General features: G+C 45.7%; 5 protein-coding genes and 2 long non-coding RNA genes across 18 annotated transcripts; 3 read left to right on the top strand and 4 right to left on the bottom strand.

The window, feature by feature from the left end:
• Window positions 1-2,317: 2,317 nt before the first annotated feature.
• Window positions 2,318-24,507, bottom strand: gtf3c2 (general transcription factor IIIC, polypeptide 2, beta). Of its 2 annotated transcripts, none has more exons than XM_064340191.1 (19): window positions 24,352-24,507; window positions 22,786-23,127; window positions 21,701-22,568; window positions 21,024-21,345; window positions 20,716-20,807; window positions 20,416-20,493; window positions 19,900-19,998; window positions 19,258-19,485; window positions 18,903-19,014; window positions 18,104-18,221; window positions 12,545-12,576; window positions 11,627-11,756; window positions 11,325-11,469; window positions 8,881-9,042; window positions 8,674-8,761; window positions 7,784-7,912; window positions 7,367-7,492; window positions 5,798-5,905; window positions 2,318-3,035 (listed from the first exon to the last, which is right to left on the bottom strand). In XM_064340191.1, the coding sequence occupies exons 2-19, from the start codon at window positions 23,096-23,098 to the stop codon at window positions 2,802-2,804; spliced, it is 3,384 nt and encodes a 1,127-aa protein (XP_064196261.1). In that variant the 5' UTR covers window positions 23,099-23,127; window positions 24,352-24,507; the 3' UTR covers window positions 2,318-2,801. The 2 variants fall into 2 exon arrangements, with proteins under 2 accessions (XP_064196261.1, XP_064196263.1); XM_064340193.1 differs by lacking the exon at window positions 24,352-24,507 and adding an exon at window positions 23,713-24,280.
• A 2,622-nt stretch (window positions 24,508-27,129) lies between these two features.
• Window positions 27,130-35,606, bottom strand: znf512 (zinc finger protein 512). 3 transcript variants are annotated; one of them, XM_064340203.1, is made up of 15 exons: window positions 35,277-35,606; window positions 34,359-34,467; window positions 34,162-34,217; window positions 32,698-33,585; window positions 31,911-31,985; window positions 31,710-31,811; window positions 31,158-31,282; window positions 30,598-30,684; window positions 30,414-30,512; window positions 30,129-30,296; window positions 29,447-29,641; window positions 28,710-28,811; window positions 28,401-28,463; window positions 28,122-28,220; window positions 27,130-27,671 (listed from the first exon to the last, which is right to left on the bottom strand). In XM_064340203.1, exons 4-15 carry the CDS (start codon window positions 32,993-32,995, stop codon window positions 27,270-27,272), a joined length of 1,815 nt encoding a protein of 604 aa, XP_064196273.1. In that variant the 5' UTR covers window positions 32,996-33,585; window positions 34,162-34,217; window positions 34,359-34,467; window positions 35,277-35,606; the 3' UTR covers window positions 27,130-27,269. The 3 variants fall into 3 exon arrangements, with proteins under 3 accessions (XP_064196273.1, XP_064196271.1, XP_064196272.1); XM_064340201.1 differs by having other exon boundaries at window positions 31,134-31,282; window positions 35,277-35,599; XM_064340202.1 differs by having other exon boundaries at window positions 31,134-31,282; window positions 34,359-34,461; window positions 35,277-35,599.
• A 772-nt stretch (window positions 35,607-36,378) lies between these two features.
• On the top strand, window positions 36,379-47,188 carry si:ch211-245h14.1 (uncharacterized protein LOC563420 homolog). 4 transcript variants are annotated; one of them, XM_064340205.1, is made up of 15 exons: window positions 36,379-36,538; window positions 37,055-37,249; window positions 37,806-38,005; window positions 38,154-38,186; window positions 39,445-39,498; window positions 39,885-39,938; window positions 41,351-41,411; window positions 41,613-41,737; window positions 42,630-42,690; window positions 42,898-43,016; window positions 43,408-43,468; window positions 43,676-43,794; window positions 44,449-44,962; window positions 46,238-46,406; window positions 46,747-47,188. In XM_064340205.1, the coding sequence occupies exons 1-15, from the start codon at window positions 36,529-36,531 to the stop codon at window positions 46,748-46,750; spliced, it is 1,779 nt and encodes a 592-aa protein (XP_064196275.1). In that variant the 5' UTR covers window positions 36,379-36,528; the 3' UTR covers window positions 46,751-47,188. The 4 variants fall into 4 exon arrangements, with proteins under 4 accessions (XP_064196275.1, XP_064196278.1, XP_064196277.1 ...); XM_064340204.1 differs by having other exon boundaries at window positions 36,380-36,538; window positions 42,892-43,016; XM_064340208.1 differs by lacking the exons at window positions 41,613-41,737; window positions 42,630-42,690.
• A 1,082-nt stretch (window positions 47,189-48,270) lies between these two features.
• Window positions 48,271-79,063, bottom strand: coq8aa (coenzyme Q8A, genome duplicate a). 4 transcript variants are annotated; one of them, XM_064340197.1, is made up of 15 exons: window positions 78,904-79,063; window positions 71,282-71,775; window positions 70,184-70,522; window positions 69,564-69,630; window positions 64,597-64,671; window positions 61,957-62,082; window positions 58,755-58,840; window positions 58,506-58,646; window positions 57,076-57,157; window positions 54,949-55,042; window positions 52,847-52,988; window positions 51,605-51,712; window positions 50,990-51,055; window positions 50,384-50,470; window positions 48,271-49,930 (listed from the first exon to the last, which is right to left on the bottom strand). In XM_064340197.1, exons 2-15 carry the CDS (start codon window positions 71,447-71,449, stop codon window positions 49,637-49,639), a joined length of 1,875 nt encoding a protein of 624 aa, XP_064196267.1. In that variant the 5' UTR covers window positions 71,450-71,775; window positions 78,904-79,063; the 3' UTR covers window positions 48,271-49,636. The 4 variants fall into 4 exon arrangements, with proteins under 4 accessions (XP_064196267.1, XP_064196269.1, XP_064196270.1 ...); XM_064340199.1 differs by having other exon boundaries at window positions 71,282-71,744; window positions 78,904-79,054; XM_064340200.1 differs by having other exon boundaries at window positions 71,282-71,713; window positions 78,904-79,039.
• A 186-nt stretch (window positions 79,064-79,249) lies between these two features.
• On the top strand, window positions 79,250-81,013 carry LOC135257461 (uncharacterized). Its single transcript, XR_010330654.1, has 4 exons — window positions 79,250-79,476; window positions 79,608-79,731; window positions 79,941-80,002; window positions 80,292-81,013. It is a non-coding gene; the product is annotated as an uncharacterized LOC135257461 (long non-coding RNA).
• On the bottom strand, window positions 79,899-83,599 carry LOC135257462 (uncharacterized). Its single transcript, XR_010330655.1, has 4 exons — window positions 83,354-83,599; window positions 80,957-81,020; window positions 80,678-80,762; window positions 79,899-80,377 (listed from the first exon to the last, which is right to left on the bottom strand). It is a non-coding gene; the product is annotated as an uncharacterized LOC135257462 (long non-coding RNA).
• A 470-nt stretch (window positions 83,600-84,069) lies between these two features.
• Window positions 84,070-120,605, top strand: itpkb (inositol-trisphosphate 3-kinase B). 3 transcript variants are annotated; one of them, XM_064340195.1, is made up of 9 exons: window positions 84,070-84,356; window positions 84,929-84,972; window positions 88,064-89,407; window positions 108,616-108,715; window positions 109,102-109,315; window positions 110,592-110,796; window positions 113,056-113,157; window positions 114,560-114,631; window positions 116,500-120,605. In XM_064340195.1, exons 3-9 carry the CDS (start codon window positions 88,307-88,309, stop codon window positions 116,710-116,712), a joined length of 2,007 nt encoding a protein of 668 aa, XP_064196265.1. In that variant the 5' UTR covers window positions 84,070-84,356; window positions 84,929-84,972; window positions 88,064-88,306; the 3' UTR covers window positions 116,713-120,605. The 3 variants fall into 3 exon arrangements, with proteins under 3 accessions (XP_064196265.1, XP_064196266.1, XP_064196264.1); XM_064340196.1 differs by lacking the exon at window positions 84,929-84,972 and having other exon boundaries at window positions 84,070-84,327; XM_064340194.1 differs by lacking the exon at window positions 84,929-84,972.
• Window positions 120,606-121,083: the final 478 nt, after the last annotated feature.

The raw sequence follows: 121,083 nt of genomic DNA, 5'->3' as shown, positions 1-121,083 counted from the left end.
AGCCACAAAAACAAAAATTAATCAGGGTAAGAGGGAAGAGGTTCTCACGGTCTGGTTTTTGAATCCGGACCGTTCCAGTGCCAACTGTGGCCAGCAGCCAGCCTCGCAGTGCAAAGCACAATTGGCTCCAGCGTCGCCCAGGGATGGGAGGGTTTCAGTCAGTTGGGTTGACTCTCACTGCTGACCCCTGCTGGTCAATCAGGGCACACAAACAGTTTGCCTCCTACTCTGTACGAGCCTGACTGCTGCTCATTAAAAACATCACGCGCTTTGGACGACAGCGCATGCTTGTATAAATAATTGAAACAATCCCTGAAATATACAATCCAATGTCGCTTTCATGAACACCACACTGTCAAGGAAACTGAGTGCTAAAGCTAAAGAACGGACCTGCGTTTCGTCAATATTACTGCCAAACCAGAACGAGAATTTTCATGAAATCTGTTAGCCTTCCCGTATTCTAAATTAAATACATTTTAAAATATATATCTTGGCTATAATATAAAAAGGAAGCGTAGCGTGAATGTGGCTAGACATGCCACTATTTAAAGAATTTTCAAATATTTCCCCTTTTATCGATTTACATCAATTTACTACAGAGAATGAGGCAACCACAGAATTGGCAATGAATTAAAACAGACACTGGCACTTTTCATTTTTACCCGTAATAATAAGCAAAATTGTTATGTACAGTGCATCAGGCTGGTGTTACAACACAAGGTTCGTATTTGTCCAATGATGTAGTGTTCCGTGTGAGAGCTCCATGTTGTACTGTGGTTGTTGTAAATACACAAGCTGCTGTGTGTGATTACTTTGTGAAAATGTGTAAATACATTTTTGTTCACTGTATAAAATCTGTCAGTGAGTTCCAAATGTATAGATGTTTTATGGTGACTATTATTGCATACGATATGAAGCCACAAGCCATTACAAAGCTGTCTGAAATTTTAAGTGTCTATCTGTAAGGTGAAGTTTTGGTAAAGTGTAATAAAAATATGCAAATGCAGTCAACTTTTTATTATTTTTTTGTTGCAAGTTTAGCGCGCAGATCCACTGCATGAATGAAAGGCGTATAGAAAGAATCTTTGCAATTAAGCTTTTAAGGTGTAAGATTACGGATACGTGATTAGAACGTTCTTAACTGAACATTCTAATGCTGATGTAACAATCACTACTGGGTAACTGAAAGCAATGGAGTTCTAGAATTCAGACTTAGGATTTGGAAAAATCATTCCAAAAATCCTACTCCTACAAAGGGTTAATAACCCTTGCAAACAATTCCCCTGAATCATTCTCCTTAGGTTCTGGGCAGGTCTAAATTACTCATCCAATTACATCCTCAGAGCACTAATTGAGGAAGACACATAGAACAGGTGTGGAAGTATCTACAGTTGACAATTAATCAATGAAATCACATACTACAGAGACTCAGAGAAAAGCCTTGGCTCAATAAAAAGGCATGCGGTTAGAATCACATGTCTCTACAAGAGACCAAAATTCTAATTCAATAAAGAAAGTTTGTTCGCTTATTGCAATATTAACATTTCAGTAACAGTAGCAAACAAGCACACACAGAGCACAATAAAGGTGATCTTCAGCCCTGATAAAATCCCAAGGCTTTCTGGGCCTGTACACTCACCAACAGTCTGCAAACATAGAGAGTGATAACAGATTCATACACGGCAATAAAAGGGATGGAAGAAGATGAGAAAGTGCAATTACCAAATCAGCACTCTGTGCTGCTAAAGATTTTGCTTAAAATCCATGCTATATCAGCAGAAGCCAATCTCCGGGTAAAATCAAAACCTGAAAAGAAACTGAACCGCTGTTGTGGGAACTGGACCTCGCCAGTATTGGACCTGTATTTTACCAAACCTGCCCATTCCAACCCCCCCACCCCCTAACCCCCCCAGTAACACAGTTCAGCTAAATGCTTATGTGCGATAAGGCGCTCGATGCTCCGCAGGCCAATCGCCACCATTGCAGCGGCTGGTATCCGCCGTTTCGGATGGCGGGAATCTAGTGGAGTAGCGGCGTTTAATCTACGCAAGCAGAAGGTGCCGCTCCACCGATAGGCTCGAACTGCTCATTATCTCGCTACTCTGTCACACTCAGACCACGCGCATCCACGGCCATTAAACGTCCAGAATCCCTCACCTCAAATGGGACCTCGAGTCAAACAAGGGGTTAATCATTAAAACAACAGCTTATAATCCTTCACACACGCTCATTAGACATGCATTATAGTAACTCCCATTAAGGCCCCCATTGGCCGAGGTCACAGTCACTGTTTCGGTGAGGAACAAAAAGAGGTCAGTTGCATGTGGGAATGAAACGACATTTTAATAGTACACAGCACATGAAATAAGCTCGTCGAGAAGGAAATTTAAAATCTTAATTTCGTCAAATAAAAATGACAACTGAAGGGGAAAGCATGTAGGAAAATCAAGGGAAAAGAAGGGTTTTGGTACAGTACAGAATGACCAGTCTACAGCACCGTTGGTCTAACGTTACAAATGGAAAACTACTTGATCCCTCAAGGAAATGTCCGTCCAATATTCAACCCCTAAAATACATATAAAAATAAGAAACAAACATTTTTAAGGTCGTATCAAAATAGTATTTTTTTAAACTTAGAATAAGTTAATATAAAAACAGAAGCTTAATAACGTGTCACTTATAAAACCAGTCCCGGTCGTCTTGACGACCAGGACCTGAGAGCCCTGCACTGCTGAGTTTCTGTGGTTCTGTATGCGGAAGCCTCCCCTGGGGGAGGGAGGGGGGGGTCCCCTGCCGTGATGTCACAGGACCCGCACCGTGCTCTCGGTGCTGTGCCGTACGGCCGTGGCGGCAGCGCCCGGGTCGGGTGTGGCTCCCTGAGGCGAGAACATGGCGGCGAACTGCGCCTCGCTCTCCCGCACCATCTTGGCGACGATGGCGCAGTTCATGGCGCGGACGCAGTGGGCGCGCACCAGGCCCGACTGCCCCCCCGACAGCACCCAGCTCTGGCTGCTCAGGTTGGGGTTCAGACGCACCTAGGCCCAAAAAAACAACGGAGAGAGAGAGAGGGAGTGTCACAGCTGGAGTTCTGGAAAGGGAAGTCAGCTCTGCACTCTAAAAGATGATGTGTCAATATCCAGCACACTTTTAGTGTTATTAGTTTTGTATTACCTTTTTGCATTACTTGCATTACACATTTTGTACACATTTGTGTTACAAATTTGCAATTCATGTGGTGCAAAGTGAGACTTTTTAGCACATGCTTTGTTGAAAGTAACAAAAAACGTGTTGCCCTTATCTAGACATGGAGGTGTGTGTTGTTTTTAACACATCGGTTTTGAGAGTGCAGCCAGTATTATGTTATAGGTCAAAGGTTAGTAGGCTGACTCCAAGTGCAGCCCCCGCTACACAAGGTCACAATTCCTTGGAAGAATTCTTTGTCTCCAGACGTTGGACAGGTTCATCTAACTCTCGAGTGGCAGCCTTGTCAGGCTCATCGCTTCAAACAGGAGTAACCACGGTGACGCAGATCAGTTACAAGTAAAAGAGACGCCCGTCTTCGTTAGACACTTTTACGAGGATGATGTCACAGTGCCAAACACAGGCGGAGAACTGAGCTTATCCTGGGGGCCCATGAGAGAAAAGGTTCACTCCGCGGTTAAGAAATAGTTTCTCACCGTTGATTCGAGCCAAGAAAGAAAAAATAAATAAATTCAGCAAAACACTTAACAAACTGATCGATTCCCAGTCATTAACAGACTGCTTAACCTTCATTCCCTCCCCTTGCCTTCGCTGGATCATTGGTCTAATGCTGGCAATAAAGCATTTCATTACACCCAAGCTTTAATTACACTGGAGTGCTCAGCACGGGAATTATCGGAGTTTGCCTGATGTTAGTTTGATGTTATTCCACAGGGGCCACAGTGTGTGTGTGTGTAATCGGGTGAGTGTTTATTTACTGGCAGGGGTCTTCATCAACCGTGGGGTGCTTTTGAACAGTGCGACGGTCCTCACAATGTTGGGGCTTCACTTGAAAGATTGATTAACCCGTTGAAGGTATGCTATTATTTGAAAGGTGTCATGCTCACCAAGGGTCATTAGCAGCATACTTAGCTGGAGTTTCAACCTCCGGTTTAATCCTCCAGACCACAAAACTCCATTACAACTTGAACAGCTATCCAAGTCTGTGAAAGATTAGCTGTTCCAGCTGTAATGCAGTTCTGTGGTCTAGGGGGTTTACATCTGAGGGTTAAATTCCAGCTGAGGACACTGCAACTGACCCCACCAGCTTTTTTTCACAGCATTAACTAACACCTTGATCTGCACAGTATTATCCTGTCAGCTCTATCCTCTACCTATCTTATGCAGGGTGACAATGGAATTAACCCTTTAAGGTGTAAGATCACAAATATGTGATCAGATTGTTCTTAACCGATGTAACAATCACTAATGGCAATTGAAAGCAATGGAGTTCTATAACACTGACTTGGAACATGGATCAAATTGTGAAAGTACATTCCAAAAAACCTACTCTTCAAAGGGTTACATCATGATTATCAACAACTGTCCTGCAATGTGATAATGAGGATCTATTGGATCACTACGTATAACATAGGTTACATTTACAGGGATATATTTACTGGAACAATTACAAGCCTGGCTCCTTGACCTCTATGCCAAATCAAATGTCCACTGTTTTATTGTGTTATTGTGAAGTACTGGGGAAAAAAAAACACCACAAATAAAGTTGCTATTATCATGTCAGAGCTCATGTTGGTTATCAGGTTTTTCCAGCACACCGCTGGTCAGTGTAATCTATTTGGGGTGGACGTTATCAGGATCCCCTGAGAGAGTCAGGGACCAGCCCCCTGTCCCGTCATCGCTGAAGAGCAGCTCCACCTCTCCCCATCCACCCCACCTGAGCTCCTGGCCCCGAGCCCACTGTCCCGCCCCCCCCCATTATCACTGCCAGGCCCCAAAGTGACATTTTCCTCATTTTACAGGCCATTGCTTCCTGTCTGTCTTTATCACCAGTCATCGACGAGCTGAGGCACCACCACCCCCCCCGCCCCAGCTTCGCAGGACTAAAATTCAAACGGCTGCACCAGATATCCCACGGATCTCTGCGCTGCCATCATTTTCTTTTATATGTATTTTTATTTTTTTTTCCTGAGAAATTAATAACCCATTTCCAAGGGGAAATGGCCGCCCACTTCCTTCTGTTTCGAAAAAAAAAAAACAGAGAGCATCGCAGTGAACTCGGGGACAGACCGAAGAGAGGACAGCAGTGAGGAGGAAATGAAATCTCCACCTGTGACGTCGACTCACGAGCACAGCCCGGAACATTCCAGACGCAAAAGGAAAAAACATCACATTAAAGGCATTTAGCAGACGCTCTTACCCAGAGCGACTTACACAACGTTTACACAGCATCCATTTATATAGCTGGATACATACTGAAACAATGCATGTTAAGTACCTTGCTCAAGGGTATTGAACCTGTGACCTTTTGGTTACAAGACCAATTCCCTACCCATTATATTACACTGCCAACCCTATGTTATTAGTACTGTATAGGTCCAGGATTCCTATGATCTCTGAGATGGGTTTGAGATAAGCTCAGCTGAGTGTTGCATTTGGGATTGCAGGGATGGGTTGCATTGAGAAATGAAAGAGAAATGAATGAGCTACACTGAGAGACACAGATGAGCAGTGAGCCATTAATGAGGCCTGCGGATGGACGGCCCATAGCGGAGACTGGCAGAGGCAGCCTGGTGACGGGGCAGCAGAGGCTCACCTTGTACAGGGAGTTCAGGGGCATCTTGTCCAGGGAAATGAGGCCCTTGGCTTCGGTGGCCTGCATGTGCTTGATGGGGGCTCTTTGGGGCGTGTTCCGGAACGATCTCTGCGGGAGGAGAGCGAACAGAACAGAACAGAACGTCGGTCCCGCCCCTCCTCCTCGTCCTCGTCCTCGAAATCCACCCTGCTTTACAGCAAAGAGCTCGGCCCCCGCTCAGGGATCGATGGGAGGAGAAAAGAGGAGAGGAGAGGAGAAGAGAGGAGGGGAGGAGAGAGGAGAGGAGAGGAGGGGAGGAGAGAGGAGAGGAGAGGAGGGGAGGAGAGAGGAGAAGAGAGGACGGGAGGAGAAAGGAGGGGAGAGAAGAAGACAAGACACCGTACCGTCTTCACACCCTCAGCATGCCATTAAATCCACTGGACAGCGGGAGTGATGGATCAGGAAGGGGGGTGGGGGGGTGGGGGGGGGTTCAATAAGGTGATGTATGTATGTGTAGGACTGCCAGATTTGGAATTTATCAAAACTAGGCAACATGCAGAGCTGGAAGCATAATCGGGGACGGGGGGGGGGGGGGCAGGGGGGGGAGAGAACTATCGGAATGGACCGTGGACCAAGGGGGTGGCTGAGACACAAATTCATTATGACCTACCAGTAAATTTTTTCAAGTAATGACTCAGACCGGACATTATATTGTCCGGACTGGATCCACAAACCGGACCTGTACAAATTATTTCAAAACCGGACACTGCGATCAAAAAAAAACGGGCATCTGGAGACCCTCATGTGTCAGCTGTGAGGCGGGGGGGGCTGCAGTTTGGGGGGGGGGGGGGGTCTGTGGCCAGGGTGTTGTGGGTAACGGCCGTGCCCGGTGGGCCGTGACTGCTCGGGCGGGCCCAGCGGAGCGGAAGGCGAGGGGGACAGATGGCTGACCCCGGGGCAGCAGGGAAGATTCACTTTTAAATTAATGAAGGGTGCAGCGCTCATGGCCCCGGAGACGGAGCCGTCGCTAAGGGCCCCTCTGCTGAGGCGGCAGCGTCTCCGTGGCAACGTCCCCCCCCCTCCCCCACATCCCCGGTGCGCTCGGTTCAGACGCACACAGAGAGGGCTCACTCAGGTGTGCCCGGCAAATAACTAACCAAATAAATTCAGCTGCTCTCGCCCTCTCTCTCTCTCTCTCTCGCTCTCGCTCTTCAGCTTCAAGTAATGGTGTGTGACATCAGCTTCTGGAGAGCTGCAGTCATCCTGACACACGCATAAAGGTGCGCGCACAAACACACACACACACACACACTGACACACATACACTCACATCCCACCCCCTGGCACATGCTCAGATGCACTCTAGTGCAGACTCACATGTGCACATGCCAAATACATACATACATTACGTTACATTATTAGCACACAGAGACAAAACCATACCACACCCATATTTACACACACACACACACACACACACACACACACACACACACACATCCTGTGAAGTGTGAGAACACAGTACAGGCATAACCCTATGAACACATGCTGAACTGAAGATTTCTAAGTCTCCTGTGAGCTTCCCCTTACCATGTCCATGTCGTGGAAATGGAGGTAGTACTTCTTTATGGCTTCACTGTAGGTCTGTGGCTCCGGGCCGTTAGACTCCTCTCTCTCTGAACCAGGAAACTGGACCATCTCCGTTCTGACCACGGGCTGACGGGACCAAGGCAACAGAGTTAACCATTTTAAGGTGTGAGATCATAAACACGTGATTAGAATGTTCTTTACTGAACCTTCTAATGCTGATGTAACAATCACTAACAGTGACTTACAGTCATATAGGGTTGGGAACGAAAAAAGCAAAAAAGAAACCTACTCTCCAAAGGGTTAAGAGAGAGACACCGGGGGGAGAGGCCGTGTGGCACAGTCAACCAACATGCGAAAAGAAAGACAGAACGGAGGGCAAGGGCGAGGGCGGGGGCGGGGGCGGGGTCAAGCACGTACGAATCGGCGCTCCACGGTGCGCTTGATAGTGTTGGGATTGGTGGACAGGTCGGGCATCAGGACCATGATCAGCTCTCCGATGCTGTCGGCCGTCACGCAGCTGTTCAGCCAATCGGAGAAGGAGGCGCTCTGCAAAAAAGGCGGCAGCCATTTTACACAGCCGTCCACACATCCTTTACGCTACATTACGTCCATTTAGCAACTTGCAGAACAAAGCACATAATTGAATTCAAATAGCTTAATGGGAACAGCAGCACTGCATCAAAAGGTAATCTACTCTCTACAGCCATTAACGGTATAACAGGAAGTGCTACTCCTGACCTGAATCCACTGTACCGTTGGACACAGTCCAACCATCCTGAAGAGCATATTCAACTAATGTTACTTTTCTCATTTACACGGCCTCAAAGATAGAGAACGGTCTTTCGTGATTTAAGGTCGAAAGTAAGCAAAAAAAAAAGTTTTTGCAGGTTTTGCAACGACAGCATTCCCCCTACCCCCCAAAAAAAACACACACTATCAGACCATTGCTGTGGCACGGCCTGTGTGCCAAATGCCTCCCTGACGGAAACAAGGACGCTCGTCTCAGGGACCTGAAAAGTTCTTCAGAGCCAGTCTTTCAGGGCTGGAGTAAGCAGTTTTCTGCACCACATCAATTCAGAGATCTTTGCTGGGTCCTTTTCCTCCATTTGGATAATCCTGGGCTGCCGCGATAAGGGTGCTTATCATGGCACTCCCTGTGAAGAGCGGCACCTAGCCTGGGCCGCCATGCCGCCATTTAATATCATCGCTTACATTTGATAAATGACCCTAATTCCCTGAATTATTCCATTTAATCTCCACTTTTGGACCGAGAGTGTCTGTAACCTCAATGTCTGAGGCAAACCTACCCATATAGTTCCGTTTCTGGGGGCCATAAAGAACGGTTTATAGCCCAAGTATCCGGCATCCAGGTAATGGATTCCATGCTGGCCGTACCTATAAGTGAGACAAACGCCTTTAGTCTCAAGTTCCAATGGCCATTAAAGCAAAAGGAGAACTGCTTCACCACAGATTTGAATGTGCGTTAGCAGCAGAGAGACTGGGCTGCAACTCACGTGGCGTAGCAACACTGCTGGCCCACGCAGATCCCCGACCAGATCAGCGGCCAGCTTATCTCCGTGGACAAGTACCGCTTGTGAACGCTGACCGGCTCGAACGTCTTCCTCAAGTCCCAGAACTTCAACTTCCTGTCATCGCCGGCCGTCGCCAGAAAATCGCTGAGAAAAAGACAAGATCACGTCAAGTCGGCCTTAATTTGGAGGACCTTCATTTTAAGTCATTAGCTGCGCAGCCGAGATGAATGTTGGGTGTCCCCGCCCACCCCCCACCCCCCCGTAGGTCTGTCTCTCGGCCCATAAATGTCTCATACATAAAATTGATTGAAATTACAATACGTCGCGGGCTATCAATATCACATTCCCAAGCGCTTTTCTTGTCAAAGACGGATGTGGCCACGAGCCTTTAAGACAAATCTGCGGATAAACACGTGAGACGCAGTCAGCCGTCCTGCTCGCGAATCCTTCTAAGGATGATCACCGCGCAATCTAAGGCTTTTTAATGATATTTTGCCGCTCTGCTGCACAGGTGACGCTGGTAGCCAGCTCGTATTTCAGCCTTTGCGACGGACGCACGAGCCGAAGGTTTCATTAACCACGCCAGATGTGGCCGCGTTTGCGCATCAATATAAAAAGGTTTTATGTGGAATTAGCCGCTGAGAAACAGAGCTTTTTATTCGTGTAGTCTTCCTCCAAACAATGACACTAGTCGAATGTACGAATGCCAGGAAGTAACGCACATATTATAATGGACTGGGACTGATAGTAAGGTGTGAATTATGATAGGTTCGATTGAATGAATGGATGAATGGGTATGCCTCCAGAATCCCTTTCCACTATTCTGCACTTTTTTCCTTCCATAACACAAAATACGTAATTGCATATATATATATATATATACACATATATATATATATATACAGCATTACATTTCTTTCGTTTTCATTTCAAATTTCATATACTGAAACTCTCTCATATTCGTTAATGCAATTAAATGTAACGTTCCCATACATTCATTACCATTACAAATGTTCATTCATTTTACCTTTTGAAATCTAATCTTAAATGTAAAACCATCTAAATAAACAGGTAGTAAGTATTAATCGATAAATCAACAAATGAATTAAATATGCATTCGCGTCTTCCTTTGTTTACTAATGTATTTGTGTGTGATCCCGGACTGAGGTCTGGTCTCTCCTCTCCTCACGGTTGCTTCAGTGTGTCAGTGTGGGTGTGGGTGGAGCAAGCGAGCATCCATCCGACTCTGAAAGAATGCTTACATGACATGACACACACTGACTGCTGGCATGCGGAAGAAACTTCATTCACATCTTCTGCTCGCTGATCAGCCATCTGTTAATCCTTACCCCCCACCCCCCCAAAAAAAAAATCCCTCTCCCTTTCTCTGACACATGTTTTTTATCCCGGTAATTGGATGTGAGCGTTATAATTCCAGGCGCAGTGTTTCGTGGGAAGGGACTCGGGTGCGAAGGCGGGACACGCGCGACTTCCCCGCCCCCGCCGGTTCCCCGGGACGGCGTGTCATTTCCCGAAATGAGCTTTTTCCCCGTCCGCGGCGCTCGGCGGTCCCTCTCCGGCGCACGCGAGGTGAACGGGCTTCACGCTCCACAGCCGTACGGGATTGGGGGGAAAGGAGAGGGGGGCGGCGTGCGCGGAATAGCAATGCGCTCGGCTGCCGCCGGCACGCGTCAGAGGTGCACGCGGAGTCCCAACCGAAACGCGCTTTCTTCTTCTTCTTTTTCTCGTTCACAGAAAAAAAAAAAAAGACGGGATTCAGGGAAAGGGGCGGTTTGAGCTCTGTGGGAAAGCCTCTGCCCTTGGCAAACCCGCGATTCTTTATCACTCCGAGTGGCTAATTTAGGCAAGGGTTCCCGCAGTTTTTTTTTTGCCGCAGCAAATCGCTCGTTCATTCCATGACCTGCCGCGTTCATTCATATCGTGTAAGGAGTGAAAAAGCATGACAAGAGGTCATTCCAAATTTGGACACAAAGGGAGCAAAAACAGGGTTAAAAACTGACTAAAAATAAAAACTTAACACCTCATTCAAAAGGACAGAAGAGTACAGCAGCAGGCCTGAATAATGGCTCTAGTCTTCAGAGAGGTACCCATGATTCTCTGTAAAGGGTGGCACTGCAGAGAGAGCACTTTTTCATTTTTATCCCATTTTACGAAAACAAGAGTCCAAGGTTATAGTTTTTTTATGTCAGGTATTCACCATAAGAATATTGATTCTTAACCCTGATTTTCCCACAATTCTCAGCAAGGGCCAGTACCTCAGAGGGTCTAACCTCCAGAGGAAAAATCACAGGAAATTACAGCAGGGTAGTAAATTATTATTATTATTATTTTTTATAACATAAAGGCTTTGCCTTTAATGTCCGGGCCAGCTGGAGGACTGGCAGGCCAGTGGCGGGAGGTGGTACCTGGACGCTCGGCACCAGGCGATGGTTCGGACGATGTGGTCGTGGGCGATGAAGGAGTGGTAGGGGTACAGGGTCACGGAACCGTCCGGCGCCCGCACGCGCTGAAGCAGGGACTTGGTGTTCAGGTTCCACAGGGCCACCGAACCTGGAGACGAAGCAGAAGAGAACGGTTCCTCAATCTTAAATCTTAAAAGGTTTTGTGGACACAGATAAAGCTTTCCCGTAGACCGATTTCAAATTGAAACATTCTTCCTGGTTCTGTTGGTGGCGTGCTTCGAGCTGACTCCGTTCTGTGCACGTACCGTCGTAGAAGCCGGCCGCCACGACGTTGTGGGGCTTGACGGGCAGCCAGTCCAGGCAGAAGCACTGGCCGGTGTGGAGAGCGTCGCCAGCCTGGATGGAGCCCACCTTCAGCACAACTACAGTCTGGACCTGTGCACAGAGCAGAGGGGGTTACAGCGCTGCTTTAGACCAGGGACAGAGACCTCATTTCTACTTCGGGGGGGGGGGGATTTTCTACAGGCATTTTTTTTTGGGGGGGGGGGGGGGGGTGACACTAACCTCCCTGAGATTCTCGTCCACATCTTGGATTTGTATTTAGTGCGGGATCTTTACACTTATAATTGTCGATAACAGCAGGAGTTAGAATTCCACTGTGCTGGTACTTGTTGTTACACGTAGCGCATAAAATCTGAAAACTCGAAACTTGAACTACCTTTACGATGTTACTGCAGATAAAGCGAACCCCTTTTCTCAGACATTTCTCACCGGTGCGATCGGTGCAATCTCCTCACCCTGGTCCGGATACGTGTACAAACGGCTCACGGCTCGCTCACTCACTGTGATGAACAGTGACTTGCTCTAGCAATGTTCTCATTAAAAGAACTGATAAAAGAACAGAACGTAATGTGCCACGGGCGTTGCTTTCAGTCAGATTAAAACCCTAAATCGCCTGAGGCTCTGGGAGAACGTAGCGAGCAGCTTTTTAAAAAATCTACAGTATGTATACTGAGGATATTTACCGTATGAAGGTTTTATGTTAAATGCTATTTAGGTTTTCTATACACAGACTGTCGGACTGAAACAAAACTGTACACAGAAATTAAAAGGGTTTTAAATACACACAAACTACACAACAGGACAGAAGTACTATACTTTCAGGATTATTTTGTGCGTGAAATGCTGGCTGGATGTATTTTTGAGTAAAATTATTGACCTACCTGGCATATCAATGGAGACTGGCTGACTCCTCCTATTAGAAAACAGATAAGTGTTTTTTTTTTTTTCAACCATTATATATAAACTTACAATGCTTGATCATACATTTATTGCAGAGAGTAATGAATTAGTGTCACGTGCACACTCACACGCACACCCCAGCCACTGCTGGCCCTTGCACACTCACAGACTACCACACACTCGCGCACACACGCACACACTCACGCACAGACAAAAAACGGAAGGGCATACATCAAGCGTCCGAAAAAAAAGATTCAATTCGCTACAGACAGGAGGTAAAGACTCGTTTACGGATGCCAAGCTAGTTTGTCTTTAGACTGGCAAGCTGGACTGAAGAGCCGTCAGTATTTCTGGAAGTGTCCGCTCCGCGTTACGGATGAGGCGAGAGCGAGGAGCGTTTAATCACCACGCGGACAGCGCGCAATTCATCCTCCGAAATACGGCTCTTTAATATTAGCGGCTGAGTTTTGCGGGGCCCGCTTCCGGGACCTCCGCCTTATCGCCTGCCGGAGAGCTAGCCCCGTAGAGCCACGAAAAAAACACATCAATCCGAATTCCATCGACGATTTCATTTCGACGGGGACGCGTTCAGCCGTAGCGTCGAAGACAGCGACCTTCCGCCAATCCATCCTGTCAGTCTTCGGCCTCCTCCGACTCTTTTACGACTTCACAGGAACATTCTAGAATGTTCATACAGGCTACACCTCAAGCTGGAAAAAAATACGTCCAAGTAACAACTCTGACATACACAGCCTTGCCCACTGTAAAGCACTGGGTAGAGGAAAACACATTGGACTGTACACCTGGGGGATCAAACAATAAAAGTACAGGGGGTACAAATCCTGTACTGGTATATTCCTTCAGAGACAAGTGAATAGGTCACCAAATAGGTGAATGACTGGATCACTGAACTAGCAAAGCAGCCTATACTGAAACACAGTGTCTGCTCAGGATAATTATGTAGTAAAATTAACACATTTCTCAGCATATTTATTTAGCCTATTTTTAATTTATCCAAGAGAGAGGCACCTTCGGATTGGCATCTGTTTTTCAAAGGGGACCTGACCAAGAAAAAGCTACCGAACTAGCAACACTAGTCCAGAGCAACAGCAAGCTAGCATGCTTACGAATGCTGTGGACACTAGCCCAAAGCAACAGCAAGCTACCATGAGTGAATGCCCTGCTTATGACCTCTCAATGCATCAGTAGAACCTGGCTGCAGTGTCTCATAGCCCATTAGCCAACCTCAGATGTCCATTCATGTGCATTAATTCCTGACGGGAAGATGTTTGGGAGGCGTGTGAGTGTGTAACAGCCAGCACCGTGCTAATCACCACTGTGGTGAATGTTACGCACCAGCAGGCGAGATTCTCTTAACGTAGTCGCACGTAGTCGGCGGTGACGGCACAGGAAGCCGCAGACCGACGCGTCTCTCCCCCCTCTCCCGCGTGCTTTCCATTCACCCCCTCCCTCGGCGTGCGCCCCACTCATCAGCACGGACAGAGCCGAAATATAAGCCCCTCCGATTGGCTGACTAAGTCCTTCTTGATTGACAGCCGGAGGGTAAAGGGGTGTCAGATACTAGGCTGAAATTCATGGCTTCAAACACTAACAACCGCGTAGCGATGCATCTTTTTTGTCATTTCAATTATAGATCCTTGTCTGATGGAAACAAGCTAGTAAATTATCTCCAGTGAGGAAGGAGAAGTGCTTCGCACCCCCCCACCCATCCCCCCCGCCCGAACACCCCCTCCATTCTCTTTCTCTCTTACGGGCACACACTCATACAGTACACACAAGCATAAAAGCTATTTATAATTATCTGAGCCAAACGTACAGACGTTAGTGGCCCGATGCACTTAACCCCGGCCCTGTTGGGTGCCAAGGCGAAGCGCTGTGTATTTTACAGTGTGTGTGTGAGGGGGGGCGGGTGGGGGGAGAGAGAAATCACTCATTTGAAACAAAGAAAGCTGGGCATTGTTTCAGAACACCTCTGGCTAATTTCCACACAATTTCTCTCTCAGGTCTAATGAATCGGGAGGGTATTAGAGGCAGACAATGCACCAGACCGCAGTAAAACCGAAGCTCTTTTTGCAGTGGGGGAAGGAACAGTGGTACTGTGAGGCTGCCTACTTGCCAGACATTTTTTCCTGGGGGAGGAGGGGTCTGGGTCTAGCTCTATGTCTGGCCAGACTCACAGGTCCCTAACCCCCCCAGGCCAGCAGTGACTGGGGACTCAACCATAACCGCTATGCCGTCAATGGACAATGAACAAAGTGCGAGTCGGGCAGAGGACATGGACGAGGCCACTGGTCAAAAAAATGGTTAAATCATCGTTTTAAAAAAGTAACAGGAGGCCATAGTCTGATCTAGTGTCGTAAAGAAACATTCCCTGGGTTTAAAAGTTCTGTAGGCCTGAATGCTGCAGTGAATCTGTACCGTGCTTCCGACATTCAGCCTGACACGCGAATGAAGACGAGACGCAGCCGGGAGAGGCCGTCGCCCCTTCGGAGCCCCGCTACGAACGAAGCCGCCGCGTTCGGAACCAGGAAGTGACCCGTCGAGGGGCGACCGAGAAGAGGACTGCAATTAGCCCGGCTTTAAAACCGTTAAATTCGGGTTAACACACACACACACACACACACACACACACACACACAAAGAGTGGGACAACAAAAGCCCACAGAGGGAGGCGGCAGGCGACTGTAAAATAAAGATCGGTCCCGTTAATTAACCTCGGCGGAGCTGCTCTTATCTCCCCCCAGCAAGCCCCCGCCGCCCCATGCCGGCACGCCAGCACCCGACAGTGACTTACGGGCTGGCCGGGGCGCCCCGCGCATTGTAAAGGGAGGGGTGGGGGGGGTAAAGCCAATTTAATGTCACTCTCCAACAATGCCGGCCTGCTCCGGCTCTCCCGGACTGAGAGGGGAATAATGGGAATCGGCCGGGCCTCCTCCCCGGCAGCTAGGGCGAGACGCGGCGCTCGCTATTGTGCGCGCTTCTTCGCGGTCGATCGTTTGAATAATGAAAGCGAGCGGGGCTTAATTTCGTGCCAGGTACTCCTCCGGAAGCTTCCGGAACGGGAGAGGTAGGCGGGTGATTAATCTGGCCTATTGTTGCTCCCTGGCACTTACGAGCTGAGAAATCCGGGCTTTGAAAAAACGGACAAATGTTGAAGCAAATCAACAAAACTAAAAGCTAAATATCTATATTTTCCTGATTATTCCAATTAACTGCTCAGCATTCGTTATTTGTGTATCCATAACAAACTCAACAAAGCTGCCTGTGGTTGTGTACTACAGACCACACACCATTTCACCTCCTTGCTGTAACTACAGGCTCCAATCCGTGTGTTAAAACTGTGAAATGAATGGGGTGATATGGAAAGTGTCACTGACTGTGGTTTTTCCGTAATATGAAGTAATCTGATTGAATGGAGAAGAGATCCTGAGGTTCCTCACTGGAAAACAACAGTAGGTCCATAATTATCTCTCCACTACGCATCGGTAACTCAGGCTGGCTGAAGTAATTATACTGAACAGCATCCGTATTCAGGAGTTATGATAGCCACAGTTCCACTGCACATTCCAATATTTCAGGACCCATGCGTAATATCGTCGTTACATGCAAGGCCCGCAGTGAGGGAATGCGCGTGCAGTTATGTGGGTGCATGCAAGCATGTGTACATGAAAGACAAAGTGAGTGCATATCTGTGTGTGTGTCTTTGTGATGGTTGCAGTGTGTGTGTGTGTATGAATGTGCTGTGTGTGTTTGTGTACGTTTGTATGTGCTAAGTGTGTATGTGTTGTGCCTTTGTTCTGTATGTAGGTGTGTGTAGGTGAGTGTTTGTGTGTGTGAGAATGTGTATGCGTATATGTGCTGTGCGTGTGTGTGCGCAAGCGTGTATGAGGTGGGTCAGTGTGACGGCAGGGTGGGGATTCTCCCTCTCTGCTGAACACCAGGCCCTGGAGGACAGCACACAGGAGGAATGAAGTGTTTGGTATCAGAGAATGCAGCAAGCCCAGGGCACAAAGTCCATACATCACTGAGACACTGCAGGGACAACCCAGCAATGAGACAACCCGCTACTAAACTGCCCACAACACACAGCAGGAGAGGGGAGGGGCCAGTGGGAGGGACTACATGAGACACTCGCTCTGATAGGACGAGATAAATATGCCAGAGCATCAATCACTGAGACAGCCTGAGGCAGAACAGGCAGCAGAATGTGTTTGTGTACCTCTTCCTACCAAACATAAAACTACCAGCTGGAACCTGTATAATGGCCCTTCAGTTCCACCTGCATGCTCATATTACTCAAATACACTTAAACTCCAATGTTACCTGATTTAATTAGCGAGACTCAGGCTGAGTTGATGTAAATGATGTCACTGCGCAGCTGCCGTCAGTGTTCCACGCCAGTGACGCAGCCAGCCGCTGCATTAGTGCCCACGGCAGCGTTTTCCGCATTCCGGTCACACAAGGCTGCGGCTCATCGATGGTGGGTTAATCCAGACCGTAATAGCCGAGCCCAGATCAGGCAGCCAGGCGGGCAGAGTCACAAGGCGCGGTTATGATTGTTATGGTTATGAGCGTGGAGAGACGGCCACCGTACTGATGCCGCTGTCACAGACAGAACGACAGGCGCCATGGCGACGCACAACCGTAAAAGCAGCCGCATATTTTCCTATCCATTTCGCTTCCGGAGACTACAAAATACTGACGGCAGTGTTACAGTAAAAATTTGAATAAATATGGTACCATCCACACTGGTCTGTAAAATACCCTTTTGGTTTAAAAAGTATAAGTAATAATTTGCGTTCTGTTCCAGAAACAGTATTAACTGGAGTTTTGCAGTGGGTTCAATTTGAGGATATTTGTCTCCCCCTACTGACATGATTTCAAAATAGCAGCCATCAATTGACACAGAATGTGAAGTAAAATGATAGGGTGGTGCAAAGTGGTGCAGTGGGTAGCACTGTCGCCTCACAGCACGAAGGTCCTAGGTTCAAATCTAGTGTGGAGTTTCTGCGGTGTTCTCCCTGTGTCTGTGTGTCTTCCTCCCACAGTCCGAAGAGACTAATTCACCATAGGTGTGAAAGGTTTGTGTGTGTGTGTGGCCTGTCCAGGGTGTATTCCTGCCTCTTGCCCAATGCATGCTGGGATAGGCTCCAGAAGCCTGCCCAAGATAAGCAGGTTTAGATAATGATACAAGATGCATAAATTCTTCCTACAGCAGGGGTGTCAAACTGAATCCCAAGGGGGCCGCAGTGTCTGCAGGGTTTTTGTGGTTTCCTTTCAATCAGCTGCCAATTAAGGCTTTGAGTACAAGGCGTGTGGATTCCTCAGCCAATCAATGACTTAAATGAAGCACCGGTGCCAAAAACACCTTGTAAACCAGCGGACACCGCGGCCCACCGGGACTGGACTTTGACACCTGTGTTCTACAGGGAAACACCGCACACGCTCTCACAACAACAACACAAATAAGGAGTCTGGCTGGCGACGCGGGTAACGGCACGCTCCCCGCCCAGCCCTACCTTTAGCCCGGCTCTTCCTGGCGGCCGCCAGGGCGTCGCGGTGGGGGAGGCTGAACACCGCTATCTTCCCGCTGGAGAAGGCCGCGGCCAGGAGCCCCAGCCTGGCCATCTGGGGGGCCTGCGGGGCAGAACGGTCACAGCTCACGAAAATAAAAGACACCCGACAGCGCACACCAGGCCAGCGCTGTGCTCCTGCGTCCAAGAAGGAAAACTCCAGGTCCAGAAAGTAAAAGTCCTCCCCAGTATTTTGTTCCAGTCACCTGGATTTGCTAATTAGCACAATTCATCAGCCAGGAGGTAGAACTGATGAGTGAAATCGGCTGGCTGAGTTCATGGGCGGAAGAAAGGCTTTACTTTACACGCTCTGTGCTGTGTAGCGCTATTGAGAGAATGGTTCAAATTGGGAATGTCCTCATGTTAATTCCCAATGCTGCATCTGACTGGGGCAGAAGCGTAGTATAATGGTGAGGGAGCTGGGCTTGTAATACAGAGGTTGCAAGTTCAATTCCCAGGTGGGGCCCTGCCATTGTATCCAGTTAAATACATAACCCACATAGCAAGCTTGATCTGGTCTAGCGCATACAGAAATGAATGATGGTCCATTGGTCGCATCTTTTTAAAGCCTACAAAATAAACCGGATCTGGCAACCGAAACTGGGCCACCCATGGACCCTCATTCACTTCCGTATGTCGGCCGAGGGAAAGTGACAGCGACTGGGTCGGACCAGACCTGCTATGTGGACAGCTGTGCAGGTGGCTCTGTATAAGAGTATGTACCGCATGTAAATGTCTGTGCTACCTTTCTGCAGGTCGTAGGCAGCTCCCAAGCACTGCTCGGGCACCACTTCATGTCCCATATGCACCCGTCGTCAAGGGCGATGGCGTACGCCAGCTGCGGCGGAGACGAGGGGCTGGAAGCAGAGCGGGTGTTAAATGGTTAAACTGAAATAAACACAATGAAGACGAAAACGTCTCGCAAAAATAAGAAAAAAGCAAAAAAAAGCATTGCAACTCAGTAGCCAAACGATAGCACAATCCTGCCCCCCCCTCCCGCCAACTTCAGAGAAATAGCGTATGACAAATGACAAGTTTTGCAGCGTTTGCAGCGCTTTACGGCAGGTGTCGTCGTGCGCGGGCGTTCCCGCGGCGCTCACCACGTGTCGTACTGCAGCTCGCCCATGTCCCAGACCTGCAGCAGGGCGGGTGCCGAGTAGGTGCCCGCCATCTTGTGCCGGTCGTCCATGCCCCTGTTGCAGTAGATGGCGGCGTACTGGCCACTGGTGCTGCCGTCCGGGACCGGACACCACTCCATGGACCAGACCGGGCCTCCCGTGAAGAAGCACACGTCCCAGCACTTGGCGTGGAAGGGCAGGGACTCGAACCTTGGGAAAAGACTCTGAGGCATGAATCATCCATCTAAAATCAAAACTGTTTTTTTTTTTTTTTTAAAGGAGAGGAGAGGCAGTCTGGCCAGGTTTTGCATTACTTTCAACTGCACTGATCCAGGGTCAGGGCTGAAAGCAGAAAGCTGTACAGATTTTACACAGAGGGAGACTGGTATATGGGTTTCAAGTGTGAGTGACCCTAAAACTGCACCAGTTTTTATCAACAACAAAAAATACGATAAAAAGGACAACAAAGATGATGAAAATGAATACTGTAAGAATGGAAAATCAAACTATATGGATAATCGGAAAAAGAGTGTAAGGTAAATCAAATTCAATTCTAAATAAGGCAACACGTCTGATTAATCCGGATAGACGGCAAAAAGAACGCAGAGTTGTTGATGAGCCCACCTTTTAATTCTGCATGGCTTGCAGTCTTCTTTCAGCCCCTCCCGTGATACCTTGAATGCTGGCGACTGCTTCTCTTTGGGTAGGTACACCTCCGCCTCGCTGAAGAGAACAGACCAGCTTTTTAGGTAGCATTCATGCGCTAAATGCTATGTCCCTGGGGTATGAACACGGGAAATCCCACTCAACTACATCAGTTGCTCAGCATTTGTGCACATTTGCCATGATTTACTGCGCATCCACCGCATACCTTCAGAAACCGATTCATTTGGGTTTGAATGGGAAAAAGAACCGAGCCACAACGCAAAAGCCATGTCCCTTCTCGGATACAAACCCGCAACCTTCGGGTGTAACATCTTTTGCTCAGACCCCTACACCACAAGTTAGTATACAAATGATGACTGATTCACACAACAGATGGCCATTCCTTTTTCAGCGGCAGGTGAAAATACACGTAGAATCTAAAATGTCCGCCACATGAAGGTTTTCGCTAGGAGGATCAGGAGGATCATGCCGCACCTCTCAGTCAGGAAGCGCCAGTCCTTGGCTGACGGGATCCACTCGGGGAAGACCCAGGAGGCGCAGTGCTCCTCATGGCTACAGACAGACAGACAGACCGTCACATGGTTTCGTTAAGCAGAAATTCTCACACACAACGACTAAATTGGGGAGAAAATGGCAAAAAAAAAAAAATCTCCAGCGGCCAATTTATATTTGGTAATAAAATATTTATATGAATAAACTTCCCAGGTGCTGGGAAAGTCATGAACAATGTGTTACTGGCAAATGAAACAGCTCCCAGAGAGGACCGTGACTTACAACTTTTTGGTGACCGCGGCACAGGCCCAGATAGTGCCCATGGCGTGGTTCAGAAAGCCATTGGCTGCCTTTCCCGCACATTTCGATTTAGTCTGCGGAGAGGGGGACACACAGAAAAAAGAAACAGCGGTCATGCGAACGGTGAGCTTTCAAACCGATTCCTCCGTCTCTACTTCCTCCGCCTTCAATAAGATAAGACCGACTTTATTAATCCCCAGGTGGGGAAATTTGGGTGTTACAGCAGCAGACAGAAACGACATATCACAATTTGACCAACTTTGAGGGGAAAGCGGGAAAAGCAGACTGACCCAGTGCTGCAGGGTTTTGGCCCGGGGAGTCTCTTGACGCGACCTCTTCAGGTCCGTCTCGAAGCTGGAGACGGAGTCGTCATCCCTGGTGTCCTCTTCCTCGGTCTCGCCCTCAGAGCCTGGAACGAAGTCTTCGTCGCCGCTGGCGTCGCTGCTGTCCCTGACCGGAGTCTTCCTCTTCCGGCCCTTCTTCGCATTCGCCTGGGCCTGGCCCCTGGGCTGAACCGAACCGCTGACCGGACCGGGCCTGCCCTCCTTTTTCTCTGAACCCTGAAGCGGACCATCCAGTTCTTCAACCAAGGAGTGGAGATACTGCATTGCACTGAAATGGACCACAGCCACTTAACAATCAGACCAGTCAGCCATTGCATCTTGGCATGACTGAGCTAAAACATATGAGACTGTGCCATTTACTTAAAATACAAAAAAGGAAACGTACCTGAGAAAAAATGCTTTTGGGCCTTAAAACGATAAGTGTGCTCTCAGTAATGCTTGTTAATGTTATACCTACACTGTAGGTGCTATAATCCCAAGGGATGAAGGCACTATGGAATACATTACAGTACTTACTGAAACTCTGCCAAGTTTATCAGGGATTTGAACCAGCAACCTCCCAGTGCAGAGTGTAAACCACTATGGCACATAAAGCTGCAGGAAAAGGAGACAAAGCTGCTTACGCCGTGGCGGCTCTCCTCTTTGGCCGGCCACTAGGAGTCACCTCCTGCTCGTCAGGGACCTGCCGCTGATTTTTTGGAGTCGGGGCAGGGGTGCTGGTCAGCTGATCCTCAGTAGGAGACAAGGTCGATCCCTTAGGCTTCCTTCCACATTTCTTCTTCTGTGGTGTCGGTGTCATCTCCTGCTCCACTGGGGCGTCGTGTTGATTTTGGGATTTCGGGGCAGGGGTGCTGGTCAGCTGATCCTCAGTAGGAGACAAGGTCAATCCCTTAGGCTTCCTTCCACATTTCTTCTTCTGTGGTGTCGGTGTCATCTCCTGCTCCACTGGGGCGTCATGCTGATTTTGGGATTTCGGGGCAGGGGTGCCGGTCAGCTGATCCTCAGTAGGAGACAAGGTCGATCCTTTGGGCTTCCTTCCGCGTTTCTTCTTCTGTGGTGTTGTGGTCATCTCCTGATCCTCTGGGGCATAGTGCTGATTTTGGGATGTTGGGGCAGGGGTACTGGTCAGCTGATCCTCAGTAGGAGACAAGGTCGATCCTTTGGGCTTCCTTCCGCGTTTCTTCTTCTGTGGTGTTGTGGTCATCTCCTGATCCTCTGGGGCATAGTGCTGATTTTGGGATGTAGGGGCAGGGGTGCTGGTCAGCTGATCCTCATTAGGAGGCAATGCTGATCCCTTAGGTTTCCTTCCGCGTTTCTTCTGTTGGGTGGGAGCACAGCTGGGGGTGGCGGATTTGGGGGGAGTGGGTACTTTCTTGGGTGTGGGGTTCTTTCGTGGCCCACCGGTCTTCTTCTGAGGCTGACCTGATGGAGAGCCTTGGTCCACATCAGATAGGTCAGCAGAAATCTGCCGGGCATCGTCATCCAGCTGAGCTGTGGATAGTTAACGAGTGTTTCATGACTAATCGTTCAAAAGACACATAATAGCCTACACATGCTTTTTGGTGTAAAACCATAGAAGCCCAAAAAAACTGATGGTTTTTCATTTCATTGTATAGCATTTTTACCGTTTTTCTTGTCTTTAAATATCAATCACCATTACAATAACCTTTGCAGAACACGAAACAGAAACATAATGTCAGATACTCACAAGTCGACTCGTCAAGGTTTTGCTGATTTGCATTAGTGTCCTGGGAAGAGTTCACTGGCCCATTCTCCAAGCCTGCGCCATTCTCCACACCGGGCCCGCTATCCGTGCCCTCACATATCCGAACACTGTCAGCGGGACTATTCTCTGCTGGTGGCCGGTCGCCCCAACTAATATTCGTAAAATTTTCGTGGGCGTTCAGAGGCTTCTCTTTTTCCGCGCGTGAGGTTTCGGCTTGCTGCCCCACGCCTTCTCCCTGAGGTACACCCATAATTTCACACCCCTGTTCACCGCTGTCCTGGGCAGTGGCTGCCATCAACGTCACGGGCACCTAGCACGGAGTTTCTGATGGAGGAATGTCTTACATCAGTCAGAATACCAGGGACCAACCTGTCAGACCGCGCTCACACGTTTAAAAGGGACCGCGTTGCTAGCATACAGAAATTGTTTTATTTTTTTATTTTAGGAAAAATACGTCAAATTATAGCTAATACAATTTTTCCTGTAGTTGCAAAACTGCCCTAAAGGACAACTATTGTACAATGTAAGTTAAAGTTTTTGTTACTGGAGCTTTAACAACATGTAGTTCGCCAGCTCAGAATGAAAACCCATCAGGAAAGCAACAAGCCAAATACAATTTGATAATGATGAAGTATTACACTTGACTATTGAGCCATGCGGCGATACGTTTCTTCAAAAGAAGGTGACGTGGAGCACAGCGTGCTAGACAGCTAGCTAGCTACCTGTCAACACAGACCGGTGTGGTGGCGTGGATGTAGTTTGTTATGGACAACTTGGGACACGTTAGCTAACTAATCAAACCAGTTCCCGCAAGTTTCCACGATTTTTGTAGGAAAAATGTGTTCAGTATAAATTAGACATTTTTTCGAGCGATTCAATAATTTCATCTTCACATTCAAAACAACTTACAGTCGTGGTTGTAGTGGTACAATCATATAACAGAAAAATGTCTCACGATGCAGCCAGGTGGCTAGTACATAACGTTGAGCCCATGACACGAGTTAATTTTACGTTACCTAGCTAAACTTGCTAGCGATTTAGACGAGCTCTGCCTTAGCTACGTTACGTTATATCACATAGCAAACTAGCGAAGTAACATTGGATTGGCGAACCCTTTTTTATTTTTATTAAATTAGACTAAGTTGCTATCCGTCCGCTGGAGTCATTATTTTTACTTGCAAGCTAAGGTAGCTAATTTTCTAAAGTAGAGAGCTTGCTAAAATGGAGAATGAAATGCCAACACTAAATAAAATTCGCTATGATCAGTTGGTCACTGTAATATGTAGCTAGCAAGCAAGCCTGACTGCCTACATCACAACACAAAAGACTTCGCAAAATACAGCTATGAGGATGATATTGAACGAGTAGCTCAACCGTCTAAACCGGCTGCTGGTTCTATAACCGGCCTGCTAGCCCGCTTGGTGACCCCTGAAGACTCGTTTCGAAACCCACATCCTTGTTTACAGAATTAAAAACTTTCTTCACAGGATAATCAAATATGTCTTGAACAGAATGTCATGCCACTTGCCGGTTTTACAATGCACTTACCCACGGCTTGCAGCTCTTCACAAATAGTATAATCAAAATTAGGAAAAAACACTGTGGTTGCTGAACTCCTAGCGTACATAAATGTCTGTTTCGATGGCGTCCATTTTTATTCTCATGTAAGGCTCAAAGCTGTGGTTTATTCGTCTCTTAGCTGCCCCCGTGTGGCCCGAACAGGATAATGACATAGCACTTATTTGCAATTCACTTAATCACCACAGGTAGGGCGTATAGAGGTCCACGGGACACCAAAACACTCCTGAGAATTGCGAAGAACGCCGTTCTTTACGTTTTTTGTTCACACATAATTCACTTCATCTCATGACTCAATAACAAAAGCTACCTGTAAACATAAAATGTTTACAGCAACAAAACAGAGAACCACGTGATATCTTGGGAACAGATAAACTATTCTTCTACAGAATCCATACTGTCATGACGATCACTTAGAAATCACTTAAATGTAGAACATGAATTAATTTGAAGTCGACAAACCAGCAAGTCTCTTGAGATTAATTATTTTCACAAGAGAGATCTGGTTTGGCCATGGTCTTTTGTTAATGAACCTGTAAAAGTACAGTTCACACTTCTCTTCCCTCCAAAAAGGAACATACTACATGAGAAATTAATGAAATCTCTGGGAGACTTGCAAAAAGAAAAAAAAACCTGAACCAAACATTGGCTTGGGTTTTTGTTGTGTTTTTGTTAGCTGCTTGAGAACTTTGTTGTTGAATTTGGATTTGATGACCAATCTGTTCTTTAGGATTCAATACTAAACCTTACCATCCATTACGTAACAATAAAAACATCAACAAAGACAGTGATTTTGTGTGTACATAAATGTTTTAATCCAGTGATTAGTCTTCCATTTCACTAGCTAGAAAATTGTACATACTTCTAAATAAGAAAAATACAAATAAGAAATATACAAGTAATGCAAGTATACAAGTAGTGCTCTATCCTAATCAATAACAGACTTCTCATTATAAATAAAGCTAGCCACAAAAAGAACATATATTACATACATATATCAGGTGCTCAGAAATAATCCCTTACGTTTCTTACAAATAAAAAACAAAAACAAAATGAAACAAAACCGAAAAACAATGGACACATTATTATTGTGAAACATTTAAACATCAAAGCACAAACCTTCATATGCAGCCTTAATCTGTCTCTGTGGAGTTTCAAACAGAGAAATTGTACACACTGGAGCACTCCCAAGAAACAGCTCTTTGTCAGTCACAGAAATCAGCTCTCACAACGGCTGAATACAGGACACAGGTTCATTTCAGTGGGTTAAAAGTGCATGCATCCTGCTTGCTTTGGTTACATTGATCATATACAGCACACTCCTTTATATATTAAAAGGACCTGCTAACTCTAACATATGTTTAAACAGTGTTTCACTTTTAAACAAGATGCATTGTGTCTGCAAATAAATACAAATGTAAAATGAGTTAAATGTAAAACATGAAATTGAAGTTAAAAAGTAGTGTTGCGGAAGTTGAAATTGCAGAGAATAATTAATTAAATTTAGTTGAGTCAGTCTTAAACCTGTTTAGGAGAACTCTTTAAAGATCATTAAAACCTTGACTGGACTGGCTACTTGGATATCCCTAACCATTGTTTCGTCAATGGATTTGTGAGCTGTCTTTCTAATAAGGAAGTATTCCGTTGAACGGTGTTAACTAGTTTAAAAAAAAAAAAAAAAAAAAAAGCATTTTAAGCATAGAAAATTTTAGCACCATTGGGTGTTTTGCATTTTAACCAAGAGCTCTCAAACTTGCTAATATTTCAGCAGTGCGCAGGCGCAGTCATTCCAGCATTAGAGAAATACTCACGATCAGCCATTTTGAACGGAACGTATCACCAGAGGATGCACAAAGCACTGCATGAAAATGGGGAAATATGAACAGAACAGAAAAAAGCATCTGATGACGTCTGCGGAAAAAAAGACAAAGCGGACAAAATACATAAACTAGGTTCAAGTCGTATGCATTAACCTGTTCATTAACTGGGATGACAAAGATTTTAAGAGTCCACTTTCCCTTTAATGTTTTGTTTATGGATTGTAGTTCCCTTCCCAAAATACAAAGAGAACATTCATGATACTCAGTTTAGAATCTGAACAGTGACATGCAACTCAATGTGCAATCAAGGCTGAACGGCAGGTATATTTGCCACCTGTACCTTAACTCCATTCTTTAAAAAATAAATATACACAGAAGAGAGCAATCATACCACGAGCCAGAAAGCATTCTGTGTGAATTCCATATTGGAGTTTCTCTGGTTCTTGTGCGTTGTCTTTGAAATACAGTATGTAGACACAAGCCCGCCACCTGCTGGTTCTCCAGATTATTCTGTAATACTATCTGATGTGGCGTACATTTCTAGAGTACATATATACTGTGATGTAGCCCCTCTCTCTGGCACTCAGCCCCATTGGCGGAGGGCTTTCAAGTAACACACACATCAAGGTTGTACTATAACCTTTGGTCTCGAAACCAAAATTCTCCTTCCTTCAACATTATGGGAAATACTGTATAGGGATAATTTGCAATGTGTACGCATAAACCAATATAGCTGCACGATGACGTAAAGTGACGTATGGTTACTGCTGCTACTGGTGACAGCCATTCTGAAGCCAAAGAGAATGGTGAGCAAAAATAATTTAAAAAAATAAATAATTCCATAACAAATATGGAGGTAAAACAGCTGGCTCTGCCGCCTCGGTTCTCGCCCAACAAAAGCGCTAGAGCTGCGATCGAGGCGAACCGACCGTACTTCCCTTTTTCTTGAAACAAACACTGAAGTAAATAAAAAACAAAAAAAAACAAAGCTTGCCTCATCACAAAAAAAGTGCAGAAGCCGGGAGGCGGGTTGGTGGGAGGCGGGTTGGTGGGACGTAGTGGGCGGAGTTAGGCGGTGTTTTTGGCCCTCTTGGCCATGTCCACCCTGGCCAGGGGCCTCTTGAGGGCCCACTTGTCGTGTCGCGGGGCCTCGGGCCCCTCGGCCTCGGAGTCGCTGCTGGAGCTGCCGCCGCTGCCGCTGCTGCTGCTGCTGTTGCTGTCGCTGCTGCTGAAGTCGTAGCAGTCCTTCTCCCGCCTCTCCTGCTTCCGCTTGCCGTCCTCCTGCCCCGCCTTCGTCCTCAGGACGGAGATCAGGCCGCTCCGCTTCTTGTCCCGCCAGCCCTTGAACCCCGGGGTGAAGCGGAGGGACGGGCTCTGGGCGGGGCAGCTCTGAGCGCTGCTCCCCTTGGTCTTGCCCTTCAGGAGCTTCTCAAAGCTCTTGGACGCTTTTGAACTCACGATGAACCAGTCCTGATTGAAAAAAAGTATATATACAAAAATAGCATATTAGTTTGAGGGGCGGCACGGTGGTGCAGGTGATGGGTCTGAATCCCAGTCTAGGCCTTCCTGGGTGGAGTTTGCATGTTCTCACCGTGTCCGTGTGAGTTTCCTCCAGGTACTCCGGTTTCCTCCCACAGTCCAAATATATGCAGGTAGGCTAATTGGGGACCCTAAATTGCCCATAGGTATGAGTGTGTGAGTGAATGGTGATTGAATGGTGTGTGTGCTCTGTGATAGATTGGCAAGCTGTCCAGGGTGTATTCCTGCCTCTCGCCCAATGCATTCTGGGATAGGCTCCAGCCCCAGCCCCCACCCGCGACACTGCCCAGGATCAGCGTGTATAGATAACAGATGAATGGATGGACAAACACAATGCCACACATGCCAGTCTAAAACACAAGCAACAACAGGCTCCCTTACCTGTGCGTGGATCGAGTTGATGTGATACTTCACCCCACTCTCGGAGCTGAACTCTTTATCACATATCAGGCATTTGTACTTTCCTGCTTCGAAGTCACCCTGGCGAGAGAAGAGGAATCGCACTTCAACAGGAAATTCAAAAGGAAACTAACCCAACTGCTCAGACAATATCAGAATGAAAGCACTTACATGAAGTGCTGTGTCATGCGCGTTTGTTCTCAAGTTAGCTGTGAATGTATTCAAACGTACAGTGCAACAGAGGGGGATGACAATACATACCCTTGAACAGAGTCCAAGGTGAGCTTTCAGACCAGACACACTGGTGTAGACTGAATCGCAACCCTGCGGAAAATACATAAAACTGAATGAAGAATAATGGCTTGACAAAATGACCAGCACACACATTATAAGAAAAAAAAAACAAGCAAAATAAAATGGTGGAAGAAAAATTACTATGTGAATGACAATAAAACTACATACATGACAACAAAAAATTTATTGACAATAAAACTATATGCAACTGCATATGGTCTTCACATCTATATTCAGATCAAGTATTGAATGAAGGAAGTCCCGAATTGGCTTCACCTGGTTTGGACATTGTACTTTTCTCTGCAGCTTAACTTCATTTTTCCATTTCCGCAGGACCTCTTGGCTGAATGCAGGGAGCCCTGGTCGGGCGTACTTCAACTTGGGGGGGGGGGGGGGGCATTGGGGATGAGGGGGGAGGAAACCCACAGTCAATAACTGGGAATACTGATGAGCAACTCTTGAGATGCCCCAGGCCCAAAGTAACACAAACAGACTCTATGGGACTGGCAACCAACCTTGTTCCTGGAAATCTACCATCCTGTATGGTTTTCATTTCCACCCTAATTTTAACACCTGCCTCTACTAATTAAGCAGCTGAGCAAGATCTCCAGATCTCTAGAATGAGGTGCGCTTCATTGGGGCTGACACAAAAACCTACAGGATGGCAGATCTCCAGGAACAGAGTTGGTTACCACTGCTCTGTGGAGAGTCATCGTCCATTTTGGCCAAGGGTGTTCATCTTGTGAGGTTCAAAAGCAGTGCTAACCCATTCATTTGCCTTTTGACATTTCCACACTTCGAGCTGTTTGTTATGATAACGTGATCCTTGCCATCATAATGAAAAATGAAAGATAGCATACAATAAGATTTTAATGTGGAACACCAATAAGTCCAAGCACAGCTATGTATAACAGATACATACATTTCCTGTTTCTCAATGCTGGTTTCCACGGCAACCTTAAGCTTAAGTCAGACACCCTATGTGTTTTTTTGGGGCAGTGGGCGGCGCTCACTTTCTTGTCGTCCGGGACCAGGTCCTGCTGCACCTTCCTCTTGGGCCACTCCTTGAGGAGCTCCTCGCTGGCGATCTCCTGCAGGTGGAAGACCGCCACCTGGGCGGACGTCCTCTTCAGCCGGCCGCTGGGGGTCCGCTCCGGGTCAGGCTCCGCGGGGGGCTTGGGCTCCTCGTCGTCGCTCTTCGGGGGCGTCTGAGGAGAAACGCCGCTATGACCCAGGACTCCGGTGCCGCTGAGGACCTAAACTGGTTTTTTTTTTTTTTTCAAACTGTCACGCTAAGGCTTGTGTAACGTGTCAATGGAAACTGTAGGACACTTCTGAGTATGAAATGAGTTCTTTATAGCAGGCGCGTACAGTATTTTTCTGATTGACGAAGGGTACGGGATATAGAATTATGAGACTGGCTCAGCCCAAAGGAAACCAAAGCTGAACATATGATTAAAATCTAATATTTAAAGAAATTCAGATGAAATCCAACCAGGAACCCATACTGGATAGAACACTGCAAGATCCACCAAAGCTGTGTCCAAATCAGCACACTCGCCTACTGTTGAGTATACAAGTCATATTAAAGTTACATACAACTTGTATACTCAGTAATAGGCAAGTGCACCGATGCGGACACAACCCAAATCAAATGTTACAACCAATCCAGAGACTCCACCATTGATGACTCACTGGGCCGTGCTCAGATTTGAGGTGGTACTCCAGCCCCGCCCTGGACTTGTAGGCCTTCCCACAATGCCTGCAGTTGAGCAGGAGCTTCTTCAGCTCCGCCTCCTCCTTCCCACACTTCCTGGTGTGGTACAGGTAGCCCATGACGCTGGTGAAGCTGCCACTACAGCCCTGAGAACACACGGTCACACGGCACAACGTAGGTTTCTCCCACCGTTCAAACGACTCCCATTAAAAGTGAAGGAATCCCCCCCGTGAAGTGCTGAGGGGGGAAAGACGTACCCGTACCTCTTTTGAGCATTTTAATTTGCCCATTCTTTTCAGCACCTTCCTGAGTTTCTCCTTCACCAGCTGACCGTCCGCTTCATTCCCGTCCTCTGGTGTGGGCTAGTCGGAAGCAAAGAAGAAGCTCTAACATCAACACAGACGACTGGCAGAGTGCAACCTGAAGGCAGTTTCCAGTGGTTTTTACCAGGTTATTGTGATCGGCCATGAGGTGATACTTCATGCCAGTTGAAGACTTCAGTTGTTTCCCACAGTGGTTACATGTGAAGGGATTCTAGAATGCACAGAGAAAACATACATCAACAAATTGATTAGATTTTAGTACACAATACACTGTAAACACACAAAGTCTATAGCAGGACTGCCAAACACTGTTCCTGGAGATCTATCGTCCAGTAGGTTTTCACTCCAACCCCAACAAAGTGCACCTCATTCAACAGCTAGAGATATAATTGAGCGGCTATTTAGTAGAATCAGGTGTGCCAAATTCAGGTTTAAATAAAACCCTACAGGAGGGGAACAGGGTTGGGTAGCCCAGGTCTAGAGTCTGATAATCACCGTGATCATTGCTAGATCCATGACATTTTTTGTTTTGAAGGAAAGACTCTTTAAATATTCACTCCACACTCCCATATCTCATTCAAACATTTTACGAGGATGCACTAGACAAACAAAACATTTAAATTAAGCTATAAGATATGATCAGATAAGTAAATAGGCTACCGTGTTGCATGTCATTGCACACACCACTTTGCAGTTCGTCATGTGTTTCTTCAACCCCTCAACGGTTTTCCGACTGACGGTTTTGCAGTTGGGGCACGTGACTCGTCCTTTATCCGCGATCTGCAGGTTCCACGTCTCCTCCTGACTCCCTGCCCGAAGAACGTGATATTATTTTCACCTGTACCCACGCCTGAGCCCCAACCACCACACCACCGGCACCTCAACACATCTCACTGTCCGCTGTCATAGGAGAATTTCTTCCTTTTGTCTGTCCCATCCTAAACAGTGAATGTGTTCCTTCCCTGGGGAAACCAGACCCCAAAGCTGGTGTGGTGACAGGGCAGAAGAGCCTCTTGGAGTCTGATGTTCAACAGGATCAATGGGCAAAGAAAGCCACTTCTAAGCTTCTACTGCTCTGCTTTTTTTCAGTTCTCCTGCTATTTGCTCTTTGGGAGCAACGCCATCCATTTTGGCAAGTTTGCAAGACGAGTCACCGTCACTATCGATAGAGATGGCTCTCCAGCGCCCTCTATCTGCAGTGTAGGAAAAAAGCGAATCAGGTTTTACGTTTCCCACCTGAAATGTGGCTCGAGGGGCCCTTCTTTATCGCTGATCCTTTCCTTTTCTGCTCGCCCACTTCCACGGCTCGTTCACTGCTCTGACTCTGCTCCACAGCAACTTGAACAATGTCAGACAAAAAGGTATGCTGTTAGTTATGCGAAGGGAGGGAGGGAGGGAGAGGAAAGAGAGAGGAAAGAAAGAGAGAGCCATAGGTACCTGACTGCTTTATGCCCTTTGCTTCCTTGGAGGGCTTCTTGTCTTCCATTCTCTGTTTCTTCTTGGCCACAGCATCTGGGTGAAAACAATATCATTGGTGAGAATTGCGTTGTGGGAACTGCAGTTTTATTTTGAAGGGATGAGTACTGTATTATATGGGACCTCAATGACTAAATGAGAATGGAAAGCTGCAGGGTTAAGACTAAATTTTGACTGTGGCCAGCAGCTCCATAGCTCCAATTGAGCCACCCAAAGCATGGTAGGATTCAGCTTGATAGGGGTCTTTGTTTCATCCCAATCTAGCGACCCCCTGCTGGTTGACCGGTGCCAATGCCAAAGCCACATATGAGAAGTCTTCCTCCCACTCCACTCTATACAAGCCTGGTTTTGGGCTGTGGTGTGAAAAGAAGGAGCTGGCAACAGCTGGCTGTTTCAGAGGGGCAACTGTCAACACTCTCTCGAATCGCAGGAATCTCGAATTCTATCCCATGTCTATGCCGCAGTATAGTATAATACGAAAGGCACTGGGCTTGTAACTGAAAAGTTGCAGGTTTGATTCCCAGGTAGGATGCTGCCACTGTATGTACTCATGAGCAAGGCACTTAACCTGATTTCCTTCAATATCCAGCAGTATAAATGGATTCTGTTGTTTAAATTTTTTTTTTTTTTTTTAAGTCAAGTCATTTGCTCTGGATAAGAGTGTTGGCTAAATGTAATGTAATAACCCTACGCCTCCCTTTACTGCAGTCTACAGAATTTGTACATTTTAAATATATAAGCTTTTTACCTTTCCCCTTCCGTCTGTTTGAGCTGGGTCCTTCACCCATGACCTCCGGGCAGGAGGCTGGCTTCCTAGACGGGCAGGTCAGCTCCTCGCTGCCATTGGCCAGCCCGGAGGAGGCTGCCGAGGAGCAGGACGAATCGCTGGCCGAATCGTCCGCGTGACCCCGCGGGGCCCTCAGGACGCCCTGAATGCTGGAGACACGCGGGAGACCCAGGTGAGGCGACGAGCCTGCCCCTCGTACCTTAACAAATCGTCCATGGAAAGCACACACACGCACGCACACACACGCGCACACACGCATACACACACACGTGCGCACACGCACACACACACAGCAAACGAGAAGGGCTGGCTGCACACACAGCCCAGGGTGTGCTGCTATTGCACCCTTGAGAAGGGGGCCGTATGAATGGACTGCATGTATAAATTTAATCTGTGTGAGTCACTCTGGATAAGATTTTTTCTGATTTTTAAAAACGATAAGTTGACATTTTACTTTCCCAAAAGGCCTAAGTCACTCAGAGTTGGTTAAGAATATTGTATTGTGGGATCGGTAAGGATTAAAGCATTATGAACTCTCAATAGAAAACAAAACAAAGAGAGCTACCACCCACACATGCTGAATAATCGAGGTTTGGTCTACACAATGGATTTTAGAGATTCCAGTAATTTCATAACAGAAACACTGTATGTCGAAGGATGACAACCTCAGAATCCTTTACTGCAGCAACACCATGAAAATGACCTCATACCGCATCAGCAGATGACTGGAAGCCGGAAAGGTGGTATCAGTCGGCGAAATGCGAAACCGCAGAAAGTATTTTTCACTTGCCTGTTTCTTCCGTATGTCCTCTTTATCTTCAGAGGCTTCCGGTGCTGCTCCTCCACACGCTGAAATGTGAGAGCAGGAAGGAATAAAGCAACGTCATACGGTAGCGCCATCTCCCACCCACCACTACAGCACCTCCAGGTGTTTTCAAACACTGGCGCCTTACAAAGACTCAGAGGCCCGACTGACCACAGGAGTCTCTCTCGCAGGGTAAGACAGGGACAACCCTGCAGCAAGAAGCTCTTCCTCCCTGAATGTCACTAGAGTCAACTATGTGCCACCACCCTGAAGCATTTTAACCTCCCATTGTTAATTAATATAGAGGCTAGAATGCAAAAATCTTTCAACCAGATCGCCTAAATTAAATGAAACTGTAAGCAACGGCAGACAGAACGGGTGGAAAATGAAATTAACAGAATATTTTTCCACTCTCAAAAAAGACAAAACACTAAGAAATGACATTAACCTCTCATCTTAACACACTGGCCAGGCAACAGAGCTCGCAAAGCAATTGCGCCCGCAATTAACGTGACTTTCGTTGCCCCCTGACACCGTTTATCATACATACCAATAACACACAATGTACTGCCCGTCACCAGTGTTGTACTTTGTCGGAGGTGTTTTTAATCTGTCCTTACCCTGGAATTTTTGTCTCCACTTGATTTACCGCCTGCCACCAACACCTCAGAAGCTCCTGAAGCAGGTAAGGACAGTATCACCACATCATTACATCCAAAGCGCATTATATATGGTAACCAAAGCAACATGGCTGTTTTTTTTCTTCTGAAAACAAAACAGGATGGTTGTGTCAGATTAAGAAAACTGTGTTTTTCACCTTGTGCCTTGCCTTTCTGTTTTGGCCTTGATGCCTTCCTCTTCCTGGTCACATTAGGGGCTGACACGGTCTTCATTTTCTGATCCATGTTACACCTGGAAAGCTAATGCTTGGACAACATAACACACAATATTACAGGGTTATCATTTGGATTCTTGAATCTTCACAATGCTTGATAATTTATTCCACAGGGGATGTGCAGAATGACATTTATAGGACGTAGTATTTATTCTCAGACTCTCAAACTCTCCCTCTCATCTGGCTTTCAACGAGGGTTCCACATATCCCAAAAACGCAGGTGCTATTTTATTATTATTCTGTTAAGATCTCATCTGTGTAGTGCTCTTATACTTACAGTGCTGCTGTTGAGAGCATTCTACAGAAAATTACGGGACGCAATTTCTTAAACGACAATTGCTGGGACAACAGGTGGCAAAATCAATCAGATCGATGCATACTTCAGACAAAATAAATGTATGCGGAACACTTTACGCAATAAAAGAAATTCGCCTTTTTACATCATATTGACCCCACATTCAATACGCAACGGTGAAACACGTTAAAAGGACCTTGCGTTCATCAACCCCTAGAGCTCAATCGGACACAACTAGTTCTATGCACACATTAACCCAAATGTAATATGATCTCCTGGGTGATGACTGATTGTCAGTGCAGCAGCGCAGCAGCGTTGTAGTAGCGTGTCAGCTACAGAGCCACCATCATTGTCTGCAAATAGGCTCGAAATAAAGACACGCTTTAATACCACGGTTGAAACGAACAGAATTTGCGGTCTACTCAAACAGCGGAGTGCATTTTCATCGCGCACGCAATAGATTTTTCCATGCACGAAAACCTGCGATTGTTGGTTACACGTTACATTCGTTAGATTTGTGGTCTGTCTGGCCACCAATACTGTACCTTTCACTGCTTTTAGAAGGACTACGCTTCCTCTCCTCTTGATGTTTAGCCTTTTTCGTCAGCTTACATTAGCTCAGTGGGACTCTTGGAACACATAATTTTGCTCGGTAAAAGGGACCGCAATATGCGATCACTATAAATCTGCATCAAATGCACTTGTACGCCGCACTGTTGAGACAAACACTTGAATACACCATATTACCATCCCCACCGCGAGATGACTTCATTCTCGAAACGCCCTCTATTCCGCAACAGCAAATGAGATAAACTTCTCATTCACCACCACTGCAGGAGGCGGTTCCATGAGACTGACCAGTGAGAATTGGGTATTCTAACAGCGCAGAAAATACAGATGACGGGATATGGAAACAGATGCCCCTGTCTTAACCCTATCTACGTCCCCATTCTGATCCGGGGGTCTGCTCTTTGTCCTCGAGCGCACACGGTTAGCGGACCAATAGTTGCAAAGATGCCTAATTATACCAAGCAGTGATTATGCATTTTGCAAGTTTCCCCTCAAGCCGCAGTCAGTATCAGAGCTCCTGGGGGTACATTCTTGCCCATTATATCGACACTAATAAACATTACATTTTCTGTGAGGTTTCGTGCAGCGATCATTCAGGCCAGATATCGATCTGCGTATGCGGCTGAATAATTATGTATGCAGTATGGTGTTAACTTGCTCAAAGGTACGAGGAAAATGATGTACTCTACCAGAGGACTAATGCCGAAAACCTGGTTTCATGCACAGTTCTTATGTTGCCCCTCGGTCAACAATAACGCTTGTTTCTCACGCCTTGCCTTTAGTGGGCATATGAACAAAGAAATTCAAGTGTCATCCTAAAATCAACGACGCTCGTGTTATTGCAGAACACAGTCTGGTCACCACCGACTCCATCCAAATTATATATATATTTTTTCAGATCTATCAGAAATAGTTGGTCGGTACTGTACATCGGTGTACCGTAGCCTAAATCGGTTGTCCTTTATATTTTAATTGAGGTTGCAAGTGTTTTCATTAAATCAAATAAACCATGGCAGCAGCCACCTCTCTCTCTCTCTCTCTCTCTCTCTCTCTCTCTCTCTCTCTCTCTCTCTCTCTCTCTCTCTCAGTTTCACTTTCCGTCAGTTTCACTTTTTCTTAGTAGGCTACATCAGCAGAAGACGTCGGGGTTAGAACACAGCAAAGGAACAGAGACACATCACCCTGGATCTATTGTTCATTCCGACGTGAACATCATATCGTCAAATTATGTTTAAACGTGAGTATCGGTAGGCTATACGATTGTATTATTCTCTTATAACTCATAACTCATTAGGTGTTTAACGCACTGGTCTAGGTGAATAGTCGAGGTGAATAGTCTAACTACGATTAGAACCGTTCTCTTTTTTGGAGCATAATGTGCTCCAAAAATATCTTTGTGTAATATCTTTTGGAACTGTGGGTGACGTGTACGTTTCGAAAGTAAAAATACAGTTTAAAAACATACCAAAGTGAAGAGTATAGGCCTATTCACAACGAGCCTTACTGAAAGTGAAAGCAAGGATAAACCCCGTGATATGGGTGGCACTGTCACGGAGCCATAAGCAATAAAAAAGAGCCAATTCTCAAAACATTTTATGGTAATGGTAATTTGTCCTGGAAGTTGTCCTCATGCAGGGGTCCTCCAATGCGGATGTCGGATTTGTCATATTGTTATCTTTTGTGAACATTATATTTATTTGTATTGTATTTTTTTCTTAATATTTTTATTTCAAAAATATACAATTGTCTTCAGAGCCAAAGATCAAAATATTTACCACTGTGACTGGAGACACCTCGAACGCTCACAGGACCTTTGTGGACAACGTTGCTGCGAAGGTTCCGCTGACCGAAGTGCAGCGATGGGAGGAGTGTGATGTCATAATGAAATTCTGCCCCGTTTCGTCTCGGCCTGGACCTGACATCGATGCAGCACTAAAGGACATTCCGGGTACTTTACCATAATACAAAGTTTTACAGCTACCGTCCAATTGGTTGTCGAGGACAACTCGCAAATTCTCCTGTTACATTCTTAAATATGTGCATTTAAGAATTAAAAATCTCCACTTTTACTGGCATTTTACGGTAAAGGTAAACCATTCTCATGATGACTAATAAACCATAGTTTATGCCGTAAAAACGGTTTATTATCTTTAAAATATGTGCTGTTATTAGGAAAAGAGGTGTCTATCACTATCAGTGGGGCTTGTCCATGTCTCACTGAGCACCAGCTCTTGTTAATTAGACAGTGCACTGTGCTGATACCGTGCAGAACGCAGAGAATTGGCAGCTGGCTCTGGTAGCACACATTTCAGGGAAAACCTCGACTGAATTAACAGAGGATGTCGTGCCAACAAATGCCAACAGTTAGTCATAATGTTTATATAGCCTACATGTATATGTACTGTACAGTGTGTGTGTGTGTGTGTGTGTGTTATTACTTACATTGCTTATTTAATTTCCTCTACATGGTCCATTATTCATGATTTTCTCCTGTCCCTTTACAGCCAATAAGCCTGCCGTTCTGGTGGTGATGCACCACACCTACGACCCAAATCGCAGCGTATATGACAGCAGCAATTACGTGAAACAGAGTGACGTGCTGAGCGTGGACTGTCTGTTCTACGAATCCAAAGGGTTGTTTAGGTGCCCAGCCAATGAGGAAGCTGTGGGGAAAACAATTACGCACATAAGGAAATATTCAAAGGTATTGCACAGTTATCTACTGCTGTGTCTTTGCATGTTCTTATGTATTGTTTTATGTAGTCACGCCATGATGAAGGTCAGTGAGAGTGAAACGCAACCACCCTCAACGCTTTCATGTACATCACAGTTGTAAATCTTGTGATTCACAGGAACGTCTTCCTGCCCCAGTATTGACTGAACAGGTAAGAGCCTGCAGCAGTGTGTTTTCATGAACTCTATCTGTGTCTGTGGTTTACTGTAAGGAAATGTATCTTTAAATGTACTAATTTAGCAGATTTAAAGGGCATCAGTGTCTGGATGGGCCCAATGGCCTGGGATTAAATCTTGACTCTGGCCAATTGCCCAGTAGGTCTCTGTGAGTAGAGACTATTTCTGGGTGTGATGGCTTGCAATCCCAGAGGGCTTTGTTGCAGTGTATGTGGATCCTGGTTGAGGGCATCCTTTGCAGCTCTCTGATGAAAAAATCACATGGGAAATTTGCCTTTTTCCACATGAAAATCACAATTTCACGTGTATTTAAAAAATTAAAATAGTCACGTGGACTAGACATTTCACATGTGACTGCCTTTTTTCACACGTGAACGACAATTTTCACATGTGAAAACAAAACACGTGACAGAGAAATTGCACGGGTTACCTTGTCATGCTCCCGTTTCATACATGTGATTATTTCTATAGTTCACATGTGCACTCTTCACATGCCGGGTGTTCACATGCGGTTTTTGGGCAGCGTATTTTTTCGTCAGGCCTTCCAGTTGTACGGACTTCACTCTGTGTAGGTCCTTGAATTGGTTGGTAAACAGTGAGATCCCTTGATATTCAATATTCTGAATATTCATTCAGAACACCTGCGTGCAATTCAATCAGTTCTTGATAGTGGTAGGTGAAACATGACTAGCAACTGCTAAAATACTAGCTGCTGTGGTCTGATGGTAGTGCGTTCCAATACTAGGGGTTAAAAAATTGTCAAAGTGAATTTGGAGAGGAAAAACAATGAGCTTCTAGTTGTAATACAAATACCCACAAAACATGAGTCCAGTGACTTGAAGTTGTGTGCGAACTGTAGCTGTTTTCATTTTTTTATACACACAACATGCAGTACATTTCAGTTAACCAGAGAGGTCGTACAAATTCCAACTTACAGAAAATTAACTAGCGAGACTACGGACAGCAGGGAAAGGACAAAAACCACAAGCCAAGTTACGCAGGCCTTCTAAAGGGCTGAACAGCAGTTCTGGAGTTCCAAAACGTCCCAGAGTTCCAGAGGCTTCCTATGACTAAGATGGATGCTGGGAGAATGTGGTAATTAGACTAGGCTGAATGCTATAGGATGCAGAGCGTGGCTGAACCAATGGATGTGGCACTGGGCGGGTGACTAGAAAAGCAGTTTGGAATAGGTTGGGAGAGAGGATGTGATGCGTACTTTCTTTTGCACTGCAGGGTGAAAAACAAGTGGCACCAGGAAATGAGAATGAACTCAGATTTCATCAAAGGGTTGGTAGATGGTTTTCTTTGTGGCGTTACCCATGGAAAAACACAACACAGAATATCTGACAACTACGCATAATTAGTTACACATATTAATGGGAAATACGTATTATTATGTTACCCCACTCGAGAGGAGGACAGTGTGTTTTGAAATTGGGATGGTTCTTCATGGCCTATGAAATTTTCCATTTTCCCCAAAACATCCCAGAGTTCCAGAGGCTTCCTATGACTAAGATGGATGCTGGGAGAATGTGGTGATTAGGCTAGGCCGAATGCTATAGGACGCAGAGCGTGGCTGAACCAATGGATGTGGCACTGGGCGGGTGACTGGAAAAGCAGTTTGAATTAGGTTGGGAGAGAGGATGTGATGCGTACTTTCTTTTGCACTGCAGGGTGAAAAACAAGTGGCACCAGGAAATGAGAATGAACTCAGATTTCATCAAAGGGTTGGTAGATGGATTTCTTCGTGGCATTTCCCATGGAAAAACAACACAGAATATCTGACAACTACGCATAATTAGTTACACATATTAATGGGAAATATGTATTATTATGTTACCCCACTCGAGAGGAGGACAGTGTGTTTTGAAATTGGGATGGTTCTTCATGGCCTATGAAGTTTTCAATTGTCCCCAAAGCAGCCAGAGCTTCTTCGCCTGGTCGCCAGCTCTTGCCTGTTATGCTCTCTCTCCCCTTTCATAAACATGTCAGGGAACTTGGACAACTCAAATACTCTGAAGCCTGCATATGTAGGCTGTTCTGGTGTCCACTGATGCCTTTTATTTGGTTTTATTACTTCACTAAAGACACACCAGAATACTAAACTATTATGATTACAGTATAACGGGCCACACCACAGCTTCACTACTGGCTATCAGAGTTAAAAGTTGAATCCCCTCAGTTTGTCTTACAGTAGTAATATAAATCTGTGATTTTACTTTACTTGTAAGATGATGGTTTTGGTTTTTGAGGTTTCCTACAATACATTCCCTAGCACAGATCAAAGTGGAGATCAGTGTGTGAAAAACAGAGAGAGATGGGGACATGCAAAGTTTATCCCTCACCTAATTTAGATCTTCATTTAATGGAGTAATTCTTCCTAAGCTGAAGCTTGATTTTGGCCATTCAACCCAAACACGATTATGAAACAAAATCTGGCACTGGGCCCATTGATAAACTACTGTACAGAAACTATAGCTGTAAATATGACTATGTACTGCATCATTAATAAAAAATGTGTGAAATTGGATGTTAAGTAAATTATTGACGATGAAAATAATAATAAATGCGTATCTGTAAGAAAAAACGTGTTCTTTGTTTTTTTTTCACACAGTTGTACAGCCGAAGAGAAACATTTGAAATATGCATTTGCTTATTCACTAAATTATTTATGTTGTTTTAATTAGTTTAATAATAACAACATTTAATTTCATTATCATGTTGGCTACAGATTAAGACAAAGCAACACACACACACACGCAGTTTAGATATATACAGTATATGTGTTTATGGTACCATCTAGCATATTGTACATGGATATTGTCTTCATAACTCCATGCCAAGTGTGTTCACTATGTGTGTGAACTGTATTTAATGCAATAACTTACAGTTCTTTGTTCCAAAAAAAAACATAATAAATTATTTTTGCAATTTCATTCTCTTCCTTTTGCACAGAGGTGGTACCACCTAGTACAACATGACCACCATTTCTATGACACCGGGCCAGGTGCCTTTGCGCTGTGTGAAATGTGTCTAATTCTGTAGCCAACACTCATTCGTTCCTAACAATAACAACAAAACAAAACAAAAAAAGCATAAGAAATAATCTAGCAATTACATTCTCTTCCCCTTTGCACAGACATCAAGTTTGAGGGAGAAAATAAGCAATATTTCTCAGAGGGCTGCAGAAAATCTGTGTGGTAAGTCCAACAGTAGAGTTTCTATATGAATCAAATTAGCAATAAATGTACATTCACCACCTGTTGAGAGGAATAGTTGTGAAACCGTGTACAAGGTGCAGTCAGTTGGAATTAATCATATTGTATTTTGAAAGTATAGCAGCCTTCATATCTACTTATATTCAATTGTATTCTAAAACGATGCACAATGTTTGTTCTCAGCTGCGGGTGTCAGCGATGCTCAGATTTTCACCTTAACACTGCCGGAGCTGACTGAACTGCTTCCAGGGAAGGAGAACTTCCAAAAGAGGAGGGAGATCATGGATCTTATCAGACAGCATTTTGAGGTACCCCTGGGACGGTCCTGTAGAAGGGGCATACTGTCCCGTAGGAGGTGGAGAGAAAGGAGTCTTTCAAACCGGGAAGCTAAACAACATTCCCAATCCCTGTGGGAATTACAGAACTCCTGGCACTCCTCCTCGGGTTCTCAGCCTAATTAAACCCCCTATAGTCTAATGGCTGAGAGAGAGAACTGCTTTCTCTCTGTGCTATGCCAATGCTTTGAGTTTCTTACGTAATCCCTACTGCTGACGAGCATCCTACAGGAGAGCTACAGTAACTTCATCACAAGTAATGCAGTAGATTTGGCATAGCGCAAAAACACACACATGCACACATGCACACATGCACACACTCACATGTCGGATTATTAGATAATTAACAGAAATCACACTTTTTATAGTGTATCCCTTGACACTCAAGGTCCATTATATTGGGGGGAAAGAAATAAGAAATGTATTTACCTTAAAAGTGTCCAAAAATGTAACATATTTGCGCAATACGCTCATAAAAGCAAACATAACAATGGTAAATGCACTTGTTTTAAAAACTGAGGTTTAATTTTGCTTTCAGAAGTCCCATATTGAGTATGGGAAACTCCAGTGTTGTGCACACAAAGCAGAGACATACGCAATACTTGTTTACTTCCTGGTGCTTCCCCACTTCAATGGGCTAAGGGTGTGTTTCCAGGCTAGATGTGTAAATACGGGTCTGTGGTGCCACCTAGTACAACGTGACCACCATTTCCATGACACCGGGCCAAGTGTGTTTGCGCTGTGTGTGAGCTGTGTTTAATGCTGTAGCCAACACTAATTCGTTCCAAACAATAACAACAATAAAAATGAACAAAAAAAACATAAGAAATAATCTAGCAATTACATTCTCTTCCCCTTTGCACAGACATCAAGTTTGAGGGAGAAAATAAGCAATATTTCTCAGAGGGCTGCAGAAAATCTGCGTGGTAAGTCCAACAGTAGAGTTTCTATATGAATCAAATTAGCAATAAACGAACATTCACCACCTGTTGAGAGGAATAGTTGTGAAACCGTGTACGAGGTGCAGTCAGCTGGAATTAATCATATTGTATTTTGAAAGTATAGCAGCCTTCATATCTACTTATATTCAATTGTATTCTAAAACGATGCATAATATTTGTTCTCAGCTGCAGGTGTCAGTGATGCTCAGATTTTCACCTTAACACTGCCGGAGCTGACTGAACTGCTTCCAGGGATGGAGAACTTCCAAAAGAGGAGGGAGATCATGGAACTTATCAGACAGCATTTTGAGGTACCCCCGGGACGGTCCTGTATGAGGGGCATACTGTCCCGTAGGAGGTGGAGAGAAAGGAGTCTTTCAAACCGGGAAGCTAAACAACATTCCCAATCCCTGTGGGAATTACAGAACTCCTGGCACTCCCCCCTGGGGTTCTCAGCCTAATTATACCCCCTTACAGTCTAATGGCTGAGAGGGAGAACTGGTTTCTCTCTGTGCTACGTGGTACCACCCAGTACAACATGACCACTGTTTCCATGACACCGGGCCAAGTGGCTTTGCGCTGTGTGTGAAATGTGTGTAATTCTTTAGCCAACACTCATTTGTTCCTAACAATAACAACAAAACAAAACAAAAAAAACATAAGAAACAATCTAGCAATTACATTCTCTTCCCCTTTGCACAGACATCAAGTTTGAGGGAGAAAATAAGCAATATTTCTCAGAGGGCTGCAGAAAATCTGCGTGGTAAGTCCAACTGTAGAGTTTCTATATGAATCAAATTAGCAATAAACGTACATTCACCACCTGTTGAGAGGAATAGTTGTGAAACCGTGTATGAGGTGCAGTCAGTTGGAATTAATCATATTGTATTTTGAAAGTATAGCAGCCTTCATATCTACTTATATTCAATTGTATTCTAAAACGATGCACAATATTTGTTCTCTGCTTCAGGTGTCAGTGATGCTCAGATTTCCACCTTAACGCTGCCGAAGCTGACTGAACTGCTTCCAGGGATGGAGAACTTCCAAAAGAGGAGGGAGATCATGGATCTTATCAGACAGCATTTTGAGGTACCCCTGGGACGGTCCTGTAGGAGGGGCACACTGTCCCGTAGGAGGTGGAGAGAAAGGAGTCTTTCAAACCGGGAAGCTAAACAACATTCCCAATCCCTCTGGGAATTACAGAACTCCTGGCACTCCGTCTGGGGTTCTCAGCCTAATCATACCCCCTTATAGTCTAATGGCTGAGAGAGAGAACTGCTTTTTCTCTGTGCTACACCAGTGCCTTGAGTTTCTTACCTAATCCCTACCACTGAAAAGCATCCTGCGGGAGATACACAATAACTTCATCACAAGAAATAGATGGCACACACACACACACACACACGTGCGCAAATACACACGCACACAGTTGAGTGCATATGGTCAGTTCCCATTTTAATGCTGCCACACCCTACCCGGACTTGTTTTGAGGACACAACTGAACTTTCATCATGTCAATGCTCCTGATTTCACACCTCAGCTCACTTTGTTGGCCCAGTTGGCCCTTCAAGCAAATCCTAAAAAAAGAACAGAAGCAACAGAGCCATAGTTAAACTTGGACACAACATACAAATGCACTGTCGTCTAACTGCGTAGCCCCACGTTGTTTATGTGGAGCTAAGCGAGTGAATTACGTCTGGAGACCCTTGAATTTGAACTGTCTGACGTGTTGCAAATCTGCAGTTGCAGGTTTCTGAAGTTCTGCGGGAGCACCGTCACCTTCTCAAAGAGCAGGAGAGGCAGCTGCAGGCCGCCTTGGAGACCACCCGGCTGCGGATTGGCCTGCTGGATAAGCTCGCTAAACGGGAGGAGTTACCCGGGAAACAACCGCGTGAAGGAACGAAGAGTCCGGAGAGCGTGGCGAGCAATGGAGAACCCAGCAGGTCCAGCCCTCTCAATCAAAACCCTCGTGCTCCCCTAGCAGACCGTCCTGCCGTGCTTCCGGATGAAAACACCACCAGCTCCAGCCGAAATTATAACTCCAGCCCACCACCAGTGTCCTCTACTGCTGTGCAGACAGATAAAAACCCCACCAGCTCCAGCCGAAATTATAACTCCAGCCCACCACCAGTGTCCTCTACTGCTGTGCAGACAGATAAAAACCCCACCAGCTCCAGCCGAAATTATAACTCCAGCCCACCACCAGTGTCCTCTACTGCTGTGCAGACAGATAAAAACCCCACCAGCTCCAGCGCAGGTGCGTCTTATTTCAGTTTTGTTTTATCCTGCCTCAGAGGTTATTCTATGGTTGTTTTATTCTGAACGTGTTCCACAGCGGAAAACTGACGCAAATGTAGACTGGACTCCAACACGATTGGATTTGATTTGCGAAGTGTTATTTCCTATAAAATGTTTACCCACCAGAATAGTCGCTCCTCGGCAATGACGTGAGGAAATTGTCCCCCTAAATGTGGCCCTGTTTCCCTGCGTGACAACATTGTCAATTTTGTGCTGTGTCACCAAACTCTCTGCCAGTTGGCCCTGGCATGGTTCACATTAGTATCCAATCTGTGGGGTGCATTATTGCACTAAGGGTCAGTGTTTTAACTGCACCTACCTAAATATGACTTCTAAAATTCTTGTTAATTTGCACTTTTTTGTTTCCTAAATATTTTATTTATAGTTTGAAACCTTAAAAACAGGTCTCAAAGGTCTTCAGACTTCCCATTGTAATCAAAACACCTTTCTGCCATGGTGGATTCCACTGGCATAATGTTCAAAATCTGAAAGAAACGCCAAACAAACCTTGAACAGCTGTGCAGGGCGAACCACAATCTGATCGGTATTAATCCAGGCTGAAGGGTGGACTGGCCTTGATTGGCCAATAGAGGTCACTCTTATCATTGTGCCATATAGATCAGTGGCAACCAACCCTGTTCCTGGGGATCATGTAGGTTTTCATTTCAATCGTAATTTGACACCACTGACTCTACTAATTAGCAGCCAAACAAGATCTCTAGCTGTTGAATGAGGTGTGACTTTGTTAGGGTTAAAGTAAAAACCTACCCATAGATTGAAGTATCCTCGGGATGCTGGTGATTGTCCTGTTGTATGTTCTTTGTCAAATGTCAATATAAGACTTCAAGCTCCTGACTCCCTGCGGCAATTAAATATCTTTTGACTAGTAAAGCCAAGAGCCAACTATGGCATACCAACTGGATCATTTCCACCATCTGACATTATCTAAATTATTGAATATCTACCACAACCTGTGTGCCAACCGGGCATATCCTGGCAGTTGTTGGTGGAGGACAAGGCAAGTTACCAGTTCACTTTAAAGCAACTTTTGATGAATTTATGTGGGTTTTATACATAAGCCTCATTTTATTTTTTCAGCATGGTTTGAAAAGTACTAGATGAAATCTCAACTGAAAATGTCTCCCTTAATAAGTGTAAAAACTGTGTATCTTGATTGAAGTCACGTGCCAAAAGACATGTTTCATGTGTTTCTTTGTGTTTTTGTTCGGCCTAGTAAAAGTCCACATATCTGGAGATGGGGCGATGTGTCCTCCTCCACAACCTTGGCGTGAGAATTACAGACTCCAGCCTGGAGCAGTGCAGCGTGATTCTGAGCCTCTGTCCGGTCACCACTCTGACGGGAAGAGAAATACAGGCTTCACCCTCCCGTCGCTGTTTAAAAGGTAGGTAACCCAAATCCGTACTCCCACCGGGTTTTTACTGTGTCCCACTGTCTCTCCTTCAAAGAAGCCCCCCCCCTCGTTAAAAAAATATAAACTGTGATACTGGAACAGTAGTTTCTAATTTGACTGATTAGAATATGGAAAATGATCAACTAACATTAAATATTTCACGAAATACCATGACTGCATCTTATTTAACTCTGAAAATACCCGAAATAACTGTTTGAGGGTGTCACATGGATGCACTGGATTTCTTATTGTAAATATTAGGGGGTACGCTGAGAACTTGGAGGTATACTAACCCTTCAAAAAAAAAAAACCGATTTCTTCTTTTTAACAGATAACAAGGATGCCATTCTAGTGGTAATTAACCAGACACCGCAGACTTTCAACTCAGGCAGCTTTGTGGAAATTATGGGACAGAAGAGGAACATTGTGGAAGCAGTTCACTACATTTCGGATCAATCAAGCGGACTTACCAACTACGATGTCAATGATAACGTAATTTCTAGGGTCAGGCTTGCCTTACAAAAGTATGGCCCATTATTATAAGGCAGTTGGATTTGAATAACAAAAGAAAAACCCCAGCATTAATGCCACAGCAGCGAAACAAGATTAAATAAGAGTTTAAATATAAATGAATTGCTTATGAAGTATATTAAAGTGTATTAATGAAACAGTAGATGGGAATTGCTTGGTGTAAGGATTGTGTTCAATGATTCTTCAGTATTCTCATGTTAAACAGAGGTCAATAAATCCAGAACAATGTCTTTGCATCTTCATTTTGAGCACTTCATTCCCACCTAAGGTAATTTGTCATTTTTTTCCCCACTACACAGAAAGATAAGTAGAGTTTATTTTAGGAATACATCTGTCATATTACATTACTTGGAAAAAGAGACTTCAGTATGCACTGCTAAATAATGTTACAACAGGGCACCCCAACCCTGTTCCTGGAGATCTACTGTCCTGTACGTTTTCATTCCAACCCTAATTTGGCACACCTGATCTGAGAGAGATCTCTAGCCGCTGAATTGGGTGTGCTCGGTTAGGGCTGGAGTGAGAACCTACAGGACGGTTCATCTCGAGGAACAGGGTTTAGGAGCCCCTGTGTTACATGCTATGTGACTGCTTCGGTAACTGAGGTAAGGCACAGTAACTCACTGAAGTGCACAGTGGCACATCCTAACCGGTAAGAACGTAGAAACACAAAGTGCGTCTCTTTATGTTGCCGAAAACTGAAAAAGCAAATTTAAAAGAAGTCAAGAGCCTACTACTGTCACTGAGCACCAAGTCACAGACTTCAATCCCCGCTGCTTAACTGGATCATTAGAACAGTCTAAAGTTATGTTACTGCAGTGAACAGAGATAGGCTGTAAGCCACAAATGCATTTATACATTATACTGATTTTCCAGCAGCCATACCTCCATGCGCTCTGCTCCTGCCGAATGGCTGAAGCTAAGCAGATGTGGGCTTGGTTAGTACTTGGATGGGAGACCACCAGGGAATACTGAGTTGCTGCTGGAAGTGGTGTTGGTGGGCCAGCAGGGGGCAATCTCCCCTCTGGTCAAATAAACCCCAATGCCCCAGTCCAGTGACGGGGACACTGTGCTGTAGGAGACGCCATCTTTCGGATGAGACGTTAAACCGAGGTCCTGACTCACTGTGGTTATTAAAGATCCCATGACACTTATCACTAAGAGTAGGGGGTGTCCTGGCTAAATCCCAGATCCCAGGTGGGTGCTACACATTGGTGGTGGGTGAGATAAGTTCCCCGGCTTCAAAGCGGTAAGTTCAAAGCGCTTTGAGCATTCGGAAAGGTAAACAGGTGAATATTCACTGAATTACAAACCTTACCAAACATTTCAATTTGAAGATTATTTTTATTACAACTCCACGTGACAATGCTTTTCATAGGAAAATTAAAAACCCATTTTGTCCACAGCCTTATTAATCACTGTATGGAAACCAGGGAACACCATCTCCATTGACTTTTGACCTAACGTTGAAGTAGGCACATTTACACCGGTAGTCCCACAGAGAGAGCGGCAGGTTCCACAAACGAAGCTCAAAGCAGAATCAGCGTCATTTCTCATAAAAGAGGCGAGCGTTCAAATCTGCACTGGCAGCGACAAAAAAGAAATCATAAGCTAACAGTTTTTGATTAATGGTACAATGAACAGTCATTCAAAAAGGAAGGAAAAAAAACAAAAAAAACAACAGGCATGTATTCACTCCCGATTGTATACGACGACGTTAGATCAACGCGTACAGCTAACAAAGCCTCTTCCGACATTTAATGCAGCTACGATAAGGTCCTACTGCGGGTCAAGCAGTTTAACGCAAAGTTAATATGCATCATATTTCAAAGACAGGCACTGGACCAAAAACATGTCATATCTACCTAGAGCCTCTAATCAAATGTGTTTTAGAAGAAAGCTGGTGTCCATTCGGTGATGAATGCATCTGGAATTTTGACTCTTCAAAGAGGCAAAAAAAATAAAAATAAAAAATACAGTGACGTTAGAGCTGGGTTGTGCGTAATGTTTCTCCTACAGGAACAATGAACCTGTAATTGATATGATCGATAATAAATGTGTGCGCATGAGCGTGAATCCAGCGTGAATTCCGCACCAGCACAACAAACCGGGTTTTCGCACTTCTGCGTCCGGACGTCCGGTAACTGGAACGGTATTGCTTTTACGCTCTTATTCGTTTTGATTAAAAACGCTGTCCACGCCCATTAGCGCTGGAGTATGTACTGCTAGGATCCTAGACTAGCGTGCGCTAAATTCAAATGTGTCTGCACCTCTTGCCTGTGACGTCCCCCGTACAGGACAGGTCACAGTTCACTTCTACATAACTTCTCCTTTGTTACTTTCAGGCACATACATCGTAGTTGTTCCACGGTCCAACCCCCCTGCCCCCCTATCCCCCCCCCTCCCCCAACCAGCGAGAGAAATCTTTGTTTTACAAGTGCTTTCTTTTTTCCTTTTTTTTTTTTCAAATCACGAATCAATTTCACCCATTTGACTCCCATGTTCAAAACAAAAAAAAGGGGGGGAAAGAAAAGTTTGAGTTAAAAAGAGGAAAGAGTGCCATATACATTCAGTTCACAGCACAGCAAGTTGGCTAGGCTGAGTTACCCCTTTCCGTCACCCCCCCCCCCCCCTTCCCTTCCCTTCCCCGCATTCAGTCCAATGTTCTGATTGGCCCTCGGGCGCCCGTGTCACTGGCTTGGTTCGCCCTTCCGGTCCCTCCAGTACTTGCTGTAGGCGGCCTGGAACATGTTCTTGCAGCGCAGCTTGGCGTTGAGGCGGGAGCAGATGAGGAAGGAGCCGCCCATCTTGCGGTGCAGCGAATAGGTCTCCTCGGGGGGCGGGGTCAGGCGCTGCCTGAGCATGACGGGGATGAGGTTGTGGATGCGCTCGGTGGTGCTCTGGCAGCCGAAGTTGAAGGGCTCGTGGGAGGCGAAGGCCTCGCCCAGGATCATCACCGCGTCCACGTGCGCGCTCAGCATGGCCTGGAACGAGAGCCGCGGCGGGTGAGTGAGTGTGTGTGTGTGTGTGCGTGTGTGTGTGTGCTTTCTGTGTGTGTGTGTGTGTGTGTGTGTGTGTCTGTGTGTGTGTGTGTGTGTGTGTGTCTGTGTGTGTGTGCTTTCTGTGTGTGTGTGTGTGTCTGTTGTGTGTGTGTGAGTGTAAGTGTGTGTGTGTGTGTGTCTGTGTGTGTGTGTGTGTGTTCACAGCCAGTAATATTCATATTACGACCGTGAGCTCAAACGCTATGGCGGCCAGGGCTCTTTGATCCCAGTCAAACAGGAAGCGCATGCCTGCGCTGAACCTTGCACTGGAATGGCTGAGGGCCGCAGCAGCACCAGCGCATGCCTCACCAACAGGTTCCGCTTCTCTCTCTGCCAAATCAGCAGTCAGCTGACGGCCCGGGCCTCCCGGGTCGCGCCGCCGGCGGCGTTTCCTACCTTCGACTCGTAGCCCGTGAGGAACTTCATCTCGATCGATCGCTTCAGCACCTCCTCGCGGTTCCCCTCGGCCGCCGCCCTGATGATCTGACGAAACAACAGAACGGCGACATCCGTCACTCCGGAAACGCACCGCAACCGCGCGTTACAGCACAAACACGTTTCCATTCTCTTCTAGAACATTCTTTTCTAGAGAATTACACAAACTGCAATTCCTGGTTATGTTTATATGTTTATGGGAGCATTTTTAAACTCGGTTATGAACTGAGAGGCGATAAACCCCATGTGATTTGCTGCACATCTGTACATGTAGATTTTTGAGCCACTGTTTCTATACATTGCGTATGTTCATGATATCCTTAATAACGTAAGGGATGCTGCACACTCTGTTTGCATTGCACAGACGTACGCAAGTGCAAAAGTTAGTCCCCCAGTACTGCACACACTCAAATTCTCTGAGAAGTTCACTCCACCAAACTCAGATGTGATGAAAGATAATGAGTCTCAGTGTGAAACACTGTCACTCACAGTTACAATGAGCTAAATATTGTCAGGATCTACAAGGAATTTTTTTAAACTCTTAAGGGCAGGGCAGGGCAAGCTCACCTCAATGTAGACATCAGTGAAGGTCACGTCAAATCCCCTCGTAGCGCCAAAGTCCAGCAGAGCCACCTGAGACCGGGGGAAGTTATCAATGTGAAATTGCTACATCACAGCTTGTGGATATTTCAATGCACTGAGAACATTACGGCTGGGTCAGAATCAGAGCCCTACCTACTGTGCCCTGTGTCCTAGCACACTGTGTACTGTGCACTACTGTTTAGTATGCGACACGCAGTATGCAAAAATGTCTTCCATTTTCCAGCCGTACTGTAGAAGTGTGGTAAGACGTCCCAGGTTTGCTCACATAGCTCTATTGTTGAAGGCAAACGTCTGCGAAGCCGCGCCTCACTCTTAAACCAAAACTGCGCGTCATAATTACCAAAATGTTTACGTCCTGAAAAGTATGCTCCCGAGTGTACTCCAAAACCTGGAAATAAGTATATCACCCAGGGATTTCAAGTACACTACATTTAGAGAACATCTGAACACAGAGAACAACTTTCTCATCCTTGTACTCAATAGCATGGAAGGGTGCTGATTTGGACACTAGGAGCCTAGGAGAAAGCCCAAAGGTCTGATTATGTCCTGGGGCAGGACCGGGGGGGGCTCCAGACTCACCCGGTGCATCTGCGGGTCGTAGAAGAAATTGGACCAGTTTGGGTCGGTCTGCATGTAGCGGAACTCGAACAGCTCCCTCAGGCACAGATGCAGGATGTTCTCACAGATCTGCGGGAATGGAAGATGAGGGGGTGGGGGGGGATCACTCATAATTCAGCTGCAGGAGGGCAGACCCCGCCCCCTCCCCTTAATCGAGTTAGACCTGCGAGACTGCAAAACATGTCACACGCTCACGCAAAGCATCCCACTCCAGACCATTTGTTTTCAGGTTCCGGACTGCGGTAAGAAAATCATTAATTATTTAAATTAATTCAAATAAGTCCAATACTGCACTGCACACCCAACTTCCTGCACATTGTTTGCTGACCACTAGGTGGTGATATAAATCTTCCAAAGTTGAAATGTCCTTCCTTCCCCAAAAACATCACAGCGATTGCAGGTTTCCTTTTGTTTACACACACGAGCGCGCGCGCTTGCGCACACACAGATAAGCAGACACACACACACACAACCACACAGAAACACACACACACACACACACACAACTGAATGTGAGAACATGTACTCAGCCTCAGAAGTAAACAAAACTATCCGCTGCAAAACCAAGAAGAATTTCGATGTCCGCAGTTTGAGGAGGCTAATCTGCAGCCTTTTGCAAACGCAGGTAATGTACACAACAGGGCCCGAGCAACAGGCTGTGAAATCCATTGCAGGGGCCCCACTTTGGTAGCCTGTGCTCTCTAAAGCAGGGATCTCAAGCTGAAATGCTAGAGGGCCTGCTGGGTTTTGTGACCAGTGTTCTCACACTTAAGCGCTTAACTCAGTGATTGGCTAAAGAGTCTGCGCACCTTATTCCCAAGGCCTAAACCGACTGGCGCTTGACAGGAGAACACAAAATGCAGCAGAGACTGCAGCCCTCCAGGACTGGAGCAGAACAGCCTGCTCTACAGGGCCCGCAGTCTAGGGACTCAGCACCTGAGACTACCGTCGCCCTACTTATCCCTGATTACCATCAGCTCTAATTAGCCCGAGGCCGGCTAAGTCCTCATGACAGCGTCTTAGTGCGCTGCCAGGTGCGGCTTTGTTTAAGGAGGGCCGCCCCCGTCTGAGGACGGTAAAGGGGGAGCTGAGTGACCCCGAGGAACCGCGTGACCCCAGAGAACTGCGTGACCCCAGGTAACCCATCGCTCCGCCCACAGACGACGACGCAGCGGCCTGGCGCGGGGGGGGGGGGGGGCTCACCTCCTCTTTGACGTCCTGGGAGAGGCCCTCGGCCTTGTCCAGGGGGAAGCCGGACACCAGCTCGGTGGTCAGGACGTGCTGGTTGCTCAGCTCGTCGATCACGTCCGGCACGTAGAAGAAAGGATGATCAGCCAGCAGCTCCCTGGGGACACGAGACAGAGCGTCAGTGTGGGCGGCAGGGTAGTATAATGGGTAAGGAGCTGGTCTTGCAACCTAATGGTTGCAGGTTCGATTCCCAGGTTGGACACTGTCGTTGTACCCTTGAGCAAGATATTTAACCTGCATTGTTTCAGTATAGCCTATATCCAGCTGGGACAGCACAGCACAGCAAGGAACAGAACAGCACATTATGGAACAGCACAGCAGTGTAGCAGGGCTACACTGCCAAACCACTGCAGCCTGAATGAGCTGGAAACAGATGACAGCTGATTCTTTTTATGAATGAATCATTTATTTGGTTCTTGGTTGCTATGACGATAACCATTTGCCCTCTAGTATATCAAACCCCACACACCAGGGAAACAATTAGGACTAATGGTCAGAGGGGAAAAAACCACTCCATATATATATTAGCCAGAACAATGTCTGCGGATGAAAAAGTGTACACACAGACACAGCGACGACTGGGCATGGGGTCAAACAGTACTGGGTAAATTATTTATGTTTTTATTTTGGACCAAGCAAAATATAAAAACCTTCTCAATAATGGCATATGTTAAACACTTACAGATGTACAAGTCATGTATACTCTTTATCTATGCACCATGACCTCCAGGTTGGATATTTTTTTTGAAGAAATTGAGTACTACTTGTCTTGTATCACACCCGATATTCAATTTTCTGTTACTACATTGAATTTAGTTTGCATTCTCAAAGCAAAATTATACGTACGTCAACTGTCCACAGACACTCTTAAACATCCATATTTCTAGTTGCGAACATAGTGTGTGAAGAACAATGGCATTTGTCTACCCAGAAGGCTAAATATATAGTGACATGCTGTCCTGACAGATGAGGTGTAACGAGTGTATCTGCCCTCTCGTACTGTGTGAAATTTCCTCAAAGACCTCGATACCCATAATCCCGTGTTCGTGGGCTCCCGAAGGCCACGTTTGCAGCACAGCGTCGTGTGTCGCCGTTCGCAGAAGTCTCCGCCTCGGCGAGGCGATAGGCTCAAGGTCACGTAAACCGCAAATCACGCGCGGGCCAGAGAGCGAGGAACAGACTCCTCCCCCCTCGCTGCCCGTCATCGCGGGCAGAGTCGCCAGTCTGCGGGACGGGGAGCGGCGGCGGGCTGTATTTTTAAAAACGGGCCGCAGGCAAACGGCGAGCCTTCAGTCACGGAAACCCAACGCCGCGCAGGAGCCGGCCGCGGCTATTCTCAGCCCACAGCTGCGACTCCGCGCGCTTCCAGCACAGAGCTCACCGGCCCGCACCTCCCCCAGCCCTCTGCCCCGCACCTCCCCCCACCATCCCCCCGGTCAGACCCAGAGCGTTACGCGATTCCGAGCACCGTGTTTATTTTTAAAAAAGACTAAATATTTTCGCCGCTCCCGGGAAGCGGCGGCGAGGATCGCACGGACGCCCCCGCGCGAAAAGACCTCTGCCGGTCCTCGGCTCGCTTGTCATGGCCGAACCTCGCCCCGCCCCGCCCCGCCCCGCCCCACCGTCACGCTTCCATGACACGGCGTAATCCCGACCATCCTGTTGCCGTGGCGTCGTGTTTCAATGTCAAAGTGGCACGCGGGCATGAGCAGGCGTTGGGCTTGAACGGCCAGTGCGCGGGAGGGCTGGGTTTTTTAAGCGCACCACATGTACACGCGGGAGACGCGCTAAGATTACGATGCTCGGCTTCACCACACACATTACCACACATTTACCACACCGTTACCGTCAGTTACCTGCTTCTGAGGCCCGCTCATCCAGGGGGAGTTGTGTCAGGGATATTTGTAATTAGAAAGTTACTGTGCTCAGTGCGTACCAAGAGCATGCTAATCAAACGGGCGTGTAACCCACTGTGATCTTACACACGTGTAACCCACTGAGCGCGTGCGTGTTTCGCGGGCGCGTCTGGGGCGCCTCGCCGCGCTCTCTTCACTCACTTGAATTTTCGGGCGCAGCTCGCCTCCCTTATGTAATCGCACTCCAGCGCCAGCTCCCTGCTCATGACCTCGATCAGGTGTTCAGGGAAGAGGCCTGCGGGAGAGAGAGGGGGAGAGAGAGCGAGAGAGAGGGAGAGAGAGGAGAAAGGAAACGGTGAGGAAACAATGCAATGCATCCGTCTTTCAGGCCGCCCTCCACCTCCACCATTGGTCAAACAGCTGTCAATCAGTGGCGACACGCAAGCGCCCCCCCCCCACCGGAGTGTGGGCCGTGTCGGTGCAGCTGGGAGGGGCGCGGGTTACGTAAGGGGGGGCCCGTCCTTCTAGGAATCGCCGGTCTGGCAGCTGCTGAATTCCACGTTTTGGGCCGCGTTTGGGCCAAGAAAAGGCCCGCGTCTGCTTCACTCTCGCCCACGTCCGGCCTCGGGCCGAAAGCCTCAGTTCCACACAGGCTCTGGTTAAACTGCGGAGTTCAGGCCGATGATTTCATCGGGGACCCCCCGTCCACAGGGCTTACAGGATAGGGCCGCCTGTCCGAACACGGAGCCCCGGACGATTCTCTCCCCCCCCCCCAAAAAAAACTTGGCGGAACCTCCTCGGGCCTCGCAAATTTTGTTTGTTGAAACTGACCCGCGAGAGACGCGCAGGAAAAACAGCAGCTGTGCTTCGACAGCTGAAGATGAAAAACAGTCGACGCGGCCGACTAGGGGGCGGGGCCCAGGGCAAGACAACAGAGCCGGGAAGCCGGGAAACTACAACAGAACTACAAGAGAACTACAAAAGAACCACAGAGCAAACTACAGCGCAGCTTGACGCTGGCTCTCACACAGGGACGGCTGCAGGGATATCCCGCTGATCCGTGATGAATGCCCTCGGCTGCCTCAGCCTGTCTTCAGGCAAAGAAAAATCGCTTTGTGAACGCAACGCAATGGCCATATCTCACGCAGGCAAAATATTAAATTATATTAAAGAGACAGTGACTTATGGGAAGGCGTGTTCACGGCGTATGAATCACAGGAAACTCCTCTCTTGCGCGTCGGTCCACTGCCTCAGTGTCAAAGCGCTTGGGCCATTAATCACTTCAGTTAGAAGCTTGTCTTCAGTGGAGCCCCTGAGTCGTATACGAGATGCACTGACTCAGCCTTTCCGAATTACAGACACCATGCGTTTCCACGCAACAGACCACTCCCTGTCTGTACCTACCTTTTTTAGACAGTATCACACATCCTGGATCAGTCAGTGCCACAGCCACCAAACAGGATAACAGACCACAGCCCTATCTTTTCACACAGCATCAGGGTGATACCTGCAGACACTGACCCTGGATCAGGAAGTGAATCTAGCAGTACCTTTTCTCAGATGCTGTAAGCAGCTCAGACATTCACCAAATTCAGACTTTAATGGGAAAACTCCTTGTGATTTATTATTATTGTAAACTCATGCATAACCACCTCCGGCCTATGCCAAGTGACTGGATTATCCATTTAAATGTTCATGTAAATTTGTAATTTGTGATTGGCAGCCGGGCGGAGTGCCAACTTCTATGCCACTGCAGTACATTAACAGCACGTCCACATTTGTGCATCAAACAAAAACAAATCACCTAATACGCCGTAACAGCCAACATGCTGTTGATTCATCGCTTTTCAAGTGGGCCAATTTGCTAAACAAATGAGTCCATTTTACATTCGATTCACTGTTGCCCTAGGTTCATGGCAATTTTCCAACGGAAAAATAATATTTCATACTGCAATCAGTGAAAGGACTGCTGGTCATAAATAAATAAATAAGCCTAGACAAAGCGGTTTTTGCGTATTCACATTGTGAAATTGGCAGTAAGCACCAACAGACACGAGGACTGAAAGTTTGAACAATACTACTAAATGGCGCCAGTGTAGCATAACGCGTAACAAATATAAGGAAACGGTCTCGTAACCTCAAGGTCACGGGTTCGATTTCCAGGTCGGGCACTGCCGTCGTACCCTTGAGGAAGGTACTTAACCTGCATCACATCAGTATATATCCAGCTGTTCAAATGGATGCAATGTAAATGCTGTGTAAAAGTTGCTCTGGGTAAGTGTCTCTTTCAGCAGAGTTGCCCTATAAGGATCCGGTAAGAGGCCCTACCTTCAGGCAGAGCATTGCTCATGTTTAGGACGGTCATCAGGTTGTTCACATCGCTGTTGATGCTCTGCGCCACTCCGGGGTACTGGAAATGAGGCAAACAGGAAGTTCAGACACTCACCTTCATCAGCCACACACAACACAACTGAGGCTGACTTACGCAGGCCAGACTATACAACATTACCACCATCTTAACTTTGAATATTGGACTATTAAGCATTTTACATTAACTTCTACAGTACTGTCAGTCTGGTTTAAAAATATTGTTCAATACTGTGTGAGGAATACACACCATATACTGTGTAGTAAATGTAACGTAACTGCTATGTAAAGTAAATTTGCTTCTCCACCTTAAAGCCAATACACACATTCACAGTTAACTGCAACACTGAAAAAAAAGAAGAAGTGCTTTAAGAATTGTGAAAATATTCACATGCTTTTCAGGTTTTTTAAATTTGCGTGCGTAATAGGCGATGATGGAGGGTCAGCCCCGAGGCACGGTTTCCCTCAACACTGTCCCTTCACTACTCAGTGCGAGCGCCTCACTGATCCCCGGGCTAGACAAATCCTCAATTCATTTTTTTAATGAATGGGGGGGAAAAGAGCCTCCTGCATTTACATTACATTAGTCCATTTCTTTTATTAATAGGCTAAATGTTTGGAGAGAGGTGAATTACAGGGTCCACCCAATAAATTACTTGTAAGTAGTGTGCCTTTCAAATAGAAGGTTTGCCGGTCATTTTTTTTAAAGGAAATATGCAGCGTCTCGTATCATTCTAGGACAAGTTCATGCGAGGGCTCGTGGTCACAAAATGTCCACCGGGGCTGGTGTGGAGAAATTATTAACTGCCCTACTCTAGAGCTCACTAATGTTGAGCTCCAGTGTTAAGCACAGCAGCAGAGAACAGCGTTCTCCCAACAGAGTGCTGAAAGGCCCACGCAAACAGACCAGACCACGGGACCGCACACAGACACGTCTTCGGACTTCACCGTCGGCCGCACCGCACAGAAACGTGCCGTTTGGGGGCCACAGGAGCGGCCGCGCGACCCGCGCCGCTCGCGACAACGAACGCTCGAGGTCGGGCTCGTCGCGAACGCGGTCGCATCTGCTGCGCGCGCGTTCGACACTCCGCTCCGCGCCGCAGCCGCGCTGTTTGCAGAAAACAACGTCGGCGAGCTAATCGGGCAGCTTCACCTTTCACCTGGCGCCGTCTAGAAAAACAAAACACGGAGAGAGGCGCCTGCTGTTTCGCCCGACCCCCGAGTCCTTCGCCTTCTCTGTGCGGTGCACCTCACCCCTCATAAATCTGATCTCCAATAGCCGCTCTTAATGTGAATCTGATGCACGTGCCGCAGGGCCTAACCGCCCCCCCCCCTCCCCCATGGTTGCCGGGTTACGCAGCACAGGAAGGAAGGGGGACTGAAGATCTCACCTGGATCTTCATGGCCACCTCCCTGCCGTCCTTCATCCTGGCCAGGTGCACCTGCCCAATGGAGGCGGCCGCGAAGGGCCTCTCCTCGAAGAACTCCAGCTTGTCCCTCCAGTTGGGGCCCAGGTCATTGTTCAGAGCTTTCTGTAAAAATTGGCGGGGGGGGGGGCGTATATTGGGGGTAATATGGCACTGCCCAACGAGGTCATTCCCAAACAGGAAACACACTGGGAGACAAAGATGGCTCCTTACCGTCATCTGCTTGATGGGCATGAAGTCTGCGCTCTGTCGCACGCGCTCGAAGATCTTGGCCAGCTGGGGGTTGATGAAAGCGTCATCTGCAACCAGAGAACAACGTGAAAAACCACCGCAAAAAACTAAATATAAATCATAGTCTTAACAAGTATTTTAGTCTTACATTCAGACTTAAAGTCTTAGATTCGTATTTCTGTTACTGTTTTGTCAACGAGGTGATACGGTTTTACTCATTTCAAGATTTGCCAACGGGGTAAGACAATTTCATGTGCGAGCAAAAAGTAACTTAAAACAACTAAAAAACTAAGATTTTAAATCTCATTACAAGACAAATACTTGTTAAGACAGACATTTTTTTGCAGTGTACTCTGCAAGAGAGCTGGGCTGATTCTGTGTACTATAGCATGGTCTTTGTCACCACTGTGAATGCACACACTTCGGCTTTCATTCAACACCATCCCACACCATCACACTATCCAAGTTTTGTTTTTACTGGCGCTCGTTTTTTTGGATGGGTATCTTGCGCAACGAAACAGATCTACGAAGGCACCAGTGCAGAGAACCACACGTGCAAGACGGCGTTCCTCTACACTGGGCTGGGGCAGAGCCTCCAGAGGTCTACCTCTCCATACCCACGGCCGCGAATGCCAGAGCCTGCTAGCACACGATGCCCAACGCGTGCCAAGACATCAAGGGCACAGCTGGGCGCGGCTAAGGGTGGATAAACAAGTCCGCGAACGAAAAACAGGCGGCGGCGGACGAGAGCGGAACAAATGCAGCGGAGAACGGTAAACACAAAGGTCGGGGGGGGGGGGGGGTTGGGGGGCGAAGGCGCGAGTAACAGCCATAACAGTCATAAAGTTATCAGAGCAGAATTCACTGCTCTCAACTCAGTGCAGCCTTCCACCTGAACACCAGACTTCTGGATTCTGTACGAGATGCAATAGCCAATGTCTGCAACGCTCTGAAATGACCTCTCAGGAAGGAGATGGGTGTCACACACGCTTATCTTCAAAGTGGAAAAAGGGGCAAGATAATTTTTTTCAATTCTCCCTTGTGGTCTTTGTACTGAAACAATCTCATTCTAATCTCAAAGACGTATCTCCAAAACAACTTCCTCTGGTTCGGTACTACAGGCGAATGTTAATGACTAACATATTAGTCAAGGCAACATTAGTACACAATTACACGTGGTCTCAACCCTCCGATGGTTAATTTTCTACTGCTATAAAGAGGCAGGGAAAAACCTAATGACATACTGTCCATTCCATGATGTGTATTTTTAAATCAGCTCATAACTGCAGTTCCAGCGTCCAGCTGTGTACTTAGACTGACTCTTCTAGAAAAGCGTGGCACCACTTCTGGACCCCGCGGAAGATTTTTTCTTAAATAGTTCAGGATGCAGACTATTATAAACCTGAAGTGCAGCTTCACAGCCCAAAGTAAAACTCGAATGGACAAAAGGTGGCAAGGATCACCAAACCAGCCACATAAACGAAACAATTTAATTAGAAGCAATTACCATACTTCATGCTACTTCCTCTCATCAAGAGGGTAATTAGATGGTTTTCTAAGAGTGACTCCTTGACCGTACTATTTTATTCACACAATCTTATTAAGTGAATAAAATATTATTCGACTGGGAAGATTAAGGGAGCAGATCCACAATCTCCGCCTGGGAGTCACGCCCAGAGCATGCAGGTGAGGTGCTGTTCGACTCAAGCCCGACATTCAACGGCGAGTTTCACAGCTTGTGACAGCCGAGCACAGTTCAGACGCCTCTGTCATCACGCCCGTTCGGTTTACACAGGCAAATTTAACACAGGCCCGTCCACACAGTGACCGCGTTCCAAACACGGAACGCAGGCATCCGGCGAGGCGCTCAAATCATTCCCGCACCGCAGCAGGCGGTTACGGTCGGCGTTTCCGTTACCCGGACCGCCGTGCGCTCGCCGAGGAGCGTCTGCCAGATGCCGCGCGGCGAACGCGACCGTGACACGGTCACGCCGCCGCCCAGACCCCTCGACGCGCATCGCAGCCATTTTGCGGTGCGATGCCAACGGCTCTGCAGATCCGACGTGATGTTTTTACAGATAAGCAGCGACGTCTATGGTCATCTCTGGCGATACAAAGCAGAGGTGGCGCAGGGAGGGCAGCGAGTTGCACATCTATCACAATTGATGGGGCTGAGCTGCTCTTTCGGGCACGAAGTGTGCCACCCTGCGTGCCATGCCTGAAACGCGGGCACGCGGACGCGCGGTGGGGGGACGGTGCCCTTTTCGGTCGTCCTGCTTATCAGAACGAAGGCGCACGGGCAGAGGGCGGCTTCGTGCCCCACCAGCATTCCTAACAGGAACAGCCCAGATAAACGTGGGACGGGTCAGGAAATGTCAAGAGCAAGGCTGGAACGACGCCGGTTAGCATTGTAGCTTCAGCCTTTTCTGAAACGGTGAACCACAGCTCGGTTTGGGAGACTCAAAAAATTCAGCTCCAGCACTGGCAAAACACAAAACTGGCGACAGAGGACTTGCATACATTATGAGACGCGAGGACATAGTGTTCTACTTGACTATGTTCAAAAGCTCAACAGGTTAAATAATAAAAGAGAATAATAATAAATATATAAGTAATAATAACCTGCCAGCGCGTTTCAAACTGACAAGTCTGAAAGGGGTCAGTTTTTAAGCCAGTATAATCTTTTGTAGCGTACAATTCCCTTGTTTCTATGGGAACACTACATTCTGCACAAAGCGTCAATCTGCTACTTTCACAAAGTGTTTCCTTTTGAATTCAGAATCTGGCTCCTCTTCCTACGTCACCAGTAGCCACAATGCTACTTTTGAAAACTGCTACACTTTTTTTTAACCCAGCAACTTATAAAAATACAAGAATTCCATTGGCTAGGAAGCTATTCAGTGAGTGAAGCTAGGCTATGTTGTGTTTATTATCTGCAACTTTCAAAATTTCAAACACACACACACAGAGACACACACACAGACACTTCTTCATTTCACAGGATGCATGGCCCCTGTGACTCAATACTAGCCTGACCAATGACGGCCAAGACACCAGGCAACGGTCCATCAAGGCTGCGTAACCACAAGACTAAAAGCAGGTGTATGTCCCCGAGCTGCATGTGCAGAAGCGGCGGCGGCGGTCGAATGACGCTAGCGGTCGCGTGCCGGGCGCAGGTCCTCACCTTGAATGCTGAGCATCTGGCCCAGTTTGAGGGCGGCACCGCGCACCTTGCACAGGGTCCGGACGATGCGCTCCGCGTTGGCCTCCGACAGGAAGGGGCTGGAGTCCAGGATGGACTTCTTCTCTCCTGAGGGGCAGAAGAGAAAGCATTTCACTTAAGCAATACGGCACGGGAGGCCGCGCTGTGTCGTAAATACAGTCATGGCTACAGGGGAGCTGTTAGGCACGACGCGAAGCGGAGCGAAGCTGGCAACCCCCCTGCAGCCGTGACTGTATTCAGGATACAGCATGGCCCTCGAGTGTAATGCACAGAAACCATGAATGCATGGTGTTATTGCTTACTGCAGTTGTGAATTTAATTCATACACAGCGGGCTAATACACATTAGCTCCCGTTCTGTTGCTAATTTGACAGGGAGAGGACATCAGCTTTCTCTGCGCTTATGTGCTTGCTTCACACAGATGGTAATTAGTAGTGCCTTTAAATGTTTCAGCAAATTTTGCTAATCCGCAAAACGTGCAGAAATTCATGATTTTCTATATAACCGAAAAACTCTAAATGACCTCCCTCATTACGTCATTACTTCGAGAGCTTTCCCACCAAAACAGATTCTAAACATGGCCAAAACCTGTTTACAGGACTTTGAGTAATTGTGAGACGAGCCCTTATGGTTGAGTTTGAATGTCACACTGCAGTTCAGTGGGGGGGGGGAGTGGGGTGACGATTCACAGTCTATTTCTGGGCATGTTTATGAAGTCGAGTGTCGGGAATTAACCCATTAACCTCCGCGTGTGCCACCTAAGCAGGAGATCCCATTACGGACCCCCGCTGCCCAGTCCTTCCTTTTGCAACTAGCCCTAGATCAGCAACTACGTACCCCTGGAAAGGACGCCCATCTGGCACGGAAGAAAACTCTGTGGTAATTCTGCACTGGTCACTGGAAAACTGAAGGACTATTTGCAATGCTGAAAGGATCAGATCATTTTGGTTCGTTGAGTAATTCATTGACGCCATGAAATGAAGATACACAAGCCCGCAAGTCCTCAGAAATGGCATCAACAGAGGTATTCCTCAATGACTCAGAAACTATGCAGAGAAACTATAACTCCCGTGTAACCCAACCTCAACCCGACCTCAACAGACAAGATGGGAGGCAGATAAATGAAATAAATAAACCAACAAAAATGTAAATAAGGCAAGTGACGCAGATTCAGAATGTGAAAACGCAAAAACAGTTTTGACATCACAGACTGAGCATAAACTTTTCCTACTGTATACTGTTGTTATACTGTATACTGTACTTATTATGATATATTTTTTTAATATCTCACAAAATCTTCTGTGTGTTGACAACACCAAGGTTGCGCAAGTAGTACTCTGACGAAGGACATGCGGTCTCAAGTGCGTTAGCGTCCTTTAATTCAAAGAAAAACAAATCCATAAGAGTTTCAGGCCAAAACAAATATTTTTCAATGTTATTATTTAAATGGATATATATCCCCCCATCTTGACCCAAAATTACAAAAAGGTTAATTTTTTAGGTTAATTTATTTTGACTACTGAGTACCAAATCATCTATGAGAAGTATACTGATAAAGTTGCTTATTTAAAATGTTTTGCAAAGTCACATAAATTCTAGTATGTTTACTTTTACGAACAGATTAGATAAATTGCAATGCAAAATTATAGCAAGAAAAAAATGCTATTAAAAAAACTGAGATGTAAACTCATATCATTCAGTTCAAACTCCAACAAAAACAGATTAAGAGTGTAGCAGGGCATCGAACACACCTGCCATCGATACATGACCAAGGTTATTGTTGGGGTGTTATACGCTCACTGTTCTACAAGCGACAAAGTATGCCTGGAACGCAAAGATCATCTATACAAGACACCAACAAGACAACAGTGCAGTAAAGGGCACTGTAATGCCCACATAGCTCTCCTAGCTGCAGATAATGCCATTGTCTTTGGTACCAGCTGTACCAGCCAACTATTTTAAGGGCAGACAAAAAAAGGTCAGGCAAATATCTGGCCTCTGCTCATTTCGATCGTGACAGCTGTAGGCAAAGGCTCTTAAATCCTGCTAATACCTCTGCTGTTCTGTGTGATAAATAACCCAGCCATCATAATGGACTGCACGGCATCGTTAAGGCTTTGCTGGCAGAGGAAAAAGACATTTAAATTGAATTAGAATGAATTGCTGTACAGATTTAAATGTGGAATGAACCGAATGTGTGATTAGGTTGAATGTCCTGGCACTGGCATGTTGTGGTCATTACCCACACAGTACAGACACAAATATGTTGGACAGTATGCTTAATGATACGATCTGTCCTTCATATCATATTGAAGGGGCAATGTATCCAAGGTTACGGCTAATACCTCACAATAATGGCAGGACATTTAAGCCTGATTTGAGCTTGGGTGTGAGTTTCTGGCTCTTTGCGTGTTGGACGTGGACCCCAGAGAAAACGTTTGATTGGAGGCTCTGAAGGCTTTCATCAAATTAGTAGGCCGCAAGCCATGCAACAGGAATCAAATGGCTCAGAATGTGCAATCAGAAAAAGTCTCCTTGCGATCCAGCCTCCCGCAGAGCGAGCCAGCCAGACGCTGTGGCGGACTACATTTCCCATCTCACCGTTCCGTTCCTCGAACCTCAGGCTCTTCTTGGCCACCTCCGCCAGTGCCCCGATTCCCAGCCCCACGGCCAGACCTGGAACACAAACACACACACAGACACACACACACAAACAAAAACACACACACACACACACACAGGCGGGTCAAGGGACACATCGGTCACCAGGGGACACATGAGGAAACAGAACTTCCTGAACATAGCACACTTTCCACTGACATTCACAGCTGCATTAAATAAACACTGCACCTCCCACATGCACTGTGCTGATCATGGTCTACATGCAAGCCTTTCGACGTTAAAACATCTTAATTTCATATCCTCTCACGTGCCAGGTGACTTTTTAAATAAGGAGAGGGTCAGAGTAAATGCATTCGCTCATTAAATGGGTTAGGGGGGGAAATGTGTGGGACCACAGCTCTGAAAAAGCACTCCTTTAGAACCACACAGTGAAGGCCTGTCATCCTGTCAGGCCTGACTCTATTCTCCGCGCTCCCATTCCGTTAAGTGCATTTAGTGGCCCTACAAAGGGAATTCTGCTAATAAATGTGCCGCGACAGGCCAGGACAAAGGAAACAGACCTGAATAATGGAACAGGATGACAGAAATCAAAGCTCAACGACAGCCGCTTTGAGCGGGCCAGGGACAGCCGCTAACCTCAAAGCTAAGCTACGAAAGTGAACTGACGCGGCCCTGAACCGATGTACCTGCGAGACACAATAAAGCCGGGAAGCTACCGGCGTAAACAAACAAAACAAAATCCATTTAGAGAAAGATAATACCCGTCGCTCCGCCAGCAGACTCTTATGCAACGATGTAGGTTACACAACGCCGCCTGGATTTTTGCGAAAGGTTTATAAAGGCGATGTGGCCGGGGAGAGTGAAGAAACGGCTCTTTCAGACCTGTAAAAACCGCACGCTACACCCAGGGAGAACGAAAGCGGTGTAAGGGAGGTAAAAATCTAAGAGGGGGGGGTTCCTGATACCGAAACACGGACGCAAAAATAAGACCATAACAAAACACACCGGAATCTCCGTCCTGAGCACGAGCCCCACGGGATACTAGGTCAACTCCCTGCCAATCATTAACGCGCGCGAGTCTGTTTGTGTGTTCGCTCCGGCACCTTCATTAGCCTACGAAAACGGACCCCGCGTGCAGCCTCTTACGAGACGAAAAAGGAACAGCGAAAACACCTGGCTCGCAAGCTCACGGCCACAGCCCGTGCGTTAGATTTCTGTTTACTGTTTAGCGACAAGACCACTTCATTAGTCAGCGTTTTCCATCAGATTCAATTACTATCCTTGACCTCCGGCTTGGCCGAACAGCACTGTTAGCCGCACTGTATTGTCAGTTCACATGCTCTGGTTCCTGTGATACATGTTCAAAGTACAGTATCTGCTATAGTCTCGGTAGTCAGCGCATATAACAGTAGATTCACATACAAACTAATCCACAGCTCAGTAATGGTGCCTAAAACGTATAGAAACAAATGCAATTAAAGAAGCTCACAAATGCATAAACACTGATCACATAATATCAATATTATATTAATATTAATATTGATCAGCGCATAAAGATGTTGGGTGGTTTACAAAAGTGTGCCCGTTACCAGACACACAAAGGAAAACAGACTTTGTTTATAGTCCTGACAGGGAGTCACGGTTTGATAGAAAGACGATGGCTGTTTATAAACACTCCACTGGGCCAGCATTATGTAAGCCTTTAATTGGTCTCTTTGATGGTGTGGTACAGTGGGGAACCAGCTACAAAGGTTAAACTGATGTGATTACAGGCTTACAGAGATAGTGCAAGCGGGATCACTGACGTACTGTTTTGTTATTATTTTGTCTTTATTTGATGACTAGGGGTTTTATTTTAACCCACAGAGGAAAGGTAAAAATATTATTTTGGAGTCAAATGACGGAGATATCATTAAATTTATCCCGTTAAGACTACACGCGTTCCTTTGCCACACAGATACGTCTGTTGTTAAGTGGATTCTTACAAAGATGATCACTAGGCAGAACAATCAATATGCACTGCCTTGCAGACATTAGATTTATTACATTAATTTCCACTTTCTGTTAGATATTTTCTGCAAGACTGGAGTCAACTCCATTTCAGCTCAGGAAATTAACTGAAATTCAATTTGGGAACCGACTTAACATTCTGCCCATAATGTTCTATGAATGTCTTTTCCATTCAAACCAAATCAACAGATTCCCTGATAAATTGAGCTCGGTTGAAATTCTCACTGACTCTGACTCCCCGTGATGTCACCGGGCGTGCTGCGTGCCGATTGGTTTCCCAGCTCCTCCGCTGCGTTCCTGCATAAGAGTCAAGTGCTTATATAAAGCTCACGCTGGGTAATGCCGAGTGGCCTTCCCACCACCAGAACCCAACACAACCAAGTTAGGACAAAGCGGCCGCACCGTCGCTCGCCGCCCGCCCGCCCGTCCCGATATCGCGTTACAAAAACAGGGGGACGAAGGCGTCCAAATCGGACGGGACTGGATAATCACACAAGCACTCAGGAACGTGAGAGAGGGGGCTGCATTGGAACAGACCAGCCTTTTCTCACCTTGTCATTTAGCAACACCAGGCTGCTATATTTGCATGACGTGCCTGCGCTTGGCATCCAGGGCGAGTTTATCGACCCAAGCTTTTAGTTTGCGGGTAAGATAAACGGCATGACAGCCTGTTCATGCTTAACGAGCCCCAAGATAATGTGGAAACGCTTCCTTTTACAGCCCTCTAAGGCCTCTATATATACGAGTGGTAAATATGTGGTGAAAGTATCAAATTATTGGGTAATTACCACTGGTAAAATAAAAGGTAAATACTACTAAGAAACTAAAAACGAAATACTCTAATATTATCAATAGATTCAAGTGAGTTGTACTTATCAAAGGTGTAGGTTGGTTGGTTATAGAGTTTACTGGTTATAGAGTGTAATTGTGTACTTAGACAAATTAGACAATACTTACTTTCAAAGGTTTTTCCAAGAAAGTATAATCTAAATTCCTAGAAAAGTACACAATGAGTTAAACTCAGACTATAACCAACCTAAACTTATAGTCACTCGAATTGATAGGTAAGAGAGGCGTATTACAGTTTCAGTTTCTTTATATTTACCTTTTACCAGTAGTAATTACCCAATAATTAGGTAAATACCTGGTAAATATCCAGAACTGTAAATATCCAGAACTTAGGGGAATGTTACCGATACCGGTACTTAATCTTTTATAACACAGGGACAGAGGAGGAAACAGTAGCCCAGCAGAAGCAACAGAGAAACAGTCCAAAAGACGGCAGTTTTGTTTGTTAGCGCCTTGCTAACACACCTGCCACCGATGGGTAACACCTTGCAAAGGAGCGTGGACACCAGGCCTGACAGTCAGCACAGGTGTGGAAGTCAACACCTACCCAACCGGGGCTGGGGGGGGGGGAGGGGGATGGATGGATGCGGGGGGGAGGTGGGCTGGATGTTCCGACAGCCCATTTAAAAACAGAGTGGCATGTCAACAGTCCCCCCGGCTGAACACAAATCCATTTCCCATGAAGCTCAGGGGGGAGAAGAGAACTCAGCCAAAAAGGCCTCACAGTGCTGACCTTGTCCGTGTAATGTATACAGGCTGCCACGGCTTCTAAGTTTCCACACCAAACAGGTGCTCCTGTGTCCTTTCGGTAGCACCGAGCTTGCGAGCGAGGACCCGACGACCTCCCGAGCGTCAAATCGCGCCGCATGCCGTCGGTCGCGGCGCAGGTCGTCGCGTCGGCCAGAACGCATCGCCGATCCGTCGCGGCACGTGCCACGTCCGGGCCGCGCCCAGAGGGTCGCCCCGGCAACGTGATGTCACGGTCGCATTTTCACGCGTGACGGAGCACCTGCGGGTCGTCTTCCCTCAAACGGGTCGGCGCGGGAATTCGGAGCAGAGCAGCATCGAGCCAAATGGTGTCAGAGAGAATGAGCCAAAAGCTACTTTCAGACAGGGAATCTGCGACACCTTCACGATCGGGTTAAGCACCCGTGCGTAATCCAGAGAGCCAGAGGCCCGTACTATAAATGGGTCAAAGGGCAGATTAACCCAAAGCCCTAAATCTGCTCCGGCTGTCTTCCACTGGTGCCAGAGCAACAGCGACCTTTCACCGACTGGCCAAGACTAGCCGATGCCACCTCATGCAGAGGTCACGAGGGTCGTGATCGTGAAGCATGCCGGGTAAAAAAGATGGAAAGGCAGAAGGCTTCGCAAGAGCTCTTCCAGGAAGCAGTCACATCTGAGCACAAAGGGAAGCTAGTTCACGTTTCCTGGCAGAGAAAAAAAAACGTTTAAAAGGTAGCTTCTGAAACGAGCAGTTCAAATATTGACCTCTGTCCATTTTTTTTTTGGCCGCCTGCTTGGTTAGGCCGTTTCAGGTTTCAGTTACGTAAGTGTGAAGGTCAAACTCACTCTCAGATAATATTTGTATTCAGTGGCTTATGTGGGCCAAGTTCATTTTCATGAAGGTGAGAGCTACTAGAGTAAATCAAATATCACACACAGAGTCAACAAACTGAAAGCACTTGTAGTGTGCTGTTTTGAAAGTGTGGTAAATAAAGGTCGATTTATCCAATGGCTCATTTGCAATTTATTTGAAAGAGATATAATTACAGCAAAGCACTATGCTCTGGATAAGGAGAAGGGCCAAAATTGCGGAGCCAACCTGGTGTTTGAGCAGTTTCTTTTTTAAATATTGGCTTGCGAAATATGGGCTGTTTTTTTTTTTAAGTGTTTTTTCACTGGGCACAAATCAAACACAAATGTAAACTTTAGTAAAACGAGAAGATAAAGTTTGGCATTGCGGCTTTAGACGTGACATTGTTTTATGCTATTTTCAGCCAAGTGAGCACACCCCATGATAACACACGCTCCAACAACCCATTTCGAAAATGGCAGATCTCGATAAACAATGAGGCAAGCCTTACCTCCAAAGTTTGCGAGTCTCCCTAACCTTGTGACTGGCACCTTTCTCTCTCGTGCTCTTTCGCTAAGCTGAAAAAAAAAACAAACAACAACAGAACAGAAAGCAGAGAGAGTTGATGTCAGAACAATTTCCCTCCTCAACAATTTCCCTCCTTTCCCTTACTCTCACTCAGAGTCCATGTAAAAATACCCTTCAAATTCACTGCGAGGCAGAGGTATAAATCCACAGAAGAAGCTACGCGTGAACTAAACGAAGGCTTTTTGTCTGTATGTAAATGAACACATCACTCGGCAGGAATGTGTTGTCTTGCTCCTGATTTACGGTTTGCTTTGCTACCGGCTGACATTTCACCCCATCCTGACCCTCGAACGCGATATTTCCAGCAACGGTTTTCGAAATCGTTGGCATACTTTGCATAATGCGCTCTGCACCCAGGCGTTCCCCTAACGCGGTGCCTCACCTACGCAGCAAAACAAAATACTTTCGTTACGGAGCAAACCTACTTAACGCATTGCTCATACTGCGCGTGGAGTCGCTTTAATTCTGAACTTTGGACGCGGAAGGTAGAGAAATTCGGTCGTGTTCGTTAAGCGTGTCGACGGCGAAAGAACGGCACGGTACCATTTGCTTGTGCGGCTTGTGTTCGGCCCTCTTGGCCTCCCGGGCTTTCTCGATGTCCTCCGCGGTGAGGCCGCTGACCGAAGAGTGGTCCTGGTGGTAGGACCGGGTCTGTCCCGAGAACTGCCTGCTGGGGTCCTTGTAGCCCTCGAAGAGCCTGCCCCCAGAGTTCCCCGGGGCGTGACCGTTCGTCCTGACCTCCCCGCCCGCGTCCTGCTCTGACCCGAAGCCGCTGTCCCTCAAGGGCTCATTGTCTCTGCTCTCCTCCGCGCGGGAGAAGTCGAACTCGGAGGGCGCTTCCTCTCCCAAGTCGGAGATGTTCTGCTGCTGAGCACCAAACTCCTGGAAACAGACAGAGATAATAAAATCATCGAGGGCAGGGGGTGACAAACAGGCCTTCCTTCTGTTTCTTAGATTAGTAGGCCTCAAGTGAGGCCTGGGAACCAAACAGCAATGAGCCCGTGTTCTCAAGCTGAAACCAAACCCTTACGCTAAGATTACATTTTAAAGGCTAGCGCAGAAGGATTCTGGGTAAGCCTCACAGGCCTGTCTCCAGAATCACTATCAATGGAGGAATCTGATACCGAAGCTGCATAAATGCCAGGCTTTGGAGAAGAGTGTTAACTGGTCCAATATCAGGCTGATACTGACCACAATAAGCCCGAATCAGAGAACCATGGAACTTACTGGGGTTTCTGATGCCTTTTTTTTGTGCTCACCCTACAGGGCGTTAGGTTTGTAACTATAACAGTATGCGGTGTAAAATACACGTCTTTTTTAACCCTTGACTGAGAGCATATCTTTTAGCACAATGACAGGAAGACAGCGACTGCATTACGTTCTACATGCAGTCTACGTGCTAATATAATTGTCCCCAGCAAACAGCTGGTGGCAGCAAACCGCAGTGGTGGTTCTCAAACGGTTCCTCGCGAATCGTAATCTAATCACGCGCACTAAATGGCACTTTGGCAAGCGTGTAAACCTCAGAATACGGCCAGCCGCCAAATCACGCCGCGACGTCGGCGGCCCGGATCCGAGCGCGAGCAGCTCGTCCCGGGGTGGTGACCGGACGCGGGCGCGGCGAAACGGAACGGGACCCACCTGCACCTTCTGCATGGCGGCGCTGAGCCCCAGCTCGGCGGTGACCTGGGCGCTCTGCACCGCGGCCTGGACCCCTCCGCCGCTGCGCAGCGCCCCCGCCTGCGTCTCCACGATGGCCTGGCTCAGCTTGGCCAGGCCCCTCATCAGCAGCATCATGTCACCAGCCATGACCCGGCACCTCGCTCACGTCTGCGGGGGGCACCAGAGAGCGGCACCGGAGAGCGGCACACAGGGGGGCGTCGCTGCCTGTGGACGGGACACAGGGGGGTGTCGCTGCCTGCGGACGGGACACAGGGAGAAGTCGCTGCCTGTGGACGGGACACAGGGGGGCGTCGATGCCTGCCGACGGGACACAGGGAGAAGTCGCTGCCTGTGGACGGGACACAGGGGGGCGTTGCTGCCTGCCGACGGGACACAGGGGGGGCTTGATGCCTGCGGACGGGACACAGGGGGGCGTCGCTGCCTGTGGACGGGACACAGGGGGGCGTCGATGCCTGTGGACGGGACACAGGGGTCTCACTCAAAACCCACCTCCCCACAGACATTTTCACAGCTTTTATGCTGTATGATGTAATATTGCACAGAATACGTTTTGAAAGACAGCTCAAAGTGAAAACAACATGTTGTTTGCATTTATGTCACTTTACTAACTCCTTCCAAACATAGTGAATCAAAACAGAGACGATTTGAACAGACTCTAGATCAATGACAATTCCTTAATTTAGAGGCAATATATAGACCAGTAGCTCTGAAGTTGCAGGTTCACATCTAAAGCAAATCTAATGGTTGTGGCACAGTTGTTACAACTCAATCTTATTGTGCTGGTTGAAGCCCCATTTAGTCAAATAAAAAAAGATCACAGGCAAAGATATCTTAATTTATTTCACTTACAACCAACAGTCAAAGGTATCATTTTTCAAGTGTTTTTCATAACACATTTAAATATCATGACAAGCTGGCAACAAGAGCATAGAAATACCAGCTTTCAATTATGACAGCAATAAGAACATGTTGTTGTAACCAGTATACTTCCACATTGATATTGCCTGACAGAGTTCCTGCACACAAGCCAAGAGGGTGTTATTCACTGAAACTACACTGTGGGGGGGGGGGGGGAGGGGGCAGCACACTAAGTATGCCTGTTTGGGGGATGTTGCTACGAATTACAATTATAAAAACCATTGACCCTGAGAATTGTGGGAACTGGCAGGACATCATTGGTCCACAGGAAAGGTCAGACAACCCTATTGGTCGAGGGCTACGCGCCACTGCAGTGCATTCAGGTTCACTGCCACCGCTCGGTATTGGCAGATAAGCAACCTCCCACAGCCAGGGAGGGAGAACAGCACAGCTGTTATCAAAACTCATTCCAGCAAACACTCTTTCAAAGGTTAAGTCTGTCTCCATGCTGAGAGTAAGGACTAGGCCTAAACACTACGCATTTAACCATTCACAGTCTGCCTGCAGGTACTAGCGATAGCGAATCGGCCAGCAGAACACTTCCCGATCCGTCTCTGACACAAATGGATCGGTTCTGAGGCAATGCTTGTCAGCGAGGCTGCGATTCTTCACACTCTTTTACATTGGCTTACTTAAAGAGACAAATGCATGCAATGTGCAAATTACTGAAAATGACTACAGATGCATTAAGCACAGATCTGTTCTTTCGTCAAAAACATCACTTTCAGCTCAGAGGCAAACATTACTTTTTCGACGGGCATTTTATTGTCTGCACTTAAAATAAATTTAATATCTGTGCCAGAGATTACCGGGTCATAAGAAGGGGATTCTAAGTACACCTGCATTTCAGGGCTCAAATCTATTACCGTAATTTATTTATATATGACTCAACCATTAATCACAGGACAATTTATTACTTTATTTATGACTTGGCGCCATTTAGCTACTACAGGACAAAGCACTGGAACGGTGGGTACAGATGACAATGGTTTCTCTCCTCTCACATATTTTTAAAATGTGAACTACCAGAGCGGGAAAAGACACACAGGCCTTTCTCAACTGCCAGTTTGAGTGCTTTTCCCTACCCAGGGGAGAGGGGGCATTCATCGTTGTGAGAGAAACGACTGAGCTTTGTCCAAGCGGTCAAGCAACGACTGTTTCTGTTAGGCAACAGCCTGCTCATCCCAAAAGGAATCAGGCTCTGGACTTGGCCACCTTTCCTGAGGCAACTGCCAAGAAGTTTATTAACCGAACTACGGGGGAAAAGTCCCTTTCCCGAAAGCAGCCGTCAGTGCCAAAACAGACTTTCGTTGAGCAACTATACTATCCAATGATAAAAAAACTTTTGTGTTTTCCGTTTATAATTGGACCTTGGGTCTTTCAAAACGATTCACGGTCCCCTCAGTAGAAGTGAATTATGCCCCGCGAACGCATCGGGGCACTTCCTGCGGAGAGCAAATCCTCCACCACATCACACGCACAAAAGCAGAAGATAAACGAACCGAAAGCTCAATTTCTTCGTTTCCAAGAACGGCCATTCTCCCCCGAGCCTTCTCTCCCCTGATCGCACAACGCGGTCACCGCTCTCGGACCGCGGCGGTTCTGATGACATCGTCGCTCGCCGCTCGTTTGTCCGTCGTGCCGGGGGAGGGCACACACCGGTCGGGCCCCAGACGCGCTCTCCCGCGGGTAACTTCCCGGCTCGTGCCGCGATATTCCCGCCACTTACGGCGCCTTGCCGGAGCCCCCACCCGGAATCTCGTTCGGAACAAAAAAACACGCGAGTGCGTTAGCGGGGATTCGCTTTCCCCTCGGACGGTCAGCCATGTTGCGTGTGCCGCTGCCGGAATGAGCTGCGGCTCAGGGAATGGGGGGTGTGGGGGGGGTGGTGGGGTCGGCAGGTCTAGTTTGCGCTACAGTACGCGGGTTTCGCTACGCGATCCATGAGCGCACATCGCGGGTCGAGGCACATCGTTCTTCCGGATAAGCGAGCAGACTGAAGCGGCTCTGTGACCCTGGCTTTCGCAAGGCCGCTGTCAGAACGCTTCTGGAACTGCCGAAGAGCGCATAGCATACGTATTACATATACATATCCCATCCAAATCCAGAGACATGCAGGTTATGCTGGTTGGGGGGGGGGTGGCGGGGCATTGCTGTAAAAGTGCATGCGTGTTCAGTCAACCTACCCTGCATAAAGGCTAATAACTAAAATAAATTAATATTTTTACTGGTGACCGTTTTCTCGCCGCCACCCCCCCCGCTCACACGATGACAGAGAGCTAATAAAAGCGTCTCTGCCTTCTGCTCAGAGACCCAGTTCTGTACTCCGGCTTATTGGGTTATTTCGTCCTGGCGATGCGGTCTGGCTGGAGAAGAAAGCAGAAATGGAAACTGCGTTGTGTGCACAGTAAATAAACACAGGCACACGGCGTGCTCCGCAAAACCAAGAAATTATTACACACGCCAGTTTCCTTTTCAAAAGCAGAAAGAGCAAGGAAACTGAGAACTGATTTTTTTTTTTTAAAAGCATTGTAAATACACACGCAACGATTATTGATATTTGATTTTAATAACGTGCATAATGTTTTAGAAGGGTTGTGAAAAAAAAAATTCCAACAGGAAAATAAATGTATCATGCAACAGTGAACCCAGTGTTAAAAGGCCTATGTGACGACAGCAGTTTAAAAGAAATTATATCTACAGTTGTAATTTGCCGTTAATTGTTGTGGGGAGTTTTGATGGTTTCCTATACCATTCGTTAAGGCTTCCAATGTCATATGTTGCAGCTGTAACCTTTGATAGTAACCTGAGATTTGCCTTGCTGCGCTGTCAATATGTCTGCACCCCATTCATTCATACTCACTGCCTCCTATCTACAGAGCTTTTGCCCCACCCCTAACATATGCACGAATGGGATCAACACGGGCAGCTGCAAAATTACTGCAGAAGAAGTCAGGGTAGCTCTGTCACAAAATACATCAAGAGAAGTCGTTCCATTTGTTGCACTGAACTTTTATAGAACACCAAGGTCTCATTTTCAAATGCCTATGCTAATGTTCCTAGAGGACATGCACGTTAAATCACAGTAGTCAGGCAAACGGCTGATCATGTCTTGGCTTTTCCCCACTCACACAACACAACCCACGATGCTCTTTAAATGGGCGTGTCAATGTATGTCTTGCAGTCGAAGGTGTGGAATTTTCACTTCATATCTCGGTGTAGATTGGAGACTGAGTGTCGTAACAGGCTCCAGTTGTAACACGCTTTGTTTGTTTCAGGTTGGCAGCCTCTATCTCCGCCACACTGTTTGAAGAGGATAGGCTAAACAGCACAGCAACATGTCAGGCCGTCTGTGATTGGGTGAAAAACACAGCCTTTCACGTTAATTAAGGCCACTTAAGAATTTGTGTTTATCTGGCCTAACACTCAGGAAACTGAGCCACTCATCAGACAATATCTCGAGTTGTCGTGCTACAAACAATCGAAAGAAAGATTAGCTGTAAAGTTCAGACCTATAACCCTGAAAGAAATATGATTCATACTACCAAAACGGCCATTGCAAGGCAAGTCAAGGGGACGTTGCTAGGTTGCTAAAAATAGCTTTAAAAAAAAGTGTTGCAACTTCCAGGTTTCGAGAGAGGAACAATAAACTAGGAAGAGCCGTTAAAAATGTGGAAATATTCCAAGGTAGCAAATTTTTTTAAGCACACACCATTCTTAAGATTAGTTCTGTTGACTTTGTTCTGCATGTAGGTTCAGTGGCTGAGGCTGCTGGCTCCAGAGCGTGCAACCTAGTCCACGGTGCTAAAAAAAGCTGTTCCACTGTCAAGCAAACCGTGCAATTTTAAAAATGTGCAATGTCTATTCACATGGCGCGAACATCCAGTATGGTGTCACAGCCTATCGCAATTATCTAAGTGAAAAAAAAAGTTATTACGCCTGTATCTGCGCCACGACAATGGCGTCACCTTTCAGCTTCCCAGAGCATGACATTACAAGCACAGAATCACAGAATATTATATTTCACAAAATCAAGGCTAGGCTGCTTGGCTACATGTCTCTGAATAATATCATCACTATAATATAGGCCTATACCTATTCAGCTTTGAACGTCTGTTCAATTGCTGCTGCTGTAACCCTGTTTCCTGTCACTGCCACTAACTGGTCTAGATATTGAGAGGCGAAAAGCACTGAGACGTTGACTCGCGTGAAAAACGGAACTGTCGAGGCTCCCCAATCGGCCGTGTTAACGGATAAGGACTCACTGAAATGACCAATCAGAGTCTAGATCGCAGAGACACCTCCCTGCCTCCTGCTTGTGCATGGCCATGGCCACGCTGGGCGTTCTCTAAAATGAACAAGCGTGAGCTACGAGGAATCTGCTTCCATCCACTCAATGCATTTATCTGTCGGGGGGTCTTTGTACATACTGCAATCGGGCCAGAACATCTCTCTTGCATTCTTGCACTGCTTTTATTCTGTAAAGCAATTTGTGCTGTACTGCTGGAAATATTCTTCGGAAATACAGGTGCTATTATTATTATTATTATTATTATTATTATTATTATTAATATGCAAGAAGCGCTAAGTGAGGAACGAAGGAGAGTTCACGTGCACATTTTCATCAACATCTGAAATGAAGAACATTAGACAGACCATATGCACCTCAATAAACTATTCCTCCCTGCAAGGTCTTAAATTTATTTTTTAATCATCATTTAAACTCAAACAAAAAGCCAAAAAAAAAAAAATTACATCAGGGGAGACGCATTTGTTCTCAATGAGCAACATATTTTTAAAGTTCAATTTCATCTAGAAATAATTCTACTTTGAGACACAAAGCTTTGTAAAGGCTATTGATAGCCTATGACATGACTCATATATTTATTTAGCATCAAAGAGCATCCACAGTTAATTTAGCGGAGTCTAGATATAGCCTGGACTTAAAGCCTTATCCTTCCGTGTAGAACTTTTTAAACAGACTTTAAACAGATATTACAGATGTACACCTCATCTACGGCTAAAAATCTTACACTGTAAACCAGGTCAATCCTCTTATATAGGTCAAATGAATCAAAGGACCCAAATTAAAGCTCACTTGCCATCACACCTCATCTTATATGCAACAGTGAAATTATCATTTAGATTCCTGGCTGGACGCTTTCTTCCAGGGTAACACGCTTCACTTGTTTAGCACATTAGGCTACATGTCACAGTATTCACAAAAATGTATGCGAAGTTCCATTCTCAAGAGTAAAACTTGTGTCCCCTCTGGAGATGGAACCTACAACATTCAGGCTCCTTAATTGTCCTGCTGCATGGCTGCCCTAACATTAACAACAGGTCCAAGTTAAATTAAATCAGGGAACTGATATTTCTACGTTTTCAAAATCTGTTAAATATGTATACGAAGCCCAATAAACTAAATATTTCCAGTTTCTCAAATACATGAGCTAACAGCGATATAAACCCATAGAAACAAAAGGATATTCTAGAAGCAGGCGTTGCCTCTTAACAATAGACCCAATCGCTCAGGTTACAAGACGTAGCCTACCTTTAATTGTCTACGGTCTTTGCAATTAAAACATTCACCATGTAAAAGCAGGCTACCATTTGGCATTTAACTGCTGTATATGTCTATACTCATGTTCGGTTTGTAACCCGAGTCCTTCAGGGAAAGCCTTTGATTTGTCCCTTAGTCCACAGCTGTCAGTGGTGTTACTGTGCCAACCGAAGTGCTGTTATGGTCTGCTGTGACCCTCATCAGCACTTCGTCCTTCAGACACACAAAGCAACAATAATACTCTGCAGTGACAGAAGACATGTTTTTTCTAAAATTAACTTTCAACTGACACTGTTGTAATTTCATGTACGTACAGGCGAATTAAGAATTAAACATGTTTGTCTAATAACTCAAGGTCCTGTGAAAATCATAACTAAAATGACCTAGACTTACTTTAAACGATCCCGAGGAAAACGTTAGCATCATCAAGCCAGGTAGACAGCCAGCCACGTCTAGTCAAATATTGCACATGTAACCATAACATGATCATAAACGACTCCTATTCCATTTAACTGCAAAACAAAAAGCTAGCTAGCTAGATAGCTAAACTGCGAATCCACTAATACCAAGCCTAAACAGCTACACCAGGCTGTTGGGTGAATAGCTTTTTAATAGCTTTGGTGCTAACTGTACAGACGGGGACATGCAGTAATATATTTCCCTAACAATCAAGTAACCACTCTCTATTCATTGGACAGCTAGCGTTTGCAAGCTAACGTTCGCAAGAACCATGTCCCAGCCACGTTCAAAATATAGCGAAAAGCGACACTTCTCGAACAATTTGTGCAGAATTAAATCAGGACATTGCATGCAAATGCAACACGCAACAACCTAACAATCGACTGAAGAGAACACTAACAAAACCTCTAAGTAGCCGTTAGCTGGCCACGTATGCTATGGAATGTTCAAATAGGAATCACGAGCTTTCACGATAAAACGGGTATAGCTAACGTTAGTTCAGCCATCTGACATGTGCAAGCTTGCTACACACGCCAGCAACACGGTTAATTCTCCACCGATGAGGTAATTCAGCAAAGGTCTATTTACCCAGGTTTTATTTCGGGTTTATATTGATTGCATAATGTTAGCGAACACTTACCACCAGAATATTCTACAGACTGTTCAGTCGTGCACGCTTCCTCATGTCCCTGCAATGGTGTGTTCCATACCATGAGGTCAATGCTGTTTACCAACTCAAGAACCTGTTTGTCTGCGACTGCTAAAGACCGCCTCCGTACACTTCTCATTGGGCGTCGACGAAAACTCCTGGTTCTGTTTTGGGAAGGTGTTGACTAAACTCTGACTTACTATTGGCCGTATAGCTGTTATTATATTGCAACGAAACTTTTTGCCAAATTTAGCCAATGGAAAGTCTGGATGGCGAATTGATGAAAACCAATCAGTAGGCAGCACACTGCTGCTGTGGTTAGAAAGGGCCTCAGTGAAGAAGGGCTCGTGTAGGCGTGTCCGGCCCACTAGTCTGGCTAGCGAGTCGAGTACTGTTTCGTTGAGTTTTTCCCCAGTCTTAGAAGACGAATTTATACGTCTTACTGTAGATGCTACTGTATAAAAGCATTTCCGACTTTCTGGTTACTGTAGCATGTCCTAGCTTTGTCTGAAAATGTCCGCTGAGCGAAGCCACTGGTAACTTGGCAAGGTAGCTAGTTCCCAGGTATGAACACACAAATTTAGACTCGTATAGTCTAAAATGATCTAGATGGCAACCGTTTATTAAATAATTTTAATATTTACTGTATTTATAATATTTAATATGTCTAAATTGTGCGATGTCTTGCTTTCAAGCACACTAGATACCTAGCAACCATTTTAAGTAACGCGAACAAAACCACTAGGTGCATACTGCCACCTACTGTGCGGAACGAATATACTGCAGTGTCACCCTTGCACGTTTGTGGACTCTGTCATGGTACAGTATTTGAACTCCTTACTTGCCACTTGATACTGTATTGTAAATTGGAGTGGCCTTCTGTGTGGTTATCTGTAGATAAAAAAAAAACTCTTTGCATTTGCATTTACAAAGTTCTACTTCGTTTTCTACCACCATGTCTTTGTACCTTATAATATTTACCTTGTAGTTCTTACAATCTGCATGCACAATGCTTTCTTGAATTCCAGGTTACAGCAAAAACAGAAGTTGGATTGACTTCCTGGATCCGTTGTCCTGGCAACTTTCAAAAGTAATCTGCATTGAAAGCTTAATTTCACTGAATTAATTTATATTCTACAATTCAGGAAGTGATGCTGGAAGTGTCTAATTATTTTTTGACTGTATGTATTTTTTGTTTTTATTTAACTGATGTCTGTTATTTTGTAACTTTGTATTTGTGTCGCTTTTTTGTAACTTTTTGTATTATTGTGTGGTCTTCTTGGCCAAGTGTCCATTGTAAAAAATCAATTGTAAGATTTTATGTACTTTCACAAAATACTGTTTTTTACATTTTCCTCCATTAACCTAATTTTTCACAGGGGATTCCATCACTCCCTTGATTGGAAGAAACATGAACAGAAAGCTGGAAAATTGTTGTTTCAATAATCCTACTTCACCTCTGGCCCTAAACGAGGTTAAAACAGAAATGAAAAAAAAAAGTCAGAACAGAGTCAGACCTACGTGTTTTACAATGACGTTATAGATACTGATGAGATTAAGTATTCTATTTTAACAGATGCAAGAACAATTTACTCTATGAAGATAAACTGCTGCTTCACTGCTCCATGTCCATAGAATTAAAAACCAAAGCTGCACCTACACTTAAATTGCATGTACCTCTTTCCACAAAAAAATCTTGTACACACCTGCCCTGGGTCACTGTGTGTGTAGCTCCATGCACCTGTTCCAGAACCACTGTACTCACATTCTGTAGTCTTGCAGACAAGGGCCCACATCCATCAAGCGTTGATTAGGAATGCTGATCAGGTTTTCCCTGTCCTTATGCCAACCTAATCCATTACGAAAAAAGAGAAGGTTTTTTGGCAATTCTAAGTCAGTGCTCTGGAACTCCAATGGTTTCAATTACCCAGTAGTGATTGTTACATCAGCATTAGAATGTTAAGATAAGAACATTCTAATCACACATTTGTGCTCTTGGACCCCTTTCACCTATTTTCTCATGGAAACATTGCATTCTCCTTACCTTACGGTGGACTGTCTGTGTCTTCATCCTGCCCCCACTCATTCTGCCCGTTCACACTCGAGCACTGAAAGTCATGGAGTAAAAATAATGAATGCAACATCCATGCATACCTCCTTCCACTGCTTGAACAACACCCGTCAGCTTTTGGGGATTTCAATCTTTTGACCACTGTGCTGCTGCTTGTAAGTGTGCTACATGCTGCTTGTTTTACACTGACTGCACAATAATGTTCTGTCATGAGCAACGAGTTGCTAATTAGTTTGCTGTACCAACAAAGGACTGTAGGTGGCGCAAGATGCACATTATTTAGCAAACATATTATTTGTGGAATTGCTTTGCTGGTGAGTATTACCTTTAGGGATTAGATCAAAGTTTAATTTTCATTCCATCATTCTTTTTATATCTTGGTACATTTTATAGCTGCATTCCAGACTTCGCATAGCTTTTCTTCATCAGGATTGCAGCACTGGTGGTCATATGCACATCTGCATTTTAAGACACATTGCTAAGAATTCATTGTAACTTGTTTCTGTGAAATGTTCATGCTTCTGTTTGCAGAGCCCTTGCTGTTTGGTAGCAGGGTTTCAAGCAGACCTCAGTAGTCTTTGTTCCCGTCCCTCACTGTGTGAAACGGATGTTTCAACAAACCAGAACGATTTTCCTATTCCCTTTGCAAGTTTTCCTTTTTTTTCTCTTCCACCCCATTCCCCCAATGCTACAGACACTAGGCCTCACGATTCTGGGAACATGCAGACTTTTATTTTTATTTTATTTTATGGCCAGGACAGAGAACCTGCAATAACCTTCCTGGGCATGTTTTTAATCGGCACTGTGCCCCATTTCGTGAAAATGATTCTTGCATTACTGACGTATACTCCAAAACTAAAAACAGATCTCTGCATTCCCCCAAGCCCTCATCTTTCCATGTAGTCCGTTAGCACACTGAGCTATTGTCTTAAAGTTCACCCCCGTGAATCTTCCTTCTGAGACAGAGAAAGGCTATGTGTGGAAGGCAGCTTATTACAGACACACCTACGATGAATAGGTTTGCCTTTATGGCCTACTGCAAGACAAATATGACACTTGTAAATCCTCCACAGGCGATGCAGGTAATTGTTACAACATGTCACGAGAGTATATCTCTGAGTAAACCTCTGGCCCGTTTTGAAAAGAGAAAAATGCATGCTCATGCCTGTGACAAATCTCATGCCACGCCTCAAATAGAATTCAGTTTATGCAAACCTGTTTCTGAATTACTGTAAGCAATTAAAAGCCCGCCTACTTGCACGTATACGGTGACTTGTAATTTCTGACATTTAAATTGAGGTAAATTAAAAAAAAAACTCTTTTACAGAAATCTGTGTATTGTCAGTAATATCTCTGCTCAGTTTATCAAGTAATGAACTCATGATTTTGCTGCCACATAATTTACATAAAGCTGCAGAATTTAAAAGCTGATGAGAACTTAAAATGAACACTGACTGTGAGTGTATACGTGATAACCATGTCAAATATAAACTCAGATTTCTCTGCTTTCTGCCTGCCGGGCATGCAACAATTTGGGCTGGGTCAGAGGACATGGAAAATTAATTTTCATAGTACCTATCAGGCAGTCGGTCTTATTCAAATGAGAAAGGCCATCATCGTTTGTATTTTCCATCCACGGTTTTGTCTGCCAGGTGACATGCTTCCTGCTGGTTTTACGGACTGCTCTATTTTTTTAATGTCTGTTTTTATGAGCCACTGGAAGTTATCAATCTATGCAATTAACATCAAAATAGACTTCTAATCTTGACAGAGGAGATTCAAATAATACACACTAAGATGTCCAGTGTTAATCAAAATACACACCAGTCCAGTTGGGAACATATGTACTCTGTAAGAGTGGATTTAACACTGAACATCTTACTGTGTAGGTTTATGAATATGAGCCAGTTCTGGTAGTCCTTTCTGTAATACAAAATATTATCAATGTTTCGTGTACTTCTTAAACATAACTGATCCTTTAAACAATGAAAAAGAGAAAAGAGGCAGAAACAGTTCTTGAAAGCACTTTTGTCTGCTATGGATTTAGGTTCTAAATGAAACATTAAACGTGCGAGAAGGAACCCAACCATAGCCCACTGCAAACATGGCACTCTCATCACTAAATTAGATACGTGTAGAAATGCATTTAAAATTTGTCCGTTTAGAAGTTGCTTGTCATCGTAGGGAAATATCAGAACTAATGGTGGTGAACGAAAGCAAGTAAGTACGATTTTTTTCAGAAAACAGTGGGAATAAGTCTATACAGCCTACAGTTTATTGCCACAGGTAGTTAAAAATCAGTAGAAGCTGAAATAAAGCCAGAGCGCCCACAAATGATAGGGGACGTAAATTATATGACCACTAGCCTACCTTTCCTTGAAATTCAATCGGTCATTGTAAGTAAGTAGGAGCTGAATAGATCTGTTACCAGCAACAAAACTTGATCACACGTCTATGCGGCAGCCTAATCTCTTCCAAGAACCCCTTTTTATGTTCAAGTTCAACTCAAACGTGTGCTTAGTTGTTTTGCAAGTTGTGACGCACAATGTGCGCGTTCAGCGTTCTTACCACGCTGGAAATAAAACAATATGTTCTTTAATCAAACGACTACTCGAAGAACTAGTATTAGCCTAAATCAACGTTACATATAAAATAATAAAATAAAAAAGAAAAGAAACCAAACATGCCTCGTAATAACTAACACCTGTTGCTTGATGGAACAGTATATTAGGCCAAATTTATAGTAAGACGAGGAAATAATCGCTTTGCATATATATTCAGGTGGCATGGTATTATGTTAATAGGGTCGTTTCTAGGTTCTGCATCTACGGGTGAATAATTAAACAATAAGACTGCATTAAATGAATAACAAATTAAGTTTATTTGATCCTAGTGTAACTCTTAACAACAGAGACAAATTATTCTTTGCTGATGTGCATTGTATTTTAAGTCTTGCAATGGAAATTTTTCTTTTTTTCTCTCTTTCTTGAAGCGCTCCCTTCTACCCCGTGCTGCGCTATAGAGAGAAAAACTGCTTGTTCCGTTGAGTTCAGCCTTACTGTCTAACTTCCTTCCTGCTTTTTGTACATTAGACAAACATGCTACGCTAAGGCTAAGTACTGAAGAACGCAACGCGTGAAGATAGTAAGAATACACACGAGTAGATGGAGAACCAAAAACTTCAGTTCTACGAGGACTAACTACGCCTGCTTTGCGGAAACTGAGAGATGGGATCGCGCTTTCATACTCTAATGAACAGACTCTGGATCTGAAGCTGAGACGTGTTTTCAAATATCTTAGCATTCCTGTCGAGTGTGTGGCTCCGACCAGGACCGATTGTGATGGTAAGAAGCCACTGCATTTTTCTAACAAGGTAAGATGCGCAACTTGACGCCGCGGCTGCCTATGAAAATACTGAGTATGCTACATATGCTGTAGAAGTTAGCAAGAGAGAGTTTTGGGAAATCTGGAATTTAAAACTTGGAATGTAAATCTGAGCTCTGTAAGAACGCTTTACATACAAATACCTCATGCTTCAAACTTCAGCTAGTTGTATTATAAGGTTAACGTATTCAGCGAGTCTTGCTAATTTCTATGAGGAGACAAAAAAGATCGATGAGACATTTATGCAAGAATACTTTCGATAATGGTACCAAGGGAAACTTAAAGCCCGAAGAGCCTATTAAAACATTTTTATTCGAAAAGTAAGGGCAACCAAACGTCAGTTTCTCTAACAACAACAACATGAACAAATAATAATAATAATAATAATAATAATAATAATAATACATGATCAAGCTTTCAGCCTATGATTTTCTAAAAGTAAAACAGGCTCATTATTGTACTTAGCATTTAAAGGTAAAGTAATAGAAACTCCGGATGTTTTTTTTTTTTTTGCATAAGTATATATTTTAAATTTACTATCATGTCGTGTTGCTATTTTAGGGCCACATAACCGCTGGATACGTTAGGCAGGATCAATTATAACGGTATGTATGGCGTCAGTTCATGAAGTGTGTTATTTATACTAGCATTAAGATTGAGAATACACCACGTGGTCTATGTCAACAGTACTTTAATAAAACAATATAATTTCCACATGTCTAGGCGTCACTTCAAACTTTTCTGTTAAGGACTGTTGCGTTTATATTCACACTGGCAGTTGAACGCATTTTGAATTCCATTTACCTTAATTGCCTTTTAAACGTCGAGATGGGGATAAGAAACATGTTATTGGGAATTCACACTAAAAAGTCCAGTGTTAATTCTACACTAACAGTGTACATAAGAGTCCAGTTGGAACCATATATGTACTCTGTTATAGTTTATTTAACACTAAGCATTTTATTATGTAGGCTACTGATGAAGGTTTTTCGGAAATTCAGTTTGTTTATTATATTGAAGCTTACTCTGTTTACTTAATGTAATGGTGTTGAAAGTAGTCTTGTCACAGGTCTGATGCTGTAATGAGTACAACACGAACATTCTTGTTCCTGTATGTTTAGCTATATACAGGACTGTCTTGCCCGTAATATTGATTTATAGCCTGTACGTCCAAACTGGGACATGAAATAGGCCTACGTGTATGTCAATGGTTTAAGACAAAGCCAACATTACTTGCTGAGTAAACCATGATTGTGTTCAATGTTTTGTTAATTTAAAAAGATTAAGATGATATTTAGAAACTTATAAAACTGAAAAAAAGAAGAAAAAGGCAGAGTGATGGGGCAATTTCTCCGAAATATTAACTCTTTACGTTCTGTACACCACGTGTGAAACGCTCACAATTGTTCTGCTTCACTGGATTAATTTCATATTTTACGTGTTTTAAAAAAAAATAATTTTTTTTTAAGGCATCTGATGTAGCATATGCAGCAGAACGATGTAGTGACTAATGGTCCTAGAATGGACAGTTATAGGACATGGAATAGGCTGGTTATGTTTCATGTGCTAGATCCTAATGGATGGTTAGAGAGTAATTGAACTGAGATCACGCTTTAATACAAACCTTTTTAAACTGTCCTGCCGATACTCTCACAGGGGAGACAAGGTGCTATAAAGTCACAATATGAACCTATAGAGGTATTTGCTGCTTTGTGAAATAGCTGCAGCTAAAAGAACCTCTCGCTGTGATGCGGGCAAGTCCTGAAAGACAAGTCCAGGACACCACACCACAAATCACATTACCTCAGATATCCAGTGATTGCAGTGTGGACCCAACATTTCTGGGGGTTTGCTTTATACATCTAAACACGAAATACGTGGCTGCTTTAAAACAGAGGACCCAGAGGCCTTTTTAAAGATATCCTGCCTACAATCAAGCCTTGTGGATCCACAAGTCCCAAGTTTAGAGTACCTTGAATGTTGACTCAATAAAACCGAAGGGTTCCAAAGAGTTCATTAGTCGCTAATATTGCCTCACCAACTGATGCCGAGGCTCCAGGTTCATGGGAACGGTTTGGGGCTCGCGGCTCCGATGGCAGGGAGCCGAGGTGCCGTTTGCCTGTGTCCGCTGCCTGAGAAGTGGAGGTTTGTAGCGGATCAGAACTCAACCCTTCCCTAGGCTCTGGGCCATGGGATCACATTGATGGTGACACCTTATAAAACGCGTTCTGCTTCGCTCCTGGTCCACTTTGCTGGCGCCTAATGTTTCCCTCCATTCTGTATCTCAGGCTGCTTGGTAGCACCACGACAGACTGCTCCTCAGTGAAGAAGCATAGAAAGCATTTTCAACAGATCTTGAGCTTTCCTTTTTCTGGCAACGATGAGAGTTGTCCGTGAAGAGTACAGGACCTAGTTTCTATTTGAAGAGCTATTAGGTGAAAGAGAGCAGGCTTATTTTAAATCCTCTATTTGGAAACAGAACAGAAAGCGACTCACAGGTTTTCTTTGTTCAGTGAAAAATGGTGCAGTTAAGGTACTTTTGTTTTTGCCGGTCAAGCTGTCCTGCTGAAATGTTGCATTAGCCTGCTTCTTGAGAATAATCCTAATGTGCTCTAGCTTGACTGCTTGCTTTTCACACACATTGTAGCCTTGGTAATATTGTTTTAGTATAGACCTTGTTTCATAATGGTTTTCAATCGAATGTTAGTCTTTTTCAATGAACTGGGGAAAACAATCATCACAGGAATGCAAAATTGAGAATGCCTTTAGTTTCCTGCTGTTTTGCTAATATATCACAAACTCTCTAACGCGTGATAATGGAATTTTTGTTCATAAAACCTTTTTCAAGGTTGGCTGAAGATTTGTATTTGTATTTTAATCAAACTCATTCGGCATTCCGGAAACATAGACAGTGAATGCGATGTTATGTAACAAGTATTTTGTATACAACATATAAAACAATGCGCCACAATGTCACATCTTCCCTAGTAGATTAAGCACTTTAAATTGTCTATAATTTACAGATTAAGCACTATTAGAGATACAGCTACACAAATTCATCTCTTTAAATGGGTTTGCTATGCAAAAGAGCTGCTTTGCTTCTGTTAGAATATAAACAGGTTTGATTATAAACAGTCTGAATCATGATTAAAATGGTGTAATCATCTCTCATGCGCTTGTTACAATGAGGTGCTGCGAAATTGGTGAGACTTTTGGGGTGTTTCACCAGGGAATAACAGTTGTGCTGTTCTGGGCAGTTACAGTTCTTCACACATTCACCAAAGAAAGTGCCACAGTTTTTTTTTCTCTCCCTTCTTTCTGTCCCTGGTCATAAGAACGCAGTGGAATTTGGAAGCAGATTCCGTCTGCACATTTTGGTGGTTTAGTTACATAAACAGTCTCTAAGTATCTCGCTGCTAGGTGGCAGAGGAATGTCATGTGGAACATAATATCTGGGGTACAAAAAGGCCAAAAATCCCCATTGCCCCATCGGGAAAAGTGGACTGAGGATTCGTCGAGAGAAGTTGGCGCTATTAACTGGATCTGTTTGGTGTGCTGGAAATAATTCCATGCGTTTAAGATGTAGGTGTGGCTGTGTGTAACAGGTAATGCCTTGAAGCACAAGTATTAAAATTCAAATCCTGTCCTGAGCTGACGTCGGTTTTTTTTTTTTTTCTTTCTGTTTTCTCCTTGCAGGCACTCCCCGCAGCTAATTTGATCGCGACGATGAAGGCGCTAAATTAGGTCGTGCCGGACAAGCTGATTTTCTGACGTCCACTCGAGTCACCTGAAAGGTCTTAGGGATTTTCCGTTAAGCGTCCTTCTTGCAACCCACACCCCTGCCGCCCCCTCCTTTCCCCAAACCATGCTGGGGTTCCACAGCCACAGGAGCGAGCGGGACTAAATGGGAGTTCATCAGGAGAGGAACAGCCAGATATTATGGCTGCATATGTCCTGAACAGCTTGATAATGATGAATGCCAACAATCTGAAAAGTCACAGCAGTCCTCGGCCGGGGCGGCCGGTGCTGCCCGTGCCGGACCGGGCCTTCTGCGGGCTCGTGGTGGGCAGCCCCGGGAGCCCGAGTCCAAGTTCCACCGGCACGCACTTCGTCTTCCCCAGCGTCCCGGGGCCCGGGAGCCCCCGGGCCCGCTCCCCCGGCCGGCACCCGGACTTCCTGGGCGTGAACGTGGGCAGGCGCGTCCGTCGGCTGAGCGGCAGCGACAGCGGCGGCGAGCCGTCCAGCCCGGGCCCCGGCGGGGAGCAGGGGCCGCGGGGCATCAGACGCACGGTGGAGATCCCCCAGGTGCACCGCGAGCTGCAGAACGTGCAGGTCAACAAAACAGTGGGCCTCTTCGAGGCGCAGATCTCCCACCTCCGGACCCGGGCGCAGAACTCGGAGATCCCGCGCAGCCCCCGGGCCCCCCGCCGGCCCGGCGGAGCCGCCCAGGAGGCGGCGTGGCGCGCGCCCGTCTCCCCTCCCCCGCCGCCGGACAGCCTGCCCTCCATCCCCGGGGAGCTCCAGAACGGGAAGGGGTGCTGCGGATGGGAGGACCGGAAGGCGGCGGGAGGCCGCGGGAGGGAGAGGGGCGGCGCCGAGCCCAACGCGCGGCGGGACGGCCAGCGCGCGGACGCGTCCGCGGCGCCCCGGGGCGGCGCTGACCCCTCGTCCGGGATCAGCTCCGCCGCTCCGCCTGGGGCCGTCACCGAGGGGGCGGAGCCGCCGGCCGGGGGGCGGCCCGCCCGGGAAGGGGCGGAGCCAGCGGACACCCAGCCGAACGCCGCGGTCCGGGGCACCGCCAAGGCAGGCTGCCACGAGGTGGGGAGCATCCCCGCCGTCATCGTCACCGACCACGGGATGGAGGACACCGGGGAGGGGCTCGCCGAGCCCTGTCCCGGCTCGGCCAGGGCCCTGCGCAAGCTCTCCTCCTCCTCCGCCTCCTCCACTGGCTTCTCCTCCTCCTGGGAGGAATCCGAGGACGACATTTCCAGCGACCCCGACCACAAGTCCCCCGCCTTGCTGGAGACGCAGCAGAGAGCAGTGAGTCTCCCCCGTTCCTTTGATAATTAAACTATTTACTCGTTAATCAATTAATATTATCATACATTGAATTCACTTAATTTGTGCTCTTGTTGGTTGTGTGGTCCCCAAGCACATTAGGGGCTTTGGCTTGAACTGTTCCAGGCACATGTCCTGGAAAGAATCTAACAGAGTGTGCAGTTTATGCAAGTGAAGGTGCATTAATAATTTATGTACTTTTAATTCTACATATTCTTCTATATTAACAAAACTGATGGCTGATTTTTATTTGCGTGGCAAACTTTAACATTATGCAGTGCTGGCTATGAAGAATATTTTAAATTATAAGCATTGATCATTTCATCTAAAACAATACTTTAGAATAAAACCTTACGTTCAGTTATAGTCTCGTTGTTGATTTGAAAATACTTCTCTGCAGATTATTCAACAATTGAAGTATACTGTTTGCAAATACTGACTGAAAAAACATTATTGTTCCCTGTTAAACTCTTGTGTCAAACAAACACTTGGATATGTAGTAATTTACTGTGTTGCAATAATTAATTGATTTGAATATTGGCAGGTTCAACCAAAACAATAGCAATTACAACTCTGTACAAGAACTAATGTATGAATTTGACTGAAATTGAATCTGACAGAATTCAAACTTGATTTTTGGCAGAATGAAGAAAAAGTTTTTTAATCTTTCAATGTGGGTTTTAAGTTAAAATTTTTATTATTTTATAAGTGAATGGCACTTTATTTTCACAAGAGCACTTGTAACCAGGTTTAATCAGAAGGGAAGCTTGTTTTGATTTAGCTTGTCTTGGCCAACCTTCAGAGAAGGGAGTGAATAAGATGTAAGCACGATGAGTCTGTCAAGAACGTGAGTCATTATCCTTTAACTGACTCATAGGTAGCGTCTGTCTGAGTGACTTATCCCTGCTGGTAGATCTTGAGATTGACAAGACCAGTAATCCAATCTTTCGTCAGTTACATTCAAAAACTGAGCATGCTGGTCTATATGTAGCAGGAGTGATGTTCCGTCTACTGTTTTCCAAATTGACCGCAAAGGCGAGGGGATAAGCACTGTAGGTCCCACGTTATGCGATAGATCGGAAACCAGTTCCTTGCTTTGTTCAAGATCTGGGTTGTTTCCCATAATTCCTTTCAGCACTTTGCCTCAGGCCCTGTTGGTGGCTGACCTGCTCTCAGGCTAACTGTGGGCGGAAATGGCAGGTGTTTAGCTAATAACGCTAATGGTTTTTTCATAGTTCCTGGGGGTGAATACACAGGAGGTAAACACAGGAGGGAGGAAAGGGATTGCTGCCATTGGCAGTCACACCAAGCGAATGGTGAAGTGAAAATAGTAGTGAAAATACAATAAAGTACACAACGGCAGCCCTGGACTGCAGATGAACTCTGCGTAGACGTCCCCATCGAGGCAAATGCCAGCGGTCGGTGCGTGATGTCGCGTGCCGATGAGTCACCAATGCAACAGAAAAGCGTTTGTGCTGCAGCCTCATTGGCCAGCCTTGGCTTACACTCCCGCTGGACTCATTCCAGTGGAATTCCGTTATAGGAGTGCCATCTTGACCAGCGCTTCGATATTTGCCCTTTGGAACAAATCCAAGTTCGGCCTTCGGTGGACACTGTGTTCACCACTGTTTTGGGAAAAAAAAAATGCTGGAAGATTGTTGAGTGATGTCACGTGTGATGTCACAAAGGCTACCAGGGAGAAGCCCTTAGAGGGAGACACTGAATAACGTGCCCTTCATGCCACTGAAGAGCTCTGCCAAGATGCTCATGTGATCCCTCCCGTTTCATGTGACCCTTGAACCGCGGCGAGAAAAAACTATATAATCAAGTAAACAACTCAGCAGGACCGGAGATCACAATTAAAATAATTTCTGCAAATATGCCATGTAAATACCGCTAGCTAGCCTCGAGCTAAAGTGGCCGGAAGAGTCCTGTTCTACGGCGCAGCTGGTTTGCTTTAGAAAGGGAATCTGTCACCTCAGCGGGGGCCATAGCTGGAAGCCCTGGCTCCGGTTAGGGCTGTGTATTCCCAGGGTGCACAGGGAATTATGAAAAAGAGGAGCCCTGTGCCTCAGGCACAGTGCAGTGTTTTCCCAATTGACGTAGGCTACTACTCCCAGCTAGAGACCGTAAGCTGGAAGCCATAGGGTTCCTGGTACAGGAGACTAAGAAAGTCTGCACAGGATTTGAAACGGCTTTTCAGCGACAAACAAAAAGCAAATGCTGAAGAAAAGTTGGCTGGGCCCTTCACCGAAAAGGAGATTGCAATCCCCTGTAAAATGGAGGGAACAGAACAGTACTGTGTGAGTAAGGCCATGTCTTTTTGAAAGTTTCAGGGGGTATTGTAAAATATTTCAAGACTAAAGTATACAAAAGTAGTTAAGGCGCTGTATTATTGGCGTAATTGGAATTTCTTATGTTTTGTTTTTGGTCAAAACTCTTTTCGCCTCACCCAGAGTCTTACAGTTCTTTGCCGGGGGAGTTATAGTCTGCCAAGGCCAACTGTGTCAAACCCCTCCCTCCACCCACCCAGCCACCTCAACTCAAGGCCTTTTTTAGCCCGTTCATCTCTGCTGCGTAATTTGCCAGTTCAGAGGAATTCTTTCCTCGCCTTCTCCTACACGCAGTTTGCTCTCCAGTCTCTCTTCGGCAGTGGCTCTGTTCACACACGTAAAGCAGCCCGGTCGCTGAGCACTTACGGGATCACTGAATGCGCGCGGGATCACGATTAGTCGACGTGGAGTTATATTCAGGCCGTGCAATAATCTGATTTGGAAAAACAACATTTCTGGATGGATAAATCTGTGGCCTTGTACAACATGTGCTGTTAATAATCCCGCAGTATTCACAGTTGATTTAATGTCCTGTCGTTCCTTCTGTAGTCTGAAGCAGGGTAGTTAACAGACGTTTTCATTTCCATGATGTAAAAAAAAAACTAAAAGAAAACTAGCCGGGTTTGTGTTGGGGATCAAGGTTGAGAGAGAGAGAGAGAGAGAGAAGACCAGACTGCGGCTGCATCTGGCGACTTGTTTTATCGTGCGTTTACACTAGCGAGCACTTAAATTCCTTCCGTCTTCAATTTGGCCATTTTAAAAAATTTAATGGTTGTGTTTCATGTGTTTATACCTCTCAGTCACTCATAAATTCAGCACATTTTCCAGGTGGAGGGTGGGGTGCTCTGTAGGGTGATGGATCCCTTTCTCTGAGAATCTTTCCAAAAAGTCGAATTCCTGCAGTCATCCCTTACCTTACGAGTATAATCGTTATAATTCGGGAATTTGGCTTAAAGTTGTAATTTACAGCTTTTGTTGTCATAAAAAAGAGATGAGGAGAGTAAAATCTTCATTAAATATGATATATACTCACCTTGTCTTGGATGAGGGGATTTACTAAGCAAACTGAGCATGTAGAATTTAAAGCAGCACCTGCGGTTGAAATGCTATGGGCTTCCCATCAACAAAAAAAAAACCAATGCCTTCCCCTGTGGGCTGCATTAGTAGGAGCACAAAAAGCATATGGGGGTCAGGCTAGTGCTTTAATGTGAAGCCCCTGTGCGTAAGGTAATAGGTCTCCTCCGCAGCCTGACACAGTTTTTCAGTGACGGGTCATATTTGGGATGAGGTACACCAGTCAACCATGGCTACCAAACCCACATGGTGCACCACACAGACTGCCCTTATTCTACATTCGGTAGGGTGTTTACCCTGGTGGTTTTCAAACGTTCTTTCTGGCGCAGTTCAACCACTAATTTAGGACATTCTCACCCCTCACTGAACAGGTCAGGTAGCAGATAAAATATGGAACCTAAAACCTAAAATTTGAAGTAGTTCTGTTCTCTGTGATTAGCGCGTGTGAACGTTCGTTAAGGACAGTGGTTAAGAAGCTAGACTTGTATCCTAAAGGTTGGTAAACTGTATACTCTACAAAGCTCAGGCACAACACTTAATTTACCTGAATATCATATATGTATCCGCATCACGGTCATGCCATCCATGATGAGGACTTAAGAGAGAAGTGTGGGATTAAGGAAATTAATAAATTAATTTTGTAAATTACTTAACAGCATTAATGGGGGTCTATCCTTATGAGCAGGCCTTTAGAGAGTCTACTCCAGCCACTGAGAACTGTTTTGTCTTGGTGGAAGTGTTTTGTCTTTACATTACATTACAGACATTTTTAGCAGATGCTCTTATGCAGAGCAACTAACACAACTTTACAACATTTACATTGTGTCCATTTATACAGCTGGACATATCCTGGAGCATCGCAGATTAAGTACCTTGCTCAATGGCAGTGTCCATCCTGGGAACGGAACCTGTGGCCTTTAGGTTACAAGACCAGCTCCTTACCCATTATACTACACTGCCACCCCAGGTGTTGTCTCGGTGGACTTGTGCAGGGTCTTGGAGAAACAGTAGTGAGGGAGTACACATGCTTCCCCTATGGTCACTGAGATACCAATTCTCTGTTGCTTTTGTGCTTTTTTTAAGAGGAACAGAAATTCCCTCTGTAGGTATGTTGGGTACCGGCCACAGATAATAGAGGTATTGTATGGTGGACCCCCCCCCCCCCACACACACCTTAAGGACCACAGTGGAAATTACCTTTTTAACTTACTTGTGTTCTCTTTCTTTTGTTTTTTAGATCGGTACTTGATGATGTTCCTATTTGAACTTACTCTGGTATTTTCTCATGAAAATAAATTCAATCAGTCAGTCAGAGGCAAACTTGCCCACATCATGCTCGTGACACACATCTTGCTAGCATTTGGGAAAATCATTTTGTTTTCAAGAAATCATTTACCTTCCTAAAGTTTTCATTACTTCAAGGGACCGCGTGCGGTAGTAGTGAGGGGCATAGCTGTCTTTGATCAAGAACCAGTTTAGGGTTTGAATTGGGGCTGGGGTTTGGGAGAAAAGGCTTAGATCTGTGTATGAGGTCACTGTGGGAGCACGACCAACTTGGACAGATACCCTTGACTCTAGCCACAGCAATTTTTCCACATTTGCATCGAGATAGGAGCTCTCTGGTCTTCTGAAAACTTCAGTGAATTGACCTTTCTATCTTTTTCAACGGTTAATGTGAAGACTGGCTTTCTGGACATTATAAACCAAATGACAAAGCAGGGATATTGTTGAATTGCATGGCAATCGAAGCTGTGTGGTTTGCTCAGAATGTTTTTGCACTGAAACAAATGCTTCATTGGATCAACCTAAAATTTTACTTCAATTTGTTACACCTATATATATTTAATTTTTCTCAATTAAACATTTTTCGGTCCATTTGATTGATTTCAATGCGGAAAACCTAAACAAATACAGGTGTAACAAACTGAAGTAAAACATTTTTGGGTTTACCCATTGAAACAGTTTTTTCAATGGGTACAGACGGCCCTTTCTCTCCGATAATAATTGAGAAAGAAGCAAAGGTGAGTGTGGCCTGAAATCTGAAATGACGACCTTCTCTGAAACCCCCGGCGTGATAACAGTGCGCTGATACCATCTCTACGGGTGTCTCCTTTTCCTGTGCTAACTGGGCGAGGGAAGTGCCCCACGAGGCACTGGAGCGAGAGAGAGAGAGAGAGAGAGAGAGAGAGAGAGAGAGTGGAGAGAGCGCCTCCGAGGTGTGGAGAGAGTGCGTGCCGCGTTTGCACTGCAGACCTGTGGTAACCTGTCATAACGCAGAATAACAAGTGTAACCCGTGCAGACCTGCTGCAGGCAACACTGTGGTTTGGGCTCCTCTCTATTTTCTTTTTTTTTTTTCTTTTTTTTTTTCTTGTTGCAAAAAATATCGCCCTGTAAAGCAGTAGCAGCTAAAGATATTTTTTTTTAAAAACTCCCGCGGCACGCCGTCAAGCTGAAGCTCGTGTTGTGCCACTGAATCCGAAGCGGGTACGCCAACTTTTTCGGCCGCCCTCGCGAAACGTTATCGGCCAGTCGAGTTCTGTCGTTCCTGAGCCTTTAAGAAAATACTCATTTTCTAAAGCAAGGGTCTGCAGCCCTGGTCCTGGGGAGCCACTGGGTCTTCTGGTTTTCGCTATTAATTGATCAATTAAAGCAGTTCATCATGCGGTAGTCAACTCACCCAATGTGGCTTTTTGGGTCTGAATTGGTGGATGAATTTAGGGTAAAGCGAAATTCCAGGAACAGGGTTGCAGGCCACTGCTCTAAAGAACATGTTTAAAACTGTTAAGTCACTTTATTTGGGCATCCCTTGCATTTTTCTGACCGGGTAGGCGATGTTGTGTTGCTTTAAGAGCGTTATCTTGCCGCGCGTCCGGCGCCTGTTGTTCTCTGTTGTGTGGGCGGTTGTGCATGTTAATTCCAGCTGGGCGCGGTGACACTGCTGCCATGTGGGCGAGGACGATGTGGCCAGTTTGACTGATGCGCTATTGGAGCCGACAGGATGTTGTTTAGGGGCGAGGGAGTCTTTATCGCAGGGACAGCGTCGGATTCCCATTGTTCAGACGCACTTGTTTACGGTGCGCCGGGGGCCAGGAAGCTGGAACCAGAATTTGTTTTGTCCTGACCCTTGAGCTGTTATACTTCTTGAAATTTTCCTCAGTGACCCATGGTGCTCCTGACCCAGTGACTAATTAACAGTATGGCTTTGTGGTTATTTTTTGTACACACACTTGAATGTCCATTAATTAAATTTAAAAAACAAAAACAAAACTTGTCTGTCAATATTTCATTTCCCGTGAATCGAGTACTGTAACGCAGATTCGCTTGCAACCCCAGAATGCTCCTTGTTTTATTTATTGCTGACGTTGTCTATGCAAGAGCCGTGAAGAACAGACGGTACTAGATAAACCTTTCATCCTGGAATTGAAGAGAAAAATCTGTCCCGACAGAAAGCCCAGTGACCCCTCTCACAAGCACATTAAAATGCCCCAGGATAAAGAATATGTTAGCAATTCACCATAAGTAATATTTTAAAGCTGTGGGTTATTATTGGACATAAATATTTAGGTACAACAGAAACAGTAAAAACAGTAAGTTTGGTTGTGCAATATCCCTATTTTATGTTAGCTTTTGCTGAGGTTGGACCTGCACCATAATTATATAAATACAGGAATGTTTATGTAAGATACAACAGCTAAAGACAATGTGTTTGAAAAGCGATGTACAGTTTTATGGAGAAAGATCAGTTAAGCTAGAAGAGACCTTCAGGTCTCCACCCTAAGATTTTCAGCAACATGTTCCTACAGAAGCTCACTTTTAATTTGCATTTTGTGTGTGTGTGTGTGCGCGTTCGTGTGTGTGTGTGTGTATGTTTCTGTCTACTTACTCAGCTACAGATTGACAATTTGATCAATTTTAACCAATGTTTTAACCAATATTTAGAAAAAAATCTTCTGGTGTGATTGATTAGGAACATGTTTCAATGAAATTTCTCATGTGTTTATAGTAGTGCATTCAGATTTTACCATTACTTACACTGTATCTGGAATGCATTCTGTGAAACACACAATAAAGAGTGAACATGCTTTACCTGCAACTTCATGCAGCCCACGTATCACAAGCTTGTACTGTGTGGATGGGGGAGTTTGTCTTTGCCAGTCTTGTTCTGGAGGCTAGAACTTGTGTATGTAGAGTGGTAGTCGTAGAAACCTGCCTTTCTGTGTGACGTAGGTGATGTACATTGTGAAAGGATGTTCACGGGAATCAAACGGCTTGTACCTAGATAGTAGGTATGTTTCACAGCTACACTTGAAAGATGCTTTGAAGTGATGCTAATGTGATAAGGGGTTTGCAAAAAGGCCTTGAAGGGCTAAGGTGATTTGTTGCCAGTGCTTACCTGCCCAAACATGACATAATGACTTCAGATAACAACGAAGTCACTTCGTGTTAATCATTCACAGAGGAATCCGCATTTCTGAAATCCAAGAATTTCACTCCAACAGGCTCATAACCGAGCGTTTGTGAAGGCAGGCACGGCTGACTATGCTTGCCACGTCTAATGGAATTAAATCTGTGCATGCAAACATTGTTAACTGGATTAACAGCCGAACGAACTCCATCGCTCTGAAATTCGGTTTACCATAATGGTAACCCATTAATGAGGTAATTAGGCCATTAATTACATGAATTAAACTGTTAGTACTTTCCCCCTGGGCCTTGACACTAAGTGCCTGACAAGGCAAGTGAAGTACAAGGCATTACCCATTGCTTCTGTCATGGAGAACGAGGAGCTTTTTTTAAAAAAAAAACAAAAAAAAAAAACAAAGCTCTGGTCACATGGTGTATTGTGAATCAACAGTTTTATGTCTGCGTCTAGCCTCTTTATCCCCCCTTTACAACTAGCGAGAGCCGCGTTTTCACCCCAAAAAGTTCTCCAGCTAGAGAATCTGAAGGTGACGTGCAATGGAAAATGTAACACCCCTGTGGTAGACTGTTGCCAGGAGACCAAGCTGACGTCAAGCCCGGGCCTGGTTCAAACAGCTGGGGCTCTGTGTTTGAGAGAGGTGCTGTTGGAGGGAGTCGTCTCATATGCATGAGACAGGAAGTGAACTTTTTTATTTTTTTATTTTATTTTTTTTAGCTGAGGCAGACCCATTGCAGTGCAGAAACAGATAGCAGAAGTGCTGAGGGGAAACTACCGGTGAACTCTTAATCTGTTTTTGTTTACTACGGCCCGCGATGGAACGTAATTTGCATTTCTCAAGCGGTTTGTTGTTTTCCACTTTTAACTTGCGACTCTCTGAGCGCTACTTTATATATGCTCATTGAAGTACGCAGCGCATAAATCATATTCTGACACACTCTATGAATGTGTATGTGCAGGTGTACGTAGACCCACACATTGCACATTGTGCAACGCACACATTCTTCCCCTGACAACTGTTCTAATTTTCAAAATTTGTTAAGTGGTATTTATTTTTTTGCATGGGTGCATACACAATATTTCCCACAAACATAGCTGCCCTATGTTCCAGGACCACTGAGTGCCTTGGATAAATACCTGGCACCGCACAGGGTCGAAATGCTGAGCCTGCTGTGTACCTGCTGTGTGGCTTTCATCAAAAAGAAAAACACCTGAAATGACCTGATTCAGGTCTACTGCATGCTGCCACCCACGTTTACATTCTCTCCTCTCTCTCTTGTTGATGCAGCTCTCTCTCTCTACCTCCCTCCCTCCTCCCTCTCTCATGTGTCCTCCCAGTGGCTTTTCTCCGAGTACAGCAACTCATTCCCACAGGAGTATGAGTACACGTGAACTATAATAAGATAATCCTGCTTTTAAGATGAGAGTGGAAAACTGGTCACCTGTGCCATTTCAAGTCACGTGTTTTGTTTCCACGTGTGAGAATTATAGTTCACGTTTGAAAAAGTGAAGATGCAAATTTTATGTGACCTATTTTTTTTTCACGTGAAAATGTCCAGCTCACATGTGACATTTTCACATGTGAAATTGTGATTTCCATACGCGAAAAGGCTGGTTTCGCATGATTTTTTTGGTAATGGTGGCTCTCACTTGTAAGTCAGTTGCAAGGGTAGAAAGCAGAACCTTCTTGTCAGTGGGATTTACAGAGAAGACTTTAAGAGAAGTGTAGCAAGTAGCGTTACACATCTGCGAGGATTCCATTTTCCTCCAAATCTGGGGGCTAAAAGTCTCTCAGTCCTCTCCGAGGTAACCCTAATCCTACGTGCTGGTGCCAGGCAGTCCAAGGCCCCATAATCCTCAGCGAGGACTGCCATACAGGCAGGGTTTGTGTGGGAAAAAACGTTTAACATTCAGACACTTGGCAGGAGGAACACATTTATCTGGACCTCTTCATTAACTTGGACATACGGTTCATCAATCAGTGAGATCAAGGTTGACCAAATGGTGTAAGTTTATTTTCCTGAAAATAATTGGCTTTTGTTCCCAGAAGCCTTGTAAATTGCAGTGCTATTAATTCCTAGAATGGGTGCACTGGCAATACACAGTTAATACAATTAACTTTCCCAAGTGTCCAGTGCCGTGCCTTTTGAGCTAATGCTGTTTCATTCAAGTGCCACATACATCAATTGCTTTTGGTTTTTGGTAAGACTCTTTTTAGAGTGTATTTGAACTTGTGCTTGCAACACAAGTGAAGGGGTACTGCCAGATCACTCATTTTCATCTATGAAGGAAACCGTAACAGTAAAGTTTCTGCAGCAGTTAATGCCACAAAGCCAATTCTTGTCAAAGGTGCCTTTGTTGGTCAGATAGCACAGTGAGAAGGCTTGGCACCGTGCAGACCCGAGTGAGACACTCTAATGTGAATTTAGAGTGGGAAATTGGGACTCTGAGTCGCCGTACACATTATTTTCTTTCACAAACGCTTAACTAGGGTATTTTTTTTTTTTTAGGTGAAGGCAGGTTTTTGGTTTCAGTGTTTCAGGCCCAAACTGTTGACAAGCGAACCCCTAACATGTGAGAGAAGGACTTAAGCTATGGTTAGCGAACTCCAAATCGAACCAGACGTTGCACTGCCGCAGAAGGTCACAAACTCCACGCGGACGCGGCGTCTTATTAGTCAACCGGCGGCGCGAGCCTTGCCCCCACCCCCCCACCCCCCCTTCATCTCTCTGGCTTTACTATGCGTCGCAGATGTGGAAAATACTGTCGCCGCGCGCGCCGCCTCTTTCCTGTCTCTGAGAGGTTCCTCTCAAGGGTTTTTAAAAGCCACTTCCTCCCTCGGCGCACAGTGGAAACTTTAACAACACCAGTGAGGTTAAGGAGTCGCTTTAAAAAGTCGCGGCATCCCTTTCCCCTGCCGCCGAATATAGAAGGCTGCAGTTCTTTATCAGAACAATAGCACGCCGCCCTGAGGTTACGTGCTCTCCCCACGATACGGCGCTGCCTCTTTCCGGCCCCTAATCCGGGAACCCTGGGGCTATCGATAGCGGCCGCGGAGAATGGCGGTCCGTTCCGGAATGAGAGGGGGAGAGAGGGCCGCCTCGGTCGCTCTCCGGTCCGTGTCGTAGATCACGTCTCTCTCTCTCTCTCTCTCTCTGCAGCTGTCTGGAAAAACGGCGGGAGCGGTTGCTCATAACTGCTGCTGTTCCGCTCTTTCTTCTCCTTTCGTTGTTAGGAAATGAGCAATTAATCGTTTCGAGCGCAGCGCATTGCATCCTTCTGATAGGAATCTACAAATTAACTAAACAATGGACAAGTGTTTGTCTTGTGGCCCGATCTTGTTTACTGATCTTTTTTACCGTAAATCTGGCGATGATGGCTATGCTAGAGGCTAGTCATGATCTAGGGTTGAGTAAGCCAGCATCAGACCGGTATGCCAGTAATGAGCTGTTTTTCTGTGACTGTGAGTGTATAAGGGCAAGATGGTTTTACTGTAAGATGTGATGCATCTTTGTGTACCAGAAAGGCAAACATTTTGTTAATTAAAGCTCAAACTCAGTGAAAAATGGATTTTATAATTTCTTGGAGGATAGGTGGCGGTAAAATTGATGCAGATGACCATTCATAGAAAATGGCTTTAAACTATTTTAAAGCACAATATTTCAGGTACACTGTAACACCACAAGTAATACAGGTCTGTATGTCACATTAAATATAAAGTAGATCCAGATGGCACCACAGATTGAACACATGATGGTGGCCCTGGAGAGTCATGAAATCTGTCATGGATCGATCTCTTTCTTAGGATGTTTACGCTGCATTGATCTTTTACCGATTGACTCATGATTCCCATAACTGCTGCAGTCTCTGTGGCTGATTTTAAAAAGACAGACAGTTAGATCAAATGCAGTTAGATCAAAATCCATTGAGTTACAGCAGAAATAAACTGAAGACTTAACGAAAGTTCACGAAAAATAAGGCCAGGGATCAGTTGTCGATCGGTCCTTGCTTTGACCTACAAATAATTTCCAGTATTCATTTTTTTTTTCTTCACAAACACAACTTGCTAAAATTAAGCGGATGAACTGCATGCGCGACGATGGACATCACGGCTCGCATACGCTTGTAACTAAGGATACAGTTAAGTACACAGCATAACTGACTCCAGGCCTGCGTGTGACTGAAGCAATAACTCAACGGGGCTCGGCTCGCGGCTAACGTGATAGAGGGTGCTAATAGGCATTCGAATAGTATTAGCGGCGCTACGCTAGAGTAGCCCCAGCAGCGAGAGAGAGAGAAAGTGAGGCTCGCGTGCGACGCGAGGGCTGATTCCCAGGAGTATCGCGGCAGTTGAGACTACAGTAGGAAACTGTTGTGGTTTTTAGACGGCGCTTGGCGGCAGATAGGGATCCGAGTCGCCTCTAATCTCCTCCTAACCTCAGGTGGCTGCGACGCACGCGAGCCAACGAGAACGCCTTCGATCGTCTCCACGGGCGACGCGTGTGCGGCGGCGCAGTCGCGGTGGGTCTGAGCGGCCGCCGCCAGATGTACCGGTGATCCGGAGCGTGGCGCGCGAGGAGCGCTCGGTTTGCCCGCGCCATTGTTGTTGTTGCGATTCGCGTGCCCTTCAGTTTGATTGCGTGCTACTTTACAACTGTTGCGTGTGTTCAGTTTTGAAGTCATGTTTTTTTTAATTTTTTTTATTAAAAATGGTTTCTGGAACTTGCACGTGTGAGGGACAGAAAGGGCAGCACTTGCTTGTACAGTTAGCTAAATGTGTTTATTTTATCCATATTATAAACACTCGGCTTTTTGGCACTAGGGTAGCCTTCAGAAATCAGAAAACAGGTTTACACAATCTGAAAATGAAACTCACTAACAATAAATAGGAATATTTTACAGAGCAAAATGTTGACATGGACAGTGCACCAAACCCTGACCAGTAGCTTTTTTTTTGACAGTGTAGAATTGGCTCTTGATGTGGTGCTTCACAACAACACAGACATATTCACTTCAGTCTCTACATTAGTGCACTGTTTTCATGAATTTTACAGCAGTCACTGGCAGGTGAAATTCTGGGCCTCTGGTCACAAATTGAGGTTTTTCCGTTCCTGACCGGGGGGGGGGGTCATTACTTGACAATAGTTGCATGGTGTTCCAAAATACAAGTAAATGTCATCAATGCATGCTTTCCTGGATTGTTTTAATGTAATAGTGTTGATTACATTACAAGTTGATCAAGCTAGACTTTAATTGCATAGGGTGTGTCACAGAAAGAGAATAGGATTGATAAGATTAAAAAACAATCAACAAGTCTCCAGTGGCTGAAAAAAAAACCTATTTTCTTAGTCATTTCCCTTCTGAATCTCCATTTCATGGCGCTCTGTTCCTCTCAGACCCTATGAGCTGTTTCTTCCCTGGTTTCAAGATGTGTATCTGCAGTAGTCTCTGACATAGTCCCTCTCATACAGGCATGTGTTTGGACGGTGACGGGTCCTTATTTAGCTGCCCCCTTCCTTGTGGGCTCACCTCATTTCCTCCATGCCGGGCATTTCTCTGCAGCACTGCTCCTGAGGCCAGGAGGGATTTGCATCCCTCAGGGTTCAGCCGATGGGCACATTTTTTTTGAGCGGGCGCTTGCCAGTGTGGCCACGGGTGGGGGGGTGGGGGGGAAGGTCGTCTCGGAGGTTCGCTCCCACAAAGGCTTTGCCGAAATTTGCATTGCTCGATTTTGAGTTTTTTTAAAATTTATTTAAAACTCCCCCCCCCCCCCCACCCCTACCCCTCCTTTCGCAGTTTGCTTGAAAACAAATGAGCTTTTGCTTGTTGTGGTTGTCGTAGCATCCATCCCATTCCCCGTGTTGTGGCCAGTCTTAGCCGGACCAGCTTCTCGCTCCCAGCCCCGCCATGTCAGCCTTGGCTTCCAACGTCTGGAGTTATGTCTTTCCTGTGCTGTGTCGCTTGACTGAGTCTGTCTTGCTCGTCCTCTGGGAGCTGCAGGTAAACTTGGGCTTGGCCTTTGATTTTGCCGTAGGCTGTTTGATGGACGGGCGCGGCTCCTTGTCGCTCCGTGTCTTTACCTAACTTCTGCGCCGTGAATGTGCTCAGCTTACAGGTCACTCGCGTAGACCCGAGAAGCAAAAAAAAAATAACCAGGAGAGTTTAGAGATTATCGATAAATGACTGGACGTATTTGCATTTGTGGCTAGAGTGACAAATACAAAAGTTCCTAGTCATTTACCGCTCACACGGGTGTTTTGTAAACGGGCTTTTGTCACATCAAAGTCAAGGACTCTTGGTCTGTGCTCTGCCGGTGTGCTGTGGTGTGCTTTACTACCTCATATAAAGATTTTTGTGCTTTTCCCTGTCAGTTGTGTCAGTTGTAGTCTCCATCTGCCGCGCGCTCTTAAAACCCGGCAATGGCTGCCAGCCGTCTGTCAGCGGACCCTGGAGTAATGGCGGTTCCCCACACGCTCCTCCTCGCCCGGCGCTCTCGCGCGGTCGGCGCGTTTCGCCCGTGTTTAGGCGTCCCGCTCCGCCTCGGCGCGCCTCATCCCGCCGCGCTCCCGTTAAACCCGTCTTCTGTCGCCCCGTCGGCGTCTGTCCGTTCGCCGAGACTTAATCGGCTTTTAAGCGGCTCACGGCGGGAAAAAAAAAAAAACCAAAAAAAAAAAAACCCGTCAGGCCGCGGCAGCCGGCCCGGACCGATTCTGTTTCGCGTCAAAGCCGTGAGACTAACCAGAAACTCGGCCCCCGGGGTCCTTAAGGACAGGGATGAGCGATTTGCCTTTAAGCTGTAAAACCGGAGCGCAAACACACTTTTTCAAAAGGTGTTAATGGCGGGTCTTTAAGGCGGTGCGGAAACAGCTATTCTGCGCCGTGCCGACTGAACGTGCTGATGGAAGAAGATGAAAGATAGCGTTTTAATCAGAAATCTGTGATCTGTGGATCAAGCTGACAGGGGTAGTTTTTTTTCTCGTTTTTTCTCATGAAAGAGGGCCTTTGTGAGCAGGTTATGGAGTTCATTAGTCTGTAGACCCATAATTAAATCACGGAAGAAATGTTTTACTGCCTTTCTGTAAGTGGCTGGTTCAAAGAAAGAGTTACCCACATGACTCAAGTGCAAATCTGGCTGGATTTTCCTAAGCAAATCAGTGGGATTTTTTATCATTGTTTATTTGACTTAAGGACAGACCAAAAGATCTGCGGTGTACCTTTTGCCTTTATGTAAATAATAAATTGATTTGTCTTCGGAAAAATGGAACTGACTTTTCCACTAGCATGCGAGCATTAACTTAACATAGAGTTGAATACTGACAGGTTATGGTGGAAAATGTTTTGAAAAGAACCAAAAGGTTAATCAGGCCCAGTATTTTCATGGTGAGGTTTTCCTGTGGTGGAACAGTCAAACTCAGACTTTCCTGTAATGGCTAAAGTCAAGATATTACTTTTGAAGTTCTTTAATGTTATATAATAAATAATGAGTATATGAATATATGTGAATAATCATTATTAATATGGCTTCTTTCAGAGTGGTTTCCTTAACTCTTTTAGACATAGGTCTACTCATTGATGTCAACTCAAAGGCCGTAAGAAAGTAATATTATTTAGCTTAATTAAAGTAACATTTCATTAATATATTTTTACCTGGCTGGGTCTTGGTAAGTTTTAAAGCCATGTGGATTGAGAATCAAGTGTGTAGTACAGGCTATTTTTGCATGTACTCTCATAGCTACAGTATGAACAGTATCTCTTCAGTGAATGCCAGACGGCTGTTATTGGGCCTTGGTAGACCTCCATTATCGCCAGACCCCCAATAATATCAGACTAGCGTAATGCAACCAGTAATATCTGTGAGAATGGCAACTGAACAATAAAATATAAGGAGAAAAGATTCGTCCTGAAACAAGAAATCTTGAAATCCGAAATCTTGAATACACTCCTCTGTATCGCTGCCGGTATGCAAACATTCTCCTCCCTCGCCTGCCGACCCGTATTGTTTTTTTTTTTCGGTGGGGAACAAGAACGACGCGGAAACAAACAAACAGAAGCGAGGGTGGGGGGCCGGTCTTAACCGCGACACCCGGGCCGCGGCCGTCCCTCAGGGGGGGCTGGTGCAACCCTGCGGTTCGGCAAGTTTCCACTACGTGTCTGGAGCAGGCTGTCCAGGCCGCGTGCTTGTGGGGGGCGAGGGGGAACGCGGGCGGCCTTCCAAGCGGCGGGGCGCCTTAGCGTGAAGGCTTCCCCCACACCACCCGCCACCCTCGCCATTCACCTCCATGCCAAAAGCCATGGTTTTTCCCTCTACCGGAGCAGAACAAAGAGCCATGTGACGAGGAGGGGGGGGGGGGTGGGCGGGTGCTAGCACAGAGATAGCCATTAGCGCTTTTTGAGAGCCTGTCAGATCAAGTTTTTAACCGCAGCTGCAGCGCCTCTTTGTTTTAAAGAGAAAAAAAAAATAATCTGGTGTTAATCTGCCACACACTTCAAAGTGCGTAAGAGTGGTCACCTGCTGTGGCTAACGCGTCTGACCAGCACAAGATTAAAACCGTCGCTGTTGTTTTCCATATCATGATGTTTTCTGGAAGATTGCATTTTTTGAAAATAAATTTCTCACCCCTCCCCTTCCCTCTCTCTGCTCTCACTCTCACTTTCTCTCTCTCTATGTATGTATATATATATATATATATACACGTTTATGTGCCCTGACATGTAAATGATACCAATGGGCAGGGGCTAGAAGGCTGGCATATATCATATGCTTGAGCCATGATGACTTGCAGGGCTTGATGACTGCGAGATTAAATTATGCCGTTGCATTCCTTAGACCAGGAGTTCAAGGCCAGAGCGGTAATTCCGCTGTAACGTAGGACGTGCGTCACTGCGGCCATCCAGATGCTAATCGCCGGGCCCTTCGAGGTTTGGGAGCTGGCCACGAGCCCCCCCGCGGACGCGCCGCGAAAGGCTTCCCCCCCCGTTTGGAAAGCACGGAGGTAACTAAGGGAAACCCCTCATCCCGCCTCAGCCACCAGAAGTAAAGAATGCGCTCCCGGTGCCAGCGTGGAAGAATAAAGAGGGCCTACTCAGGGGAACGGGACACCGCCGCGTAGCTCCGAAGGGAGCAACTCAGCCGGAATAGCAACACAAATTGTGTTTACTGCGTCGCGCCGTCTCTAGGCGATTTCGATCCCGACGACTGAAATGAAAACAATAAAAAAAAAAAAAAAGCCAGTAACGGTTACAGGCAAAATATACCGAGGCAATCAAAGCGAACAAGAAGCTGGGAAATGCTGTTTTCGGTTTCTTTGTGTTCCCGCTGATTTATCGTGTATCCTCAGGGGGTTGTTCGCTTGAGAAAGGCGTGATGTAGAGAGGCGATGCGTTTCTCCCGCCAGAAGTGGCAAGCAAAAAATATTTTCTGTGCGCTGCCGTTGGAGCTTTATGTAGTTTGAATGGGCAGCAAGGGGGGAGATATAATGCTTCGTGTAAGTATGTGTGCTCATTCATCCGAAACCTTGATTTTGTAAAGATAAATTGGCACTGTGAAAAATGCAGTGATCCCATACAGCATTCCTTATACTTTAAAATTCATCTCGGTAAACACAACCTCAACAAGAGCCAACAAGCCACCCCAGCGCTTGTGAACTGTCAAGACGAACTCAGAGACGAAGGAAGAACAGCGATGTAGCACCTTGCTAGCAAGTGCAACGTCTTATTCCGCTCTTGTCAAACGTCTCTCTGCTCTTGAATGTGAGGAAGAGTCACTGACAAGCCGTGAAGATTCCACCCTCTGAGCTTCCAGTCCTCTGGAGTCAGAGGCATGTGCTGACCTGACTCGCTTCCAAAACCTGCCATCCGGAGCCATTTCTGGATCATTGGCTTCTTGGAATGTGTGTGTGTGTGTGTGTGTGTGTGTGTGTGTGTGCGCGCCTGTGGGTGTGTGTTTGCGTGTGTTACTTATCACAAACTACGAATGACTTCATCGCTGCTGATTGTACTAATGTTACATCTGTTAGTGATAGAGGGAAAGGAGTTATGGGTAGCTGGAAGAAATACATAAATACTTTGTGTAAAGCCCAGGGTTTTTATTTCTGTTCTGCCACATGAACAATTGAGGGTTTGACCTCATTATGCACACAAGTGCAGTTTTCACAAGTGCAGAAGCTTTCTGCGCTATTGCTACATGTGTGCAAAGATTTGTCATGGTTACAAGTAGCAGAGTGTTCCTCAACGTGAAATACAGAAACCTTAACCGGAGAACCAGATACTAGCATTTTATTCTTTTATCAACACACACACGCACATACACACACACACACACACACACACACACACACACACACACACATAAAAATATACACACACACATGCACACATTCACACATACACACACCCACAATGCATGGTCATAAATATTTAAGGAAGTCAGTACGTGACTGCAAAACTGAAGATAAATATTAGCATTAAATAATTTAACATTAAAGTACTTTTGTTGGGGGGGATAAAAAAATCGACAGTGTGTGTGCTGTGTGAGTCTGTGCTGAGGCACTTTGTCTGTTTTGCACTCGAGTTTTGTCACAGCTGGGCAGTCGGGGAATACTCTTGCGTTATGCAAATAAGTCTGGTTACCGTGGAAGCCACACCACAAAATAACACAGCGTCAGTGCACGGAAGCACATGCACGGATGTGACTGGGCTGCTTAAGTTCCCTTAGAAAGCAAAGGGGGGGGGGGGTTTCTTTCTTTTTTTCAGACGTTTAATTTATCTCGCTTCGGCACCCTAAGAACTGTTATAAATCGACTTGAATCGGTCGAGCGTGCCAAATGTCTTCCACTGCACCTCCTAAATTCCGTTTGGCGTTTCCTTACCCCATCTGCAGCCCCATTTTAATTTTAAAAGCAAGCAACTGATGTATCACTTGCAATGCGTAGGCTTTCAGGCATTGTTCATCTGGGGACTGCTTATAAAAAAGCATGCTAACTCGTGATGCACAACAGAGAAGAACAACAGTAAAAACAACAGTATTTGAAACACAGTTCTGACAGGAAGAACTCCTGTATTTATAAAGATTTCCGATGCTATTAATAACAGAACCACCGCTGCTCTTTGTGGTGTAGTGTACAGTCAGTGTGACTCTAAGCACAGTGGGAAGTATGTATGTGGCCATCAGCGATCGGCGCCATTCTAAATATTCATAATCGTCTGTTTCTTTGATTCATTTATTTTCTTAATGAAGAAAAAATGCAGCACTCTCTACTCAGACTCATTGTATGTTTATCAAGTAAACAGAGCGTAGTGTATCGAGGAATGAAAATACACTCGGTACGTACTCAAGGGTTTATTCCGATTTCTTCTTCTGCAGCACAAGTCATGGAAGAAGATAAAGAACATGGTGCACTGGTCGCCCTTTGTGATGTCATTCAAGAAGAAGTACCCGTGGATCCAGCTGGCAGGACATGCAGGTACTTTAGATTTCCCAGGAGTCCCCTGGAGTCGGTTGGGGGAAAGTAAACTGTGTAAAGATTCCTGTGCTTCAAGCCTCTTCTCAAGAAGAGGTTTGTGACGTTGAGTAGCGTAGTCAAAAATCCAAAAATATCCATGAGGGAAGTGTTGTACATATTGGGTTGGGTATTTGGAAAAGAGTTCAGTACTGTCACAAACACATGCAGGTGGATAAGATGGTGTGGGTGGCTTTTCTAAAAGGACATTACGTTGAGTCAGCGGGCCAGTGAAGACAGCACAAAGCCCTTATTGATAGAGGGGATGGCCTGCGGTTTGAGGCTAGGCAGAGGGAAGAGCGGTAGGTTCTGCAGAGAGGTCCTGAGGGGTCTGCTTCCTGTCTGCGCAGGAAGCTTCAAGGCGGGGGCTAACGGGCGCATCCTGAAGAAGCACTGCGAGTGCGAGCAGCGCTGCCTGGACTGGCTGATGAGGGACGTGCTCCGGCCCTACGTGCCGGCCTACCACGGCGACGTGGAGAAGGACGGCGAGAAGTACAACCAGATGGACGACCTGCTGGCCGAGTTCGACCTGCCCTGCGTCATGGACTGCAAGATGGGCGTCAGGTCAGTCGCCTGACCCGCCTCTCCCCCCCGCGTTCCGGGTCTCCAACTTTTCCCAAATGTCAAGCCCTGGCTCACCCCCCCCCCCCCCCCCAATCCCGTCACCGCGGGCAACGAGCGGCCCAGGTCGACGTGAAGACGAGCGCTTCCGTCCACAAGTCGCCGGCCGCGTGGAAAATGTTAGGAAACCCCTATCAGTCCTTCCTGGTTAATTATTGCAACGCAGTCTAACAAGACCAATTTGTTTGGCCCGTCATAATCTGCCTCAGGGTTTACACTGGAGCCGCGCCAGCAGTTAGCCACTGTTTGCGTTACAACGCTGGCGTGTTTTACCCCGGTCATTTGAGCCATTGAAGGCTTGCTGTCTCATTAATAAAAGTGTCCACCGGCTGATTAGCTGCAGGATCCGCACAGCGCACGGTTAGATTACACACGCCCACCCCCCCCCCACCCCGTTGCGCAGAGACCTTGGCGCACGGGGGGGTCACGAGCTCATCGCTCATTCTGCTGTTTTTTCCCTCGTCGCGAAGCCCAGCTATGTTTGTACATTTACGGACCTCTGCGGAATATCGCCGCACCGATGTACAAATATAGAGGTAACCAGATGGCCAGGATATTAGGAAGGGTCTAAGCTGGCCTGTCAGAACAAAACAATGCAGTATGATCCACCATTTCTGGCTGTTTTTCCCCCCCCTCCTTCGTTTAAAAAGTAATCACTCAGGTTGTTCTGGGGCCCTCGAGAAAGCAAAAATGCATTCTGGGAAATTGGGATTGATGAAAGAAAGCCCCTGTTCCAAAAACAGAAAATAAAACAGATCTTTTTCTTACTTGGCTACTGCTGGTAACAGCCGTGCTTTGTTATCTAAAAGAATCCGAAGTGTACCTTGATTGTTGATAAGGGCATTTGCTTTGAACACACCATGACCATAAATGTCCTTTATTTTTGGACGTACCCTCCCCCAAGTTAAGATGGGTATCTGTAATTACAGCGGGGTCACATTAGCGTGCTTGCTGGACTAGGTAATGGACAGCTCTAGGGGCTGGCCCCATGTGCGTGTGCACTGCCTCCGTAGTAGTATCACTCAGCTTGCGGTTCTACCTCAGCAGGTATGTGTGAGTCAGAGTTCGGGCTCCAGCAATGTGTGTGAAAGGGCATTCAGATAATCTCACTTTGCGGGTTCCCCTTATTCTGGCTCTCCACATAGCTGTTATAATGGCAGGAGAAGTGTTACAGACGGTTAACCCCCCAACGCCCCCCGTACCTCCCCCCCAACCTCAGGACGTACCTGGAGGAGGAGCTGACGAAGGCGAGGAAGAAGCCGAGCCTGAGGAAGGACATGTACCAGAAGATGATCGAGGTGGACCCCGAGGCGCCCACGGCGGAGGAGCACGCCCAGCAGGCCGTCACCAAGCCCCGCTACATGCAGTGGAGGGAGACCATCAGCTCCACCGCCACCCTGGGCTTCCGCATCGAGGGCATCAAGGTGAGCGCTGAGGCAGGGAACGCAAGGACACGCTGATGCTCGGCTGCACGCGTACCCACACAGCCACACACACACACATATGTTCACACACACACACACATGCATGCACACACACACACAAACTAATGCTCACATGCACATGCACACACACACACACACACACACATGCGTGCACACACATACACACAAACTAATGCTCACATGCACATGCACACACACACACACATGCGTGCACACACATACACACAAACTAATGCTTACATGCACACACACACACACACACACAAATGCTCACATGCACATAAAGGCATGCACACACACACACACATGCACACACACACTCACATGTCCACACACAGACAAATGTGCATACGCGTGCAGACATCCACACGCATACACTCTGAATCCTCCCTGCCCTGAGTCATGATGGAGATCTAAGGCAGAAATCTGACAGCTTTGAAACTGAGAATCGACAGCGGCGAATCAGATGAAAGATCAGCCACTTAAAGTGCGAACACACACAGACACCCACACGTGCACGTGCGCACACGTGCACATGCTCACAGGCTGTGAGCCCCCTGTGCACACAGTACATTGGATCATTTCCCACGCTAGCCTGGAGAAACACATAATACAAGGATAATCACCTGTGCAATATTGCATTTGACTTTGATTCAATTTGCGGTTTGCAGTTATTGTGGTTGTTCTGGTGTCCGTATTAGTCAGTGGTGCATTTGTTACTCCACGGGCCTCCTTTTCCTATTGGTTAACCGAAAGGTCTTTGGAACATCCTGGATGCTTTTTTTTTCCTGAAATCAGCTGCGGACGGGGAGCCTGCCGTGACGAGACATGTCAGAATTGTGCGTTGCAACATCGTTTTCCGCCTGAAACGGCTTCATCGCCCTGGGCAACAGAGCTCACAAGTAATTGCGTTTCATGCCGGTTGTTAGGGGCGACGGAAGAGCGGGTCTCCTCCCCTTGGGCGTGTGTCGGCGCAGTTGAGTGTTTCTGTCAAAAGAGAGGCCTGGTCATGGCACCTCCATTGAATGGTGACATCAGGTTCTGACACCCAGAGACTCCCACGACTTGCCATCGGCTTACCCGAGACAAGCCTTTGTTGACGGAGAGCTTGCGGAGGAGCCCCCATTGTGCGAGCAGGTGATTGCGTAAGCCAGCTGGGTAAGCCGTCAAAAAGATGCTTGTGAGCACATCCTCGATTAAATTATGACCGGGGCTATTTTTGCACCCAGGTGTCAAAGAGCAAAGACTGTCCCGGCCTTATTTGGCCTTGTTAACGGTGTCAAAATATGTCTTCATTAATGAAGTCCCGTGTCTTGGATGGCTGCATAAATAGTAAGGATTGGAGCAGAGGTTTTCCATTTTCATGGGGCCCAGTATGCCCATAGAAGGTGGTGTTCATGCTCTCGGTTGTCATGGCACCAGTAGTTGCCCATGGCGATCATTGTTTTGAGACCACGCAGCTGCTGCTACAGCTGTTGACCTCAGCTTAATGTCTATAGTTTTGTCTGTAAATTATGAGATTATAGATGGAAGAAATCTGATTGGGAGGGCTGTTCCACCCCCCTCCCCACAACCCAGACTTAAGAAAAGTGTGTGTGGGGGGGGGGGGCAGGAGGTGTAGTTTGTAATGTCATCAAGATACACTACATGGCCAAAAGTATGTGGACACCTGACATCCAACATCTCATCCAAAATTATGGGTATTAATATGGAATTGGTCCACCCTTTGCTGCTATAACCTCCATTGTAATGGGGTGGCTTTGTACTAGATGTTGGAGCATTGCTTCAGGGATATGCTTCCATTCAGCCAGAAGAGCATTAGTGAGGTCGGGCACTGATTGGGCGATTAGGCCAGGCTTGCAGTCAGCTTTCCATTTGATCCTGAAGGTGTTGGATGGGGATCAGGTCAGGGCTCTGTGCAGGCCAGTCAAGTTGTTCTATACCATTCTCAAAGATTTTCCATCACTGGAACTAAGCGGCCAAGCCCAAACCATGAAAAACAGCCTTAGACCAAGGGGTGTCCAGATACTTTTGGTCATATTGTGTAACAGAATCAGATTTTTTAGTAATTCAGCTGGTCTGTGAGTTTCTGTCGGGTCAAACCAAGCACTCGAATGACGAAGTCACATCTGCCGACGAGGGGGTCACAGCTGCGTGATTCCCTGAACTTAAGCATCTACCAGTTCGGTTCCACATTTCTCAAACCTCCAAAACGTTCCATCTTTCCTCCATATTCAGAAAGAAGACGGGACGGTGAACAGGGACTTCAAGAAGACCAAGAGCAGGGAGCAAGTGACCGAGGCGTTCCAGGACTTTGTCAAGGGAAACGAGAACATCCTGGTAGGTTCACGGGTCCCTGCTTGTGACGCACGTATCCTCTGAACCGCTGCCAAGGTTGGGGGGTGGGGGGGTCGGGGGGGCTCCCGAGGACTGCCCGCTCTATTAATAGAGCGGGACCAAGCCTGGCCTTCAGCCGCCCTCTGGTGCGTCGCAATAGGAGGCCATAAAACAGCATTGTGGAGCTGTGCGGTCAAATTAGACTTCGTTTCTAGTTTGTTGACTGTATTATTCTGTTCTGCTTTAAAAAAATGCACATCTGAAACTGAGGCCTGAATTACTTTTCATTGTACTGTAATTCAAAAGTTTGCTCTGTTATTAAATGGGCTCTTCTCTTTCCAATACTCATACCTACTGACTGGAAGAGGTGGACATTTAAATGAGTTTTAGAACTTCAGTGAAGTTACACAGCACTGTGCCAATAACAGCTTATTTCAATTTTATTTGCATTTTGTTTAAGAATAACACTATATAGTCTACAAACAGGTTAATTGTAATGGGTTTCAGAGTTAAATTAAGGCGACTAAACTGCAATGCAATTCTACACCACAGATTCATACATTTAGTCATGAGATTATGAGATAATGTATTTGACCTTTCTCTAACCTGCGAGTGTCTTGGAAAATGAAAGGAGACTGGAAATTGATTTAAGATGAAAAGGCTTTTATGTAAATTAATTAGGGATCTCACATTTGATAGTGCATAATGAGGGTATTAGTTTTACTTCTCGCTGAAACAAATTCAGGATCGGTCTTGCGGAGATGTTACGGGAGATAATTTATGGATCAAGGACAATGCGTCTGGCCTTGGCTACTCATGAGTAGAGTGTTCACCAGCTCGCTAAAATGTGACCGTCACACTTTCCCTTGGTGCCTTGTGAAAATGGGTTTTAATCACATTTAACAGGGAACAGTGCTTATGGGCGGATAGGAGCGAAGCCAAAAAAAAAAAAAAAAGAATTTTGATCCTGCAACATTGTCAGGAATTTTAGGAGTTTAATGAATCGTGTTCTGTCAACTTTGAAACTGAGAGGTAATAAAACAGTCACTGATTCGTAAAACAGTCACATTAGTACCTTTCCAAGTCATGAATTGAGTGCACACAAATGAACACCCAACCTAAAACAACTGCACGCAGACACCCACACCTATGTACAAATACAGCCCTGTTCAAATAAATGGAAACCAAGCAAACAGTTTCAGAACTGTCATAGTGGCGATTAGTTGTTACGGGAACAGGACTGCTGTGGCCTTTACCCATTGTCCTGTAGCTATGTGTCATGTAATTTACTGTTTGTGTATTGTATTGTTATAAACACTGGCTGCCGGTACGCCTGTAGGCTCGGTAGGTGTTCCCAAAAATTTCAATGAATGACTCCTCTCCGCTTGTTGTTTTTTTGCTCCAGAAATGTTATCTCAGCAGACTAAAGGAGATCAAGGACACTCTGGAAAAATCTACCTTTTTCAAGACGCACGAGGTAATTCTCTCTCTTTTCCTCCCCAGATGTGGGCTATTTTAAGCGGTAACGTTCACCGAAACACGAGCACTTAAAAAGCCGCCCTTCCCTGCAAATGCACCCGGCCCGACGGGCCGCACCACGGCAACAGTCGCCGTACAAAAAAAAACCCAAAAAAAACAAAAAACACATTAACAATACGACCCACCCAAGAAGGACACTGAGTGTTTTTCATGGTTTATTAAAGCAGCGCATTATTCCAAACACTGCTGTGGAACGGATTAGCTCCGACGACAAACACTCAGATTCCTGAAGCTAAAAGACGTGGGTGCAGCTCAAGGATGGGCAGGGTGAGGAAAATCTGACTGCAGTTTAATAATATGCGCTACTCTACTAAAAGGGGGCGGGGCTACAGGCGGTTTTCATAAACAGAATTCTGGGAAGATTTTCTGCTCCCAGTCCAGCCTGAGAGTTTGCAGCTGTCTGGGTCAAGGGTCACGCAGGCCTTCCCTCGTCTCTCAGTGAAGGTTTATGCGTGCACTTCGGGCCATCCCATTGGCCACGGCCCAAAACCGGTCAGCAAGCAGCGCGTGTAAAGCTGGGAGTCTAAAAAAGGCAGTTTTCTATGGTCCCTGGAGACATGGATTCCCCCACATTAAGTCTGTATAAGGTTCCCTGTGAGGAAACGCGGTCTGGGTGCGCGCCAGCGTGTCGAGCTGACCATGGGAGAGCCCGAATCGGAACAGGCCGTTGGTCTTTTAAGACCAGCCAATCAGTGACATTCCTGTTTCGCACGGTGTCACTATTTACAGTACTCTGTGATCTTCGTTAATGAGGCTTCGGTGCGACTCACTATCACAGACAGTGTGTAGACAAAAGTGCTTTAAAAAGTCACAAGGTTCACAGTGCTTACTTTCCTTTTGGACAACTTCCTTTAGAAATGATGATATTTATTTTACTATAAACAAAATAGCAGGACATGCATAGTCTGGCTCAGTATGATGTTTTATGTAATGCAGAAGAAAACTTTTTTTTTTTAAAGGAGACCTATTCAAATTGAATTCTCAAGCACTGAAATGCAGTGTGTTCTTCATGTCAGTGCTTTATGTTTCAACTATTATTACAGTATTATAATTCATGCGGCCTTTTTTGTAGTTCCAGGCCATCTTGTGTTTCCTGCGATAGCAAGACCATATTGAATTTGAGAACATTAATTTGTGACCTTGAAATGTCCTGAAATCGATATTTTGAATACAGTCCTACACCTTCATCTAAAGTGCATGTAGAGGTGTCTTGACTTTGACAAGTATACTGGGTTTCTGCCATCAATTGTCATACAATAACAATTTTAACTTTTAAACTGTGAATGAGCTTATATGATAAACAGAATGTACACAGATACATATGAACACAAGTGAAGAAGTGGGTAAGATGTTTGTGTGAATAAAAACTGTCGGCATGTATGAGTGCCATCTGATAAATTGACCTTTATAATAAGCTGAAATATTTGCTTAAGGAATGTCTGTTTATTTAGTGGGCAGTTTATTTAGATAGCTGTCATAATATACATGGCATTTTTACAGGTGTCTATTGAACCATACAATAGTGAATAGGATCATACCACAAAAGGACAGGATTAATAAGTAGTGCTTATGTAATTGCTATTTTTATATATATAGTATACGGTTGATGGAATTGTATTTTAAAAAAAGAAAAAAAAAGAAAGAGGAACAGAAATAGCATTGTCAGGATGTTATCTAACTGCTAACTCCTAGTTCCGGACCTCGGTTGCCTTTCATAATCTTATGAAAAATGTTTCTTAAAAAAAATGTTTTTTAAACCTGTCTATGTGTCTCTCTACTCCCCCTCCCCCCCCTCCTCCTCCTCAGGTGATTGGCAGCTCTCTCCTCTTTGTGCATGACAAGCGAGAGCAGGCCAAGGTGTGGATGATTGACTTTGGGAAGACCACCCCTCTTCCCGAGGGGCAGGTCCTGTGCCACCGGGCCCCCTGGGTGGAGGGGAACCGGGAGGACGGCTACCTGTGGGGCCTGGACCACCTCATAGACATTCTGAATGACATGGTGCCGGTGGACGCCCACTAGCCCCTCTCACTAGCCCCTCCCCCCTAACCTGGCCGGGAGACTCACACTACAGGGACTCCTCTGAATTCCACAGAAAGCTACTGTCTGTCCCTCGCTAAAAAAACAAAAAAAAACAAAAAACAAAACAAACAAACTGCATCCACATGAGTGTGTGTATGTGTGTGCGCGTGTGTTTCTGTAGATGTTGTACATATTTGAAACATTCTCCGAAAAAAAGGCATTTGGTTAGGTTTAAGGGGCTCTCCCTCACAAATGTATATTTCCACAGATCTTAGGGCAACATGTTTTAATTTTATGTTTAAATAGTTTTTTTATCACTATTTAAAACAGTGAAAGTACCTTCTCATTGATTTTCTAACATTTGCCATTTATTTTTATTCTTAGACCACTTTTAAAATATGTTTTTAATACATCATGTCGGTTAACAACCCAAGTGGCCTGTTTATGAAATAATGACTCAGAACGTTCAGAGAGCTGTTCGGGAAATCCATGATTTTATCTAGACTTTAAAAATAACATTTTGTGATGTCATTATGGGTATCCTCCCCTGTTTGGTTGTTAGGTAGCATTCTATCTAATTTAAAAAGTAGAGGCATTGTTTGCCCAGTGTTGTTAGTAAAGCATGTACATGAGTGGACTAAACAGATATGGGAAATAAATGACTGCACTGAAGCGAAGACTGAATATGCACTTGAATTTACTTTGGATGGATTTTCTTTTCTTCTTAGTAAAAACACAACCCCCACAAAAGCCGTCCAAACAGGAAATATTTGTCTATGATCTGACATTAGTTCCTACCGCTCTATTAAAACATTTAGAGTCGAGCAGAGTGAAATCTGAATTTCCCATAGAAAAGGACGCCGTTGATGTTTTGGGGTGGGAGGGCAGAATGTTTGACACTCAGTTCCAGAAAGGGGGCACTTCACCGGGCCAGAGTCTGAGCTCTTTAGATTAAGTGCTGTGAAGCAGCAGGCCACCCATAACTACAAGTCAGGAGAAGCTGTTATTCTCCGAACTGCCGTTGCTAGTTCCCATTGCCTGAAGGAAAGCCTTCTATCCCTCAGTACTGCGGTGTCTTAAAAGTGCAGCGTAACTCATTGTTTACTTTTGCACGCAATTAACATGCATTTATTTTCCCCTCACTCCACAGAATTAGCTTTGGGATTTTTCCAGCACCACGTCTGGTTTCGCTTGCTACGCCGCAGCCATGGCTTGTCAGAATCCACACACAATGCTGTGTGCCACTTCAAATCGCAGTCAAGCCCTGCAGTCGTGTAAAGGATTTGCGGCTGAGAATATTTGCATTCTGTGACTAGATGACTGTTTGGGATGGGGAAATCGGGGGATGCTGTTTACAAAGCAAATGCCCCACTCGTATGGCAATTGCTTCCCGAGTGTTGAAACAGACTGACCCAAATACAAAGCTGGTAATATTCATAACATTATCAGTGTATATTCATTCGGACCCCGCCTACAAGGTTTTCCCCATTTAATTTTACATGGAATCCAGAGAGAATCACATTCAATACAACATTTTAGGAACAAATATTGTGACTTCATCCATATGAAAATATATTTATAGCATATATTTATGCACAGTAAATAGGGACAAGGTTTTGACACTTGAGTCTTATCAAGTTATCCCATTTAGTAGTTTTAGTGTCAGTTGCACTGTGAATTTTACTTATTCGCAGGACAGTGGAATAGGCATAACCTTTACCGTGGCAGCTAACCTTTTACGGGGGGGGAACTGAGAGGAGTCAGCGTTTGTACGAGTAGCTGGCTAAAAGTCCAGAGAAAGTGCTCACTTCCCTCCCAATGTGTGGTGTACGTCTCCCCAACACACTTCTCAAAAGAGGTCTGTACTGACAGAGAAGCGTGGTTGCGGGGCAGGCAGGGGGTGGAAGACAGAGCGCCCATCTCAAAGACGCTTTGATAACCGTAACCTCTCGCAAAAAGAGCCCCGATGTATCCAACAGTGAAGTTGGGGTACGGCGAGATCTGCTGAGTGTACGTACACACGCTCTGAGAGCTGGTTTACATTGTTGGTGCCTGGTATGCTGGTGTCAGTCAAATTTATTTTCTGTTCTCTGGTTGTTAGTCAACAAAAGTAATTCAAATACTGGAACATGCACACTGGAAAAATAGCCTCATTACTAATTGTACAATAGAGATTGCAGTTTTGTCTATGAACTGCGGGAGATTGACTTTTTACGTTAAATACTTGTAGTTGTACAACTGGAAATGACAATCAGATCCTTGTAACTGATAGTACTACCTAATGATAGTCTGCCCCCTGCAGGTAGTGCTTGGAATCAAATAGATCATCTGGATCTAATTAATGTTCTTTCCTCCTCATTAGTGAGCCTTGCTTTGCAAGCTTTATGATGTCTAACATTTTCAAAAGAGATATTATTTTTCTGCAAAGAAATATTTTCATTTTCCATATCTAAAAGGAGAGAGTCAAAAACCTTCCAGGCCCTTGTCTCTCATTATACGTAAAATCTATTTAGTATTGTAAAAACACACACACACACGTACACACACACACACAAACAAGTAATTCTCTGCAGGCTCTTGACTGCCTATAGTGTCCCTACTTGCTCCATACAGAGTGATCCATCAGATCACAGCTCATAGTGACAAAACACCAGCTTGGGCAGCATGGTGGTGCAGTGGTTAGCACTGGTGCTTTGCAAGATGGAGGTTTTCGGGTTCAGGTCCAGGTCCTCTCTGCACAGAGTTTGCATCTTCTTTTTGTGTTTGCATAGGTTTCCTCAGGGTGCCCCAGTTTCCTCCCACCACCCGAAGACATGTACCCCAGGGAGTACATATGAAAATTTGCATCCCTGGCTAACTCTGGTAAATTTACAAAAATGCTACAAATGAGAATCGTCCCTGTCAACTAAAAATAGGCATTTTGGTGTGGAGAGTTTGTTCTTTACTCTTTGTGAGTTATTTGTGTGTGAGTACCTTGGATTAATCTTCAGTCTTATAGGTGTCCCCCCTTTCACTGGAAAAAAACTGACCCACTGAGTAAATTCAATGTTAAAATTCAGGTCATTGTGCTGGATTCGCCACAAAACAGCAACGGTAGTTATGCTCTCAACAAATGTGCATGTGGCCCTCTAGTGGCAGCTGTGGGAACACAAAAAGTGTATATGTTCCCTTCACTGGCCATGCCTTAAGTGGAGATGGAAGACAGAATGTGGAATCTTAGAGAATTCATTGTGCAAGAATCGCCTACATTGTCTTAAACATAACCATATTTATTACTTTGTGATGTTTGCACAAGAACACTAAATGTAGCTGCATGTTGTTTTTTTTTTTTAATAGAATTCTGTAATTATCCAAAAGGTGATGGTTGTATTCAGATTATTTTGAAAGTTAATCACTTTCTGCAATACAGGCACAGTTAACGGTTTTATGAAAATGTAAATATGCCTTGTAGTTGAGCAAGCAGTGTAGAGTTCTCTACGAATAGTTTTTTTTTTTTTTAACACCCTCACAGTGATACTGTGGGCTAGATTTAGTATGGATTGTTCATAGACAGCTTTTCATCTTCAGTGAAACAAATGTGATGCCTTTGTAATATTCTGAGAGACTAACCTTACCCAAGCTCTTCAGCTTCCTGTACTCAGATGTTGTCATTTAATAGACCTTCTTTTCGTAAGCATATCACGTCATGCCAATCCTAGTGCGAGATATGCTTTCCTTTACAATGTTACAGTAAATCGTTAAAATGTGATCTTTTTCTGTTGCTTTTATTTTTAAAACCCTAATTTTCTAACTTAAGAGATTTGACTATATTAGATAAGTGCTTCCTCCCCACTGAAAGTAGTGTAAAGGCACAACATTTACAGTGCCCTCCATTAAAGTTGATTCCACAGCCAGCTTTTAATGAGCGTGTTCATTTGGCTACATGCAAAGCAAATAGCCTCATTTCCCGATATCATGCTTGACCTATTTTCCGCAATTAATTTGAATGTGAGACTTCATTTTTATTCTGTTTGGCTAGGCTGAAAATTATGTTCTGCTTTTTCCCTTTACAGGATGAAATTCTATTAAGTGAATTATATGGCTGTGTCCAAGACAACAGATTTAATACCACTTTTTGGAGATTGATGGGATGGATTCCTTAATTTATGCTCTAAGCCATCATAAGTGCAGACCGTCTGTTCAATCTCCTCTTACTAACTGCATAATGTGTCTGTGCGGCCTGTCTTTTGGAAGAATGGTCATCTTTCCGGTTTGTGGACAACATGGCCGACAGGTAGAATGTCCCTCACAGTGCAATAAATCCTTGATACTTTTCATATGAAAAGGGGGAAGTTCAGCCACCTAGTGGGTTATAAGTGACATAGAAAAGAC

Source organism: Anguilla rostrata, chromosome 6 (genome assembly GCF_018555375.3).
Source record: "Anguilla rostrata isolate EN2019 chromosome 6, ASM1855537v3, whole genome shotgun sequence".
Taxonomy (NCBI): domain Eukaryota; kingdom Metazoa; phylum Chordata; class Actinopteri; order Anguilliformes; family Anguillidae; genus Anguilla; species Anguilla rostrata.
Note: the sequence above shows the minus strand (reverse complement) of the source record. Positions and strands in the feature narration are given on the sequence as shown.

Bases quoted from the DNA above. Each gene is read 5' to 3' on its own strand.
- gtf3c2 (XM_064340191.1), bottom strand. From the start codon at position 23,098: ATGGCAGCCACTGCCCAGGACAGCGGTGAACAGGGGTGTGAAATTATG. The intron at 19,999-20,415 runs GTGCGGCATGAT...TGTTCTCTTCAG, and splicing joins TGGCGCTTCCTGACTGAGAG to CGAGGCGGAGGTGTACCTAC. The intron at 19,015-19,257 runs GTGAGCGCCGCG...CTCTGCTTCCAG, and splicing joins GAGCTGCAGTACGACACGTG to CCCCTCGTCTCCGCCGCAGC.
- znf512 (XM_064340201.1), bottom strand. From the start codon at position 32,995: ATGCGTGTGTGCGCGTGTGTGTGCGTGCGTGTGTGTGCTTTCCATGGA. The intron at 28,812-29,446 runs GTGAGCGCCGCC...CCCCCCCCCAAG, and splicing joins TGGTCCCGGACGACAAGAAA to TTGAAGTACGCCCGACCAGG. The intron at 27,672-28,121 runs GTAAGGGAGCCT...TTTTTCAATCAG, and splicing joins TCAACTCGATCCACGCACAG to GACTGGTTCATCGTGAGTTC.
- si:ch211-245h14.1 (XM_064340204.1), top strand. The intron at 39,499-39,884 runs GTTGGTAGATGG...TTTGCACTGCAG, and splicing joins AACTCAGATTTCATCAAAGG to GGTGAAAAACAAGTGGCACC. The intron at 41,738-42,629 runs GTACCCCTGGGA...CCCTTTGCACAG, and splicing joins TTATCAGACAGCATTTTGAG to ACATCAAGTTTGAGGGAGAA.
- coq8aa (XM_064340197.1), bottom strand. From the start codon at position 71,449: ATGGCTGGTGACATGATGCTGCTGATGAGGGGCCTGGCCAAGCTGAGC. The intron at 57,158-58,505 runs GTGAGATCTTCA...CCTCATTTCCAG, and splicing joins AGGTGGCCATGAAGATCCAG to TACCCCGGAGTGGCGCAGAG. The intron at 55,043-57,075 runs GTAGGGCCTCTT...TCTCTCCCGCAG, and splicing joins GAGCAATGCTCTGCCTGAAG to GCCTCTTCCCTGAACACCTG.
- itpkb (XM_064340196.1), top strand. From the start codon at position 88,307: ATGGCTGCATATGTCCTGAACAGCTTGATAATGATGAATGCCAACAAT. The intron at 89,408-108,615 runs GTGAGTCTCCCC...CTTCTTCTGCAG, and splicing joins TGGAGACGCAGCAGAGAGCA to CACAAGTCATGGAAGAAGAT. The intron at 109,316-110,591 runs GTCAGTCGCCTG...CCCCAACCTCAG, and splicing joins GACTGCAAGATGGGCGTCAG to GACGTACCTGGAGGAGGAGC.